This window comes from Gymnogyps californianus, chromosome 8, assembly GCF_018139145.2.
Source record: "Gymnogyps californianus isolate 813 chromosome 8, ASM1813914v2, whole genome shotgun sequence".
NCBI lineage: Eukaryota > Metazoa > Chordata > Aves > Accipitriformes > Cathartidae > Gymnogyps > Gymnogyps californianus.
Genome location: NC_059478.1, coordinates 11,721,314 through 11,827,210, shown reverse-complemented (window position 1 = coordinate 11,827,210; position 105,897 = coordinate 11,721,314). Strand labels below are relative to the sequence as shown.

At 38.8% G+C, this 105,897-nt stretch overlaps 1 long non-coding RNA gene across 2 annotated transcripts; it reads left to right on the top strand.

Annotated features, from left to right (window-relative positions):
- Positions 1-6,829: 6,829 nt before the first annotated feature.
- On the top strand, positions 6,830-65,262 carry LOC127019340 (uncharacterized). Of its 2 annotated transcripts, none has more exons than XR_007766895.1 (4): positions 6,830-6,946; positions 57,273-57,356; positions 58,361-58,526; positions 65,177-65,262. It is a non-coding gene; the product is annotated as an uncharacterized LOC127019340 (long non-coding RNA). The 2 variants fall into 2 exon arrangements; XR_007766896.1 differs by lacking the exon at positions 6,830-6,946 and adding an exon at positions 52,897-52,963.
- Positions 65,263-105,897: the final 40,635 nt, after the last annotated feature.

Sequence of the window (105,897 nt, the reverse complement as noted above, 5' to 3'; positions counted from 1 at the left end):
AGACCCAGGCTATAATAACCTTCAGTGAAAGTCGGCGTGATGAACAACAACAAAAAAAATTATCCAAGAATTCAGAAAGTAACAAGCATGTCTTTGAGTGGACTCTGTACTGTTTCCAGCATTAGTGACCTGCTGTAAACCATGTATCCCATTTCATGATAGTCTCTAATCAGAAGAATTGGAACTTGTGATAGGTTTGGCACTGTCACGTGATTTTGTACAGCTTGATAAGAGGACCCTGTTATAAAGTGACAGCAAAAGAGATAAGAACTCCTGGCAGATAATGGCAGAGAAATGATTAACCTAGAGTGGAGAGGTGCTATGAAGCCCAGAGAGTGGAAGGTTGTAAAATTGTGGGGTCATAAGATCATACTGAGTGGATGAAAAGCCATACCAACGTAAGTGTAATGACTATAAACTCAGACTTGTGACCTGTCTTCTTGATGTCATCACCTCTTTGCACAGTGGACAGCCAGCATGGTTGTTTTGGCTTCTGTAAACACTCTTTGGATGGCAAAACAAGCAAGCATTAATTCCTTAAAGGAGGCTTCTGAATGTGCCTGGGATTCTACACTCTGAGTAACAGCATCAGCAAATCTCTGGTGGTGGTTTGTCAGACAAAACCATTTTATTGCCCCAGTCCTCAGGCTGGAGACTAGCTCCAGGTTGTAGCCATTTGGTTGAAAGCGTACACTACTTTCTCAGTAAAGAGCTTTACAGCATGGTTAAACACTGATATCCCAGGATTGTGATACATAGACAGTATTGCGGTCACCTCTAAGGCTGCGAGGTACAATACCTATTCACAGCATGTCAAATGGCTGTCAAGTGTTTTGCTGTAAATAGTTATTATAAAGGTGGGCAGTTGCATAGACGACTGGGTGATTTTTCAGCTCAGTTGTGAGTGGGTCAGGTTCTGCTTTCACACCCACCAGAGGAAACGCAGGGGCACGCCGGCTCCCTGGGTGATGCCGTGCTGCATTTACAGCAGCCTGAGCGTAGTGTGGCTTCTCCTTGCACTGCAGTGCCACCGGCAGCCTTTGCAGCTGTAGCCCAATAGATTAAGTCTGCATACACTTTGTGAGATCAGACTCAAGCCTGAATAATCAGATGATATTTGATATTTCCAGTCTCTTGAAAAATAGAGAGAAGTTATTCCACTGTGGGCTAGATCTGAAGCCTCTTGAAGTCAGCGGGAGTTTTTTCTCTTTAAATTTGCAGAGGGCTGTAAAGCAGCATATGCTTTTTTATATACTTTGTCATGATGGTTAGACTTTGATGATAAAGTGGCAGACAGGTTAGTTCATGCTCAAACTGAGCTGCTTTTCAGGCTTCTCCTGGCCAGGATGAGAGCTAGAGAGACGGTCTGAAAATAACATTGATGTGGCAAACCGTGCAGTGATTGAGCCTTACAGCCAGGAACCCTGAATTATCACTTGGCCTGTGCAGTACTGTGCCCCCCTCTAGAGCCCCTCTTAGCAAGGATGGCAGGCTGTAGAGGGAAGGCTTGATTTTCCAAATTCTTATCAAACTACTGCATGTGCATTTTGTATGCTTTATTTACTATGCTGGAGTGTATAAATCAGACATTTGTTCACCCAGTTAATAAGCGACAGTCATAAATACTCATTTTGTCTATGGTACATGCAGCAGGTAAAATCATATAGATTTGTGCACAATAAACTTCCAGAAATCGGGTTTCTCTTCCTCTTTTTTATGCTTGTAATTATACTTGTAAAGTGAGCAAACTGTACCAAGCTACCTCCCAGCAATGCTATGAATATTATTGGCTTGCAATGTGTATGAAATGCTTTAAAAGCAAAACATGCCATGTGAGCGTATCTTCCTATTTATTACAGGAAAAAAATTAATTTACAAGTCTGGTTAAACAGATACGATGAGTATTTTTTCAAAGAAGTCACTGATTTTTTTAATCTGTTCAGACTGAGTGAAAGCTGGAAGTGAGCTTTTACAACAGATTTCATACAAACCTAAAGAATTTGATTCTCTGTCTATTCTAATTCATTTGGTCATCAAATAGATTTTCAGTTCTATTCATAAACAATGAAAACAATCATTTATTCCATCAGAAAAAGCATGTCTTTGGGGACTGGGGATAAAACAAACGAGAAATGCTGCAAATGATACTGTGGTTAGAAACTTTCCACTGTGTCATCAGAGACATTGCTGGAGCACTGTTGGCCCATATACAAGAGTCTCTATAAAGGAATCTGCTGTATGTGGGGGAGAGAGATATTAAATCATAGGAAATATAAAGAAACTTCATGCTTTTGGCTTCAAATGCTGTCATTCCTTTCCTTTTTTGCATCAGTATCAAATGTCAGGGTCACTGAAAAATGTTCTTTTTTTCCTTTCTGATACTTTGTCTCCATGGATAGAGGAATGTATACCAGGTGCATAACCAGACAGTCTTTCTTTGCCTTTCTTTATACCTAGTCCAGTGGGGGAAAAGAAAATCATAGGGAAACTCCAGAACAATCTATGTCAGCCTATGATCCAGCAGCTCGATACGTTTAGCAGTGATATGTTTGGGCCCCAGCTGAAAAAAGTACATAAGGGTGTGTGTAATGAGGCATACGAGTTTTACCACTGAAGCTAAGTACCTGAGTTTACGGCTGAATACTTTGCTTGATCAGGAATTTTGAATTGTAGCTTTTCACATGGAAGTCCCTGGTAAAGCAGCCAATGACCTTACTCGGAGCAGCTTTTCCTAACCGTGGTTGAAGCACCATAAACTCATTTTGTATCTCGGTGTTTTTCAGGCCCCCTCCCTTTTTTTTTTCCTCTTTTCATCCTGAGAGGGTGAGACAAGTCTTTTGAAAGGTAATTTTATTGTTTCACACATGCTTTTCTGTCTCAGGTCTTTCAGGAAGATAATTAATTGAAAAACATTTAGTGTCTTTTTTTTTGTGAGTTCTTGTATGATGAAATTGTCCCTTGTTTGTCCCTCAGACAAATGTCCCTCAAAGAAAGTGTACCTGATTTCAAAAGCTTGGCAACAATCCCTCCTTTGACTCTTGCACATCAAATTATTTTGCAACCATTTACCACAAAAGTGGAGTCCGAAGGAGTTTCTCCTCTCCTGGGCATTTTCACAAGTGGGATTTCATTTGGGCACATAAGGATGTTAAGAAACAAGATCTGGAAATGCACTGATGAATGAACAGTGACCTTTTCAAAGAGTTTTAATCCCTGGCTTGTACATGTTGGTGTAAATTTAGTGAAGTCAGTCAGGACTTTGTAATTTTCCTGTAGCATTTTGGATATTGCTCTTCTGAATCCGGTATGTTCCTTGTTGTCTTTCTATGCCGTCTCAAGGTATTGTCGACTTTATTATCAATACATCTCAGAAAAGGTAAGTGTTCAGCACAGCACATCAAATGAGGGACATGATCCTCACTCCAGTTAAAGTCCAGGGCAAACATGGCATTGACCCTGGCATGGCGCCTACCAGGCATGAGCTGTCTGCTCCTGAGAGTAGTCCAGTTGGTTTCAGCATGAGGTTTGCTTAGGTGGAAAGAGATTTCCAGACTCTGTTCTTTGATCTGGAAATCACTCTTTTAAAACTTTTCAGTCATTCCAATATTCCTCCTGATATATCACAAACATTTAAAATTCTTTTGGATGCTTCAGTGTATTTTCTCCACCTTCATGAATTTTATATTATTTTACATGTGCAAAACCAAGGCATTAAAAATAGTTTTATGCATTTCCCCCAGTAGTTCTGTAAAAGAAATTAAGAGAATCTGATATATCTGGTGATCTTCACCTTTTGGGTTTTTCAGTGAAGTAATTACAGTACTGAAATGTAAAGTTCTAATTTATAAAGTTATTTCCATCAGTTGATTCTCAATTCCTGTTTGGTCTTACGGTATGATAACACTACTAAATGTCTTGTTAGTTTTGCTTTCTTACATATATATATATTACATGTTATGTTTATCACCTCAGTAATAGAATGTAAGGGCATTAAAATACATTTCAGCATATGCTACTCCTTAGTCATGATTTTCAGCATATTCAAATGCAACTCTGGTGAGCAGAAGCATGGTAAGTTCTTTGTGGGTGTTCAAAATGCGAACTGTTTTCCCTGATTACATTAATCAGAATATTTTAGTCTCTCATACGTTTCTGTTCTCTGTTTGGATGAACACAATTTAACAGAAACCATATTTGGAGATGAATAACGAATTGTAGGGATTATAAAATTGCTTCCTGTAACTTTTCCCTAATAATTACTTACAAAAATTTATTTTAGTGAATATTTCTGCTAATAAATTAATATCTAGAAGAGGACGTAAATGCAGACATTTGTAAGTACTTTCTTAGGTTAAATGAGCGATGAGGAAACCTACAGGACTGCTTAGGAGGAAAACTCCTAAGAAGGAAGGATACAGTTGTGGATTACAGAAGTCCTCTTTTGGCCTTTACTGAAGGAGTAGCGTGAGCTTTGGTGGGAGACAGATTTAGTGCTAGCTCTCTGCACTGGAGAAATAAAACTTTTTCTTGGTGTGAGAAGAGCTATCTAGGCAAGTTTTATCTGCCTGCCTAAGTAGCTTCAATTTTAATTCCTTGCACACCTCCTTTTCTTCAATAATCTAACTTATTGGCGTACAAAGAGAAATGATATTAATTAGTTACTCACGGAATCTTTTCAAAGCTTATCTAGGAGATATTTACTAGAAATAGGAGCAGAGTGTTTGACTTTGTGAGAAAAGAACAGATTTCTGTGAAATAGGCAGGGGGAAATTACTTCTATGTACGTAGCAGTAACAGGTGTTGTGAACTCATCCATCATCTCACATAGCACTCAGGAGCAGAAAACAGTTTCTTCTTAGAGCACTATTAACAAAATATCAGAAAAATATTACTTTGGAAGGAGGAGAGGAGAAGAGAGGAGAAAGAGTCTTAAAGTGGATCTTAAGTGGAACTTAAAACCTTTTGAATTTGGTAGCTAGATTCTCTGTTTTTTCAACATACGTACATATGTGCAGAGATGACACTGTTACCATCCCCCCCCCCCCAACCCAAAAACGCCCCAACACCTTAGCTTGAGGCAGGATGGAAATACCAAGTTTTACCTCAGGAGACTAAATCCTGAAAGACCCTGAGTGCTCTGATGAGTTTCTGACTAATTCTGCCCCTGAAGGAAGCTACGTGTGTGCTATGCTGCACACGGACTGGCTTTGCTTGAGACCATGGAGTGAGCGCAAGCTGAATGCTAATGGAAGGTGAAAGACTGGCAAAAGAAAGCAGTTCAGAGTGGCGTTTCACATCTAAGCAGACGGGTTCTTCTTACTGAAACTCATTTATTGAACCAGGAATAGAAGGATGTCTGGAGGCTGATGAACTGCAGAACAGCAGGTAACACACACTCGATGGGCCACCTTCCAGCTGCAGGGAGGAGGAATCAAGGCTTAGCGCTCAAACGATGCGTCAGATCTCGTGCAGAGGAGTGCTTCCATTTCTTTCTATCTTCCCAATGAGCAAGTGCAGAATTTGTTCAAATTTCAAAGCTGACTTTCATTGGGAAGGACACTGGACAGGAGAGAAAAGTGGGGTAAAGGCCACACAGAAATAAAGATTTCTGATCATTTTATTAATAACTGTGAGAAACATAGCACCTGGCAGGAGAGATAAGTGGATTTTCCTAAGCTGTGTTATAGACAGGTAAATATTGCTCTGGTTTATGGCACTAATAATTAAACAGAACACTAGTCTTTCTCTTGGCAATTTAAAATTTAAGGTGGTTGTTTTCTGGAGGCATATGCTGGAATCTGAACAACAGTAACTACTTTAGATGTAAGCTTCATAATAAAAAACCATATATATTCTGTCCAATGGATATATTTCATAAGCATATATAGCACTGAAGAAACACAGTTTTTTCGTTGTCTTCCAAGTCATCTAGGCACCACTCTTGGTAAATATTGCAGTTCTTAAAAACCAGAACAAGTGGACTTAAGATCTGAGAAATACTTCATTCCTCCAAGAACATAGTCTCCCTAGTGCAGTTACATGAATAATAGATTAGTATAACATACTAATATTTTTATACATTTTTATACAATGTGCCCACAGTTTGTTAGACAGTATACTTATTTTATTTTATATGCTTAGACCACAGTGAAAAATGCAGATGACCCTGGAATTAGAGTGCCTCTATTTCTGGGGAGAGCAGTAGCACCTGGGATTTCTGAGGAACCCTGACTTTCAGGGAGCAGCTTTAAATCAGACTGTTAATGCATCTGCAGTGGCATGCAAATCTTTAGCTCCTGTTCAGCCATTCTGTTTGTATAGTGCCTAGACCAAGTTCTTCATCTCAGACGAGGGATTCTGGGTACTTCTACCACACCAGGAAATACAAACAGATGTTCAGGTACCCTTATTAACTGTAAACTCACATTATTCTCATCCTAAAACTGTTAGTCTTGCTTTCCTCTGGTCACCACTGCCTCGTGTTAGACTGAAATGCTTTTCAGTAGTCCAGACAACAGTGTGCACAATTAAGATGGAGACCCGATCATGACCTCTGGAAAATACTGTATTAAAAATATATACAAATATACACAGTAAGAGATATTTAATAGAGCGATAGTAGGATGATAAAAAAGAGCAGCTTTTGTCAGGGCCCCGAGGTCACCAATAGGCCTTAATGGCCCTGATCAGCTTCACCTGGGCCCCCACTCACACGCTCCCCGCCCACAGGGCCACAGGATCATTTAAGCTCCAGCTGGGGACTCAGCCCCCTCCCTGAGCTGTGCTGGATGGGGGCCTCTTCCTGACTTCTTATTCTTTGCATTTCCTGGCTTGACCTCAGACCTGGCTGATTTTATTGCTTTCACCCAATGACCACTGGAGCATCGGTAGGACTTGCCACTACTCTGATTGACCAGCTCCTGTGCCATGGGACTGCGCTCTGTCGGTGAGTTCTCTATTCAGTCTATGTTGTTGCTGCCCTTAGCTCCCAGTTTGCTTCCTCTTAGGGTGCAGTTGGCCCTGACAGCTTTTGTAGGTGCTCTCCTCATCCTTTCCTAAGAATGGGCAATAACTACTTCTATAATGAAGCATAGGGACTTGCTGGGGACTTGCACATGCTTTTCAGTTAGAATGTGGAGGCTTTTCAAATAGCAGCCTGATCATCTTGGGATTCTCCCTATAGATATATAGTTTTGGATTTTTTTGTTTTATAAAGGGGGAAGTAATTTTGCTCATATAGTTCACAATGAAGAGCATCTAAGAAGAACATGCTCTTTCCCTTTAGTAGTGTCTGGACAGGGCACCACTGACCTTCACAAGCTCTTGCTTGTGAAAATCTTGCACCAGCTCCCAACCACATGGTTGCTGTGTGGGCACACAGCCCTTCTCAGCTGCTCACTAGTGCCTCCAGAGGGGACAAAGCCCTTGTCCAGGTGGGAAGTTAGGGCCAGGACATGTTTAATGTGTGGCTCAAGCCTGTTTCTGAAAAATAACCCCTGTGCCTTGTGTTACCATTAACTTGCTGCCATGTTTGACACTCACACATCAGTTGATGGGAGCTAATGACTGAACTATTGATTTTTCATTTCATATTAACGGCATGGTAAATTCTGAATCAGATAGTGAGGGTAGGATGCCAGTGTAGACATTCCTATTTGGTTGTAAAAGAAGTGTCTTCTTGCCTTTCCTAGATCCTTACCTTGTGTCTCAAGAAGCTGTATGGAATTCTCTCATTAAGGCATCAGAGTTTCACAAACTATAAAATATACACAATTTCGTGATGGTTTTCAGTCTTGGAGCAAACATCCATTAAGCTTAAAATAAATAAATAAATGTACTGGCTCAATTATTTACCCAAAGCACACTGAGACAAATGACAAACACTGAATGACAGAAGAGGGATGGAATGGGGTGGAAGTTCTTTCTGACTCAAGCTCAGTGTTCAGGCAAATGTCGAGAGACACTGACTTCAGTTGGTGGTGATTCCAACCAGCTCTATCATTTTCTTTATAAAAAGAAATAATGAACTAGAATCCTTTCCTAACTTATCCTCGTGAGAATTGTTTTAGTCGAGTCACTGACACTGTAGTTTTATAAAATGTTGGGAAGGGACAAGAGCTGAGACTTTATTGTTTCAAAAGTTTGGAAAACGTTCTGTAACTTTGCAACAGATTCTAGGATTTTGGCAGGAAGTCAAGCATTTCTATATCATTTCTCCTATAGTATCAGTGGACTTAAGAAACTAGCAGAATTCAAGTGAAATTGTTGTAGCTTAAAATGTTTCCACAACATGAATAAAAGCACATTTTGTTACTTCAAACACAAACATTTTTGTCTCTTGCTTCTTCATTCTGTTGCTGTCTGATCTTATTCTCTCCCTTTTGACTTTAGATCTCATCTTTCTCTCTTTGTCTGGTCCTTCACTGTGTTCTGTATGAACAGCTTTCCTCCGGCTGCTGCTTCCCATATACGTCTGAAATCTTATCTTGGCACCTGCACTGAGAACCTTCTGAAATACGGATGTTAAGGATGTTCCCAGGTTAGGCTTTTGTGCTGCTTGCAGTAATAGCACTGCTGCTGTTACTAGAAATTATTCCTTTATATAAAAAAATGGGTACAGTAAATATTCTATATATGCAACACTAAAATAGCAGGTACTGTTGCACTGTAGTCTTTGGAAGAATAAGGATTGCTTTTAACCTTTGAGCTTGTACTGTATTTCTTCACCTCCTTTGATAGTGTTTGCCTCATTTGCAGCATGGCATTTGTATCCCCATGGTTTTGTTCTGCTGGGAAGTTGCAATTCACAATGTTGTTTTGGTTCCCAAGTCCCTCTGACTACACCGGATGCTGGGGGCTGTTGGGACCCCATTCCTGATCTAGTCTATGCTGAAAGCAGCTGCACAGGGAAAACCTGTCTTGCAGGGAGCTTTCTTTGAACAGAACAGTTTGTGAAGCTACAGCCTCAGTGGTTCTGCCACATAAAAAGGTCCTGTTCTGTTTAAAAAAAAAAAAAAAAACCCAAACACCACAGCAAATGCTAAAAAGCTTTAGCTCTGGGGCTGTATAACAGATTCTTATGGGATTTGAAGCTAATCCTAATCCTATTGCAAAAGGTTGTTTGTTGAGAAAGGCTTCAGCTCAGACAGCCATGTCAATATGTCTAACTGCCTCATGCATGGGTGGTAACTGTGTTGATAACTTCAAAAGTGAATACGCATTTATCATATCTGGAAGTGGTCTATTGGGCTGAGTTCTATACAGTCTTTATGAGAAGGTATCATATCTTATCTGTGAAGCAGCTTCTATGTCTTGTATGCTATAAAACCAACTATGATCCCACTTCAGTATATTACAGTTTTACCAACCTGCCCAAAATCTAAGCATCCCAGAATTTCCACAGCTATGTCTTTGATTTTGCCAAGCCATCTTTGAGATAAGCTGACTAGAAAAATACAAGTTAAACATGTTAAACCGAAACCTCCAAGAAACCTGAACCTTCCACGCAAGACCTCTGTGTGCACTGGGGAACTCTGAGACCTGGCAGAGTTTCACAGGTCGGACCTGTAAGCCTGCAGCTTTCTGCTTATGGAAGATAAAAAGAACCATCTTTAAAGCAGACAGACTGAAGTGGCTGGATAGTGAATGAGGTGATCCTCACTTTACCTTATGTGATTTCACTACCCACAATGTTGAAAGCTGTCTGTAATGTATGGTACTTTGTACTTCTCCTTAAGCCTCAATTGCTTTTATACCATTGTTCTGAGAAGCCATTTAGAGAATTTTGAATCACTGTGATGATATGATTCAGTCCTAGAGTCACTCCAAAGCACAAAGGCCCTATTGTCCTACCAGGTTACCGAAGTGTTGTAAAGGAGAGTTTGCTACTTGTAGTTTTCTGAATGTTTTGTCATGTTTCAAGCATGCCACACAAGAGGAGAATCCTTAATAAAGTACATAACTCAGAGATGAGGCCTACTTGGTACCCTTCCCACACAGTGTGAACATGCCTTTAGATAAGGCACCACTAATACAGTCTACATTTCTTCACAGCAAGTGTCAGATTTCCAGGATCATCCACCTGCTTCGTAAGTGGGTACACACAGATTCACTAGTAAGGAACTAGATTTCATTAGATATATTAATGGTTTTATTATGGCCTAGTGGTTTTCACAGAAATTTGCACCAGTTTTACAAATGTGTGATGTTAAATTAGGGCTGTGTTGGCAGATGTGCTTCTATTGACATTTTAGTAGAAACCAGGTGAATTGTTGTCCTCCCGGCTAACCCAATGGAAGTACATCTGAATGTGGAATTGTACTGATTTATCAATGTTTATCAAGTGCTTTAGCAACATCAACAGCTTTAGTTGTATCCATCCTAAAACTGTGTTTAAACAGGACAGTCAAAATAACAGAAGGGGAAATTCACTGAAATATAACACGCATCTTGGAATCAGAACAACAGTTTAGAGAGGCTAATAGAACTGGTTTGGCTGACTTACAGTTTCTGCTGGATTTATAAGTGTCTTGTTATTTCCCCATTTTAAATGGGATGGAGTGTTATTGGCTGAAATTCAGCAGATATCTTCTCAGGGTGAAATGGTGGTGGTGTGTGGGATAAGACAAAGCCCTTTCCTTCTTCCCTTAGAAATCTGAACATCAGCAGGGCACAACTCCATCTTGTGCTTCCTGGACTGGGCAGAGAGATCCCTTGAGTAACTAAGGAAGCAGCCTTACTCCCACCATGTCACATGTGTTTTTACAGGCAATTACATCATGTTTTGTGGACTCTTACATTTCTTATTCATAATTTTCTGTGGACAGTTTTTTTGACTTTGTTGCTTTATTTCTCCTTCTTCTTTGTAGTTATCAAATGAATTAAATCAAATCTTTATTGATGTTCAGGAAAACCAATAGTGTGAGGCAATGCTGTTTTCATTAATAAAAGCAGTTTCTGCACAAAAAGGATTCAGCTCTGTTAATAGGGAGGAACTATTCTGTAGCGGGGTTTCCTGTACATCTGTGTTAAAGTGGAGCACATCTCATCCTAGTGAGGGAAGTGCAATATATGAAGCTATTAGAGATGACCTGTAATATGGAATAGAAAAAAGTCCAGATGAATGCATAAAAATCCCTTTATCACGCTACTATTTGTGTTGAAGCAAACTATAATCCAAGCTGTCATGAGGGGCTGCCCTACCAGGATGAGTACAATGAGAAGGCAGAGTAGCCTATTGATCTGTCCTTATTATGTAGTATATATAACATGCACTGGAGTTAATTTGAAAAGTGTCACAAGTAGATTTTTAATTGTGTGACATGTTTTATTTTACTGGAAAACACCCCAGATGAGACATACATAACAGTGTATAACATGCACAAGGTGGTTAGAATGCTTTTGGTGAGCTTTAAGCGGTGTTTAAAATCACAATTCCACAGGATGTTTTTATCTCATAAAACATTAGTAGCATTACACCTGAGATCTACTGTGTTTTAATGTCATGTTATTGTTACATGTCCCTTCTCTGTCTACAGGACTGTGTAACATCAGTTAATCACTCTTCAGGTAGTGTGATTCAAGAGTTTTGTTAAAGTCAGTATTGAGCTATGGTGATTCACACTTGCTGAAGACCTAGTCCAAGGTTCATAAAAAGCATTGAAATAAGAGATAACAGGTACCACAGAGATACAAAACATTATATCGGTGAGATAAATGGAAGAAAAATGTCTTCAATTTTTGCCAATGAAAAAACACAAAAGTCTGAAAGAAAATCTTAGGCATGTTATAACTTTAATTGGCAATGACTTTTGTTTTTCTGGTATCAGTTCGGTATTTTGTTATACATAGTAAAATATCCTGTTTAATTCAACTTCATCTCTCCACCCCAGATTAACAATAGTCAGACTGGTCCTCTTGGACTTACAGTTGCTAGATCTTGGGCATGAATAGAGTTTTCTAATGAATAGACTGAGGCAAAAGGATTTTAGAAGTATTTCAGTTGAAAAGGGAGAAACTGTTTGAAATGCTATTCATACTTTCAAAATGCTTGGTCAGAAAAGCCAGCTTTACCATGTTTGGTTTTGCAAAGGTGGGGGAGGCACTTCACATTGCAAACTTGATTGATACTTCTACATGCTATCATGATACAAATAAGCGTGAAGAGGAAGGTGTCCCAGTGACACACGTGGTAGGCTTTGTCAGTCTTGAGGCCTGGCTATTCCTCCTGCTTTCGCTCCTGCAGTGTGTCTGGGAACTTACTTTAGTTTGGGAACCTTGGCCAGGGAGCTTGGGAGCCAAATCAGGAATGATGTCTATTTGAACTGGCAGTGAATGACTGGTGCTGAGCATAAGTAATCCATGTTGTGAAGCTTTAAGGTGTCATTAGTTTTGAAAAAGTACTTACTGTCAGTATTCCTGAAATACTAATTTTTTGAGGCATAGAGGTCTATCCTTTTGAATATTCTTGAATAAAGCATAAGGTAATCCCTCTTGTAGGCATTATGCATGTGCATCCCACACTGAAAAATGTGTGTCCTTGGGCCTGGTGGGACAAATTCTTCCCTTGGTTACATGAGAGAAAATGCAGAGTAAAGTCATAGCTGTTACTGATTTCTTCAGTGCTCAGTGATGCAAATGAGGGCTGAATTCATCCCACTACCTATAACTGGTATTTTGCATAGAAATGCTCACTGTGCTGAAACATACTCACATTTGCAAGAATGTGTCTGTAGTTTACATTTCCAATTTTAATTTTTGAGCCATGCGTAAGAGACTCCAGGGAACAGTGTGTACTGTCAGCAGAAGTTATCTTTTTGATGAATCAGGTACATTGTTTGTACCCCTGCATTTGATAGACGTGTTGTAATAAGGTCCTGAACTGCTTACTGTGTCTTTATGTACCTTCCCTCTCAGCAGTTGTAACTATTGTGCTGCTTGACCTATATTAATGGTACTACAAACAACAAGTTTAACCATTAACTTGTGAGCCCTGTTTAAAAGGATTTTGCCAAGAGATGAGAACCGAAGATTTAAGGAGGTAAAAACTAAAAAGAAGGCTTCCCAATGTGAAGTTTTTCAATGATTACTGATCTGATGTGGAGGGTGGGAAGGAGTTCAAAGACCCAATAATACAACCCAACATCATATTATTATGGTCTGAACAACTAGTGCCATTCAAGGTATGGAAAAGTGCTACCTTAGATGTTTTGTTCATTAAATAACTTGTGTGTTTTTTTTCTGTTTGGTTATTCTAATGAGACTTGCTTGCTGTATTATCTATATCCACACATACTCTGTAGCAAGAACAGGCTGAGAGGGTTACACTGAAGGCGGGGTAAATATTGCCTGCTACTTTAATGGGGGTAAATATTTCCTGCCTGGGAAAAGGGAGACTGGTTCTCAGTAACTTGTGAGGAGACAGTGAATGCTACAGAGTCCAAGTGAAAGGAGCCAGTGTCAGACTAGTGTTTTAGGTATAGAAAGAACAGTCTGATTTAGCTTGATTTAGTTGGGCTGCATCTCAGGAACCTAAGTTCTGTGCACAGAACTCGAATTTTAGACCATTTAATAAAAGTCAAAACTCTCATTTCTGATATATATGACTACCACCTCAGAAATAAGCAAATGTGACTGCTGATCCATGGTAACTGCCCCATGTGTGCACAAAGCCAACAGCAAATGTGTGATGGTTCAATATCTGGTGTGATTTGGTTCTTCATGGAAAAGTGATTCTGTGTCTCTAAGTTTATTGACATCAGTGATTTCTGACTGAGGTCCTTAAAGGGTGGAAGGGCGGGCATGCAAAATTTAAGTGGGGGGGGAGGGGGAAGCAGTATGCTCTGGGATGTCCTGCCAAACCTCTGTCTTCCCTGATAAAGCTGCCTCATCTTATACATGCAGGCATTAAATCTGCTACTGTTTCCATTTAGTGGTTATCTCTCTGCTGGGATTTCGCCATTCTGGCTCCACAGGGCATATGTAGGTGTCTTGTGCAATCTAATAGTGTGTGTCCTGCTGGATCCTGGTGATTGACAGTGCCAGAAATGTGTGCTTTAGCTAAAAGTAGCAGCTGATATTCATAGGGGCAAATGTCTACAGTTTATTCTCTGCAGCTGAGCTGTTCTTAGGCATTGTTACAGCTGTGAATTAAGCATTAGGTAGCCCTGTGCACATAATCAAAACTGAGAATATGAGTGAATCCCTCTCATTTATTTGAGAGGCTGTTGCAGAAACACAGAATTGCCTGTTTTACTTTAAGTGCAGCAAAACATTCAGTTAGAAACATGCTTTAGAAATGTGTAGCATTTGTGTGTTGGTCCTTATTCCAATGTAGGTAAACTGAGGTGAGCAGAACTTTATCTGTCTTGTCACTAATACAGATTTTTGGTTGAAACAAGTAAACTGAGACAAATCCTTGTCATCCCCAATCTCAAGAGTTGTTAAATGAGTGGGCCTTGATTTGAAGATTGCAAACAGCTTGGTAAACATTTAATTAAACCACAAAAAGTTTTGTAATAGGAAGGGAAGCAGTGAGCAAGACTATCAACAACTTAGTGATGTATAAGCCAAGTCAGGGAGGGAAGCCCGTGATTCTGGCTGCCAGACTTCTCTAACCAGTGACTTCCTTGTCTGTCTTGGATTCCTAAAGAAAAAGAGCCATAAAGTCACCCTTACAAGGAAGTGATCTCAATTAGAGTCAAGAGGAAAAAACAGAAACATTGGGGAAGGCTTATTGGGAGCAAATAAAAAATGCAACTGTGCCAACAGAATTTTTCTTGCATCTAGGTTTCTGTAGTTGTACTTTTCTCTCCTCTGATGCCAGTAATCCCCAAGGTTTCCATTTAAGCAAGTTAAGCTGGTAAAAGCCTGTGTATAGGTGATTCCTAAGGGTTAGTTCTGCTTACATTAGTTTGTTATTCCTGAAATTCTACAGGAATAAGTTTAGCTGAGGGAAATCTGTTTTAAAGTTTCTCCATACATGTAGAGGCATTAATTTCTTTAATCTGGATTAGCAGGCACAGTTTTGCTTCACCCAGAGCAAAGGTAGGAGCAGGGCAGGCCCCCATGGCTACTCTTCTCCCCTTCTTGTCTGTCTATCCCTTCAACTCGGAAACAGCTATGTTCAGAATGAGGTCACAGCACGGTGATTTTGTTCTGAACACTAACTTTTGTTCTAGCAGCTGTGCTGGCTGGCACCCATGCAAGGAAATTTACCATTTCCCACTGTATTGGTACAACAGTATGATTTTTATTTTGCTCTGAGCCTAATGGGCACGTTCCGGCTTGTAATCATGAGAGGGCCTGGCAGATGAGCTTTTGAGATGCTTGTTCACAACTCTGGTGAGGAGCTCCCTACAGTTTTGTGTGTTCAAACTAGCTTGCAAGTCATCAGATTTTTCTCCTTCTGGTGACTCTAGGTGGGAAGGCTTGTTTACTTACTAGTTTAAAGCACCTTGTTTAGGTGTTTACATGTTAGCCTGATGGGAAGGAAAGGAAAAATCCAAAGTTTAATAAACTAATCCTTTTTTGCCAGTTTTCAGGTATGTGAGAAATGAAAGAAATTTAGTCGCAGAATGTGACCTGTACAAATATGGGCAAGACAGGTTAAATTCAAGCAGCAGATTTAACTTCATGTCTTGTTATAGCTTGCAAAACAGTTGTCTGCCAAGAGGAGTATTCTGTGACCCAGTGACAATAAACAGATACAACAGAGCACAATTCAGTTACTTTTTGCTCTTTTAGTCTCTCTATCTTGCTGTCCTATCATGACAGCTGCTGCATCTTTTAGTATCTTCATACTTTCTGTGCTAAAAGGTTAGTGTGAGCTGTCTTGAGAGAATTTTGTCTCATATCGGAGCTATAAACCTTATCTCAGTAAATAGAATAAAGCTGGCTAATGATCACCAACTTTATGTTCTTTTCTTTCAGGGGATAAGTTTGAAAAGGTAGTAATTTTTTTCAACAATACAAAAGCATCTTAGAGAAAATAGTCTTCATTACATATCAGTAAAGATAAGTAGCCTTTTTTTAGGCTACTTATCGTGTATTTTCATGTAAAGAGTATAAGTACGGTGTGTGTAGCTAGCTTGATGGATAGATCTGTTTCTGAGCACTTGTATCTCAAGCCCACGCTCTTCTTACGCAGACCTCCTATGGAAGTTAGTGGAAGTCTTGCATGTCTTAAGATTGTATGATTTTATTTTTTTATTAAAGACATCTCAGAGAAGACAAATTCATTAGAACCATCAGGGAGAAACGGAAATAACTTCTGTTCATTATGTGGCTCTTCTGAAATGGAGGGTTGCCAGCTGGAGGCAGCCATATGTATGTACAAGATTGCAGCTGGGAGGGCAATCTAAATTCCTTAAAAGCAACTAGATGGTGCTTGTATTTATTGCAAACTATGTGCAAGGTAAAGCTCAGGAGCAGGGAAATCTGTTGTGAAACGGCAAGGAAAGTATCATGTTTGCAAACAACTACATTTTAAATAAGTAGTAGGACAAAGTGAGCATTATATCCAGATCTTGTGAGATACCTTGGGATCCCCATGTGCATGTCAAGCACAGACAGATAGCAAAAAACCTGTTCAGAATCAGTGTCTCTGTACCTAAAAGACTGAGGCATAATGTCAACTGTTCATTGAAAATCAGGACTTTCTCCAGCTCAGTATATTTGGACTTTTAATGGCATTCGAATTGACACAGAAGCAGGTATTTTAGCCCAAGCAGCTTTTCTTTCTCAGCCTCACTTAATTGCTTTATCTCTGGACTTCTCAGTGCTTGCTTTCCCCCTTTTATCACTTGCTCCTGCAGAGTCTCTTTTTACATAAGTTTCAGCTATGCTATTCACTCCAGTGATCTTATTTGGCAGTTATTCCAAAGGATGCACTAGTTTCTAAATGAAATAGTTCTGCTTCATTTGTTTCCTTGTGCTTGTATCTTCTACCTTATGAAGTCTACAGTACTACACACAGGTTATCAAAATCTGTTCTATTAAATTATGCATTAACCAGCAGTATATGTTTACAGTGTGTGTGTTTAATGGCATGATATTACAAACGTCGCACAGTATAAGGACAATAGCTCAATAAAAAGTACATTGTTGTGAGCTAAAAAACTGAACTAATCAGGATTCGGAACTCTGTAAAATGAGAAGTTTGGATAGACCAGCCTCGGGAGTTTACAGACCATAAAATGTAGCCTGTGCAGACTGCCTTCTCCTGTCTTTGTGGGAAAACACCTTGAACTTAGTAGGACTTTTGTCTGTGTGACGGTTATAGGGCTGGAGCTCAGCTGCAACACTATAGAACTTCAGCTGTGTCAGATTATGTATTTTGGAATGATTTGAACATTTTTGTAACTGTTGATACCTGAAGAATGTTTTAGCGCTTTTCTTCACAAAGCGATCACCTTTATCAGCATCACATTAAAGGGGTGCTGAAAGCAAACGATGAATCTTATATGACTAAATGTTGCACACCTCTGAGAAATGTAATTAAACTGTTCTTCATAGCAGATTCATGAAGAGGTTCATAAGAGAAGAACCCATTTATTTGCAAACTGCATCAGGAAATAAAGATGTGTGCCTGCCTCTGCTGTCCTATTCATTGGTTTTGGTTGTATAGTACTAGCATCCAGGCATCCAAACAAATCTGTGTCCCTGTTCTGCTAGCTATTAGTATGTATGGTGAATATTAGTAGTTGCTCAGAGGTTTTTATGATCTGAGGACATGAAGGTAAAAGCAAGTGTTATGTTGCTTTAGTTTTTGGATGGGGCTAGGTACGATGTGATTTAGTACTTTACCAAGCCCGAATGAGATGGGGAAGCTGACTTAGTTCTTTTGATTACGGTCTGATGTCTTCATCTGGAAGACCATTACGGATGTGAGACTCCAAGAGAACTTTTGCTTCAGAAAATGACTATCTTCATAACAAATGGCAGACTGCTTTGTAGCTGAGCTCTTTCTTTGCCTTTTAAATAAGATTCTTACAAGATGGCGTAATTTGTGTCACAAACACAGCTGGTCTACTTTGGTATATTTGGTCCAAATCTCCTGGTCTTGGCCATCTACCAGCTTGCTTCCTGGCCATTCCTGTATTCCTATAAAATACATAAACACCTCCCTGCCCCCCCCCCTCCCCCCAATAGTTAACATTGCAAGACTTAATATTTTGAGGGTGAAGAGAAGAAATTAAATGCTGTTAGTGTGGTGGATGCATTGTGGACACTGAGGACACTGGTCTATTCTGCACTAGAGTAGTGTAGGTCCTGAATGTCTCTGTCTAATATATTGGCAAATTATGTTGGCAGGCTCTGGTCAGGCTTTCCTGGTCCAGGGCTACTCATGACTTTGTTCCTTGAGTTGCCAGCTGTGGTACCTGTATTCCAGCCATGCTCATGGAAGGTCAGTGTAGTGTCCCTTAGTGTGTAATGTGGGAAGTAGGCACCAAGCCTCATGTAGTTCTGCTTGAGTACTCCTCTCCTGCCCTATTCTAGTCATAATGAGTTTCCCATTTGGTGAACTGCAGCTGGACCAAGGTTTTGAGGACTGAGGATTTGGGTTTTACTCAAATCCAAAAGAGGACTTAGTTTCTGTGACATCGCATGGGACCAGCATCCTGAGACCATTGTGTTATCTAGAGCCATCAGAAAAAAGTCTTCCTGAAGACATGTGAGGAAACTGAAAATATAGCTTTTACTGGAGAATAATTCTGGGTTTCTCCAGTGATTCACATATTGGGGATGTGATAGAAGTGCCCATAAAGCTTGCTTGTTTTCTGGCAAACATTATTTTTACTACTTCCACCCAAAAGTGTTGTCTTCATGACCACAGTCAGGCCACTCTGAAGTTACTCTTTCATTATTACGGAAGACTTAATGGTGTTTTTAATAATGTTTTTAATATTTTATTCTTTGGGGAGTAGCCTGGACATGTTGTGTATAATGAAATGAGCCAAATGGCTCTTCACAACAGCTGTGGTAAATGTACAAGTGATTTTGCTGCTTTGAAAACAGGAAAAAACCTCTTATGTTGCATCATTCTGGCTGGGAAGTGCTCAAAGTTATTGTGACAGGACTGTATTTTGAGCAATTGTTGGTGATTTGTTTTTTAGCACACAAAGAAAGTAATAAATCTGTCACCCTGAAAAATCAGGTTGTGACCTAAAGGAAGGAGCAAATTGTGGCTTTAGGTAAAAAAGAGTGACCTGTCTATGAGGGTCATTTATCATTATAACAAAATTGCTGGTGCTGTCCTAGCTGACCAGGAAGAAAGGCTGTAGTAAGCAGAATTGAGGGATGCAAGCATCCGAATATTTTTAACTGATCAATATTTTCAGGATTTACAAGCAGCCAAAAACCTGTCAGCATGCAGAGTAAGTGCACTGTGCATATATTCTAAGAAAGAAAACAAGGGAGAATGGGTTTAATTTGGCAATTAAAAATGAAATACATTTTAGATTTGGCGTAAATAGTTTAATTCAAAACTGTATCTTAGTAGAGATGCCCTTAGCAGCCTGTATACCTTGTACAGTGGTACAGAAAATGGGTATCAAACCAAACTCCCAAGAAGGTTGAAAACAATAAATAAAGCAACAACAAAAATCTCTTCAAGGCAGTGTTAGCATTACTTTCTAGTACTGCATGTGGCACATGCAGAGTGTCTCAGAACTCACTTGGTATACATAGTTTCATTGTTTGAAAGTAACAGTCCCAAACTATTTTTTGATTAAAAAAAGAAACAACCCCCAAACTTTCTTTCTTACCCCACCATCATTTATTCTACATTATTCTATATATAAATAATTTTACGTCTGTCTTCTAAAAAAAGGAAAAGCAGAACAAGTTCAGTGCCACAACTGAGGCTGACATAGATTGCATCCATTGCAAAGGATATGTTCAATGAGTTCAAGTCTGACTTGCATGGAATATCAGCTGAACACGTTTTGAAATAAGATTGAAAAGATGAGTTCTTTTTATGTCATTATTCTTAAGTATCAAATCTCTCTCAGAATTAAAAATAGTTCCAGTTAATTCTGGAAAATATTTTCCTGCTGTTCAGTCTCTCCTAGTTGTGAATTTTCACTTTAATCTGTTTTTGTAGAGTTCACAAAGGCATAATGAAAGGGGGGGGGGGCGGGGGGGAAACGTATGCAACTTCTTGTACAGTAATTTTCATGCCAATTGCTAATTTCCACTGATTGCCTTAGTGCAGGAGTGTCTTATCAGACCAGAACATCCAATGCTAAAAAACAATTCTAACGTGTTTAGAAAAGCATTTATGATTCAGGTTATCACCTATCATTAGGCATTACCAGTATTATACTGTATTAGGAATGCTTAACAAAGCTGTTTTTATACAATTTACAAGAGCATTTTAATATATCAAGGCTGGTAAAGTACTATACACTTTCAATGCATCATAAAGACATTAAGATAAAAATCATGTAGAAGGTAAAATAGTAATTTTTAATATGAACTGTCTTTTTAATGCACATTGATAATACTCTGTTCATTGTGGCTTTATTAAGGAAGTCACTTTAGCATAACTTTAAGCATAAGTATAAATTCCATTGATTTATTCAGACTTGACTACATGGCAGTACCAAAATCTGGTGTAATTTTGCACCAAAGCGCCCTGTCAGATCTTGCTACTGTAGAGGACCAGGCTGAACTGAGAGCACTTAACTGAAGTTTCATGACTCATGCTCTAAAAAGATTAGGCTTTTTTCAGCAATTCCTCCACTTTGAGGAGTCAACAAAGTTACCCTGGAAAAAAGTATGCTAAACTTGTCATTAGATAGCAACATTTTCATCTCATTCCTTCCTGAGAATATTGAAAGTGATCTTTATCCTGATAGTACGATTTTTTTTTTCTCCTGCTTCTAACTAAAAAGGAAATGAAAAAGTTCTGTCACCAATATGTCTCAAACATATTTTGTTCAGTTTTGGCTTTAAGATTTAGTACCAAACTTTGTGATTTTGTGCTTTTTGCCCATGTGTTCAGGAATATTTTTTATTGTATTTGATACATACCCATAAAATAAACTAGATTACATGTCAGATTTGCATTCAGTGAAAAACTGAATTAACTCTTTTCCGTCTGAGACTCAGCCCCAGGAAAAAAGATACACCTAGTAATAAGTTAATAACTGAGGTCAGATTTCCAGAAAAGCTTTCATCTATTCTTTTCAATTACTTTATTATTTATTCTATTTTTTTGCTTTCATTAAAACCATTATCAAAGTTTCTAAAGGTGATTTCCAACATTTTTGTTACAAATTCTAAATTTTGAATGTAGAAAAACTTGTCCAAATAAATTATGGAAAATCCTGGCTGAAATTTAATAGGCAGGAGATATGTGAAAGCCCTTTTCTAAATCTGGCCCTTCCATTTGTATCTGATTCAGCATGTGGCTACAGTTCAGTGAAGAGATAAATGTGTAGGTTAGATTTCTTGTATAAAGGTAACAGCATAAAAATGTGGACTTATTCTGGTGTCTTTTTCTGGTATCTTCAGGCTTAATATCACCCTAAGAAGTGTGAGTATAACTTTTGCATGCGTTTAAACTAGGTCATTATGTTTTCCCTTGAGGTTTGGGAGTAGGCTGCCAGGAGTGAAGGGTCTGGTCCACCACCCTGCAAAATCAAGGGGAGGCTCTCCTCGCCTCTCTCAGCTTACACTTCACTCTTTTTTTTTTTTTTTTTTTTAAAAAGTGACACAGTAACTTAGACTGCAATGAAAATTGCTACTTGTGAAACTATGGAAGCAAGAAGCCAAAAGTAAAAAATTTTGCTTTAGAACAAAAATCAAGCTGTTTTATGAAAGAACTGAAGCATGGAGTCCTGTAAAAGTGTTTCTTTTGTTGTTTAACTACCATTGCCAGCAATAATTTGACCCTTTTTTCCCTTACCCCTCCAGATGCCTAATAGTGTCTGTTTTCTTCCTTCCTTTGGTACTGACTTCATTATCTTTCAGATTTTCATCAGTCTTTCGAATTTGATTGAAACTACCTTGTATTTAAAAATAAAAAATTATTGTAGGAAGACCAAGAGAAAGACAGAAAAAACCCCAAGGGAACAGATCTAAAACTATGGCATATACCTATTCCTGTGCTGAAACGATGTTTTTTCTTCCTAATCCCTTAATATTTGATTTTTAATCACTTCATAAAAAATCGTATGTGGCAAAATTCCAAATTACAACAGTGAATTAATGCACGAGTAGAAAATAAACCTGTGAAAAAGCCTTCTGTGTTTGTAAGGTATTTCACCATAAATACAGCTGTTTTCTGGAATTTTTGGAATGGATTTGAGGAAAGTTTGTCTGGAAATCTCACGAGGCCCTCCAAGCAATACTAATATTGTTCTGTCCATGAGGTGCAGTTTGTATTCATTTCAGTAAAGATCTATTGTACTTTTGTCTGCTTCAAGCATTCCCTTAAGAATGAAGTTTACATTTTAGAAAGTGGCAAGATATTGAATTTGCCATGAGGTTATAGCAAGTTGTAGGCAGCAACTGAAGGAGATATATCTTTACACACTGAAACTTAGAACATTTCTAATTTTTATAAGAGTATAAAACTTGATGCTAAAGCGTCTTTTCAGTTAACAGAGTGTAATGCACATTTTGGCTTGCTCATCCCTGAGAATTATAGCTGAGATTGAGGATATATAAAATACAGGATTTATGAAAGGAGAGAGCTTGCACAACTTTGATGTATAATCCAGGGTCAAAGCTATTTAGACCTTAAATTATTATCAAATGTGTGGATAATCCTTCCTTCTCAATGTATATAGGTTAATACTATTAAATATCTATAAAACTACCAATCAGACACTTTTTGACTTATCTAGATAAAATGTCAAGAGTTCTGATTTCTCAATGTCCTCTTAGTACAGAAACCAATTAATGATGTCTGCAACAACACCATTGTTGTTTTGCTCATATTATTAACCAAATTCTAAATTGCAATGTGTCTTCCTTGCATCTTTTTTGTGCCTGGTAGGAGCCACAGATGCTGCTAACCAGTTCCTTTTTACCATATTATATTTTAGAACTTCCTGATTCAGATGTGAAGTATTATTAGGACAAAGGTGTCAGGTTTTGTCTGGCCAACTTATTTTCTTGCTGTTTTTAGAAACAAATGTGCTTGTATTGTGCACCATAGATTGGCACTTAGATGAGGTTGGGGTAAGCAGCTAATCAATCATATCTGGATAATAGACATCAGTGATATTGCTTTGCAAGGTTTACCCTCTTTGATTTATACTAGGGGATTGTTTTTTATGGGACTTTTAGAATATTTGTCACTGAATAATGTTTTTATGACCAACCACAAACAGAAAGCCAATATTTCTTTTAAAGCCATTGATCAACAGTTTGATTAAATTTGTACATATTTTGAGAGCATTCAGACTAGATGCCATGAAGTGCAATGAACAGAAGATGCTTCTAAAATGATAGTGGTACTGGGCCTGAATTGCTATTGACCATCACCTTGTAGAGTCATTTACAACAGGGGGATGTAAAAATACAACCAAGTCAAAATGGCAGCATTTAACAGGCAGCCTGTACTCCCTTTATGCTGATCTGAAAGTCTGCATAAACTTCAGCACAAAGGAGACTTGAGCCATTGTCCATTAAGCATCAAGAAATATTCATCTAAGACACTTCAATTAATTTTTAGCCTGCTTCATTGGTTCTGAAGTGTTTAAAATCTTTACTATAACTCCGTTGCAATGAAATTAAAAGGTTTAAAAACTGCTGTGAAAATGAAATAAAAAGAAATGCCTACCCGCAGGTGGTAACTGGGACATGGCTATCTTTGTACGGTGATATTCTTGCTTGTAAGCAATTACAGTGTGTGCTATGTTTGAGTACAATAATAGATATTACTATGCTGATGAGCAACCGATTATTTCATCTAGTTTTGGGTCCCCCAGTACAGGAAAGAATGGATTAAACCGGAGTGAGTTCAGCAGAGGCCATCAAGCTCCTCGGAGGTTGGAGAAGTGGCCCTGTGAAGGGAGGCTGAGGGTCCAGGACTTGCTCAGCCTGTAGGGAAGGGAGGACAGTGGGGGGACCTAACAGCAGAAGATGGAGCCAGCCTCTCACTGAGGTGCACGGCAGGAAAACAAAAGACTGGTCACAAATTGAATTGGGAGGTTTGGTGTGGATAAAAAGAAAGTCGCTATGAGCATAATGAAGCGGTGGAACAGGTTTTTGGGGGAGGCTGTGCAATCAGTCTTGGAGGTTTTCTGGAACTGGAAAAGCCCTGAGAAACCTGATTTGGATTCAGTGCTGAAGCTGCTTTCAGTGGGAGGCTGGACAGAGGTTCTTTGAGATCCCTTCCAGCTGGAATGATTCTGTGATTTTATTTTTCCCGACAGGATTAAGTGTTGAGACTTTTGGAACTGTCCAGGGGATCTGGATCATCCACAGGCCTTTTCAGATGCATGCAAGAGGGTTTGGAGCCTAATGGGGCTGTCTTTCAGAGGCAAATGGGTACAGAGGGCTGTGCCCTTGGGAATCTGTTCTTAACTCTAGCCTCATTTACCTGAAGAGCTTTAGTGATTCTAAAATATACCCAGAGCAAGTACTCTGTCGTTTAATGGCAGCACAGAGCATAAAGTCACAAGTGAGGCAATTGCAGTGAAAGCTGTCAAAATCTGTAGAAAACTACACTTTTGGGTACGTGATCAGGGCAAAATGCATGTGGGCACAAGGAAGATGTGATCAAGTTCCCTTTAACTACACTTTGGACTGACGAGACTTCACTACACTGATAAGATAAAACCATGACATTACAAATGAAGCAATGGAGGCCTCTTAGCCTGTAGCTTACAGTCAAAATTAAATGCTGTTTTAACTGTACCCTTGAGGAATACTACAATGTAAAGTGAAGAGAACTACATGTTCCTCAATGCTATGCAGAGGAGGCATCACAATGAACAAATCTTATCTAACTGTTTGTAAACCAGTGTTTTGTCTTGAATCTACCAGTGGACAAACTATTCTGATGCCCTTCTGTTGTTTGCTTTGGTCACTCTGGTCCTCATGTACTAGTGCTTGATTCAGCTCCAAAGCATCCTTCCTAACAGAGACATTTTTATTAAAAGCCAACATAATTCTGATATTTTGTGAAGAAAGACTGATAATGTTCAGCAAAACAGATTGCAGTCTTACAGTGTCTGGTTTTACATGGCTGTGATTACAAAGTATTTGCAGCAGAGTATGGCCGGTCAGGGTAGTGGAGAGGAACAGCATCCTGATTCCCCAAAGAAGAGTCTATCAGTAATGCCGCATGCTTCCTTTTCAAACCTTTGCATTTTAACACTTGAATTAGTATTTCCTCTTGCTGTCTCTGGCTGCATATCCCTGTGCTTGGGCCTCTGAAGTCCAACAGCCATATTGGGATAGAGCTTTCTAAATAAGGTAGTTTTGTGTTGTAAAAATGCTTGTTCTAATTTTCTATTTTCCCCTCACTTCCTTGTTATGCTACAAGGAAGGGAGGTTATACAGAAAGTAACTAGAGGAGTCTTATTTTGGGGCTACGTAAATAAATGCAATAATTACTCTGAAATAAAGGACTGCAGAGAAACAATATCACAATATAGCAAAGAACAAGGCTGGCTATCCTACCGCTATTACCTGGATCTTAGCAGCTCTGCACTTAGATGTGATACAGATATAACGATCACCAGAAGGATGTGGAGAGATTTGCTGTATGGGTCATCGCTGTGATAAGATGTGCCTATTCAGGATGGCAACATAATTTTAACCAGAATAGTATGGGGAACTAGAAAGGAGATCTAATAACTAGAACTACTATTACAGTTTAACTTCCCTCAAGTGCCTCAAACAAGGCAGCCTGTAAGGAGGACCCCCCCCCCCCAAAAAAAAACCCAACCCAAACTCCACCCAGATATGAAGACCATTACCCAAATGCAAGTACTAGAACGCCAGCCTGTATTAATGTGATACATGTCACTACAGAGCGCACATCATAAGGGAAATAAAAATGTAGAAAAGGGCATAGATCCATCTCTAATCTGTTGCCTCATGGCAATGATTAGTAACTGATGCCTTGTAATGCATCTAGGACCCCTAAATGGGATCTGATTTTCACTGGAGCAGCATATGTTGATCATAGGCGCCCAGTATTTTCGAAAATCATGCCTAGAGCTCAGCAATGCCTAAAATTTACCAAAGGCAACACACTTAAATATTTAATATCCTGGAACACTTTTTATCTCAGTAGAACCCTTGTCCTGCCTGTCTTCCGGTGCACTTCCCACAGATTTTGAGCACTCTTATTCCAGAATAAGTATATCCACAGGAAGTTAATCCCAGAACAACTATTTTAGTACATTTTCAAGAGGCAAACCTCAAGTGTCTAGCTTAGGGATCAGTTTTTCAAGAACAGGCATGTTTCCAACCTTCCTTCCTAGCACCTGGTATTCTTGCTGAACGTTCAGCTTCCATTGTTCAAATCACTGTTTCGTCTTGCATCTTGCTAGCTGTGAATGCTGCTAATACACGGGTTTTAGTTTTTGTCGATGGAAATCTACAGTTTATGAATTATTTTGGCTGTCGTACCTCATAGCATCTTTGGTTTAAGAGGACACAAGCAGAAGTGTCTTTGTGATCATCTAGTGTTTTCCAGCTTCACATTAATTTTGGACCATGTTGCAGAGCATATACAGATGACTGTGATGGGCTGGGGCAAACCAAATGAACAGAAAATGTATTTCAACACATAAGCACCCACTGAGCTCAAGCAGGGCTCACCACTTTCAAAAATAATATCAATAGGAATTTCTTGGTATCCTAAAATATACTTTTTACCTAGTTATTACTGTGAATCCTTTGAGTTATGTACTTTTTTGCGGCATGCCTTTATGGGTTGGTTAGTACAATAGTGAGCCATACAATGTCAAAGGACCTGGCAAATTGTTAGTTAAATACTCTGTACTTGGTCCACTATAAAGTGTGGGGTTTTTTGTGTTTAAATAATCTCCCTCTCCATTGATGTGTGTTTGCAAATAGCATCCCTATAACATTTTTTCGATTTTTGTTTCAACAGGAAGGTTTATGAGCAGTCAGGTGAGGTGCCAACTTGCACAGTAGTAGCTATTCTTCAGAAGCTGTTGTTTGATGGAAGTTCAAGATAATGTGTGTCTGAATACAGCAATGGATGCTGTGATTGTGGTCTTAAGCCATCCTAGAACTCTAGGAACAAAAAGATGACAAGTTTCCATTGCGAATAGTTTGCTGTACTGCTGTTCTACTTTGCAGAAAACACTTCTCAGTAGATCAGAACCAACTTTTTCATGGCTAACTCATCTTAATGAACTACTAAGTAAATGATCTACCTAGAATAATTTACAACTTAACACCATTACACATACCTAAAGAGCAAGTATTCCTCAGGGGAAAGGACACTAAACCTGACTACTGCAAAACTTCCAATGCCATTGTTGCTGGTGGAATGACACTGGCATTAATGTGATGACGTTATCTTTGGGTTTGTCTCTTATATCCTCAAAAAAGAAGTGGGGTACAACTGCTGAATGTTCTGTTATCCTTTTTCATGGTCCTGTAGGTGCTGAGTATCTCATTACTGGAGTGACAAAGAGTTGAGTATCTTTAGGTGCCATAGTTTGTTGCACAAAAGACTTGATTTATAGGACTGCTCACTGGGCTTCAGTATGAGCTGTAGAGTTACAACCAAAATAAATGCACAAAGCAAATGCAAAAACCTGGGTTTGTACCAATAAAAAATGAATGAAATCTAAACAGGCATGTAAAAGTGATCTAGACATTGCTTCTTTCAATGAGCAAGGAAGCCATCTCTCTGACTGTTGTAAAGGAAAGTAGTGATATGGACAGTATAGTCCTCACAGGCAGTAATAAACAGTAATGTGAAAGGGGGGTTAATTTAAAGCGTTTGCTATATTATTTTTAAAAGGAAATATAGGCAACTCTTCTGGTGCCTGTGAAGACCACATTGCTCTTGAATGCTTGCTTACTACTCTGGGTGTAGCTATAACAGGTAAAATGGACTTTAATAAAAAAACCCCAACTTTCAGCCTTAGGAAGCTTAAATTTTCATGTCACATCATGAAAATATATCAGTTAAGCTTTAAGGTATGGTCAAGACTCATTAATGAATAGCTGAAGGTTTTGACTTGTAAACCTACACTGTTTTTAGGAATTACCATTTATTCCAAATGAGGAGAAAATATTTGTTATGGCTGAAGTAAGTTAGAAAAATAACTTTCCTTGATTAATGTTTATTCTAAGCCAAGTACAACAGGAACAGTTATCATACTGAGTCCCCAAGTTACTGTGGTTTCTAGGTCATGTCACATACTGGTGTAATAGGATGTGAAGTGTTTCAATGACTTGCCTAAGATAGTACAATGAACCTATGGCAGAGCCAAAAATAAAACTCAGGTACTGGTTCCTGATCCAGTGACCTGTTCCTGGAAACATTGCTGCTGTAGTCTCAATAAGCAAGCATAAAGCCTTTATGAAACATGGAAGATATACAGTCTTTTGACAACATATTTAAAGACAAAAAAAGTGGCATTGCCAGGCAGTGTCTCTCCTATTTCCCTTTTTAGCCCCAGCTCCAAATCCATTTTGGCACAAGTCTGTTTTTATGACTGATAGCAGTTAGCTGGCTTTGGATATTTGGAAGAATTTTTCAGACAGGGACACTCTTCTGTATCCAGAGCAATTTACTGCAGAGAGGGAATGTTGACTGAGATGAGTCGTGTAATCCCCCAGCAGACAATCTGTGATGCATACTTTTGGACCAAAATGAATATAATAGTACTGAATTGACTAACCCTGGTGTGGGATCTCAGAGCTCTGTCATAGATCTGGAGAACTTCTCCAGCCTTTAAGACAACTGATCATGTTAGAGGCAATGAAGCCTATAGTGTTACTGTTGACTAACAAAGATAACTGGGTAACAAACTACCAAGCGAGAGGAAAAGTGTGAAATTAAATTCCTCTGTGTAAATATATATTCATTCATACACATGTGTGTACATCAATGCACGGGATACTTGAACCAGTTTTTTTAGCAATATGAGGATCTACATTAGAGGACTTTGAGAAGGGAGAGAAAAGACTCTATGGTGCTACTGCTAGGAAAAAGAATAACTCGGCATCCTAGACACTCTGCTTGTTATGGAGCAGTGTCCTATTCGGGTCTTTCATGCATACTATGTCCATGTTGAATATCAGCTTGAAAAAGACAGATCTGAGAGCACACACGTGTATGAGGTTAGATGCCAGCTGCATAGCAGACACTTAAGACAAAAGAAAAGTCCTGACTCAGACAATGCTTTTAAAGCTACTGAGATAACAAACTGAAATTCCTAAAATGCAGGATGTCCTGCTGCAGGAGGAGCCATTAAAAAGGAGGTGGAAGGAAGCTGGACAATCCCAAAGAGAAATGTTCACACAAACTTATTTTCAAGACCAAATCTGAAAACCAAACAGGCAAGTAAATTTATACAAGAGAAATTATTGCAGCTAATGAACTCTATGCCACCTGTTATTTTAAAGGGGATATGGCCAGTGTTAGCAGTTTTAATAAAGGAGATGAACTTGTTCTTAGACATTTAATAAGTTTTCATAAAATGAAAGTATGTGATTTATCTCCCCAAACTAATAGGAAACAATAATAGTTCTCACCCTGATATATCTTGATAAGGCTTAATATAGTCGATCAATATGCAATAACTTTAGCTATACAAAACAGTCTCTGAAGAAGCTTAGGGCCTGCTCCTACTCCCTCTTTAACTCACTGAGCAAATCTTTAAAATGTGCTTTAGGCAAAATCTTAACTTTCAGGAATTTGTTTTGCTTATTATTAAGCTGTTTGTTTAATTGTTTCATTTTCCTAGTTGTCTTATAGCCATGGAACTTTGTAAAGAGAATTTTATTAACAAAATTTTGTGCTAAATACTAACACTAAATCAAAATGCCTAACAGCATTTGCTCTGTGTTTGCGTATGTATATACATATATAAATGCATTTAATATATATGAAGTTTGGTACTGATGTGTGCAAACATACGTGTATATATAGAAGCATACAGGTATTTTTATATGCTTATAAACATATATGTATATAAAGTGTACAAATGCTATAGCCACTTATTCTTGTTAGTGATCTTTTAGGAGAAAACAGGTTTGGAAACAATTAAAGGATCCATCCAATGAAATTGAATTGCTTCATTTAGTTGGGTGGAGATTTTTGCAAGAAATAGCACAGGAGAACACATACTTGACAACAGAAAACAATGTCAGAAAACTGCAGTTTGATATGGAACACAACGAACCAATTTGTCTTAATGAATTAAGATGCATAGAGAAATGTGGCAGAATATTTATTTGAGTTTTTTTGCATTCTAATTAATATTGATACACTTTAAGTGTTCTCCCCCGTTATGTTTCTAATTATGTTGGAGAAAAGTACAATGTAGATTTTTTTCCTTCTCAGATGAAGTGTAATACTATGGAAAAATATTAAGCTAAAGAAAAAAATAATCCTGGAACATTCTTACTGGCGTCCATGCAATGTAGTTCTCAAATATCAAATGGATGTACATGACAATTAGCTCAGGCTTTGCCTTAGAGAAGCACAGAACAGGATGCCAAAGTTCCTATCCTATGATGCAATAAATTCTATTTTATTAGCAGAGCTTCAGTTTTCAGTTAAAAAGAACCAAAACCTGCATTATGTACTTTATTCTGTTTGTGATGTGACTCAGTGCTCTTCATGGAGCAACTGATGCAACTCTTCACAGACATTCCTTACGAGAGAACAGTTAGCAAAAAACAACTGGAAATTCAAATACTTTGAGTGTAGTTAAGATTGATTTATACTAGCAAGAAAATATTTCAAACTATCCTATTGCTGGTTACATTTTTTCCTATTTATTGTACACACACGGAAAAGTAATATAATCTGTGGAACATCAATCATCCAATAGGCCCCGTTTCTTCTGTGAATGGTACTTTTCTTTTTAGATTTTCTGTGCAACTGCACTTTGAGCAGATAATAGTGTTTAATGCATTTGCTCATTAAGCCAAAAGTAGAAATAATTTTGCAGTTGTATTCTCTCAACATATGGAATATTCTACCATGTTTTGAAAAATGTAATGGACATCTGTGGCATACAGAGAGACATATTCTTTTAGTAGATAAATGTTTCAGAGGATTGAGACTTGCCCTAATCAGGTTAGATGTCAAATCATTGCCCTTTAGGGGCAAAATGAAGTGTGGACGCCCTTAAAAAATTGAACTGTCTATATCAGTCTAAGACATTATTAAGGATTAATTAGACCTGATACAAGAGAGACCAGAGCTGATGGCATAACTTAGGTTCTGCTAAGGTTCTGTTTTGCTGGTACTATAAAAAGGTTTGCTAATGATCACGAAATTTCCAAGTGATTCTCATTTCAGAAACGTACAAGTTAGTATGTTTATACTACAAAAACAATTGCACAGGCTTATTTCTCTGATTTGCTTTGAGATCACTGGAGATGAGTTCAACCTTATTTAAACTCTGACAGCTCTTCAAAATGTGTTTACATACTGTCTATATGAGCATGCTATGTCTCATTTTAATGCAGTCCTTTTCACAATGGCTAAAAGACTTCACATCTATTCAGGTGGAAATTTTTTTCTGTTCAACTTCACTGAAAACCATGGCTTTTCATCACTTAAATACCACCTCTTCTATTTAGAAATGTGTTTTACTTGGACTGTCCTGGCACCAGTTTTGGGATAATGCCTACCTAACAAGGAAGTCTAGCTTTAGGGCATCCTTTTTCCTGCAGCTACTTTAGTCATGTTGTGATATGGTTTCTAATAAGAAAGGTTACCTTTATCAACTTCTCTTTAATGACTGATATAGCAAAATACCTAAGCCTGTGCTGAACCTTAGAAGTCACAAGAAGTCCTAAGTACAAGGAGCCTACACTTTAAATTCAAAACAATTAAAACCAATCAAAACATCATGCCATTGTAATGGCTTGGCACTATTGTTTTGGCATGACTTCAGTTTCAGTAAGTGTTTTGCTTGCACTGTGGTCTGTATTTGGGTAAAAGATCAATTTTGTCTGACACCTTGTACAGCAGGGTTTTCCATGGTCCTCCATGGAAGAACTGAATGCCTCCACTGATGACCAAGAACACAGCCACAGGTATTGGTAGCATATGGACTACCTGACAGTGGTACATGACAAAAAAAGCTTGTCTGAACATGCTGTGTATCCTATGTGAGCTCTGAAGGAGCAAAACATTTTCCTTACAAGCCAAGCTAGCTATTTTTCCTGTAGGACCAGTGTGTTGCTGCAGGACTGATGAATTTCTTCTGTTTCAGACCAGCTACCTTACCTTTGTAATCAGGGCAGTGTCAGGGGAGAGTGCACATGGGTAGACTGATGTCATTGCTTGATCGGGTGTATGTTCTACCTCTTGGGTTTTTCAAATGCCAGATAGACCAGCATGCTTTTCTTCACTGTTGCTGTTTTTTTTGGAGAATGAGTAGCTGATATAGGAGCTGTTGGCCTTCATTGGACCAGTCTTCAGTCTGGACCAGTACCTCTCTCTCAGGCTGTGGCCAACATCTGTTGCTCCCCAAAGGAGCCCAGGAAACTCTAACCTGGCCAGTTATAGTTTCTGCTCCTTAAGGTAAAGGTTTTTTCTGAGGGCCATTAGGGATTTGCATATGCTGCTGGCCAAGAGGGTGACTCCTACCATCTGTCATGCTAGAACAATCTGCAGTCTGACAGTGTGCTAGAGAAGAAAAATATAGACTGGTAATACATAATTAGCATATGACAGGAGAAGTTACCTAGGAAGTATTTTACTGCCCAAGGGCAGTTGAGCATTACAAAGAGCCATTACTGAGCGCTACCAAAGATTTTTCTCAACAGAGTAAGAACCCTCGGAGCATCATCAAGATTATAATGTTTTCCTCTAGTCATGCAATGATTTTTTGGGGGGGGGGGGGGGCGGGGTAGGGAGAAGAGGGAGGAAAGCACATGGTAAAACAGTGTTCAGGCTTGCTGAGTGTAGGTGTTTCTTGCTTGTAGACCTGCCAGCTGGTTTCTGTGAGAGCTCTTGTGTAATGCCGCCTAACAAAAACACTTGTAGGTGGACAAGTCCCAGATATTTTAAACATTGAACTATGGCCAGCTCTTTTCTACATTTCTTTGGACAAGTTAATAAATCTATTTATTACTCTTGTTGTTTCAGTGCAAGAGTTTTGGTGTAACTTTCCTCTTCGCTAGCTCAACTTCACATCTGAGTGGCTGTATTCGGCAGCCTAGCCGTGCAGCATGCAGGCAGGACAAAGGCATTTTATGAATCGACCAACAATGCAAAAGCAATAATAATGAATGAAAGAATGAGCTCAGAGAGCTTTTTCATGGAAATAGGAGCTAGAATGTGATAATATAGAAACATGTCATAGCTTTTCTACCTTTCTCTGCTGGAAGCTAGATGTCTGGGGATCAGCTTGCATACATCTAGGCTGTACATTTGTGGGGAGCCTTACTGCAGGTTTAGTTTGGCTTACTTGGGAGGCACATGACATTTCAGAGTATGGTAGGAGATACAAAGTCCTCCTGCCTCTGCAAGTATCAGAAGATTTCTGCTGTTTTATCTGTACTGGAGAAACCCTTTGAAATAAAGCAATTCAAGTTACAGGCTTGAGGGGAATCTGATCATCTAATGAGAGCTTGTATGTCCTTCCTGTCAAGCAGCTCTAGGACGCTTTTAGGATTTTCTTTCCTGAAATAAGCCAATAAACCCATTTTACAACATTTTGTGTTTTCTGATGCATATGCAATGGAGAGAGAATTTTTAAAGCGAAATCAGTGTGAGTTTTGGCACTAAGTTTAATAAGTACTTGTTCTCATTCTGACTTCTCATAATTGCTGTTACTTGATCATTTTGTTTTATTTTTATACGTGCTGATGTGTGTGTTCAAAAGTAGATGCTTATGCTGCCACCTGCATACAATGATCAGCTTGTGCAACCTCAGGGATGAACTCTGCTGGTGGCATAAGCAGCAGTACTTAAACCAGGACATATGCTGAAGCATAATCTCATATGCCTGGATATAAGGAGATCTGACACATAGATATTAATGAACATACAAGGTGTGGGCTGCTAGACCAAACCTTAGTGGGAAATCATCCCTGCGTGGGAGAGCTCATGGGATAGAAAGTCAGGCCAAGGGTGAGGTGGGAAATAGAGGCAATGCTCCCAATTTGTAATGCAGCAGAAGAGCAGCACAGGCTTCCTGACACCAGTCTAGTGGCACTTAGGGTCCTCTGCCTCCTTCTCACTGCTGGGTCAGGTGCTGGCCTAGACCCCTTCTGCTTTACAGTCACCTGGCAGCAAGAAGGGGATGTTTTCCTTTAGGACAGGGAAATCTGTCTCAGTTGGAGAACAAGAAGCTTCTAGCAGGTCAGGGAGCATACTAAAGCTTCAGGGTGATGTGTATGAGAAGCAGAAAAGAGCCCATGTTTCATGAAAGACCACTGCTAGTCCCATATGAATGATTACTAGATAAGGAAAAACACAATCCAAGGGACACCATAATGTTACTAGAAGCTATTCAGTGCAGCACAATACATGACCATAAATTTCATATGAAGGGTATAACAGTTTTCTCCTCAACAATTACACACTGTGTGACTCTGAAAATGACAGTGAGCTCATCTGAGATGTCTTTATAATAAAATATTAGAAAAAGAAAGGAAAATTAGAATGAGAAAAACAAGGAGAACTATTTGTATTTTGCGTTCTCATGGAGTATCAGGGAACTCATACGGGGGACAACGATGGGGAGAAGTGAGAATTGTATTCCTCATGGCCACAGCCACACACACAAAGGCAGAGACCAGCACTTCTTCCTATGTTCTGTGCCAAGAGGAGCAGAATACAGCAGCAAAGTCTGGAGATTAAGGTGTTCCGGACTACCCAGGTACATGGAGGCTCTTCCTTCTTAAACTGTGTGTGCAGAGGCATTTTAATAACTGGCATGCTCCTGCAATGGAGCCTCACTTTTCTGTCCTGCTCCCTGTCCCCTTTCCTTCAGCTCTCCTCCAGCACTCAACAGTTATGGGTACCAGCTGCTCCAGGACCAGAACTGTCTCTCTTAGGTAAAACCGGTAGCTCCAGCAGCATCTGGCAGGGCTCAAGTTTCTGTTCTTTTCCTAGTTCTTTCCTAACCTCACCTATTAATGGAGATCTCTTCTTCAGAATGCATTTCTCTTTTTTTTCCTTCCTTTTCTTTGTAAATCCTTTTCTCTAAATTTTTCATCAATTCAATGCATCAGGGGAAATCCTGAATCAAATTTGACTCAGGAAACTAGTGAAATCAGTCTAGAATTTTTTAATTTGAATATATAAATATTTTATTTATGTAACACATTTAGTCACATGAGCAAAATTATATTTGTGGTGTGCCAAGAGTTGGAGTTGTTATACTGAATAATATTGCCACGCAAGCTGATGACTGAGTGGTGCTCTGAGGACAGGTAGTATACTACAACACTGTGGAAAATACTGATGTTAAAAGTTGATGCAGTTTTACTGTAAACATTGTTGAGGAAATAGAAGAAGTTGCAATCTGCCTTTAGTGGAAATGAATTAACTGGCAGTATCTTCCCTGGCAGTTTGCCTGTTTTACCCCAAAGCCTAATTTGGTTCTGTAAGAACAGACTTGACACAAAGATACTGTAGTAGGAAGCTGCACACAATGACTTCTACTTAAGTTCTTCTATCCCTTAAACTTTTACCAGGGGTGATTTGGCAAGGACTCATGTAGTGTAGCTAAACTTCCTTCTTCAGTATTGCACTTTTTTCCCCTTTTCCCTTTTAAACACGTGTTTTTTTGTTTTTTTTTTTTTCTCTCCCTCTCGTACAAGCAGATGGTCTCCAGTTATATGCAGGAGCTTCTATTCCCTGGGTTGCTACGCAACAAAATGCATCCTATCTGCATCCTTTCTGTGCTGTATCCCGTTTCCGTTCAACAACTCAAAATAACCAGCTTAGTGCTTCAACGTGCTGCTTCCTCTTTTCTACTGAGTTGAATATCTATCAAGTATCTTCCTGGGCTTCCTATCTCTTCCTGTTACAGCCTTGAAAAAAAAATGTTTGCCCTGAATTGATTTTCCTCATCACTTCCTATTTACATCAGTCCACTTAGTGCTAAGGCAGGCAAAACATACATAAATGAGTCACGCAGCTGCTAGCCCATAAAAAAAAAAATAGTGTCAGCCAATTGTGTGATGTTTGAAAGCAAGATTCTTCATTGTTGTCAGGTGTGGGGTTCCTGTTTGTCCTTTTTATCGTGGCTTTGTTTCCCTACTGATACCAGAAAGTTGAAAACAAACTTTTTCTTTTTTCTTTTCTTTTTTTTTTTTTTGCTACTAGACTTATGAAAAGGAAAATATTAATCTCCAGCACAGCAAGGAAGAAGATGAGATAGAAACAGTAGCATGATTTGCTCTGGCTGGTGATGAGGCAAACTTTTTGGTGGGGTTCATTTTGTTTTACTAGATATTTACTACTATGGTTGAAACTGCAAATGTTATGAGGTACTCGTTAAGATGTGTTCACTGCTGTTAATGCTAAGTTTTGCATGTTCTAAACTGTCTGTGCTACTATTTAATGCTCATCAGGCCAAGTATAATTACTTTGCACCCTTGTTAATTTTTTTTAGATGAGCTTAATTCCCATTTTGATCATATGTTGGCTTTTCCTGTAGCAAGGAATGTCAGCTTTGGAGAACCTCTTGTCGCTTACCTTACAGGTAATTTAGTAGGTTAAAGGACACACAGAGATTTATTTTGCCTAACTTGAGCAGTCTAAAGTCGGGCATGTGGTCTGTCCTTGGCAGCTACGCTCCTTCTCTAGTCAATGGAGAAAGAGCACCTTCAGTAAATGAATTATAGTAATTCAGTCATTCACTAAGATAGGTGGGATGAATCACTGAGACACAGGATTTCTGTGTCTCTAGCAACTATTGAAAGAGTTTGGCTGATAGCTTTGATAAAATGCCCAATTCTTAGATTGCTGAAGTGAATCTGGGTGTTAGCAGTCTGTTTTCATACAATTCCAAAATATTTCTCTATTTCTCCAAAATAATTTCCATTTATTGGTATCCCATGCCACCATTTCCAGGTACAACTAATCCAATCAATGTTTTGGAGAGGAAATGAAAAATGGCTAATAAAACTACACATAGAAGAGTGACCACTCAGCCAGTTTGGCTTTTCATAGTTATTCTTCAGAGATCATGTATATAACTAAATATATGTCTTCTTTTTGTAGCCTGGGTTCAGCCTATGTAACATAAAATTCAGTCTTGCATTTCTGGAGCAGCAGTGCACCTAAAAAATCCCTTTTTCCCAATGGAAATGCCCACGTTCAGGTAATGACTAGGTTAAGACTAGCTGAGTTTCAGTGACTGAATCTTTCCAGCTTGCAGTTGAAATAAAGCTTTTGACGAGAGATTATTCAAGGCAGAGTTTGATGTTTATCCAGAGTACTGCTTTAAACTATGTAGAACAATTTTCGACGTTGCCTGAAAGTAAAATTTCAACCACTATTACCTTTCTGAAGGAATCTGACAAATTCATTTATTAGATATCATTAGTTTTCCACAGATCAGGTAGACTTTGGAAGTCTATGCTTCCTGCATGGTTACTGCCTTTATTTTATTTATTTTTCCTACAGCCGTCAGCATTCTGGTTTTGGCTCACTGGCATGACTGTCCTCTCCCTTGTTGCAGCAGCGCCAGAGCTGGAGGTGCAGGGCAAGGCCTGTGCTTATGGGGCTGCTGGGTGCTCTCCTTGGCTGGGCTTTTGCTGTCGTTGCTGCGAGTGCCTCTCCCAGGCCTCTGGCCGTGCTTCTTGGCTTTTACCTTCCCTCCCATAGCCCAGGGCAGGCTTTGGCAGTGTCAGGCTGGTGCAGGAAAGCAGCTTTATGCAGCTCATGAGGGCTGGCTCTGCACTGCCTTTCCCCTTTAGTGTGGCCACCTCCTTGGCTGGGACCAGGAGCATGAAGCAGGGCAACCCAATTAAATGCATTTCAGCTGAAGAAATGCAGCAGTTCACAGTACGGCATTTATGGGGCTGGGGTGCCTCTACCTGCTCTCTTCCTTGCACTGTAGACTGCAATAAAACCTGGGCACTGCCAGAGGATGTCTTAGGGAGCAGTTTTGCCTCAGGAAGCTCAAACCACCGCTGCCACTTCTTTTCCCCGCGTGGTGGTAGCCCGTGCACAGGCTTGGCTCTGTCAGAGCCCAGTCTCAGGGCTTCTCCTTTTCCTTCACCCCACTGATGTGCTGCAGAGGTGAGTGTCATGCATTTGCTGCTCACCCCACTCTGCACCAAGGTCTCAGTAGCAGATGCTCCCACCTTGCCCTCAGGAGCAATGCTTCAACCAGTTTTGGGCACCAGGTTATAGTTCTGCTCTTTCCGAGAGAAATCTCCACAATTTAGTGAAATAAATTGATTTCAGCTTGCTATAGAAATAACTGTAAATAATAACAATATCTTTATAAAGTGCCACTTTCAAATTGGCATTAATAATACAATAAAATTAATGCACAGAGGAATTTTTCCCCATTGGATCTTTGTAATAGTCAATATTCATATTTATGTATTTCAGTAACATAGAAATTTGTTCTAATGTAAAGAAAACCTTTACATTAACACAGAAAGAGAATGGTTGCTGTAGTTCAGCAAGGTGTAGGAGTTGCTGGCTGTTATCTTAAGGACTGTGTGTGTGGAAAGGCAGCCTGGATGTTCATCATGCTTTACTCTAGCTTTAATGTCTTGGAAACTGTGCATTAAAAAATATAAGCAGTGAAGAGGATAGTTATTAAGAGGCTGGCAGGGATCATCCTTTTAAGTAATGTGAGTCATTTTCTAATATCATGAGAAAGGAGAGAAGTTAAATTCAGGAGGGGTGAGTGAATTCTACTCAGTAGGAGCTTTCACAGCAAAGGGTAAGATTGGTTTTGCCCTGAGAGATGATGGAAGGGTCCCTCTAGTCAGATAATGTCTCTTGACAAGACAGGATGCAAATTGGAAGTTGTATTATAGCCCACACAATTTAAGAAGGAAAAAAAAAAAGGCAATGCTAACATATCCTTCATTCCTTCTTCCAATTAGTCCCCCCATAGCCAAACATCTCTGATGTCCCAGGATCTGTGCACATGGGTCACTTGAAAGCTTAGGCCCCACAGTCAGTAGCTGTCAAACACAGAGCAGTGGCAGATGTGTTATGACTGGTATTGCTTATTTTATCTGTGTGAGTTGTAACATGTACCACTGTTCAAAGTACAGATTAAGATTTCTGGACTCAAGGCCTACTCTTAGTAACATAGGGTACGTATAAATTGCAGCACAATTGATTCTTTTTGTAGATCTTGCTGTGTTGCCTGATGTATTTCCTTTTAATAAAGCAAAAGTGTGTCACCGTTACCACAGAATGATAGGAAATGCTAGTTGTGGCCAAGTTATTTCACAATAAAGTTTTCATTATGAAAAAGGTACTTCCTCTTAAATAAGCTCAATGCTTATTGCTTCCAAATATAGAAACATTTAGAATTTAGCATTTAGAATAATATATATGAAAAATATATATGAAAAAATATATTCTCAAGCCTTTATTGATAATTAGAAGGTACAGAGAATATATATATTGGATTATGACTTGGTAAACTTATTTAAGAAGGCAGCTCTGTGCTCTGTTGATATCTGTCTTAGAGACATGCAATGTAGAAAGAGAGGGAAAAACCAACACAGACTAGCACACCCTCAGTTCTCTTAATGCAATGGAGGTCCAGGTTTCATGGAGTTAAAAAGTTTGCATGCGATCTTCCCTAGAAGCTTCCTGATGCAATTGGTTTCTATTTGAACTTTCAAAAATTAGCAGGTACTTTTCCTGAGTGATGGCATGGGTTTTTTTATTCTAATAAGAGACATACTCTCTTTAAAAATAAATTCTGTCATTCATGGAATGAGTAAGGTATTTTCTAGCTCTGCCTAATACCAATATGGAATTGATAATTTATGAATTCTCATAATTTTCTTTTACAATTAATTTTAGAAATGTCATGAAGTCTATCAGAATAAATGTGAAGTGGACATTTGCAAGCAAAGGAACTATTTTCTCTTGACATGTTTGGAGACTAGATAGTAGTAGAGAGATCTCTTCTATGATGAGGATCTGCAGGTCTGGTGTATGATGATGGAGTCAGAGGAACAGATAAATTCATATTTTGTATCACAAAAAGCTAAACAAAAAAGTTAGGAAAAATCTCCACTGGGACAAATCTTTGTACTGTCTTTGAAACATCCAAGAATGAACAGGTACTTCTGGAGGAAATTCCCTTCTGTGGGTGTGGTTTTGGAGGGTTTTTTGTGTGGTGTTTTTTTTTTAAGTCAACAAAACTAATCCCTGGGAATCGGAGAGGCCAGTCAGTGGGAGGTCAGAGTGGAAAGCAGAGGTACAAAGCTGCAACTCACCTAACAAGAGATGAAATGATGTCCATGCATTGCTCTAATAAGCAATTTGCATTAATCACTTTCTGGTAGACTCACTAGTGTGTGTCCATGGAGGGATGTTCTTTCCCAGGCATTGATTGCCGTTATACATATGAGTTACTTTCAACATATTTTCTGATCATTTTCAGTACGTACATGGAAAGGTTTGCAAGAGGAATGTTATAGAATGAGATCCTAATAAAAATGTCAATTATATTGAAATGCTTCAACACCAACTCTATTATTGACACAGTAATAGAAAAAGAGGCAAGCACAGTAATTAGCAAAGCAATCAATTCCAGTGTTATGCAGATCTTCTGCAAAGAAAAAGAAACTGTTCTGTTCACATACCATGGATCCTTTGCTTGAGAAATAAGCTCTTTTTGTTTCCTTGTTTCTTTGTGTAGCCTAGTCATTAGGACCCATTTAAGAAAGTCTGTCTGGGAATACATACTAACTTTACAATATGACTATATGAAAATCAATAATATATCAATATACAACACTTGTTATATGTAAACAAGTTATGAACGATATTGATAGATAGGCCAAGTTCTAACTTGCTCTACTGGAATCTGTATCTGAAACTCATTATGAGAATGAGCCCCATTTAAAAGAAAAAAAATTAAAAAATTGCATTCTCATGCCTGCATACAGAGAGGGAAGCATCATGCTGCAGGTTTAGGGCTTCAGATGCAAGCGATGTGTTAAGGCAAGTGCCCTTACAGACTACAGCTCCTAACCCACTCCTGGCAGTAGTGGAGCTGCCTCCTTCATCCCATGCAGGTTACTTTCACTTCTTCAAGACTGGGAATGAAACTGGCAGCAGGATAGCTGTGTGGGCATCTGGAGTCAAGCTAACCAGCACAGTGTAAGGGTCCAAGCAAGGCCACCATGGCCTTCTGAAAGCTGTAGAGCAGCTTCAAACTCTACGGGGGTAACATGTACACAGTATGTCCTTCAGTATGGTGTCTTTACAGCATCATGTATGTCCTTAAAGAAAATTGCTATTCTATTGAAATGATATTCTATCATAATGGTTTGATTATCTTAAGTGATTTGTCCCATTGCTGGAGAATGTTATTTATTTTTTTTAAAGTAGAGTCAGTAATTAAACTAAACAATTGGGAAGCAGTTTAGTTACATAATTATATTGCCTCTGAGCCCAAAGTGGTCCTTCTCAGTATATGTTTAAAAATATTTCTAATCTAAACTCTGTAGAAGGTGCTCACAAGAGACAAATAACTTAATATTGACATAGACTTAAATATATTGAAAAGACATAAATCAGAATAATGAGATTCATAAATCTGTTAATATTAATGGGGAAACCTTTTGGGAAATGTAGTGTAAAATCAAAGAAAAAGATGAACTTGAGATGTAAGCAATGATTCTAGTTAAATGAATAAAAAATCGGATATTTTGTTCCTTCTCAAGTCAGAAAAAGACATTACATTCTTTTGAAATTGTGCTTATGTCTTTAATACTGTCATAAACAGAAAGAACACAAAAAATATTAGGGAAAAAAACCCCTAAAGGTATCTCTAAAAGCCTGCTAATAAATTAAAACCCTGGAACAATTTGTTTTTCGCATCATGGAATGAGGAAAGCGCCATGAAGCCTTTCTTTCAAAAATTCTCTCTAGAATCAATAGACTAATTCTACACTGAATTTCAAGGCTATAAAACTTTATTAGCAAGAAGAATATGTATATTGTTATTCATTTGTTCACACTGCAATGGTTAAGGTTCTGTCAGCATTTCTGTTAAAAACCCCTATAATTTAACAGGAAATTCCAATATACATAAAAATGCATTCAGGCTGCATTTGACAAAAGGGCTTCCTTAACCATATTCTCAAAATTAATTCTGTTTAGATGTTTTATAGCTTGAAAAGAAGTGAATTGTCATGTCCATAGAGGTGTATACCACCTCATACCCGCTGCAAAGTATTACCAATGTCAGCAACCACAAAACCAGTGTTCTTTGTCTCTCTTTCCTGGCTGACCCCCTCTGCCCGTCCACCGTCGCAACGAGGAAGTCCATAACGTCGGTCTTGCTTCCAGTTACCGTGCCATCTTTGACTTCTCTGTGTTATTTACTTTTGGGCTGTTGTGATTTTTGCCTTGAAAAATCTTCCATGGAGCTTTGGGACTGTCCATGGCATGGGGGCAGATTCTATATACAAAGATCCTATGATGGCTGGAAGCATTGCAGCTTCTAATGAGCAGCTGCACTGTCTATGTTGGATGAGGACCTCGTTCTGCCCCAGGTCAGGGAGCTGAGGGTGATGCACAGATCCACTGATCTTAATGCCCAAAGGGGTGCTGGGCTGGCCCAGCCTGACATCCCTGTTGTACAGGCCCTTGGGCTGAACCCCATCCTAAACCCTACCCTAAACTCAGCAACTGCACTGATGTGGAGAGACATCAGTGTGTTTGCAGATGCTTCACAGTCTCTTCCTCGAGTAGTTTGCTCCCATGATTAATCACATCCTCTGCAAAAAGCTGAATTCTGTGTCTTAACGTTGATACATACTTTTTGATGTGGCAGGAGAAGTTTTATTGCTAGTGATTTAAACAGATGCTTGTTGCACATGTGTCTAAGGGCAGAATATAACTCAAGAGCGTTTGGAAAGACTTTATTAGCAAAGACAACTTTGGAAGTATCACACATTCATGCTTTAAGCCTATTCGTTCAGTGTAGGGGCATCATACCTCTAGGATATCAGACAAACCAAAATTCTGCACTTAACACTGATAAACTATGCTTGTCAGGGTGAGAAACAAGATAGTTCAGAAGCTTTTATGTTTCCTAACTATATCATAAAATCTTCAGTAAATGTCTCAAAAATCTGTTTGATTAAGATTTGTAGAAAGTCGTGGGGTTTTCTGAGCAATCATAAAGTTGAAAGTGTTTGAAAAAATTCTCAGATTCTCCACTTCTTAGTTCAACTGTCTGCTGCATAACAGTGAAAGTCAGACCATAAAATACTGTTTACCCCATTTCTTTAAAGTTACCTCAAAGATGATTCTCATTCATGTGTAGTTGACTACTGTACATCAACAGTGTTTTCAAATCTCAGATCAATATCCTGGATGTTTTCAGAGAAATTAATTAGTCTCACTGAGGGGTTACTTTCCTAGGTTGGAAAAAAACTCCTTTGCTCCAGTTGGTATTGACTACACAGTCAACTGGATAGACACAATGTTTACCCTTCTAAGAGGTCAATTTAAGTGCTCCAGGCAATACAGTAAATGTAAGAACACACTTTTCTGCTGTTTCATTTGTAAGCATTGACCACACACAAACTTTTGGTTGAGTAAAATTGTTTCAGACTATTGCTCCACTACCTGTTTTTACTAAGACTTACCCTTGATTCTAATATGATTCTTAAATTAGTAATTTTCTGTTTAGGGATGGTCACTTCCCTAGCAGCAGTCTGTCAAAAAATGTCTATTGATTTCAATGGAAGCAGATGGATTTTATAAAGAGGAAGCTCTGTGATCAAATAAGAGATTTCAGAAGTAGTGAAATTATAAAAATCTTAGTGTGCATTATGAAACAATTTTTGACTACAAAACATAAACTCAGTAATATAAATTACATATGTTTTCCACAACACTACTTATATAGTTATTGTATTTTGCAATGTAGGAGTGATGTAATATTTGTTAGGGAGTCAGAAGCTGCATTTCACATTTATACATGAGGTATTTCTGCAGGAATGTACTGCATCCACTGTGTAATGTATAGGTGTCCATTTTTAAAACTACAGGAGAAGTACATTTGTAAGCTGTTTATGCTTACATGGTGCAGAATTTTGTCAGAAATTGATGACTTCATTAGTAGACTTTGGACTAGTGTTGCAGTGTCCCTCTTCCAGAGTTGCAGACCTTCTCCCATCCCCAGTTCCTGAGAAACAAGTTTGGAAACTGGAAAATTTTATTTTGATATTTCATAATGAATTTTTTTGTTTATTTCCTTTCCACTTTCCCTCACCAAACATTTTCCTAAAAAAAATAAAATAATAAAAAAAAAACAACCCAGCAAGCTTCAGTGACCTGAAAGTGAAAGGATGTATGTTGGGCTGCCTTGCAGGGGCTTTTAACCATCAGTCTTAAAGTCTACAATTTGTAATGTTAGCATGTCATCAGGAAATTAAAACCAGTGGTCAAATTCTCCCCTTATCTAAAATGTCTCAGCTCAGTTGCAGTTTACTTCCGAAGAGATAACATGAAGTGTAGGACCACTAAACCACACCTCTTTGTTTCAGTGAATGTTTCAATGAGACAGTATGTTTCAAGAGACAGTGAGACTTTCCTTTAGCTAACAGTATCGAATACATTGAGTAGATGAGGGACGTGGATCGAAGGCCCCTTGAACAGAAGAGGAGTTCAAACCCATTCTATTTTCTGTAGAGAAGTGCCCTTGCTGCTGGGGTCCTACTGGCCAGGCAGGGACTGCTGCCTTTTCAGTTTTATTATTTTAGCCGTCAGTTATTTTGAGATGAAACTGTTTGTAACTTTGGAAATAACTGAATAGGCTTTTGCTGAAAATCACATTGATGAATGCATTATCTGCTGGAAAAAAAAATCCTCAACTCTGTATGAATAATTATGGGTTTTAGTAAATTCTCTCTAGAGAGTTTATCAGATCATTTTATTGCACGTAGAATAAAGTTAGAAACCCAGAAAGTGTTCTGCAGTCAGCTTCCTGCCTGTCTATTAAAAGTGGGAAGCCCTGTTGGGTTTTCCTTCCTATGACAGCTTGCCCATAACTCTTTAATCAGTTTTCCATAGCAGAAAAGTGTTGTTGGTTTTGTTTGTTACTGAGAACCGTGAGTCTGTGTTCTCTTCTTGGTATACCCAACATGAATCATGGTTTATAAACATCCTGTTGGTATTGATGGAGTAACTGGGGACTTAATAAGACTTTGATCTTTTCAAGCAACTCACATATACTAAGGCACAATGTTGGTAGAGTCTTCAAAGTGCTAACATAAAAAAAAAAAAAACTCCATGAGTGTAGGATGTATACTGAAACATTATTTCATGTGCAGTGTTTCTGAGAACATGCCTTTAAAAAAACCCTGACATATTTTGAAGTACCAGAATAAAACTCCAAAATAAGTTAAAAAAAATTTCCCCGATCCAAGGAATACAACTGATTTTATTTTTTTTTTCTATTTTACAATAATATACTCTGGAATTTCTTGTAAAAGCTATGAGAAGGGTGGGCTATTCTGAAATCCAAATTTTTCTTATTTTTCTTCTGCTGATTTTTTAATTTCCTATAGACACAATGGCTGATATCTGTTATAGAGATAGTTATATAGTTATCATTTAGCAAAGCCTCATTTCTTCTTGTGTCTAAGGACGGCAAACATTACTTCATGTAAAAATAGAGTTTTAGAATGGCATAATTTATGATGCAAGTATTCTGAAAATAAACCATGCGTGAAACAGTCAACAGTTATGAAACAGTTTTTAAAAGCCTCTTTTACGAGAGTGGGGTTTTTTTTGCAAACTAGACCATCCTTTAAAGATGACCCTGTGGAGTACAATAGATGGGACAAACAGTGAGAGACAAGTTTCAGATTGCTTTTGAATAACATCTAAAGCTTCATGGTGGCCTCTTTGATGTGAGCCCGAGGGGACTGACCACCTGTGTTGCTTTGTGCAGTGACGATTTGTTAGTCAGGAAAACAAGAAATACAATATGGCCTCAAGTAAATCTTTTAAATAATCTTAGATGAAACTTAGATTTTTTTTTTAATGATCTTTATGTTATTCTTTACACAAAAGAAATCATTTCATCAATGTTATTAACTGCTTAATTCTGTGTTTTTGCATCCAGACTTCAAAGATGATAATTTTTCATACTTTTTTATTATTTTCCATATACCTTCTAGATTAAACTGCATAAACCAGGTTAGATTTTTAAAAAGAACAGTCAATATATATGACCAGTTCTTTCTTACAGCTTTACAGATGTGAAGTTCACTCAGGCTTTTCACTTCACAAGTCATTACTGATTATTTAATGTATTTTTTAAGTAGCCACTACTATAACACAATCTCCTGTGCTCTGATTTTTCCTAAGAATAAACAAATGAACAAACCATTATTATTTTGTGGTCATTTAGAAAGACAAAGTGAAGTAAACTGTTTTTACAGGATAATAAATGCTGATGTCCACACTCTTTCTTGTTTCCCTGGATTTCAATACTGATCAATGAGGCAATGATAGATATCTTTCAATTTTTATATTGGCTGTAAATCAACCATGCTGCAGTCATCTGAAGTGGCAGTAAATACCCCCCTTTTTATAATTTCCTGAACATTAAAAGTTATATCCATTTCTTCAACTAGGATGTTAATGTCAAGAGGATATATTGAAGCTTGAATTTGAATAATGAAGTCCTGGACTGGTAAGCATCCTAGTATTTAAGACACTTGCAAGTAATTTTTTCCTTTTCAGGGAGGGATTGCAAAAGGAATAATGAGGGATTATTCCAGATGAGCCTACAGAAATATGAGAATACTGTCTTCTAGACTGAGCAATGCTCTTTCTCTACAGAGAGCTCCAAATGATCACTAATGTCAGGTTTTCTTCAACAATGACATTTTAGCTTAATTGTCATATTTTTTCTAGAACACATATCTGAAGGAAAACTCATCCCTGTTTAGGTAAAACTATAATTAGAGAAAAAGTTGCTAGGGAGTTCTTAATAAATATTCTTAGGTGAAGAGCTGAGTGACTGAGAAATGTCAGTTTAGTTCAGATAAGGACACAGAATTGGGTTCAAGCCTGTTACACTGGCATAAAGGAGTTTTAAGTCCATGAATTTATACTGGTTTGAGTGTTATGGGAAAGTATTAGTGTCCTCCAGACTCATTTTACAGATTTCTAAGCCACTACAGTGAATTTAACTTTAAAGTGGCTTACAGGCCCTCCTCATTCTTCAGGACCTGGCCTCAAATCTATCTTTTAGGATGTAGCCTATTAAGTGACAAGACGAAGAGCTCTGTTCTGTGACATGCTGAACATCTGCTGAAAGATAAATGTCCTGAAAATTCCTCCAACTTCAGTCATTGCCACAGGGGCTAGGAGAAGCTGAGAAGCTCAGGCTGCTGCCATTCTAGGCTGGTTAGCCCCACATCTCCCTGTTCATGTCCAGAGTACTTCTAGCCTACACCTGGGAGTGCACATCCTGGTTTTCTTCAAACCGGACCCTGGATCATAGTCTAAGCATTCAGAAACACAGGCATAGGCAAAGGCGGGAACACATGCTCATCAAATCTGTGCATTTGGTTAAATGAGTTGGCTAGTTAGAGTGGCAACCTGCATAAAAGGTGGGGTAGAATACAATGACATTGATCTACAACATCATTATCTTACTTTAGGACACTGCGACACCTTCAAATTACTTTAAGGATGACATCATCCTTTTGCCTCCTATTGTGCCATGTCTTTCACCTCTTGTTTTCTGACATAATGAGATGGGGGTCTTGGTGATAACGGTCCTCTCCTCTGCTGCAGAAACCTTGTCCACCTCCAGAGCAGTCTTCTGCCTGGTCACTGAGCAAGACAAAGAGGAGGGGAAAAAAAAAAGATCACGTCATTGCTAACAGCATCCGAATACATAAGCACAAAAGGAGAAGTATAATTAAATTGCATGGGCAAACCTCTTTTACTACTTCGTGTTGGAAGCTTTGTAGAGTTCATTTTTCTTTCAAAGTGTGCCTTTGTGATACAATTCCATGTTAAGGATCTTCCTACTGTCACCCAGATAAATGTGTTTCTACCTAAATGCTACTGCAAGCTCACAAATTCCACTTAGGAATTGTTTAGTTCTGTTTAGTGTTTTGATATATGTCCTCTTTTCAAGTGAAGTGTTGCCTTTTTTTGCCTTGCTTACTTTAAATCTACCATTGGGATTAATCTGGTTATTTACTCTCAATAATGGAAATAAGTCAAAGGGGAAATGTTTTTCACACTGAGCAGGCACCATGTTCTTCTGGTATGAGCATTCTTTTCCTTTGTTTTTGAAACAATCTTTTGATTTCTTAGGCTTTCCTTCCATGATATTTAGGAGAAAAGGAAACTGCTGTTGAATATGGGATGCCTGGGATTTCTGTTTTATATTACACTTTTAAAATATTTGAACTCTGCTTCAGGACGGAACAAATTAGAGCTGAAAATGCAGGGTGGGTAAGGAGTTTCAAGGTTTCCTTATTTGGTTTTCAGAGGTCTATATTTACCCTACTCTGTTTTATATTGTGAAGTACACTTTCTGCTCACTTTGAACAGTCTTTTTATTGGTAGCAGGCTTCTAACTAATAGTTACCTGCACAGCAGCTGCTAATCTTCTCCATTACTACATTAAAAAAAAAAAACAAAACCCAAAACCAACAAAAAACCCCCCAAACCCAACAATAAAAAAAAAAGGTGATTTCTCCTGCTACATACTTTCACAAACATACGAAAACTTCCCTCGTGCACTGTTTCATTTTTGTTTATTCCCTCTGCCTATCTCAAAGCACAATTTTTTTGTATCTTGATTTCAGCTTTAAAAAAACCAAACCCTTAAACCAACATGTTTTCCCTTCCTTAGTAAGAAGCAGGTGAATCATAGATCTATGTGTTGCAACTTTGGTCAGTGGGACATATGCAGTGCTGGCCCTGCAAGCTGATGCCTTCCCGGAGTCCCAGCTAGGCTCCATCTAGAAACTAGTGCTCAGTTCATATGCTTGCGACAAGGTGATGTATAATCTCCTTGCTATTGTATCGGGCATATTTGCTGTATGATAGAAACTTGAGAGAGATTCACTTGTTCAATAGAAGGGCAAGTGAGACAAAACTCATTTCCTAACATATTTTATCTGTGCCAGTGGTTTGGTGGTTCTTGTATACAGTAAGCAATAAAACTAGTTAAAAGATCATTAAATAACTCCCATGAAGTTATAACAATGCAATAAAAAATCTAACCGATACAGAGCACCTTGCATCACAGAGCTCTTTAATCAGTCTTTTCATGGGCTGTGTTCAGACCGGTGACCATAAATCCACCAGCTATCCAATCTCCAGCACCATATTTCCTCTTTTGCTCTGAGTTCTTGGGCCTCTATGGAGAGAGAGCCGAAATCTTGCAATACTCACTATCGTGTGCCAAGCAGCTGTTCAAAGCTAGAGAAATTGCTTTGAACAAGACAGAGAGAAGTTCTGATTTTAAACTTCCATATTAAAGTGGTAATGAACTGTATTTTTGTACATAGCTTTGAAAATCCCCACTGTGGAATCATGCACTATCAAGGGTCATTTTAATAACATTGATTGTTAAAAGACACAGCTCCCAGTGTAAAAAACAGAACTCATTAGAATTCAGGATAAAGCTGATTACAGAGGAATGCGTAAAATTGAATATTAAGAAGATTAAGAAGAGCTGGGTATGAGGGCTATATTCCAAAGGGAAATCCATTATGTGCTTACTGTCCCAATCAAGTGGTACCCAAAGGCAATGTGTACCTCTGTGAGTGTACCCTACTGGAGAGGGAACTATCAGAGTTTGGCCAAGGGTAACTATAAATATTAAAACCTTTATTATCAATGTTTGATAGAAACATAAAAAATTTATAGTTGTGTACAAATTCTTTCTTTTGCAGAGGAGACGCATGAGATTTTATAATGCCACTGTTAAGTCACTCTTTTTTTTTTTCTTTCAGACAAAATCTAATTATTTCTGCCCAAATTTCTTTCTTTGTTAATAAAGGTAGCATCATCCGAAAGAAGTAAAATAGAATGAATAGCTGAAGCCCTATATATAGTTAAATAGTAGATTCTGTATCAAGGTCATTCAGATAGGCTGCTGTGCTATGTTTTGTTTCTTTCTTTTTTTTTTTTAATTTTTTTATTTCCAATCCCCTAGCCCCTCTACCTCCTTTTGCTATTCAGTATGTGTTTGTCACAGACTCTCTCTTGTTTAGAAACAAATGCATTCAGACATCTTTGGTACTTACAAAAGCAGTCTCAAATTACAGCAATCATTAACATAACAGTAACACATAGGAGTTATCCAGCATATTGAAAAAACCTGTGAAGCTTTCAATGCACTCTGTAACTGTATGAGAGAGAAATGAAAGACAAATATCTACCTAAATGTGAATTTTCACTTCCACATAGCGTGCAAGTGGAATTACTTTCCACATTGTTGAGAAGACTCATTAAATGGATGTAGAATCTTAAGAGTGAGAACCACCTTGTTTTGTAATGGGAAGCTATATGAGATGTGGCAACGTTTATATATTTAAAATATGATTATAATAATTGAAAAGTAGAATTAACCAATCCTGCACTATTTGTGGTAATGGAACAATAAATACAAGCTGCCTGCAAAATACAATGTACCAAGAAACTAACTTAGAAGAAGATATAGTCATTAACTGCACTAGCATCATTACAGAAATTAATTTTATAGTTCTGTTATGAAGTACACAAAAAATCAGATAGGACATATCAGCTTTCCACATTTTACTGCTGTTTTCTCCTTCTTGGTTGGTGTCTTTTAAGTGACTAAAGAGACAGTACTCGGCAGGACCCTTTCCCCACTCCCAGCATCACCTGCAGTAAGGCCCCAACTCAGCTGTATCTCTATGTGGTACTCTGCAACAAATAATCAATAATCATCTCTTCAGTTCGTCTTGTGCCCTATGCAAGTCTATTAACATTGTTGCAGAAGCACTTGGGAGAGACATGGGGTGGGGGAGAAGAAACCAGCCATTTAAAATATGTTCCTAGGCTTCCTGTCCTCCCGTGTAACTTTGTACTACTGTGCTGCCATGGCGCTACCGTGGCTAGTAAGCCTGCAGAAAATAATATGAATCCTTTTGCATTTCAAGCAAACTAGAATGTGTGGCCAACACGGTGTATATATAACTGTGTGGATTTTCATATATTTTGAGCAAAAATGCACTACCCCCCCAGATTTAGAAGTAGTAATATGTTTATGGTGACACTGCTATTGCACTACTAAGTTACAATGTTCAGTTACATTGCTGTAAGTTTATTTAATTTAGAATAACAAAAGCTATCGTAATATTAAGATAATCAAAACTATATGAATATCTGAAGTTTCCTTTGTATAAATCAATCTATTTTTGAATAGACAAAGACTATAATACACTTTACAACCTGGGACAAAGTACTATGCGTTGTAAAGAGTTTCAGTAAATGTCCATGGACCCTCTCAGCTGTAAATGAATGTTTTTGAATAACACCAGTAATCTGAAGGTAATTGAAGTAGTTTATGCAAGGTGCAATAAACAGCCATTGTTGTGTCTTCAGAACATTACTTTATGCTACTGTGAAGATGATGTCTTTTTAACCTCCTAGCTGTTTTGAAAAAAAATTCAGAGGCCGCTAGTCTGAAAGAAACAAGGACAAGATAATGACTAGAGACACAATTAATTCCTGTGCTTTGGAATAGTACAAACTGTTACAACAATCACAGAGAAAGCTGTACAGAGGTTATAGGAAGGCAAGTTAATGCAGTGCTTAAAAAAAAGAAACAAAGAGTGTTAGAAAGACCTAAATTACAAGAGCAAAGAAATGAAAATACAACTTAATAAGAAACAAATGTTGCATGCTGTGTATTAACAGTGGAATGCTTGCAGAAAATATGGAAAAGTCTTTGTTTACTCAACCCTGACTCATGGGCAAAGGTTTACATAAACTGGGCTTCTTTCCTGATCACAAGTATGTGGGAAGTCCTATGGGGATGGGTAGTCAATAGGGCTTCTCAGTCACTTGAAATCAGGCACGTTTGGATTCAGTCATTCAGGGTAAAAACTTGGTCCCATAATTGTCAGCAAAAAGCTCCCATTTTGTCACTGGAGCCAGAATCCCACTAGTGCACCAGGGTCCAGCTCTGTTGCTAGCACTGGCTTCAATAGGAGCAACACAGAGTGCCAGTAGTCAGGATCCGTCGCTGGATCTCAGCCCTTGCTCCTGTACATCAGCACACGTTGGTGTGTGTCTTCCCAAACCATTTCTGGTGCTCTCTTTCACTTACTGGCAGGAATGAGCTGTTGTCTTATGTGCAAAGAAGAAAACAGTAGCAATAAAAATTCTCATTAATTAACATATAGAGCAGATCCTGCTCTCAGTCATGTCCTTTCAACTCTGCTGAACTCAAGGCCATCTTGCCTCTTTTACCAGAACTCTCTCAAGCCTGCATCACTGCCAGAAATCCAGAGAGCCTTTGGGAAGCTAAGTGCCAGGACCAAGAAAGTGGAGGTTTATGTAGTGGGACGTCAGAGTGGGAAGGGAAAATGCACCTAGAAAGGACCACAGCAGGTGATGTAAACCCTTACTACAGTCCATGGTAATGTAATGAAAGTAAGTCAGAATAAATAAATACTTGACTCAGAACCAAGATGCAACTTGACCTAGTCTGAATGGGAACTAAATTGCAGTTGACCTATTGCATCGCTAAATTAACCTCCTCAAGGGGAAGGGATGAGCCTTAGGTACTCCTTTTCTACTTTAAAAAAAGGTTTAATAATTCAAAGAAATGTCTAATGTTGGTAAATGTGCACGGTAAGTACTTGATGGATTGAATTCATTCCCCTCTTTGCGTGCTGACATCCTACTCACTGCATAGGGAGATTCTACAGATGTACAGAAATACTGCACAGGATGGGATGTTTCTTTATGGCATTTCCGTGTGCTTTAAATCTCTGAAGAGTTTTCTGTGTGTGTGTTTTATATTGAGTCATTAAGTACAAAAACAAACTTATTCACAAACCAGCTTTGATCTAGGTTTCCTGTGATTTATCTCTGCTGTCTATAGTATGCACTGAAATCCTACCTGATTGTTATTAGCTCCCCAAATATTTATATCATTCCAGATAATCAATTCTTATCACAGTCAATACAGACATTACAAGTTCCTCAAAAAAGGCACTGTCAGCATAATAGCATTTTAATTATTGCAGCATATGTTTTCAAATGAGTCTTTTGTTTACACTATCAATTAAACAGAGTAACCATATATATCTAATTAATAGATGAAGTTAAAAATATTGTACATGTAAATTACAACTTTTCCCACTAAATATATGAAGCAATAACGCAATGTCTTGGAGGTATTAATGTTCACTTAATTAGTTTAAATCGTGTTGCTAGTGCTGTTTTCTGTTTTCATTCCCTTGCGTTTGCACTCTCCACAGGATGTTTTTCATTCAACAGCTGTGTAAAACAAATTTGCTTGTGGGGGTTTGGTGATATAAAGTATCTGACTGGCACCAGTACATTAGTTATTCTGCATATAACTGAAAACATAAACGCAATATTTGGAGAAGAAGTAGAGATAGCAGCATCTACTGGTTAGAAAGATGCAGACGACATGTTTTCTGTTATCAAGTGTGCTGTAAGTTCATGGGGAAGTTCAGTGGAGAACACACTGAGCCCTTCTGTCCCTCAGCTTCCTAGCATTATGTAGCTTTACTCCCTGCACCATTCTGAAGTTCTCCAAAAAAAAGTGCAATGTTTCTTTTTTTTTTTAAAGACATTTCAGAGAAAACTGCTACATTATCTACTCTGTAAGGAAGACTTAACATTCATCTATCTCCTAACAGAATCTAGTCTAGGAATGTCACAAGAATATTTCTATAGGCAGCACATTCATGCTTTGAAGGGGGGAATTATTCTTTGTCTCTTTTTAAATGTACTTGCTGCTCATGCAAGATATCAGGGAGACAGTTCTGAATCAGAATGTTGTATCTGTGTTCTGGATAGATACAAATTGGAAGATAGATATAATATAAATCAGTGTGAGGATTTTTCATGCCTTAACTACTTAAAATTTCAACTATTTCCTGTCTAAAGGAGTTGTTGCAGGCAAAAGGTACATTTTGTAAAGGGCTTTTTTTTTTTTTTTTTTTTGGTGAACACCTAAGAGAAACTGTCTCTGGATCTGAAAAGGTCTTTGGAAAAACCTAAAATATTTGCTAAGTAAATACTAGGCACACTTTGCTTTTTCAGGAATGAATTTCTTCTACAATTTTTTTGATATCCTCTTTATGAGGCTTATGATAGCCTGTGGGGTTGAAACACAAAAGCACAGGGAAGACAAGCATTAGTGGATAATAACTATTTCCCAGGTACAAAAACTATTGACCATAAAAATGGTTTAAAACCATGAGAAAGACAGTTAAACCAGTGAAAAGGCTCTTACTATAAGATTTCAGAGGGCTCTGGATATTGGCCTCTTTATATATTTTTGTATATTTATATTGACAGGAAAACAAGAATTGACATATTTGCCTATTTCAGTAGTCTGACCTTCAATAGTGACCTCACCTTGAGTGTAATACAAGTCTTATGTACTGTACATGTCTTATTTACTCACTATAGCTAACGTCCTCGAGCACTGGATTGTGATGCCAGACTTTTTAAATTTGACCTACTAAATCTATCAATAAACGTTTTAAAATAACACTTAAAGTATATGCATATTTATGCTCAATATTTATTTTTTCATCTTTGGATTCACTTCTCAATTAAAATTAAAAATATTTTTGAAATGGTTGAACACGTTGCTTTTATTACTGTTCTAATGCCATGAATCTACAATTTTTTGGCTCTGATGTATACAGATATATATGCACACAGAAGCAGACGTATATATGTCTGCTGAAATTCTTGGTACTTCAGACTCACAATGATTACAATAATCAAAGGTTTTCTTGAAAATCCTTGCTCCTGGGGTCACTGGATTAGTTCAAAATTTCAGCTTTTCAAAACACAGGCTTCCTGGAACCTCAAAAACACCTGGTAAATCTGAATCTTCTAGTCCAGATTCAAAAAGCATATAACATTAGTAAGTTATCTGTGTTTTTAGAAGGACAGAATAAGTTGGATAAACATTTATTTGAAAGTTTATAATCCAGCTGGATGAGCCTTCTACTGCTATTTTTTGCAGGCAGACTGGCCGTTTTACAAGTAGCACTGCATAATCGTTGTAGGTCTCCAAAGACTCTATATTTCTAGTTATGTTATCTATCAAAGGCATGTCTCTTCTGCTAGAAAATGGTATCTTATATATCATCTTTATTGTTGCTTACTAGAATCATAGAATCATTTAGGTTGGAAAAGACCTTTAAGATCATCGAGTCCAACTGTAAATGAAGAATTTGGATGAGGGTTTTTTTTTTTAATGAGACTTTTTTCCAACAGGTTTGTTTTTTCCAGGACCTGATTAGAAACACTTTCCTCATTTTATATATTTTCACTTTCCAAATTCAAAGTGATGGCTTGAGCTCACTTAGATGGTGTCATAAGACCATTGACCACCATTATAAGACTATTTAAAGATGCAAACTAAAAAGTAGGCTAAGGTTAAGTTGACTTAATTCAGGATTGAATGTCAGCTCTTGTTCCTAGAAAACAATTGCACATATGTAGATAATTTTCGATGCAGTGGATAAAATCTATGTCCTTTTGCCATTCATTTGATTGCTTTTGTACAACTCCGCTGAAGGATTCTGATAAATGTGATACTCATACTGTGTGAATGACTATCCCATCCATGTACAAACTGTACCAACTCAGGGTAACACCCAGTGCAATAGCTTCATATTTACTTCCCAGATGCATGAGTGGGAATAAAGCACTAGCTGTTGACCTGGAAATGTAAATACAAAAGAAAATTGGAAAAAAAGGACCAAGTTGGTAATGTGAATTCCATTTTAAGATCAGGGAAATAGTCACAGGAAATACTTGTGGTTGAGCATACTCTTCCTCTGTTGATTTTTATTTGATACATGCCTCAGTTGTCTCTTTTACACCATTAAAATATAGAGAAAGGGTTTTAACGCAGATAGTTAAATTCATGGTAACAACCCTTATTCTAATGTGCAGAGGTGTACTTGTGAGCTGTATCCTCAGTGAGCTAGTCTGTTGCATTGATCTCCGAGGACAATAACATTAGGAGAATTCAGTGCCACTGAACTTGCATGCACTAGAAGGGCAGTAGATTAAAAGTTGATCCACTGTTTTCCTTTAGCATAGATTGGTTCTCTTCAAGTAAAGTTTCAGGTCACTTCTGGGGCATCATCACAGGTAAATGAACACTGATTTTATTAGCCTCTCTGGTAGATAAGAAGGTTTCAGTTTTAATGAATGCAAGATCAAATATTTGACAAAAAGTGAAAAGCAAAGACCGGAGGTATATATCCTAAAGTGAAAGAGGGAGAAGAATAATGAGTTTGAAAAGAATAAAACACAGATTGTTTAGTGGAAAAGAATGCTACAAAGGTCTCTACGTGAATCTTTGGTTCCAGGAGTTTCTGCCAATTCTTTTTATTACTATTTCAAGTAACCAGGTACATATGGCATGTTTGTAAGTAAAGCAGTCAATGAAGTTAGTTACACCTCTGCATTTATTACCTTACCCCTGAGTATTATTAACTTTTACATTCCCCATAAAATATAATTTATCACTTAAATAATTTGCTTTGTGTCAGGGTTCAGTGTGCTCCAGTGCTTTCCTGCTCATTAAATGAGATATTTTTACTTAATGAGCCCAGAATGTCCTTTGCATTTAACATTAGAATTGATTTCAAACACTCCATTTTTCTAACATATTTGTGTGTAATTTCAGAATGTGGACTTCATCCCACAATCTTACACTGAAGAAAAAAGAGCTACAAAGAATAATGATCCATGAATTCTAGAGAGGGACACGGTAAGTATGGGTGAATAATTTAAAAAAAAAAAAAACAAAAAACCAAACCCTATTATCTACCTGCACTTTGCATTCTTTAATCTACTTTGAAAGTTTGACTTACTATTTGAGCCTGATGCTGCAGTTATTACATATATAATATCCCATTAGGAAAGTGTTTTTCGAAGGGACGGCAAGATACTGATCTCCATGAAATTAACAGAATATAAAAATAATCCTGCCCTTAGATGTATGCATGTGATATGCTGATTCATGTAACAGACAGGTAGTCTTTCAAAGGTACACAGTTCACGTATAAAATATATATCCATAGGATAAATGAATATCATAGAACTCTAGCAATGTGCACCTGATGGGGATCTGGTTCATCTCTTTGCAATTGCGAATAATCACTTTGCAAATAATTAATAAAATCTGAGTAGAGAAACCCTCTGTTGTGCAGTAAATCATTTGCTCATAACGGTCACTGGAACAAAAAAGCAGCCCAAACCTCCGAGCTACCTCAGCAATTCCAGGATAAACACTGTACCACTACACTTTAAATGGAATTTTGCCACCAGCTAGATCTCAAGGAGTCAGTGCATAGTATATTATGGATTCACGACTGGGTGTTCATTTGAGTCCATTATAACAAATGTGACCATCTGCGCATCAGCTGTACACCACTAATATGCAGGGCGCTAGTCTGATTAGTCAGGTGCTCATAATCCATGGCAACGTGTGTGGCATGAAACACTCAATAAAGGATAGTAAAGCTGAAATTTAATCCCATAAGAAATGTTAATATTGTAATATAGATATTTTTTATTCTGAGAGCAAAGTGAAAAAACAGTAATGTAGGAAATAAGCAAAAATAAAACATTGGTATATTTAACTGAACTTAAGTTTCATTTTCAGACTGTTTTTAGCTATCATTAAACCTCATATGCATATTTTTCCATGGTTGCACTGTCTCACCTGATTAACAGTTTGGGCCTCTCTTTCTATTTTTTCCTCTGGACCAGGTTCCTCGGCTGGACTCCTTTTTCTAAGAGGCATGTGCAGTCATCTAACAGCTATGAGTCAGCTGAATGTGGTGGAAGTGTATATTGTGGGATGTGTCATGGTTACCATGGCATACAGTGAGCAAAGGAGCACAAGCATGAGGGAGCACAGGTCCCCTAATGGCAGGTAGGCAGTCTGTGCCTCGGTGTAGCAGTTCAGTAGCCTTCCTCAACACATTGTCATGTTTACCAAGTGAAATCTCAACATTCTTATTAGACTGACAGTACCACATTATTTGAAAAAAGTTTTTAAAATAATGAAATAATACTGCATGAGACTGTGTCATGCCTTGTAGGTCAAGGAGAAAAAGAACATTTCCCTAGTTGTGGTAATAGGAGTAACATAGTAGTGTGATTATCCATAGAAGTGTACTAAATGTGAAATCTTTCTCTTTGTCATGTAGGGAGAGAAAAACAAATGTGAAATGTAAAACCAATTCTTGATTATAATTTAGTGAACGGTGAACACACCCAGGTTACTTATTAACATTATCTCATAATTGAACTGGCTATTAAGTAACATATAACTCTGAGACGGATTGGGGAAACAATGTCGTCAAATGGATAAAGTGTAAGGCAACCTGCATTCTTCTCTTGGTGCTACCATCAGGGAGTGCATCACGTACACCCAGGAAATCAAGTTTATTTTGCTTTTCCTTACTGTCCTTCATCTGTTTCATCCATTTAAGCTGCAGATAGTTAAGGCTGATACATTCAAGCAACCTGAGTTAAGAACGCACAATTTTTTTTCATATTTTTCACGGTAAAATGAAAAGGAAAAGCTTTGCGCTTTTTTTTGGCAAAAACTAATACTACAGTTTGCTCTAGCGAAATACTGAAATATCACTTTAGATACTTACTGAAGTCTGTAATATTGTAGCGTATTTATATGGACTGATGAGACCTCAAAAGATGAGACTCTTTTTCTTCTAATTCTGTACTAAAAATAGATGTGCTCTTGATTTCATTACAATTTTAAGGATGTGAGATATTTTAAATTTTGTTTGAATTACTTTACTAGATGATAATTATCATTGACTGTTATGTTCCAAACTCTAATCCCAAAGAATTTATTTTTTAAATGAAAAATAAGTGATTTCAGTAAAATATCTAACTGAAATAAAAATCCATTAAAAAATGAATTATCTACTGCACTCTGGGTGGACAGTAATTTAGTTGCTCTGCGTGGATAACAATTTGATTGCTAGAAAATAAAAATCCTGGGGATGTCCCAGTGTACACAGAAGGGAAAATGTGGTGACTGCACCTACTTGAGAGATTACTATGATGGGTCAGCAAGACTTTTGAGAGAGGGGTTTTCTGTGTTGCTGAGTTAGAGTCAAGACTGGACCTGTGGCTGTGATAAAACAGGAGCTTTTATTCCCTTTAGCCTGTACCAGTCTTACAGACAACTACAAGTTTTAAGAAAATGCAGGTATGTTATAGAGGGGTCACCCCATCTGTTCCTATGACTGACAGTTTCCATTTTGTTACTATGTATACAGGTATTAGGATATAATTTTCCCCACCAGGGAACTGCCAAGGCTGGCTTTTGGTTGCTGTTGTAGTCGATGCTGTAAGCCTAAGACTGGGGAAAAGTACTGTTTGTTGTGGAAAGTCTCTGGCAGACTAGGCAAAACCTGTGGCAAACCACTCACGCATGAGGTATTGCAGAGCTGTGGTCATTGTCACTAATGAAATGGGACTAACAAGTGCCCTGCAGCCTAATTGGAGGATCTTCATATGGGACATCTCAGGAAAGTGAGGAGCACAGCAACCTAAGCCAATACCCTGATTTTTCTCTGCTATTTGAGGTCCCTTGTCTGAGACCAGAAACAGTGAAAGAGGGGATAAATGTCAGATGGATACGCGTGTCGTTGAACGGGTAGTTGTATCAAAGGCTCCAGTATATGCATCTGTAGGCAACAAATTTCACTTAGATTTATATTTGGTTTGTAAATCAATCATTTGTAGTTGAGAAATAATCTATGCGGTTTCAGGAGAGGGTGAGATAAAGGTGCTTATCAGATTCCTTTTGGAGATGGCAGTAAGTAGTTTATAGCCAGTTTCAGTTAACATAAGCTTTCCATAAATAAGATACATAACTTTTTACACGTGTAGACTAAGGCCAAAGGCTCCCTTTACTCTGAGAGCACTGACGTTAAATTTTTTATTAGTACCCGTAATGAATAATGCACTAGACTTCAGTTTTGACCGTACTATCGAGAGAAACTACCACATATTTCTTGTAGATGTCCATAAATAGCCAACTTTAATGCTGAAGAAAAGTTTATTTTTCTTTTAAACTAATTACTTCTTTACTGAGTTTAAGTTGTTTGCCTCCTGATGTGTGCAGCCTTTCTTGCAGCACTGGCATCCCTGTTGCTGCCATCGTATTGTTTTTATTCTCATGGCTGGCTTTCAAGCTATCATTTCTTTATGTCCTGGGGCTGTGTGGTATACTTTCACAAAGGGGTCCTGAATCTAATATTGCCCCTGTCATCCACTTTGCCTGTACTGTGTATACTTGCAGGTGCTCACAAACTCTTGCAGAGAAATGTGAATTGCTGTTCTTAAATCTTCTAAACACTAGGGATTGTCTTCATTCACGCTATCTGCCGCTGCGCGTGAGTTCATCTGGAGGTGTTTGTGCACTCTCCTGCTTTTATAGCTCAGATTCTTCATGCTTTTCTGTTTGAGTCTTGTAGCGCTTTCACTTCTCTGTTGTTTGGGATGCTCCTATATTGGTTTCAATTTGGCTGGAGTAGCTTCCCTTACTTGCAAAATTCAAGGCTTCATTTTAGATCTTCCATACACTCTTTCTGAGTGTTTTATACCAAATCCCAAACACCATCTGGCTTTCTACCAGGAAGCTAACCCTTCCCTCCATATTGTGAGATCAGTTGTAGTTCAGCCTGAGATCAATTAGACACCTCTATGTTTTCTCTCTCTTTTTATACTGCTTGCTTGAAACTGAATTTCTTGGGTCTTTTTGCATTGACAGCATATTGCATATAGGCTGATTGAAATCTCTTTCTAACCACTGTAAGTCTTAAATGAACTTTAAAGTAGATACTTGCTGAAAGTTGCAAGTGATACAGGGCAGAATTTTTTAGCATCCTGTGTTCTTCGGAAGTTAAACTGCAGTGAGAAATACTAAGCAGCCTAGAACTTTGACCTGAATTTCTGAATTTGCGGAACAGTGATCTGAAAATTGTAATTTAATTAAAGAAAAAAAGACTCTGTAAATGAAGCTGGTTCTGATGTTCATGAATCTGAAAATTTTACCAGTCTGCAACAATTTCCTTCTTTTACATGTTAAGTGTACAATGCCTCCATGAGGAAAATGGCTTGACTCTCATTAGACGTTGTGCTGTATTAATGGCACCGGTTCACTCATATTTTATTCATTAAATAATATTTGTCAATGTGTTCTTCTATTTTAAACTCTTACTGTAAAAGAGAGCCTTATCACCTCAAAGCATTTGGTTCCTAGAGTGAATGCCAATACTATCCAGTCACGCCATATTCTCCTAATTATGCTGAGGGTTCCTTTCCTAACAGCATTTATTTTAGGGTGTCAACAATACTTCAGTTAAATGTAGTGTAAAGTGCACTTATTTAGCAAACTTGTCCTTCAGAAAAGGGTTTTTTGTCTTTAAAACACCGCTAGATTGTTTCTTTCTGTCAGTGCATGATACAGTAGAAATCTTAAATCAATAACACTTTTTATTCCTATGCAATTGATGCATAACATCCTTCTTCACACAGAGGTTTAATGTGTTGTAAATTAATTATCTGGAATGAGTACAGGGTCAATGGACCTTGGTATGACTGGGATGTAATGTTGAAGTGTTCCATTTCCTCCCATCCGTGCTCAGCTCTCTTGCCAACTCTTTTATATGTGTCAGTTATGCCATCTTCTGCAGTTTGTTCCCTTAAGTGTTGTTAATGCCCCTCTAGGGCTTGATCGATAGGAAAAATTTGCTTTACCATAAATTTGACCAACAATTTTCTTTCTTCTGAAGGTGGACTATCTTTATTAACTGTACTTGTATAATGCTTCTTAGTAAACTATTCTCACTCTTACAGAAGCTTAAAATAATAGTCTATTTTAAGTCATAATGAAATTGTAAAGATTCTGCATAAGCAGGTACAGACCTAATTTTTGGCTTTTAGGTGTCTAAAAATTAATCAACTATGCTTGAAGTTTCTGGCAGGAGAAGTTTTGCTTTACTGCATCTACACAGCAAACCACATAGGTGAATAAAACCGTTATTAGCTGTGAAAAAATGCTGAGGGAGAGATTCTCAACCATGAACAGTGCAATTAAAACAGGGATTCACTGGGTTTAAAGTAGCCAATTTCCTTTAAAAATCAGAGAGGCCACCTCTATTACTTTTTTTGAAGCCAGCTTGGCTATTAGTTGCTAGGGTAACAAGATCCAAGATAGTAAATAAGGCCTGTCCAAGCAGCACAGCCTTATGAGGGTCTAAGATAAAGAAATGCTGGCAGGAACATTCAAGTATAGATTGTTTTTATTTATTTATCTATTTATCTTTTTACTGCAAGAAGGATGGTCAAAATATGTATACATTCATAATTAAAAAGGTGCTGATACTGCAACATTTTAATTGTCTTCTCTGAGTAACAGATGACACTAAACTATCTAAGCAGCAAACACTTCAAATCTCACTGAAAAAAGAAGAGATGCTACTTAAAGCTCATGGCGTGTTGGTGGGATCAATTTAATGTACTGTGCTGTGTCAATGTCACTTTCATAAACTTTTGCTGAAGTGCTTTTCCTACTGTATGTTGAATGATGTTGTCAGGACTGTGAGTCGGGGGTACGATGGATTCGAGTCTACTTTACTTCCCTTGATGAAAAGGTCACTGCCACTTGTAAATCTGTTGTACTCCCTGCACAGTTGTTAGTGTCAAAGTCTGTCAGCTCTGTGGGATGTTAAAATTATACAACCGTGGTAGGAACAAGGATCGCAAATTCCCAAGTGGTAAGTCCCAAGAAAGTCTCTGATCTTTGTGTAAAAGTTCTGTAGAAAGTTTTTCATTCAGGATTTTCAGCTCACTTTGGCTTGATTGCAGAAATAAACAATATTTCTGTTTCATGCCTCTCATCTGGTAGGCCTTCCCCAACGATAGCTCGTCACAGGGCCACTTATTATGTCTGTAGCCCACAGTTGCAAGTGAAACAATCCCCTGCTTTATTTTTTTAAGGCTGTAAGGGCTCCAATTAGAGCACAATTAAAACTTGGCCTGTGTTGTGTTATGTGATTATGTTTTGACAAATCATCACAATAGATCAGCTTCACAAGGCCTCACAATTATTCATAAATTATTTGGAACATACAAGTAATGAACAAGAAATAAAACAACTGACCAACTGGGGGGGAAAAACAAACCCTCAAACCAACCTTCCAACCAATGCAAGTAATGCAAATGATAAAAACCTTATAAAAACAAAGCTCTTTTTTTCCCTTACTCATAGCATCATCTGAACTGTTTTGTGCATATGCAAAGACAGGTTTTTTTATTCAGCAATTTTCCCATATAAGTAGTCATACTTTACTAGTGAACTGCAGCAAGTGCAACGAGAGCAAAACCAGCTGGAGTGCCAACAGCGGACGTGTCCTGCTGAGTTTGATTGATTACGACATAAAGAGTTTTTGAAGTTTTATGCTCTGGCTGTGCAGGAGATGGACACAAAGTTCTTTGCATGTGAAGTATGACCAAAGCTTTTAGGTGGTCAATTGCCTGCTTAATCCAAAGGCCTCTGCTAAGACAGAGTCAAGTTTTTCATACTGTGAGGTATTTCCATATGACCTTGCAACTAAATTGATTTTTGATCTGAGTGGAGTAGTTTGCTGCTGAGGAGACAGAACGGGACCCGAAGGGGGCAAACACTGAATCTTTTTGGCTTGACTTTCAGTCAAGGTAACTCACTGGGGTCCTGAAGGTGATGCAAGTAAACATCTGCCAAGTGAATCTTCATGTCAAGGCAGCCATTGTGGGCGAACTGGGGTAGGCAGCCGTGGGTGCACGTATATCAGTGTGCCAAGTAACCATCAGCGTGAGGGAAGAGGACATGCCAAGATCCTGGTTTCATTTTGCCTTATTTTTGACTGGCAAATGCTCTTCATGTGCCCCTGGATCTGACCTAGAAGCTGTCTCAGGCATTCATTTCAATTATATGACAGCAGAATCTTTAATACGAAGTTTTTCTTACTGTCTGTGAATGATTTGAATGACAGATGAGCAAAGAAAAAAAGGCAAAACTGAAGTTTTTATTACTCTGAGGAAAAATTCACTGCCATCTCTATTAATCACTACCTTGCTTTTATAGATATCTTTCAAAACGTTGTCCAATTTGCCTTTAAGATCACAAACACTTCTGTTTAATTCTCCTTCCCTGTCTCCTGAGAGAATTACAATATAAAAATTCACCTTTTCCCTTTCTTATCAGATTCATTTCTACTGTTTGAAATTGCTAAAATCCAAATTGTAGATATTTGTACTTACATAATTAGAAAGCTGAATAGATGCCTGTCATATCAGTGCTCGTGTTTGCTAAAGACTCACAATGTTAGACAGAGGGCATGTCTGAGGAATGTAAACAAACATCCACCTTATCAGGACTTTTACCACTGAGAAATAGAAAATAACATTTTTTTTTCCCCCTACCCTCTGCCCTCCATTGTCCCTCCAATTCTTTAAGCTTTGCTCAATCGTTATGTGTTTTCTAATTTTCAACTTTTCTAGGCACAGGTAAATGAAGAACAATTAAGAACTGTTGGAATGATTCACCTAAGTGGGAAGAGCGGTTCCACACTCTCAGGTCTGTATATGCCCATGAGTATCTGGTACATAGCTGTTTTTTCACTCTGAAATAAAATTAAGGAATGTGTATATGCTAATGTGTCTGTATACGTATTGGGGACATTTTAATCCTTTACAAAACCAGATTTTCATAAAACAAATGTTATGTGTATTTCAACACAAAATTAGATATCTAATTTTGATAATAGATAAATCCCGAATAATCAGATTTAACTTGGACCAATCATCTACATATATTTCTAGGCAAAAAGGAAATACAGCCTAGGGCAAAGACCCTGCCAGTATTTAGAGAGCTTTGGAAAAGTTACTTATTGATCAAGCCTACTGACTGAATATTTGAAATCGTTTACAGACAACAAAATGTTTAGGGCATTTTGTGGGACTTGCAGCCTTCCCGGAGAAAGGGTTGCCTAGGTGTACAAATATCCAGTAAAAATGACTTTACCTTTCCCTTAATAAAGTCGAAATACTGAATTTTAAAATTATTACAAAGCAGTGTGGTCCTTGTGATAAATGAGAGAATACTTAAGTACTCCTTGTTCTTTGAATCTTATTTAGCCATTACAATCTTTGTAAAGATAATCTGAAACTGCCTTGTCGGACACCTACACAGCAGTATCTCCCAGGTGTTGCTGATGCATGTTGCTTACACTTAGCCCTTGCCTTTCTTCAAATTTTCAGTCGTATCCTTGCTGCCTCCTTTCATGACAGACATAATTACACCCCTTTGGACTTTCTAAATGTCTGTCTTCTACATGTCAGCCTACAGAGCTCTGGCTATTTTCTCAGTCTGAGATTATTATTATGCATCCCCTCTCTTTTGTTGTATTTTTAATAAAGCTTTCAGCTTTTTTTTTTTAAATGCACTGAAACACCTTTTCACGTTCATCACAATTTTCCAGCTCTCCCATCTGCCTGCACAGTCTGTGCTGTCCAAGTCACAGCCTCTTCTCTTTTCTTGTTATTCCAAGAAGGCACTGGCTCTTTTAAATTTCTGTCCTTAAATCTTGTCTGGAAACTTTCCTTTCCCTCTTGGCTTACAAGGTCAATATTTTGGGATACTCTGTCTGATGGACTACCAAACGCTAGCACTTTATTTTGTAGATACAGTGACATGCTGGCAAGCCCCAGAGCAGCGCTACTCGGTAGTGCTGTAGTCCCAGCTGTGTGCAGATGAAGGATGTCTCTTGTTTTGGACTCTCTTAAGTGACTCCCCTGTTATTCTGGCGAAAGACTTACCTTTTTGCTTGCTTACTATGGTCTAGTCTCCAGAATGAATTTTGTCTTGGCAGAGTTGAACCATTCCTAGTTTCTCCTCAGCCAATATTTACTTTTGTTTTGAGAATAAAGCCATTTGATGTACATGAGGCAAACCAGACTAGGTATGAAGTTCCTTGGTATGTCCAACCCCATCCTGTGAACCTACTTATCAGCCCTAGCACATGAGTTCATGTAAAGATTCCTTGTGTCAATTCTTACTGTGGCAGCCCAAAAAAACCCTTTTTTGCATGTCCAAGACTAAAGGACTTGATGGAGACATGATAATTTGTAGTAAAGGTTTGAAATATGTGATATGAAGCATCAATATGTTGATGTTAGGCTGGATGGCCGCATTTTTTTTTTTTTTTGAGAGAAACAGATGTGTGAGATCTGCATTATGTTACCAGTGGTTATGAAGAGCTAAATGGACTGGACAATGTTTTTTGCAAAAACTTCAGTTCAAAAATGTGGCTCAAGCAGAAGCTGAAACTGAAGCCCCTGCTCAGCTGAGATGGGAAGTTGGATTTGGTAAGGAGTGAATAAATACCCATGCCAAATCCTCAGCTGCTCTAATTCATAATGGAAGATCCTTCTTCATAAATGATCATTCCCAAACAGAGGCTCTCAGTGGCAATAGTAATTCAGGCTGGGAGCAAGAAGAGTAATGTTGATCAAACTATACTAAAAAGGAGAAAGCTTATAAATGTTCTCAATCTGTGACAAACTTTCTGCTCTGCAAAATGAAGTTTATACTGATACTTAAATTTGCAGAAGCATAAAGTCTTTTTGAAAAAAGTCACAAAAACCTGTAACACTTTAACCAGACTCATTGAATTGCTTTTCTGCAGACATTTTGAAGGACAAACAATTAACAAGAGCTAGTGTATGCATAAGTGCTAAATATTTGAAACATTCCCAGCCACCACCACATGATAGCGATCCTGTCCCTGGAGTCAGGCTGTTCACTGGTGGTTTCAGTGTGAGGAATCTCTGGGCTAGTGAACCTTCTGGGGGAAAAACTGATGTCCCTTCATTCCTAAACCAGGATATACTGTGCTCATATACATGTTCATTCAAAAAATCTGTGCAACAAACCCAACTAAACCATCTTTACTACTAAGATGCAGAGCAGAATACTTTTCTAATCTGCTTCTTTGGGAATCATATTTCTAATCACTTCAACTAATCTTTTTATTGTTTCAACTGCAAGCTTTGTGTATGGCCCCACCTGTGCAGTGGCATTCTGCATTATTTATACCTAACATTTTGATGTATCATTTTTAATGCAAAAAATCAGTGACACATGTGAGTTCCTTTATACAGTTGAACCAAAAAAGAAGAAAACAAAACCCTACATAATTTCCATACACTCATCTTCCATGTACAGTTATGATCTAGGTTGCCCTTGTTGTTGGTTAATGTATGAATGACAACATGCATTTGCAACCTGCAATCAGATTTTACTGCAGGAATAAAACAAGGTCAAAATAATATCTAATGTTTAGACAGCACACTGGTAGTCTCCCCATCAGCAGACTATTCTTAAATAATAGTAACAAATTAGCATTAACAGCTCTCCACAACAAGATGTGCTAAAATCAGACTGGATGCACAGTGACCTGTGCAAAGAAAAGAAAATGTGATACACACTGCTTTCTAGTGCTCCTAGCCCTGGCTGCTGTAGTGTCAATTATGTCACTACAGCTTTTCAGAGATGGAACCAGCATGACCCAAGAAATAACAAGAAAAAGAGAAGAAAAAAAATTCCAAAAAACCTCTAGATGCAAGAAGAGAGAGTGTTGCAAGAGGAGAATGTTTTGCTCCGGCACTGAGTTTGAAGGGGCTGCCCTCTTTAACACAATGGGAGCCGGATTCCCTGCTGTATTCTCTGAAGTGGCTCATTGCAGAGCAGTAATATTATATCTTAATAAGCATAACACTGTGAACTGAAGCATATTTTTAAGTCAGACACATGGGAGGGAAACATATCGGAGCAGAGCTGTGTTATTTTTAATGGAGCATGTGTTTGTCTTGTAAGTGTGTCGGAAGAAAAGGAACAGGTCTCGGGTTTCTTCTCACCATGTCTAATGTAGGATGGGCACTCCAACTGCCTCTTTAAGTGACATTAGTGGTCTTTGATATTACAAATGACACGGGATGGTCTGGACTACACTTGCACCTCACATTCTTTTCTACTATTTGTGTGTATCAGCGTTCATTTAAAGCTATCCTTCAGATGAAGCTCTTTAAAACCCGCAAAGACTAAGAGAGTTTTCATTAGATAAACAAGATTATAATGAGAGCCTCTGTCCTCTTCCCAGATTTATGTGAGTATATGGTACAGATGATGGGGGACGTGCTCTGCAGGAAAACATATTTCCTTTTACGTTCAACTGGAAAATAGATCTTGCAGTGTGGAATTGATGGCTGCCATGTGTACCATACTGCAGCCCATGCCACTGACCTCTCATTCATAACATCAAAACCAGTATTAGAGTAAAAATGTTTGCAGTGAAATTCCAAAGGACATTTTAAATTTCAATTAATATCGGTAATGAGTTTTTTAGTAAATCTTGGGTCAAGATGTATCGTAAAACTATTTTCCACAGTGCACAGAAAATATATTCTTATTCTGTCTTTGTGATGCGACTGGATCTAGTCTTACATCCAGCAGCCAGCTGAGGCTGCTTGTCTATTATAGTCTCTTCCACCATTCCTGACAAATGAACAAATAACTAGATGCCCTGTGAAACATTTTAAATAGAACTGTCTCCTGGAAAAGCTGTTACTGACAGAGACAGGTTCGATCCAGATCAAGGGAACCTGCTTTGGGGTAGAGAAGATCAATACTGGTCACTGGCTTTTTTATTTCTGTGGTGGTTTTTTTTTTTTTTTTTTTACTAAGCGAAGGTACGGATTATGATGAATAAAGTAAAGCAGAAAACAAGCAATCTATGAACTGAAGTGCATCCTTCTTATTAAACCTTACTGTGCTCTTAAAGCAGTAGCAGAAGCTGTTGCTATGAACTCTATCATGCAAAAGGCTTTCAAAAAAGCATTTAAAACGATATATTAGCTAGAAACCACTTTGTCTACAAATTCTAAAAGAGCTGAAAGTAGCTTTTGAAAAGGAACCAATGTATTTGAAAAGGAACCAATATATTTCATGGCAGAGTAAATTAGCTGCTATTTTTTACTTTTGAAGTGTTTGATCAAAATCCAGTGCTGAGCACAAGTTTCTTAAATTAATTCTATTTAGAGTGCTTCTCTGTTGGTTATAACCCAGATCCTCTGACCTGGATCCTACAGTACTAACTGCCCCCCTTTCCTGTTGTGTTCTTTGGCATACGCATGAGAATTGCACGTCTCCAACACCGGCTGGAGGCGCTAAGGTCACGTTCTTACGTTTGGAAACAATGCATGGGTTTGTGTGAGCTGGACAGATCAAGACTATGATTGCTTTTATTTATTCTTTTTAAATAGTGTCATCTACTCAGATTTTGCTTAACAATGAAAATGCTAATTAAGAGGAAAGACTAGTCACCAAGACCAAATCATTCCAGTGATGGAACATTATAAAACAGAATTCGACAGGTCTTATGAAGCAATGCTAGCGTTATAGCAACAATATTCTCCGTAGCCTTTGGCTAAGTCCAGGAATTCAGCCTACAATATAATCAATCCTCTACAATCCGTAAGCGTTAAATTAATCATTAAAATGTTGTTCTCCCCTTCCCAAACCTTCCATGTAACAAGCGTCTCAGTAAGATGAAAGGCATTTCTTACTGAGAACAGCCTTAAGGAAAGCAAAAAGAGCAAATCTGGAAAACGTATTCATATTTTTCTGGAAATGGGTAGTATTCATAAAACATTTAGTGAGTTCAAGGTCAACTTGTTCTCCTTCTGTATACTATTCATAACAGGCATTTGACAACGCAGTGACAGTCAATCTAGCAGCTGAACTGAATATATTGGGTCATCCAGTTTAAATAAGAGCTAAATCTTTGTTGTGGAATGAGCACAACAAAAACAAGAAAAACAAGAACAGCAAAAGGCTTTTCTGCTTCTGAAATTTCAATTAAAATCAACAAATACAGTTACAAAAGAGAGGAAATAGATTTAATTTTGTTAAAAGGGTGCTACCTGAGCAGATGTATGCATAAACGGTAAGAGATTATGGTCCTTCACACCACAGTGGGTGTTGTCTTCTCATTTAAGTGAAACTTTGTAATCCTGAGCATTCCACAGATTTTTTTTTTCAGCATACCACGTCTGAGAAATGACCCCACGCCAATAAAATTCAGATTTTGCAGTTACAATTACTCTGGACTTATCTTGTCTTTTCACTCCCTATACAAGACCACCCTTGAGTTTATTCCCAATATTGACTGTTTCTCAATATGCTCTGTCATTCAGTAAGAGGTATTCCCTAGTGCATCTTATCCTACTGAAAAGTGAGGAGATTACACTCATTGGGTTGGAATCGTGAGATTTTCATCTAACTTCAAAGCTGGTGAAAATAGCAGCTTGGGGAGCCATAGAGACATATGTTTTGGAAATCCCGTGATTATTGAATTTTGTATCCATGCAAATTCTGAGGTTGGGTCCATTTGTAATTCCAATACTTCTCAATGTAGTTACTGTCACCATGAATCTTAAGTTATTCTCTGTCCATGTATGTCCCAAACAATATGGATATACATGGCATATATCCACCTTTTATTAAAAAATCCTCCTAACTAAATAAGAAATAATCTTGTATGGTGTATGTTGAAGACAGATGGTCCTAAACAACCAGCTCATACCTTCCCTCCACTACTTCCAAATTGTACAGCTATTCCTAACATAGTGAAAGTTCATCATATCACCAATTGCCTTCTCTGTTTCAACAAGATATAAAATGAAAAACAACTAGCAATTGTTTTGTGGGTGGGTTCACAGATTAAAGATCAACTATAAATTGAGAGGCGTATCAAGTTCACAATATACTTTGTTCCTTTTTGGAAACCAATACCTGGTTTTGTTTTTAAAGCTGCCACAGGTTTTCAACAGGATTCTTACTCTAAGAGCTCCATGTCTTTCATCAACTAGCACCCACTGAATGACTACCGTGGACGTCAGTATCAAATTCTTCTGCAGACATCCAGCTGGACTCTCTACAGGGATTTAGCTGAAAGGGCTCGCTGGAGGAATGATGTTACTAACAGTTCCACCTCCCCCACTCTGCATCTTTCAAATATCAGCTATAAATATTTTGAATATGCTCATTATTTAAAATTTTAGATCTCTTCCCCAATTTTGTAAGGTATTTTAGAAATGGCTTTCTGCCTACAGTTATAATGTATGTCTGCAGTCCAGGAAGACAGCTGACAAGCACAGTGAATCTTGCTCTATATTTGGAAACATCTGCTGTTTCATTTCCATGATGCACAGTGACGTGCTATTCTAAGAGGAAGAACGAGTCTGGCACAGGAGACGTTAGTTTCTGCTTATATATTACGATACTGAAGTTGGGATTCCTCTAATCTAACTCTTCTTAATCACCCTCTGGTGGTACTTCTCCATTGAGTAAAGGATGCCAAGAGAGTTGCTTAATTGTCCTCTGACTGTCAGACCGTTTGCTGAGGAAATAACTCCCACTCCTGGTGACGCAGCCTTTTCAGGTATCAGCAATTGGCTTCCTCCACATTATTTTGTCATTCTTGAAAGAGAAGTGTATAGACAATGTAATCGTGACGTGGAGGCAAAACAACTAAATTGACTTGGGAGGGGCTTTGGTTTGAGGAGTCTCTAGATTCAAGGTGAGGTGCTAAGGATCTAGGAGAAAATTTGCTTTACTGTATGTTCTATAAAGCAGTCGCACCAAAACCCCAGCAGTGTTATCAAACGTATAAAAGCCCAGATGGATATTCAGGAGAGGTGCCCTTTGATGAGTCAAGAAAATTTGGCAACATTCTGTTCGTGATAGCGGCAGAGGAAATATTGTTTTTTAATAATCTATAAAATAATTTGAGAAGAAAACAGTTGTGTGAATAAACTTAGCAATGCTTTATGGGTGGCTAGGGCAAATTACTACCTTTGGTGCTAGGGATAGTTTTGACTCTTACCTTCAACTGACCAAAAAAAAGGCCTTTTCATAGGTGTTGCCACGATGATCAACTGTTGATCACTGCTGAATCCATGACATTGAGCTAGCTACCCCTGTGGTCTGACCCAGCACCATTATGCCTATGGACTTTTGTTCCAGTGAAAAGGCAGGAGTTAAACCTTGCATGGGTTCAGAATCAGCCCATGGTTTTTGTTCTTCTCAATAATGATTATCAGTGGAAAATGTAAATTAGAGCCAGAAGAGAGCATGGGGGCTTAGGAGACCTGAGACAGCACATTTGTGAAGTGCTGTTAGTATCGTACTGTTTGAGGTTTGGATGTCTTCTGAGTGTGTCTGTCTTCAATCACACTGCTAAGTGTACGACAGAAATTTTGGAGAATGTTGAGAAATTGTTATTTTGAGAAGCGTTCATGCAAAATCGTATTTAAAATTCCCTCATGCATTCATTATGTAGGAGCTTTACAATATATACATTACTTTTAGAGCAATGTAATTCTGTTAGCCAGGAATTCTTAACTTTAAAAGTCTGGGGCATGAAGAGCTGCCTATTTCTACAGAGAGGACAGACTTTTTTTTTTCCCCCTCTTAAATTTAGACATTGGTGGATTCTTTCTTCAGCAGAACTAAGAAGGAGTACATTTTGATCTGCCAGATTCAATTTGATTTGTCGAATTTCTGAATCTCTGTGATCAAAACTACAAAAATCAAACTATTCAATCAGCTGAGCTGAAAGTAATACAATATAGTTTAATATAGCAACAATATTTTGTCCTAAGTGTTATGTCAAGGCTGTCTATCAATAATTCAGCTCTTATATAAAATATTCTTGCAAATAAGATCTTGTACTTCAAGGACAAATGATCTGCGCAGATATATTTTCAAAGAATATCAGTCTTACTGTTTATGCCAGTGAAGAGTGAAAGAAACCTGAGGGTGAAAAATAAAACAATACAAGGTTTTGTGAAATATGTGGGCTTGGAAGGAAAAATGATGAACATTTGGAACTGTTGGACTTCTAGTGTGGAATGCGTCTTAATCATTCTATTGCTTTTTTCTAATGTTTTAAACCAACTTTCAACAGATAGAAAATGCCAAAAGAAACTTTAATGGCAAAATACCCTTAAGTATGCAAGAAATGTAAAATAAGTGCAGCGTGTAATGATGAAATGGGCTGTTCCAAGGCAATGCACTCCAAAACTGAGAGCTAGAGATGAAAAAAATAAAAAGAATTATTGCTTAAATCTCATTTAGGATATACAAAAGAATCAATACCTTCAAAAAAACCTATGAATTTGCCCTGAGGCGAAATGCTAAGGTGATGGGAAAAGCTTTTATTGTAAGATGACTATGTAAAATCCCTGCATTTCATAAAAGAATATTTCATGATCTTTTTTCTTTACAGGTTGTTTCATGTTTACTTACATTATTCAGAAACTTTTTACATCTTCACCTTCTAAATAGGCTGAAGCGGCATTGTTCAGCTATCCATAAAGGCAGGAGTGACTGCTTATACCAGTGATTTTTAAGAGATATTTTTCGTTTTGCAGTGATAAAAATTATGTCCCAACACTTGCAGCATTGCCATCCCACACTTCAATAAAATATGATTTAAGCATCTAGAAATCATGAGATTGGCTTCAAAGCCATGAGTTTGAAGTTAAGTGAGTGCATTTGGCATGTCTAGCCTTCCAGGCCTTGTGGTTTTAGAAGTCACTTCCTAACTTTTCCCCACAATCATGAATAGAGGTTTGTTTTTTTTTAAATGAGCACTGCATGGTTTTACACAGCCATGTGACTCTAGAAGTTGATGCTTAAGTATGCTATAAGAAATTCAAATACTACAATAACTAGTGGTAAGTGTGTTGTTTGCTAATCCAGATTTTAAATGCCACCCTGAAGGAGAAGGTTAAAAACACCTAAATTCTTTCTGCCAAGGCTGTTTTTGTGTCTTACAGAGATCAGCTGTATAAGAATGAAATCTTCCCCCAGGCCTTTTTTTTTTTTTTACAGCCAGATCCCTATAAACATCAGCTCTGGCAGTTAAATTTCTTTTTCACTTCTGTGCATCTGTACAAGGAACAATGAAACCTCCTGGAGAAGCTATCAAAGTTGTGCTCTCATCCTGCAGAGCTGTTTTGGTGGGGTTCTGCTGCAGGTCTTTCCGCAGCTGGGGAAATGGAAATTTATCCTGATTCCCGGACACCACTGCTGATAACATGTCTTTTTATCCAGACTCACTGGTTTCTCTAGAGGTCACTGGCACTATTGCCGATGATTTATATTGCTCTAGGAAGCCAGACAACTTTACTGACCTTAGCAATTAGGAATGAAGATTTTCATGTGGGCAAGAGTCAAAAGGGAGTATCACCTGAAAGTTTCTGAAAAAGGAGAACTATGGGACCACCTCACAAGCAAGAGATAATACTCGGTCTCCAAGGACCACATCAAACTTTCCTGAGGAACAAGATGTGGCTGGATCCAAGGGCAGCTGTCTTGCTTTCTCCCATTCAGATTACCCTGTGGCTCCCATGTGTCTTGCAGCCGGTACAGAGACATAGCATCTGAGGTAGGCTTCAAGCTACATGTGGTTGCATTTCTGAAAGTGATGCACATACCTGTGATCACCAAATATAGATGATTTCCTCGGGGAACTGCACACTGTAATACTTGAGTGTGCTCCAAGAAGGCAATACGAGCTTATGATTAGAATAGGTCTACCACATCTATTGGACTACCAACTTCGATTTGGTAGTTAGTAAAGCCCTGTAAAAACCTGATATTGATGTGATACTAGTGTGAACTATGAAAGCAATATTAACCCAGTTGCCTCACCAGCCACAGATCAAGTAATCCCAGCACAGGATTGTTTCTCCAAAGGGGAATAATCAGTGTATCAATGAAAATATGGGGGCCAAATGTACCATTGTGTACAGATAAGCCCCCTGCTCCCCCTTCTTATTCCAAATAAGAATGGTATATTTTCAGATTTATGATGTTGCTGCTTTCCTTCTCTTGCTCCATCACTTTACTCTTTCCCTCTCCTACACTTTCAGGATGGCAGACAATATAACTTCATAAGATATATTGGTGTGGGTATGATGCTGAGATGGGATTTTTGTTTCTTCATTCTTTTGGTAAGGGAAGCTGAATGGACTCATATAGATGGATGGGTGAAGTGAAGTAGAACATTACCGAATAATCTTCAACCTTGAATGAGGAAAATGAGATACAGGATGCCTAATGTTTCATTGACATCCATGAAGAGAGACATGAAAACATCCAAACCTCTCTCTGAGGAAGAAAGTTAAGGGGACTGCATGCCAACCCATGGCTCCAATGAGAAGGGTGGCCCTGGCAGCCAGCAGGACAACAGGGATCCCATGCACCTCTCCTTATGTGACCACAGGGGAGAGGTTGTGCCTGGTGCATGAGGGAGAAGCAAAGCATGTTTGGTGAGTTGTCAATACAATGCTTTCCTCTTATTTTGGTGCAGGAGGTAATACTGACTTAAAAGAAAACAAAAGTTTTGTGTAAAATGGGTAAAATACAACTCCATGTTTCTTAATTTCTGTGGTAATTTCATGATTATGTTTCTAAAAGAAAGGATGCATTTTTATTTTCATAATTAACAGGAAATACATGTTATACATTAAATGTGACACAAGAGAGATAAATTATGCAGTAAACTCTGTGTCTGCTGATCAGCACAAAGCCCAAGGCACATTCAGCAGAGTTTCTACGAAGATCTGTAATGAGTTTCAAGTACATCATTTCCTGATGGAGGGTAAGAAAACATCCATCAATGCTAATTTTCCCACAGTTTTTAGCTTTTTATGAATACTTTACAGCTTACAAAAAAAGATGAATTTCTAAAGTGCAACTTGAGGAAACTCTCTTAGTAATTAGAGAGTACTCCTAGCCAAAACTAATGAGGTCTGAACCTTAAACATGGGGATGATTCAAAGTTGACAGCCCCAGCCTCTAATTTCTTCCACAATGTTAAATCAATTCCCTAAATCTGAACGTGGATATTTTGTTTTCTAGTTGAACTCTAAACCAGGGTTGTCATTGTGCCTTCAAAAAGGCAGAATTTAGGTGTTAGGCTCATTCCTGATTCTGTAGTAGTGTTGCACAGGATTAAGGATTAAATGGTCTGAAAAAGTAAACTCTAATGAGATTGGGGCATCTCTATACCAAGCCTGAGGGCTCTGTGAAGTAATGCTGACTTGGTAGTGGAGAACATGATCGTATGCACTGGTTTATTCTTCTCTTAAGCTTCTGTCAAGCTGTTGCAACAAAGACATCCTGATATTTTAGGAGTGAGAAAGTGGATTTTAGATACTGGTAAGGAGGCAGTGGCAACTTTTTTAGTTGGGCAGTTGTCCATTTTATATTGCGATCTATTTGCTTGATTCCAGATTTCAGAGAACCCAAACCTAATACCTGTGAATATTTTTCCAGCTAGTGTACGTTGCTTATTTAGTGAGGAAACTTTAAATATATTCCATGTTTATATAATAATATGTATTAAATGGGTAGTATAAATATAAATATCAATATATTAAATATAAAAATTATACCTGCTATAGCAAGGTACTTAACCCCTTAAGATTCTAGTGATTTTAGAGAATTTAGAGGTGGTCAGGCCAAGAGTTGTGATGAGCTTTCAAAGAGAAACACTAAACTGGTGTGTATGGAGGGTAAAACTGTTTAGTAAAACTCGCTCTTACTAGAAGCATCAGGTTGTTATTTGGCTGTATCCGTCTCCTGCTTATGTCCCTCAGTTGTGTTAAAAAAAAGCTCTCTCAGAGGAGACCACTACTCTTATTCAGTCGTAATATAAGATTTTTTTTTTAAGACAGGATTTAAAATTAATGTTCAGGTTTCTTAACACAGATTTCTTTCCAGCACCTCTCACCTGAACCAGAAGGCTTTTCTAGATCTACAGAGTAGATTTTATTTGATGAATCACAGAACCAAAAGCCATGACCTACTGATTGGCCTTAAAGCTGGAGACTGAGTAGCAACAAACAAAAGAACTTCAGATATATGTGAATAAATTGAAGATTTTCTTATAGAATTTAGAGCCACGTGAATTCTGCAAGACAATCCTCACTCTTCAATTGTGCTTCAGTTCCAAAGCAGAGCTTGTTTCAATCATGTTTGTGTTTTTGTCAGTATTTACAGATATTCATGGGAACAGGTTTTTGTTCACAAAAGTGTTTTAAGGAAAGCCTGTGCCTTGGATGAGTCCAGACATGACCAACAATACTGCAGAGACACCATAAATCATTCTCTTTGAAACATTTCAGCTCTTCAGTCAAGACACAGAAACAATTCCATGGGACTGGATGACCAAGTTATGAAAAGTAAATAATCACTCTGGATTACTCTGGATTTCTACAAAGAAATTATGTCCTGAAATTTTTTCACCCCATCTACCCAGTGAACACTGTAGACATTCAGAGAAAGCAGGATAGGATCTCTCATGCTTTGGTATTAGGAAGAAAGGCTAATTTATTCTTGGTTAAGGTAAGCAAAAATAAGTTGTTGAGCTCTGGTACTAAAACAAAACTATTTTGTGATACAATAGGGAATAGGAATATAACACTGAATATTATCCACTTATCTTTGATGCAAACAAAACTTTTGTAGTCTGATACGACACTCATTTCCCTGTTCAGTAGTTAGTATGTCAAGTGTTCATACTGGATCTTAAAATGTGCTAGAAAGCTCAAGAGTATATCAACATCTGCGGCATAAAACTGTCTTCTCTTTGATCATTCAAGCTTTCCATCACTCTAGGTGGTCCTAACTAACAAGGAACTGTGATCCTCTTCACTACTTGATTCCAGTAGCCATGCAACACACCACATGCAATTAGTGCTTGCCATTGTTATTTTAGTCAAATACCAACACTTATCTACAGATTTATGATCCTGTCAGTGAATCAGTTCCTTTTAATTACATATTTGTAAATCATGCCACTATATGTATGGGAACTAAAATTTCTCTTTTAAGGATTTAAACATTCTATATGTCTTTTTCTTTGGGATTTTTTTTTTTCCTCAAGGCAAAAACCTGTGCAAGTGTTTTAATATATGTAATATATATTACTGAGCAGGAGCGCTGCTCTGAAGTTCCATACAAACACGTACTATGAAAAATAGAAATCTTTGACCTTCTCCAGATTTCTATATGAAGTTCTTTGTATAAGAATCTGGTTTACAAGTCTGACATGCCTGTGCAATGCCCATACGGTCAGCATTCAATCCCATATCTCTGCTTCAGCAGACCTTGTCTGCCTTGTTATGGATGCTGACATTAACAGCCCTACTCACTTTGTTGTACTGAGAACTCTGAAAAACACACGTGCAGAAAAGGAATTGGCATCCTCAGAATTAAATACCTACTTCTGGTAACACTCTTTTCCCAGGCAGCTATTCTGTAATGAGTTTAATATGATCTTTGAATCTTTGAACAAAGATGACTGCACACCGGACACCAATTAAGGTGTCCTGTCCTAGTTAAGGGGAAGTTGTAGCCATAGGATAACAGTCACATTGAGCAGAGACCCAGGTGTGGAACAGAGAGGTATGTATGTTTTGTTCAGATATTAGGGTTTAATGATAAATGAAGAAGGGCTGATGATAAAATTCATTAGTGTGATGACAGTTCCTTCTGAAAGGAGTTTCAAGCAACTTCAACCAGGCAGGTCCTCCACAAACTTCTTTCCTGCATTTAAAAAAAATCTGCTGAATTTGAGATTATTGAGAATGAAGAAGTTGCCAAGGGGAAACTGAGGAATGACCTACAGGTACATACCTGATCTCTATAGAGACCTTAGGCCCCCTCTTGTTTTGATTGTAGGTTGATTTGATTTGCTGACCTCATAATCTTGGAAAATGTGTGTTTGTGATGGGATCGTGGTAAGGTATGTAAATTCAATAAAGCCCTTTTGATGCATAAATAATTCCTATCTTAGAGGTTTATGATAGTAATCCCCTCACCCCAAATCTTGTGTAGGCAGCAATTTGTGCCATGGTCTCCCCAATACATACATGCTTTGTGACTTAGAGGTACAGGATGGTTGTTGGTTCCTGCTGTACTGTCTAAGTCTTCTTGATCTTAACCTTACTCCCAGCCCAGTTATTTGATTGGGATACTTGATTAGGCTGGATTATCTGACAGTAGGTCTTTCCGGTGCTCTGAATGTCTCATGCAGAGTGCCAGCAACCTGAAGCACTGAGCACTAATTTTCAGCACTAGTCAGCTGAAAAAAAAATTAAAAATTTTAACATTTATAGTTTCATTGCCATATAGTCCCTTAATTCCACACGCTCATTAAAGTTTGGGTTAAAACCCCCTGGTAGTTATATGCCAGTGGAACATACAGATTTGAGACTTTGATTTTCTTCCATTTTAATATATAGGTGTAGATTTTAAATAATTGTGAAAGAAATAAACTTAAAAGAGGGGAGATGTCTGCCGTAAGAGAGGAATGACACAATGGATTTGCTCTGAACTGCCTGGGATCATTTAAAACCAATGAATTAAAAATCAGATAGTCAGTGAGGGCTATAATTTACACTACAGAGGTGATAAAGCCTTTTCTGTTCATATTTACAAAGAAAGCATTAAACTACAGTGATTTTTGATTTTTTTCTTCCCACCAGGGAGAAATGTGAAACTCAATTTTACCCCGGATTGGTAAGGTGCTAATTTGTCTGACAAGTTGTTGGAATCTCAGCATGTTTGAGGTATCCTTGATGTATCAACACCTTCATGCTGAATGAAGGATGCCTTTAATGTGTAAATGTTTAGTACATATCCTATATCTCATTAGCCAAGAACAATACAAACCACACACAGGCAAGAAGGGTCAGAAGCAAGCTCCAGTCAAAGAGAAAAATCTTTTATGTTCTAATTAAATGAGCAAACATTTGGAATACATCTCGTTTGCAAATAGTTTATCAAAAAATACACTTGAAATTCGCAGCCTAACTTGTGTCCTAAAGGCCTGATGAGTCTAACATCAAATGGCGCATCCTGAATCAGAGTGCCATGTTGTAACGCCGATGTCTTGAAGTTCTTCTTACTGCATGCAATATCACAAAATATTAAGAATAGGAGAAGAAAAGCAGTTGCCAATAAAACCACAAAGGTATACTTTTCCAAACTATTTCTGTTGTTGGTCTAAACCTTGGTAAGTTATATGTAACTTTAGAAATTTAGCTTCATTGACTCTTTTGTGAAAATGAAAACTTTTCTCTGGAAAATCAAACCATTTTCTAGGGAAATACCATGTCTGTTTGAATGAAAGGTAGAATCTCCCGTTTCATTTCATTCTGTAAGTATAGCAACATCAAAAAGAAGCCAAGCCAGTGAAAAACAGATAGATACTTTAAAGAAAAGCTGGTAGAAATGTATGCAACTGCACTGAGCTGTGGCTCGTGTGGAGAGCAGAGGGCTGCTGGTGAGGAGGAGAGAGCTTTTTGCCAGACACCTTCTAATGGCATTTTTCTGTTTGTGAGACGAGAAAAGTGACGGATCTGAACGAGGAACTGGAGGATGTGGTCACACACGCTTGACTGATTATCACTGCCATTTTCCTAGTTTTGGCTGGGATTATGCTGCTTCCCTTTGAAAACATTTTCCAGGCTGAGACGAGTGCCATGTTCGAGTACAAGAGGACTCAAAACTAGAATTTTTGCTCATATGCATTTCTGGTTGTTACCTTTAATCTCCTCCAGGCTGTAGCACTTCAGACATTTGATGCCACAGTTTTGATAAATACAATACAATAAGAGGAACAAAGAGCAAACAAAACCTGCAATTTAAACACAGCAAAAAATAGCTTGATTTTGCTACCATACTTTATTACAAAGACCAGGAGGCACAGCTGAGTAGCACAGGCTGCTGAGCAAGGCCAGAGCCTCAGTGGACCCCAAGTCCCTGCTGTGGAGAGGGACAGGGAGAGACTGGTCTCCTGCAATTCATGGTCTCAAGAGGGTACAAAGTTCGCCACATTTCTGAGTTACTGCACAAGGGTATAAGAATATGGCTGTGGATGTGTTCATATAGTGAAGGGTTCTTACCACAAAGCTATAGCTTATCTGACTAACATATTCTGCTTCTCAGCAGACCTAAATAGTCTGTATAGACCCATTTACCAATAATATTCTACTATTACACTGAGCAATACAGCGTGTGAGTTCATTGCAGTAGGTGAATATGTCTGGAAAAAAAGTGGTCTTATTTGTCTTGCATGGATTGCATTAAATATATTTATGAAAGGAGACTTAGAAAACCAAAATGTAGACAAAGATCTTCTCGAAGTTGTCTTAAATATTCCCAGCTTGAAGAATTAAAAAAAAAAATAAAAAAAAAAATCCCCTTTTGACAATCTTGATTACCAGTATCTCAAGGGAGGAAACATATTTTCAAAACTGTGATTGAGTGTTGGAAAAATGGGTCTCGTTTGTAGTGCTGGTGAGATGCACAAAAATTATCTGCATCTATGTGCTTGTTATGCCACTTTTGAAACCTACTATTTAAATAAATCCCCATGATAAATTTACGAAATTTTGCAAAATCCTTCTTCCAGCCAAACACGTTATTCTTCCATCTTTTTTTTAAATGTTTAGAACAGCTCCTTCTGTCCCGTGCCAGAGCCAGAGGGAAGTGGTGGGCACTTAGGGGCATTTAGGTCTGGGAGATTCAGACAGAGTGTGTCAGAGGGGGCCTCACCCTGCCTCCAGGGCACTCGGGGTCTCTGCTCTAGCTGTTCCCATTGCCCTTCCCGTCCCCACTGCCCTTCAGCAGTCAGGCAGTGCTGGGAAGCTGCTCAACAACCCCCAGCCCTCAGCTGGGCACTGCCGTCTGCTGTCATTGCTTTCCCTTTCTGGAGCAGCCTGAAGAGGGCTGGTGGGCTTGTTACCAACCCCGTTACCCACTCCACCTCGGCTTTGGTTTAGGTGGTGCCTCTTGCTCTGTCTAGAGCAAAGCATAAGGTGGGCATGGGCCCATGGGGAGAAACATGGAGCTTCTGCTCTATTTGGAGCCCCTGGAGGAGGACACCTGTCTCACCCAACCCTTGCTGTGGTCCTCGCCAGCACCCCCTTCTCTGCAGGCCACGTGGGCACACTGGTGTGCCGCAAACTTCTGGCTGGCTGTGTTCCGATGCTGCGTAGAAGAGATTAGAGAACCTCTCTTCATTACTATTTATCCACATCATCACACAAAATCAGCCTAATGCCGTTTGTCAGTTCAGTTGCAATAGTGCCCTCGTCCTCCGTATGGGTTCATTCCTTCTTTCTGCTTTTCTTTTCCAGAGGCTGATCCTTTTGAACTGCTGAAACCTGATGACTTGCAATCAATAGTCTGTAAAACAATAAGGTCAGCAGTGTGAAGATTCAGATTTTCTGCCTCTAAATGCAGACTGCTGTGCTGGGCCACTGAGGTGAGTCTGACCTAAGCTGATTGTCTGATAGAAGAACAGAGTGGGAGGAAAGGGATTAAAAATACCTGGAGACATGTTGAGCTGTTAATACAGTATCTGTCCACTTCATACAGATAGCTGGGGGAAATATGGCTGCGTAAACTTACAATAGACTTGACTGACAAATGTCATTTTCTTGTTAAATATTAAATCACTGATGGACTCTGTGACTGGAATTCTAAGCTGCATATGCTGCACTGCAACCTTGCAAAATGATCAAGAACATTTACAAGCCCAGTCATAAGATCAGCCTTTCCGATGAAGGTGAAACAGGAGTCTAGGTTTTTTTTGGTTTGGTTTGGGTTTTTTGGGGGGTGTGTGTGTTTCTTTTAATACCAATAAGATTATATTTATTTGTTCCAGGCAAATAGAAATTTGGAAGACTTGCATGAATGGCAGAAGTGTTATAGGGTGACATGCTTTGATATGAAATGCAAGCTTGGATCCAGTTCCTAAGAGGAGCTAAATCCAGACTTCTCAGCTGGACCTCAAAGCTGGCGCAGCAGCCCTGAACAATTTGGGTGAGTTCTGTGCAGACGGACACATTATGTGGGGTGTACAGAAACTGGCACCACATGTACCCTACAGTCTAACCTGCCCACCTCCGAGTGGACTGATGTTGACTAACAACACATCCATTTCAGTTTGGCTCCCCTGAATATAACAGAACCTCACAGTGGCTCAACTGCACCCAAGTTTATGTTGCACTCACAAAAGAAAACAAACTTAAGGGTCAAATAGTCAATCAGTGAAATGATGCAAAGGGAGAGATTTTCCTCAGATTTTGACAAACTGGCAGAAGTATGGTCCTGAGGAGTGCTGAGGTATTCAGAAATGATACAGACAGTTATGATCACATAAACATGCATCTGCTATTCTCCGCCTAATAAAGGAGAACATATCTGCGACATGTAAAAAAAAAAAAAAAAGATGAATTTGCCTAATATGTGAGTAGGGCTGGGATAACAGTACCACATTGATGAAGTAGCAGCGAGTGCCTGGGGTCTGCGGGTGAGTGGCAGAGCTGTGAGGGGATGGTTATATGGGGCTGGCTCACAGCACTGCCTCAGCCCGTGGGTTAGAAGGCACGGTGAGCTATTCATAGTCAAGAACTTGCACAGAGCACTTAGCCCTTAGAAAAAAGAAAAGAAAGTGCTTTTTGACTAAAAGATTGAATCTTCTTTTGTGGTTTGAGGCTATCATCTCATGAACAGTTTGTCCAAGAAATTATTGCTAAAGCGATTACAGGAGTGTTGTGACAAGTATTCCAAGTTCACAAGATAGATAAACCCCGAGCAAACCGGCCACAGCAGCTGGGTGACCTGTTTCTGTGCCTGGCTAGCTGATGAAAACTCTCTGGATTAGTTAGCTGTGTAAATACTCATGATCATGAAGTTCCTGTAGGCTTTACAGTTGGTCTCAAATTCATGTTCCTACTACTAAGACAATTTACTAAGTACTGTTAAATATTTCCTTCATATTAGTGTCTGGAGCTCAAATCAGAAAAGCTGCAAGAATTAGCCAGTCCTAACAAGGTTCAGATTCTGCCTGACATTAAATTAGCTGGCATCAATTCGAAGAAAACCTACTGTAAAGAGGTTTTCCTGTTGAGAGTGACCAAAACAGATCATAGGAAGCAGCACAACAAGTAAGCAAAGAAAGAAAGAAAAGGCTAGGAAGATATGAGCAGGTATGTGAACATATTTTTCATGGACATTTTGACTTTCTTGCTATATTCATTTACTTCATGTCACACAGTTTCATGTCATAGAGTTTCATGTCACAGAGTTTCATGTCACAGCAGCAATAATCTTAACAGGAACAAAATTCTGTCTCTGACCTAATACAATAGGGACAAGTATTTACATATTTAACTTCAATTTAGTTGCCTGTACTGAAATCAGTGGGAGTTAGAGGAACTTAAATATACTGACAGAACTTGTGATTGTTCTCTTCAAACACAATTTTTCAAATCCACAGATAAAGTTCTGTTTTTGTTAGGGTAATGATCATAGAGCATTTGTCTACTCCTAATTGATAGAAGTAAATATTCATTTCAGATCTGAATCCAACCCTCAGATGCCTACACATTTATTGCAGCAGACATTGAAAAGATTTGCATGGGTGCATGTGCAGAATTGTGAAATCAGACCTGGATCCTTGGAATTGCTCATTGGCCATAAGTGTATGCAAAGCAGAGCACTGCTGTTTTCCTCTGGCTCATTTTTAGTTTTGGGATTCCAGTAGGCGCTGCTAAATGCAAACCCCTCAATGCTGACCCCTCCTACATTCCCATTTGCAGCTGCACATTCTAAATGCTGTGAAAGCAGATCACAGAGCACAGTGTGATCTGCAAACATGTATACGATAGATGAACCACAAGAACTGTTCAGGTTTGTAATGGGCATCACAGATAGTTTGTGAAAAAGCCATATTTTGAAATGAAAATATAAAGATGTAGGAAAACATAAATTAGCGCCTTTGCTTCTGTGAAGCGTTTTGCCCCAAATACCCAAATGTCAATGCCTAAGCAAGGCCACAGAATTTATTGTCCCTATCTCTCATTAAGGGTGTTTGCCTGCATAGTGTTGGGATCAGCTGTAGTTAAGACAAAAATCACACTCGGCCCAGATCCATATTCCACTCCTGTGCTGCTGGGAAGGTCTGGCAAAGCCTCTCTTTGTTTCTGGGCACGTTACATTGAAGCATCGATGGTGCAAGTTCAGGTAGGCAAGCGTTTGCAATGCTGAAAATGCTGCCGATGAGAGCTGGATGGGCTTTCTAGCTGCTCCAGCTGTTTCCCCTGCCAGGTTCCCGGCAGCCTCCTGGGGTGCATTGGGATGTCCGTGTGGCACTGGGCCCATCGTACTGCCGGGACTTTGAGCAGCACTGCAGAAGCCATGGGTCTGCTCCTGGGTCTGTCTCCTCAGCCCCTTGCTCTTCCCAGATAGCAGACACTGGAATACAAAATTGCTCTTCCATCTCTAGACTCCTTTTCCTTTCCTGTCGTATAGGAGCATGCATACATTTAACATATACATTCACAAACTGTCAGTCTTAGTACTGTTATTCTCTTTTCCCAGACTAAGAAACTGTGTTCATGGTTAACTAAAGCTTCAGCTGTTTAGAGCACTGCAATTCATTGACTTGGCAACACAGTCAAGAATATACCCCCTGGGCAGTTCTTTTTTTTCCACAAAAGTTCCCAGGGTGCAGAGGGTCATTTTCAAGGCTTGTATCTATCTAAGGCATTTCAAGGTCAAGCCCAAGTGGTCTGTGGAACTGCTTCATACTCTGAAATCAAGTTCTTCCAAAACTGGTATCTCCTGATAAGGAAACAATATGCTGGATGCGGAAATAACAGATTTCTGAGTGAGTGGCCTATTTCTCTAGGGTTTGCCCTTGGGAGCAAGCAGGGTGACCTTTGCACTCCTGGATAGTGGGTCTTGAACACAGCCTTTTTACCAAAGAAACCATGATCAACGAAAAAAAACCCCAAACTTCCTCTCGACATAAAATAAGGCGTCCTGGCAACTCAGGCAGAGCCAAACTAATGTCGAACAGATCTTAATGATTTTCATTCAGTTCAAACTGAAACTTCATGTGTGTTGACAGTACTCAAAGTACAGGATTTTGTTTCAGTGTTTCTAAGGGAAAACCTGAGCAGAACTTAGGAGGTAAACCAGAACTTGACAACTGGGCACTGATGCAAGTTTTATACTAGGCGTTAGCTTTTCTTTAGGCACCTAAATGAAATAAGGGACAGCTAAAAGCTTCCACCACCCAGAGCTCCTCATGACGCTTGTGGACAGACTTTCAAATCTCTAAAATTTCAGAACATTTTAAAAAATGTTGCCAATGGCCTTTGAAGCCCAAATGGAGCTGGGCAACACTGAGCATGTGAGCAGCGTAGAGCCCCCCCGTTCTGTGCTGGTGCCCCCCGGCACAGAGGAACCGCTCTGGTTTCTCAGGGACAGCATTTGGTTGTTAAATTCATTTCTCACAGGGGCCTTTCCCTCTTTTCCAGTCTACTTCAAAACAACAGGCAGAACCAAAATCCCATTCGATTAAAAGAAAGTGAAAAAGGGAGATGAACTCCTAGCAAACAAACAAAAACAGTTTGAAATTTTTACTTCAAAAGCATGGCAGTATTTTACCAGCAAGGACTGAATTCATTAACGCTGCCTTATTCGTGCTGCTACCATTAAGAGTTTTTCAGTGTTACTGTTCAAAAACCTTTTAGAGAGCCAACTGTTCTACTGCTTTGAAATAGCTCTACCCAGGAGTGAATCTTTGCATTCATTTTCAAAACAATCAGTTCTTCCATGTGGAAGCTATGCAAGTTTATGCAAGTCCATCAGTCTTCAAAGACAAATAAAAAATAACAAGCTTCCTTATTCTAGACCACTTTCCTTTTCTATTCACTGTCTCCTTCCACGTTTCCTTTTCTTATTTGTTCTCCAGCAGCAGCTACTAGTCATGTGCCGCGGTAACACGCACATGCATGCACTTGTGCGTACACATGAATAGGCTCAAAAATTGAAGACCAGTAACTTATAACTCCCCTATATATTACTCTCGAATAATTTTTTGTTTCTCCTTATCTTCCTCTCTTCCTTTTCCTTTTCTCTTTCCTTTATATCTGTCCGCCTTCTCTGCTAGCATTTTATAATGCTGTTAATTGCCCTGATATTGTGAATCCAGGGTTAACTGCAATCCCAAGCTGCTTTCATTTCCAGTGTGTCTTGACACTGAGCACTGGCACTGCTTTTTGTGGAGCCGGAGCCAAAGGCAGAGGCCTGTGACCTTCATGAAGTTACCCTTAAGTCATTCTGGCCCAATTAGATCCAAAATTTGGCTGTTATTATAGTTTATTCTGTGTATGGCAACTGAGACCTAATCTAGAAGAACATTAAGAACATGTCGGATGTGGGAGATGGAGTAAACAGCATGCTTTTGTTCTGAAATGTGGGAGTCCCACCAGAGCAGAAACACAAATTCAGATGAAGTCAACTACCTCAGCATTTCTGACAGGCATTTAAGTCAGTTTTCGTGGCTTTGGCACACAAGTATTACACAGCTACTTAGGTTAGTATTGTGAACAGACAGGAAGCAAGAAACATTAATGCAATGTCGGCAGCGTAGTTAACATCACTTCCTTGATAAAACATTGTGTACACTGACAAACTGACAAACGCATCAATCTCATTAGATGATTCCTGTTCTAAACATTTCTGTAACTTTCAAACACGCTGTTTTACAGTTGTGGTCTTTATGCTGAAACAAGCTGCGAAAACACTGAAGAAATATAGTTTCTCGGGATTAAAATAAAGAATAGAGGTAAAATAAATTTGGAAGACCTAAATGTGGATGGAGATGTCATCACAGCCCAATGCAGCGGATTTCACAGGCTCCCACTCCTGAATATGGTGATACGAAAGACTTTTTGGTAAGTAGCCATACACATGGGTGGCAAAGGCTCAAGTGAAAAGATTTTAGGATTTTTCAGGATGATTGTGTGATAGCAGGTAATATTTTCAAGTGAAGATAATAAACAAATAGTAAATCCTGAGGGAATGGTTTTCCTCTGCTAGTAGCATAAGGATCCAAGGAACAGGCTATATTACTGCCTGTAGCCTCTGAAATTCGAGCAATAGGACTTCATAGCAGTGGGGAAAACTAGGCAGTACCAAACCTAGGTTTGGTAAAAACAAACTACAATTTCTGCTAACTCTGAGCAGCACGGAAGGCGCGTCCCCAACCCGGGAGGCTGCCGGCGGCGGGGGGGCCCGGGGGCCGCGGCTGTCATGCCAGCGCCTCGCCCGCCACCTAGCGGGGACCGGGCGGCGGCGGCGGCGGGCCGCGGGCAGCGGGCAGCGGGCCGCGGGCCGCGGCGGCGGGGAGCGGCGGGCGGCGGGGCGGGCGGCGGGGCCGTGCAGCGGCGTTGCCGTGCCGTGCTGCCGGGCTGGGACCCGCACCTGAGAGCGCCCTGGGCAGTGTATTTGTTTATACGTAGATGAGGGAAGACAGTTTAGAATATGGCATAAATAATGCACACAAGCAATCCCAGGTGGCTTTTAAGAGTGACTTTTTACTGGAAAAACCCACTGCTATATGTTGTCTCTTTTCTGTTCTGTCAACTAGTTTTCCCTTTAATGTCTCCGTTTGATGTAAAACTCCATTTGCTTTCCGCTAAGAAGTCCTCTGTTTGTTTGGAGTATCTTGATTAACTGCATAATTAGAGAAACAGAATTGGGTCCTAAGTTACAAAAAAAACCCCCAAACTATTGCTCATTTTTAACTGTATTTTCTGTAGTCACATTGGTTATGTTATTAAGAGGCCATGATACTCTGACACCATATAGCAAGACAAAATTAAAGCATTATTTTTTAATCTCTGTCACTCACTTGTGTTGTACCAACTTGATGAAGATACTGAAAGTGGGAGGAAGGGAGTATGCATTTCTAAAGACAGGCTTTATAACTTCAAAATGATGGTCTCCTAAAATACAGAGCCGATCTTTGGAAAAACAAGTAAGATATAACAAACTACACTGCATCTCAGTTGTTAAACTGCTGCTGTCAGTCACTGTAATTCCCATCAGCTAACAATAAAAATAGTTTGACATGCAATCTTGTACACACTTCAACAATAGTTACCTAACAGGAATTTTCAACCATGGAAATATTTCTTTTTCCGCTCCCTTAGAATCATGAAAATTTCGACGCAATACAAGTCCTGTTGTAAAGGGCACCCTGTCAATGACAGCAGTCACCAGAGCAACTCTGTAAATTGCGTTGTACAGAACAGTGATGTACAATACAACTGTTATATTTCATAATAAAAACCAGCTTATCACCAGGGACAGAAGGCTTTAGTTTCTTACAAAAAATACCGTCAGACCAGACAGTGCTTGTAATTGGAAATTTGGAGTCTCCCAGTTGCCTGTGGCTATTTAAGCTCTGTTCGGGGCTCCAGCCTGAGCAGAAGAGGTGAAGGTTTACTTTGGGTAATTACAGAGCTAATGGGTGCCCAGCTTGTGCTTAGGCCCACAGACATTAACAGCATCCAGCACAAGCAGAGTCTCATGCAGTGACTGCATCCACAACTCCTCCGTTCCCAGCTCCAGAAGGCAACTGAGACCACAGCAGCCTTCACAGTCGCTCCAGCCGCATTTGCAAAGCAGCTGGACTATGCACAGGAGCTCTGCTGATCCAGGCTCTCCACCACACTCCTGCTTTCAAAAGTCATGCAGGGATGTGGTTTCTTCTGCAAGTGGAAGAGATCTGTAAATGATTTGAAGGTTCAGAGTTCAGGGGTGGTTTGGAAAAACACCCGTCGGGCTGCAATGCCTGCGGGGGAGCCGTCTGGTTAGATAGGGTGTCTCTGGGTATTTCTGGCATTTCACCTCCTGACTGAAGTCAGGAAAACTCAAAGAAAGAAAAAATATGGAAAAATACACCCAGACACTTCCAAACTTGGAAACCAGTTTCCTAATGATTAGTCAAAGGCAGAAGTCAGTTCTTGTTTTACCCACCCATCCCTCTTCAGACTAGAAAGTAGTCAGTGCAGTTTCCTTTAAAATATCAGATAAGCAGCATAAATAGCCACCCAAGAATCAGAGATATGACTAATTCCTATTCATTAGACATGTGCAACATAAATAACTACTTGTTTCACTACTCATTAATTACAGTGAGATGCCTCCAGCTCTGTCACTTGTGTCCAGGTCTGCTTCCACACTGTCTCCTTCAAATAAATCCATGTCGTCATTCTGCAGACTTGTACCAATGAGAGGAAACGGGAAAGGCTGTGCGCCACGGGCGTCCCCCTCTGCCTCTGCAGCTCTGGGTCCTGGGGATTTAAGAAGAGAAGACGGGCTCAGGGGGTAAGATACAGCCACTAATTTTGTTACTGGCATAACATCTTGTGTCTGAGGTACAATTCCCAGGTGGCTTTCCTAAGCCATCACATTGCAAGTACTTCTGGGGAGTTTTGTAATTCACATCAGCAGTATATGTAAACTCTACTTAATGAATGTCTTTAATGCTGTCTTCCTGCTTCCAGGGTTTTCACTGGGTCACTGCGTCGGTGTTGGAGCTTTCCCTGGGACTGTGCACAGTTGCCACGCAGCTGAGGGCAGGGGAAACCATGCCATTTCAGTTCAAGTTGATTACAGGTTTTTGACTGAAACATGCTTTTTTTTTTTTTAAAGAAAACACTGAGTCACAAAAACTTAAACTTACCTTGTAAATGGATTGATTTTGAGGGGAAAGTTTCCCAAACAGGGTGGACTTTCTGTATATAGAAAAAAAAAGCATTCTTCAGTGAGTAGGGCACTTGTGTGTGGGAGACCTGTAGTCAGCAAAACGCAGTGAGTTGTGAAATAATAGTCACTGAGCCTGAGAGGGAATCGAGCAGGGCACGGGTTTGAATCTGCTTTGCAGACTAGTTTCCCAGTCCTTGGTTCATGGTCTCAGTATATCCTGCTAGTGCCAATCCATTTTGTACAGCTAGTTAAAAATCCAGTAAGTCAGGGAGAAAACACCCGTAAGCCAGCAGTTACAGCAGCTGGGTGAAATAGGGACCAGTCACGCTTGAACCCTCAATTCAAGCTGGTCAGGAGAAAGACTTGTGCACAGGTATCTCCCATGCAATGAAGCTAGGGGTGATGTTGCTCTCTGTTCGGCATGACATGGAGGCAAACTCAAATGCCTCAACTCTTTCTTGTGATGCAGACTTCCTTGTTTCTACCTGTCCCAATGTAATGGAGATGAACAGAATTAAAAATTGGGACGTCTGTTTATAGTCTCATTTTTCCCTCCTGCATCTCTCCTACTTTTAGATACTCCACTGTGGATTCCACGATTGCCCTGAAAGGACTAATTTTGTTTAACTTCAAAACTAAAGCTAGTTGGAACTGAGGATGCCCCAAAAGTAATTGTATTAACAGAAAGTGGTGATGTGAGGTCAAGGGGAAGTGCAGGACCTGAGTGCTCAAAATACCATCAGCTACGTCATGAAAACAGATGTGCTCTGTTACTCCTTTCTGCGTATGGGGAATAGTCTCAAGATCAGGGTCTGCTCTGAGCAGCTCGACCAAGGTTTTTGTCCCATTCTTCTACTTTCTACCTTTCAGAAGGGATCCTAGCTTTTTTTTCCCCCCACTTGGTTTTCTGGTCACTGTAAAAAACCTTCAGAAGTTATTCTGCAGAAATTCTGCCTGTTTTTTTAAAAAAAAAAAAAAAAAAAAAAAGGACATCCTCATCCTAAACTGCTGGAGGCACCAGGTGAGCCTATGGAGCATGCCTTAACATCCCACACTAGCCAGACCAGCCCTGTGGCAGGTGGTGTGGCAGGAAGCTTTAGCTTAGGGCAGAGTGCAGTGGTGGGCTCTGCCCTGGGCTGCGGTGCCTGTCGACAGCAGCTCTCGTACAGGAGGGAACAGCGCTGAGAGGAGCAGCTCGGTATCGCCGGCCACACAGCTACCTGTCATCAGCAGTTCCTAACAGTCAGTGCGACACGTTCAATGTCAGCTCTCCAGGTGATGAGCTGAGCTAAATGGTAGCAGTTTTCCTTTAGCCTCAGGAGCACAAGGGGCAGGCACAACTCCCGGGCTCCTACTTGTGGTAGTTCATCTGCTGGACTCTGCGGATGGCTCAGTGAGCACAACAGGGGAAAGCTAAGATCAGTTTTTAGTGATAATTTTAAGTTACACTGTTCTAGGCTTGTACCAGAGCTTAGTGTTACTCCAATGAACACTGTAGAGGATGTATACACACATAAACTTGATTTACTAGTTTATTTATTTATTATGTGTAAATGCACATTTACAGCTGATAATCAAAAATGTAACTAACTGATTTATCTGTTGACAGAGAAGCAGTATACAAGAATAGAGCTTCAGAAGAATCCTACAGGTCAGCCAGGCCTACCTCCAGCAACCCAGCTCAAGGCCCTCTTTTGACTATAAAGTTATGCCCTGCCTAACTCGCGGCAACCTTAGAGAGATGGTGCACATTGCCCCACAGCCACACTTCTGTGTTGACCTGAAGCAGCGGGACCGTGTGCCATTGTGCTGGGCTTTGTTCCACAAAGGTAAGCTCTCTATTTAAACCATATGTTGAATTATAACCGTGTAAGTAGGAGGAAAACGAAAACATATTTCACTGGGTTCTAGAAAAGCTCTGAATGGATGTCATTTTTATCAAGGTTTTATGTGCCCTATCCAAACACCTAACAGTTGTGCTGTACCGTCAGATTTAAAGTGAGCTGTTGTATTACATGTCTAGAGGTGACTACATCCATGGCAGTGTGCACGGTTTGTAGCCCCTGTCTCAGGATTCAAGGCTGATGCTCAGAGATGAGTTTTTAGGTGGTGGAGAAGGATTGCTAAGATTAGAGCTGGACATTTGCTTTTCAGAAGTATGATGTGCTATTTCCAGCGAGTTTTAAAGCTACTCAGGATGAGCTCTTGAGATTCAGGTAGCAGCAACACAAAGCGCTCCTATGTTTTTCTGATGCACCCAAAGTTAATGCGAGTTTTGCAGGCTGGTCTTGCTGGTGGGATTAGGGCTGACATTCTCCCAAAATGACTGTTCGCAGTTTTACCTCTCTTCTGTTAATTAGGTGGGGTTCATGGCTAGAAACCAGAGGTAAGCAGCATGAGAAGTGTGGTGTGTCAGTGCTGGGCCAGAGTGCAAAGGATGTCCGTGCTTGGCTTGCAGCTGTAATGCTGTACCTGGCCTTGATTACATTACTGAAGCTCTGTGGGACATAGTTCTCTCTTGGAAAATGGGAATAAGTGGTATTTTCCTACCACAGAGCAGTGCTACAACAGGCTAGTAGCTCAAGTAGATTGTATATGTGAAAATGTACTAAACTGCTCAGCACACTCCACTAGCTAATTGGTTTTTGGACCTGAGTTTATCCAGCACCGCTAACTAAATTCCACTGTAACAATTGCAATGGATCCATTTTCTGGTCCTTCTTTAACTTTGCAAGTCTGTGGAGAGGAACTTTCTTCTAACATGTGCACCGAGCTTGGCAACACTTTCATCAGGAAAGGAACTGAATGGTCAGGATTTCTGCCAATTTGGGCTGAAATATATGTGGAAGAGATTGTGAGACTTTTGCTGTCTTCAAATCAGAAATGCAGTTTAGCCTAAGTATGTACTTGAACGTGATTTTAATTCAAATCTTAGCTTCACATACTGCAATTTTGACTTTTCCTAATAAAAAAATACAAGTAAAGCAACACAGAAACAGGAAGAAAAGGCCAGTTTGCAGAAAAAAATGCCCTGATGCTAGAGAAGTGAGGGAGCCTGACAGGCTAACTCATGGTGTTCATTCTTGCTCGGCTACAGTGAAGGCAGATTAAGGATAAATTACTCAGTGAGCAAATGTCTTGTTTTCTCTGTGACTCCACCTCTTTCGGGCATCCTGCCCTGTCCCCACCCCTTGCACTTGTCTGCATGTCTTAATGGCAGTATTCATGCAGCTGGTAATTTATGTGTCTGAGAGAGAAGATTTACACAGAGCCTTCCCTTCAGTTATTCAGAAAATTTGAGATACAGTATGTATGTGATTTGTTAGGTCCCAAACTCCAACTTAAAAATCACAAATGTCGTAAGGGCTGGGCTCAAGTGAGAGAAATTTTGAAAGGAATAATTTCAGCTAGAAGTTAGTTCTTAGGTCCTCACTTTACACCTAGTTACAAAAGTTTGTCTTCAAAATAAATACAATGCCTATTGTAACATAAGCACACAGTCATTTGGCTTCGACTGAGGCAGTTTGATGTTCTGCTCTGGAAGACAGACGGAGCTGATCCAGTTACTGAAACCTACTTGATTCAGTTGGTGTCTCGTGTCATAAACACGAATTGTTAATTTCATATTACTCATAACAGGCGCACTGTGAATGTTTGCAGAGTTTATAGGATATCAGTTACAAATGTGATTATACCAGCCATTCCTCAGGACTGACACCAGTTTCAAATTAGAAGCTGACAGGCCTCACCTGCTCCTGAGTTCACTGATAGGTCACCTTCTTGTCATTTTGGCTGTCCCCCCATCAAAATGACATCTGTGTTCATAAAGGGACAGCGAGGGACTCGAAGTTGTTAGAATTGCTGAAGAATAAGAATAAGGTGTCATCTACTCCAATAATGTGGTGCTCAACTTTGGCCTTTCAGATGGCTTGATGCTTGCAGCACCTGACAATGTTTCCAGATACAAGAATAGCTGGATCGGGGGGTCAGCAGTTGTTCCCTCTTCTACCCATGGATGCTAGGCATTCAGCACAGCCCTAGCCACAGGGTATAGACAATCCCAGAGCAAGGAGCTTGTAAAATGCCTTTACTTTTCTACATATAGGAACGGGACATTAGGATAAACAAACATTCCTTTCAGAGGCCGTTGTTACACATCCATATTTTTAAACAAACAACGTGTGAAAGACAAAAGGTAAAAATTGTTCAACAAACAACTGGATAAAAAAACTTTAAACTTTTTCAATGTGTTGGATGTTTCCATTAATTTGTTTACACGCTGTTTATGTAGATGCAAACCATAATTTTACCTGGAAATGTCCTGACTCTTGAGAACTTATTTCTCCATAATAGAAGATTCTTCATATTCACTCAATCTAATGGAGTTGATCCAGGTCAGTCCAATTGCTATATCCTGACACTTCTCAAAACTAGGAAAACGTGCATGCATCTTCAAATACAGACTTTGGGATTAGGTCTTATTTCTGTCATTAAACAAACGGAAGTGTCAGATCCAAACAATGTCAGACTTTGCAGGTTAAAGATCTGGGCTCCCCTAGATTTCAAATTTACTAAATAATCACTTAACATGCATGTATCACCTATGGAACAGTTGTACAGCTGTCTCCTTAAGACTTCGGTTTTACAGGAAATTAAGTAAATGTACGTATATAATCCCATTGAAGTTTCCTGGCCCGTTACTGCTGTGTGCAGAGAGGAAGGTCTCCGAGTCGTGGGATGTTACAAGCTCATGTCCACGAGGCCGGTGGGAAAAGAGCGCAGACATACTCGTGAGAGAATAGGCAAGGATAAACAAGATGTTGAATTACACTTTGCCAAATGAAGAGCTCAGAGCAGCCAAGGAAAATCTTTTTGTTTTCCCCTCACTAAATTAAACCTTTATTTTTGTCTTAGGCACTGTGGCTAGCAGAGCTGTAAGGACATTCAGTTATCATAGTTGCTATCATTCTCTGAAACCCGTCCTTGATTTTATTTTCTGCTCCAGGAAATATTATAGTATTGTTATTTTATCTATATTAAATAAACCTAAGGCCAGATTCCTCATGGTGTAAACAAGCATGACTTCAGGAAAGCAATGCTGATTCATGCCGTCCGAGTGTCTGATTCTTAATATAAAAGGGAACATGTTACAAGAGAGTAAACAGAAGCAAACATTTGTTATAGAAACTCATATCATCAACATAGACTCCCCCCACAGCGTTCAGCAGGAAAAAAAATAGCTAAGGTAGATTTACAGAAGCCACCACTTTTTTTTTAATGATTTGGATATTGATCATTTTTAATCTTCTTCTCAGAACAACCGGGAGATCTATTATAGCTTGAGCCAGCCATGAAAAGCAGGTCCGTTCTTTAACCTGCCCCAATTCACTTGGACATATTTTATATCTCCAGGGATTCAGCCACGAAGTCCATTAGAGCATCAGATGCAGTGAGGTCAAATCAATTGTCCATACTGCAGACAAGGTAACCATCATTTACTGTAATTCTCCCCCGTCATGGTAGAGGAGAGGAAAGGTTAAAAGCTGTATTACCATGAGGCTGTCTCATCTATCTTTCAGTATATTGGTAATACCTAAACATTGCTTAAAGAACTGAACGTACAATCTTAAATCTGCGTTGAACTGGAATTAATGGTTAGACTGCCAAATCAACAAATTTGCTAATGATTTTTTCTTCAGGGAGGAGCAGAAAAAATACCGCTTTTAAAACAAAAAGCAAAAGGCTTTAAATATATTGTCACGTCCGACAAAACACATCCAAAGCTGTACTGAACGTTCATCTCAGGATGACCTGAATGACTGATATTTATCCTTCCCTATACATAGATATATTTACCTATGAAGTAATTTGCTGTCATCTCTTTAAGCTGGAGATGCTACGACAGTCCAAAAACAAAAGAGAAAGTAAATTCAGGATGTATATTTTGCACTGTAAATCAAGTCCTTATGTGTTTGCACTCTAGGATGGGCAATAATAATTGACTGAAGCAATCACTGCTGTGGGAAAACAAACGTCCTGGCAGTGTCGCATCTGAAGGTCAGGCCTGATGACACAGTAAGCACCTGAACTCTCACTGACTCCTGGGGAGGTGGCGGACACTGAGCACCTCCCGGAGCTCGCCTGGCAGGGAGAGATTTACGCAGCTGCTGGGCCTGGGGGTGAGGATGCTTTTTCCCTCCCACCTCCCTCCGCTGGGTCTGCAAAGTCATTTACTTCCATTACAGTGCCATGGCATCTCTCCGACTCCTGCGCTCCATGCATTAACTGCATGAAACCAGAGAGAAAACGCGGTTCTATGCCAGGGACTCTGAACAATCGCACTGTGGCCCTGATTAATGTCGCATGAGCTGATGTGCATGTAGGGGAATCGTGCCCACCCCTGCCATGCATGTGAGAGCTATGGCACCGTGGCCCGGTCCTTGTAGGACTCCTCCGTTGAAGTGGGAAGCGATAATGAAGCTCATCAGATTTATTCACTTGACTTGCCTATTTGCCTTTTCTATTTTGAGAGAGAGAGAGAGAGAGAAATCTTTTCTTTCCCTGGATTTCTTTAATCCTGAGCTGTTTTCATTAAGAAAGTGATTGAATGAAGGAGCTATCAAGATTTTCCATATTCCAGAAAACTTTTCACAGCTGTAGAAATTAGTAAATTTATTTTTTTGTGTTTCAGAAGCTGAGTTGCTGAGCAAACATACGCATGGATTTAAAATAGAGCCAAAGTAGTAAGAAATAGAAGATAGTCAAACACTGTTATTCTAGTATATCAAATACATTTCTGTGGCTGTCATACATTCATGATACTCTTCTTGGGAGACAATGGGATGAACTTAGTGGGAGCGTATGCATTGGTGTAGGTTACAGATTAATAAATATTTTTATTATGAAGCCTATTTTTAAGATTTTAGTTAGGGTTTAATGCCTAACACAGTAAATTCTAACTTCAGATAATGTGGGTATTCAGTAACCATAAAAAGAAACTAGTAAAAGTTTTGTGTGTGCTGAAGGAGAGATAAATGTGCTTTAGATTACGTGTTACATACCATTCACTTAACTGCTTTTCCTCTTCTGTTCCCTCTTTTTATGATTTACCTTAACACAGACTCTGTGTGGCTCCTTTTCCTCAGTTTATGTTACCCATCATCTCTGAATTCATCCCTATGAATGTCTATTCACAGGTCCTTTGCTTATCCTCACAACAGTGCAGATTAGCATTGTGTCATTAAATAAAAGTAATGTCACCACTATAAATATATACTGGGCAACTCTTTACAAAATTAAGTACTAAAACAGCTAAAGCTTTTTTCATTTTGATATAGAAATTCAGAAATAAATAAGGGGAATGTAAAGCTAATAAATAAATAAATTCATCCAAGTCTGGAAAGAAATGAAAGGTTAAAAAGATGCTTTCCTTCCTAACAGCACAAAATTAAGACAGCATGCAGCTTGCATGGCCTGTTGCTTTCCTTGTTCTGGAGTACCTCTCAGATAGCTCGCAGCTTAGTAGTACCCTCTCTGCTGGTACATATTCTGCAATCCTAATTCAGAGAATGGTCCGCTGGGTTATTTAACTGAAACCAGAGTCTCAAAAAAGATCAGACAAGCTTTGCTGTTCTTTGACTTCAATGGATATCACAGCCCTGACTGAAAGAGCACTGAACTTAGTAGAAAGGCTTTGGATCTGGAAAAATGCTTACTGAAATCAATGAGAGAAAGAGCTTTAACTCCAACGGTTAACACTTCATTCTGGCCCTTTTCTCAATAGATACAAACATTGGCTCTGTAATGCCTAGTCATTTCTTTAAGATCAATACAACAAACCTAAATTGTGCAACGGATGTGTGTTTACTATCTGCTGTGTTAGCTTTACAAGTCAGATCAGACTTTTGAAAAATAAGTATTTGATTTTACAATAATTCCACCCTGTGCAGCAAACAAATGTATTTTTAAGGAAATCTGTTTAACCAGGACAATCACTAAGGAATTCCTCAAGAGTTATATATAGCTCTTAGTTGACAGACTTCCTTAAAGAACTCCTTTTTATATGTCTACAGTAATTAAAATAATAGTTGTCCTTTGAGTATTTGCCGTTGGCAAGATGTATTTAGTTTAATTTTCTCCAAATGCTATAGAGATGGCTACAGTTATGGGGAAGTAGTTAGGTCTTGTGAACATGAGAGAGATTCAGATTCTCTGAATTTGCCATAAGGCAATACATTCAAGCAGACCTTTCTTATTCTCCCAGTCACTCTGAGGGAGCGTAGTAATTGCCTGCTTGTTGTGTCAGTAGTCGGTGTCCTGGAAGCCGAGTTAATGGCATGACAGCTGTGGCATTACAGAGAACATCAGTGTGGGGCTTTGGGGATAGAATTCTCCTCTAAGCAACCAAAAAAGGCAGTCCTGATTACAAAAAATGGTGACATTAGACAGAACTGCTCTGAAAACATGCACGAAACAAGCAGAAGAGAAGTGCGTTTGTGAGCAAGTCTTAACCTGGGTACAGCTTGGGTTGTGTCACAGCATGATTGTTTCACATTAAAGATGAAACACAAAAGCTCTAGCAGGAGGTTACCAACATAATCTTTTTTTTTGAAAAGTAACATGCTCTGTTAAAATTGAAATAATCATTAATGAAAGACATCTTACATCTATGTAAAAATGTTTCCTACAGTGCTATAGGCCACCAGAGAAGACTGTATGACCCCTTCTTCTTTTTCTTTTTAACAGCAATAAATAGGGTGAAAATGAGTAACTGTAGATTGCCTGGAGTTTCTTGGCATTTACAGATAATTTCAAACTAACGTGGAAAGTTTTGGACGTTCTCTTTACATAAGTATGCACCTCCACAGAATGCATTTTTAGTGATTCATTTTTGCCCTGTGCTGAAGTCCCTCCTACTCGCCCCAGTCTACAATATATCATCCTCCAATATGTCGCTGGGAAGTCTTATTTATAATGGATTATCCAGTAGTATTTTCTATTTGAATCTCTTGACTTCGTGCTCTCTGATGTCCAAACTGAGTGAATCACAGAAGAAAGTTGGGGCCTTCAAGCTTTCACAAGCCTATTTAAGCCTTTTGTGTCTGAAATAATGGATGAAAAATACAAAAAATTCCAATTGGATGTACCGTTGTAATTTCTGCTGAATTCCTGGTGTTCAAAACATGAAAAAGGCATTGGTATTTGTGACCAGATGAAAAACAACTAGCTTAAAAAGAACACATACAAACCAAACCTAAGTGATTAATTAAACCTTCTGGTATTTGCTTTGGGGTTGGATTTTGGGCTGAAATTTGTTGTAAAAGTTCTTCAAAGGCTGAGGGGGAGGCACGGCAACCAATGAGGGAAGGTTCTTGCTTTACACAGATCCATCTGCCTTGCTTGTGAGTTCGTTATTAACTGCCTTAGATGATGATTAAAAGATCAATGTACATTTGTCCAAACCAGCAAAATGGTGAGAAAATGTATCAAAATGAAACATTATCCTGAAAGATCTTCCATGTTTCTACAAGTTCAGTTTAAACCAATTTGTCAGATCGGTTCAAGGACAAAATTTACCAAGATTTTGAGAAACAGAAAAACGGCAGAAATATTTCCATCAATTAGAAGAAAAAATTCTATCTGATTTTTTCCTCAATGTCCTTACTTCCAGCTCTGAGTTCAGTGTTAATATAATCTGCTGCTGAATGGAAATCTGAATGAGAAATTTGCTTTAAACAAAAGTGAATTTAACTAATTTATTTTCATTACTGAAGGTGAGGAAAATGCAAGTTATGTGACAGGAAAAAGTTATATTACTGGAACAGGAAATGTTTATGTAAAAAAAATAGGAAAAAATGAGGAAATTAGGTGGTTTTTAAATATATATTTTTACCCATGCAAGATATCCCTTTCAGCACAGCGTGGGATATAACATTAATCTTATTTGTCTGTGATCTAAAAAACCTGTATATATTTCCTCATAGTCAGGACTTTGCTACATTACCTCATTTTTACCCACAGAAGCCAAACTGCTAGATTTTTGGAGACTGCTAGCAATAAATTTTTTCCTATGACAATTAGTTTGTTACTAATCTTGACCATCTCTCCAATGAGCTCATGAAGAACTTTAATATTGAAAAGCACCTCATAAATCATTTACAATAAACCTGAAGGAATATTGAGCATTTGTAAATATGACCTCCCTTTGCAGGATTTGTCTCACTTTTAGCTTTTCTTCCTGAACTTTTGCTACAATTATCTTTAAATCTCCATGAAAGAAGCCAAAGAAATGGGAACTCAGGTTCGTAGTAATATTAGTCATCCTACTAATGGATATTCTATAGCTTGTCCTTTTTTCCACTTCCTCTTACCTGGTCCTTTCATAACTCAGACAGTCAGACAGACTCTTAAATACCCTTTGGTTGGAGCCAAGGGGTCTTACAAATGTAATTTATACAGTAGTTGATGATTTAAATGGCAAAACCCCAAAATCTTGTGCTTTTTAAAAATTTAAATCTGTCTGGATCTCATTAATGAAGGTTCTTGACTGCAGCAGAAACTCTCTCCTCTTTTTTTGGAAAACCATTCATTTACTCACGAGATTCAGCTCTTCTTTTTGAAAAATATTTTGGAATCATGGTTTTATCTGCTGTTTTTTGTCCAGTGGACTCAGCCGAAACCTTGCCAGTGGTGACATGTAGGATGCTGTCAGTGGGGAGACTTCATGATGACCATGCTGTCAGGACAAACAGTGCAACAATGCACTGTTTGCAACAGTGCATAACACAGGAATTCCAGGGAATAGTGGATTTGTCTTAACCCTGAGACTGAGAAACTTCTAAGCATCTTTAAAAAAAAAAAAGGTTAAAAAGGGCAGCTGCATATTAGGGCCAAACCTTTACCCATGAATAAATCTTTGCAACTTTTCTGCTACTTTGCTATTCCATTCTGACTGGATGGAAATCAAAACATGACAACTTTGCTTTAGCCATAGTATCTAAGAAATCCTATGACAATGAAGGGTGAAACTAGCTTGCCTCCATTTGGGAATAGCTGAGGCTCTCTGATGGTAAACAGCTTGTGTGTTAATATGTGGATAAAGCTATCCTGGTGCAGGTTGTCAAGTTGTTTATTAGTAGAGTCATAACTTGAGGAGTTATAAGGTTTCACTGGTCTACTTCTTGCATAAATTCTGGCAGTTATTACTCAATGAAGATCCTAAATGAGAACTGACTCATATTGGTGGCTAAGTCTCATTTTTCCAAAAGAGGGTGACAATGCCTGCGTGAAAGATTCTATAGGAGGGACAGGCTTATTTTGTTTATTATAATTTTGTGAAATCTGCCAGTGTCTACTCCTTTCCTTTTGAATTTGGGATAAGGATATCTGAGAAGTCTGGGGTAGAGCAACATGGGTGGTGTTTCTTTTTGCCTCATCCTGCTCTGTTTTTGCAAAGATTATGCAGGTGTGCTTGAGGAGCTCCTATTGATATTTCAGATCTCTCAAGACATCACTGACTACACCAGACATTGTTGACATACCTGGCATCTCTTTTGGAAGGAGATAGATTTTCTTGTAAGGGATTTTACTTTTTTAATGGAGCAAAGTCCTGGGAAACTGCTTCTTCAACCTGAAGGGTCTAACAAGATTCAAGCCAGATTCCACTTGCTTCCCCTCCTTATTACGTTCAATGTTTTATAACTGTGTTGGAAGTGTTTGGAAAGAAGGCATAGTTCACTATAATAACTTCAAACTTAGCTCACTGGTTCTGATTCACATACCTGCTAGTATGGAAATAAAAAATGAGGGATGTCTTATTTTTCAGCTAAGTATTAGAATTAGACATGGTTTCTGCCTTGTTTCTACTTCTAGTCTTCTTGGATGTGTGAGGGAGAGAATGAGAACAAGGCAAAGACATCTACAAAGAGAAGTGGAATATTTCTTTGTGACCAGAACAGAGATTATTTACTCTTTCTAGGTGTGCATTTTTCGGTAGCTTAGTTGATACCATCATCCTTTACTTTCCACATTTTTTAGCTCTCAAAGAACAGGGAGACGTTATTAGAGATATTCTCCACTAGTACACAGAAAAGCTTCTACTGTGGAGTTGCAGCGTTTGCACTTGTATTTGCCTTTTCTCATCCATCCACCTTTGAGATAAGCTGTGCCATTTTCTGGTTGCTGTGTTGTCACAACCAGGCCATGGGGAAGGTGCTGTCCAAGAAAGACAAATTGGTCATTCTAACAATGATCAGCAGGAGTCCAGGTAAAGGATCTTTTAACTATTTCTTAAAGAACTTTGTTTTGTATAACAGATGTAAACCCAAACTTACTTAAATATTATTGAGTTTTGCATACATGAAGAAAGGGACATCATCTTGCAAGTGAAGAATAGTGCTTTTGTATCCAGTTCAGTTACAGAGACTTCAGATTCCTGCTGAAGAAGAAAAAGAGTCACGTGCCCTGCAGTACTGTAAGAGTTACCAAGAGATTTCCCATCTCCAGAGAATAGCAACAAAGAACCCATTAGACTTGTCCTGGAAGGCTGAATGCCCTGTCAGCTGAATCATCACACCAGAATTATAGTATTTTAAGAGCTATACTATACAGAACTATTTTGCATTAAAAAGATACGCTTAATACCAAGCGTATTGCTTGTTCCCAGTGTGTTATTTGATTAAAAAGAAACCTGTTGAAATATGTTCTCTTTTCTGTAGTATTGTGATAGGAGGATTACAGAGAATTTACCATATGCGATTTCACCACCCTTATCAGCCAAGGCATAGACCTTTTTGGGTGACTGCTATATTTGTGGATACTGAACTGTATGTACCCCAGTTGTTGACTGTGATCAGACCTTTCACGAGCAAAGTAGGATTTTATTCCCCCCACAGAGATTCCTTGCTGATATCCCTACTGTGCTCAGCACTCGGCCTTGCAGCATTTTGTTTGCATACTGCTAGTATGCAGCTTCAGGTTTCACTGAGAGATTATGAGATAACGGGATACTTGGGTAAGCCTTGAAAGGAAGATATAGAGTGCTATGCCTGCTTTCTTTAGCTTTTTTACTCACTTGATCACATCAGCTTCTGGTTTTAAAGTGATGATGTATTTTAGGGCAGTACTACAAAATCCTGAGGTAAAATATGTTTCTATTGGTACTATGTCCAAAGAAAGGTACAAAATCATGAGAATTGTACTGACAGAAGACTTCCTCTATCTCCATCTCTTATTTGCTCTTATTTTCATCTTAAACACCTGCATTATTGGAGGACAATATATTAATCAGACATCTCACAAGCCAGAATCCTATGTAGCTTGATCACTTTTGGGGTAAAATTCAGCTAGACTGCCTAAAAATGCTTATTGGTCTCTATGGATTTGTGCTGAATTTATTTAATACAAAGTGTAATATAAAAAGCCCTCTCTGCAGTTAATTAGCCTCCAGGTTATTGCAGGCCCCAAGGCATTGTATTTGAGTTGTCATTGCTACTTACAAAGATCAGCAGTATTTAATTCTTGTGTTACACAAAGTAGATTGCATGTGCTTATCTGGCTAGTGTTAATTCATTGTTTCTAGGCTCTAATTTCCTTTTTCATTTTCGTGGCTATTAAAGACGGTGCTAAACATGAGGAACTTTGCTGAAATCAGATGTGTTACACTGAGATAGTACCAGTTTAAATGTCAGCAGAACTAAACCTGAAGGTTCCTCCAGCATTATGCTATTGTAGCTGGGGGCAAGATTTGTTTCTGTTACATGATAAACCGAAAACAAATAGGGCTCATTCAGACTCCTTTGGGATAGGGTAGACCTAAGCTTATTAATTATTCCTGTTTTCTAAGGAGAAAACATCAAGTTTCCTTCATTTGATAGTCCTGTTTTCTCAGAAAACATCTACACATGTTCCAATACCCAGTTAGCAGTGGCAGGAACTCTTTAGTGGTTAGAGAAGTGGCAGAAGGTTAAATCGTCTGACTTTGATGTGATGTTGATTGTTTACCCTTAGTGTACAGTAACATCTGAAAAAAAATGAAGTAAAGTGGGTGTATTCATTACTGGACAAACACAGCTGACAAGTTAAAGAATATGTGACTCTCTTCAGCTGAGACCAAAGTGCTTCATTTATAATGGAGATTACGGTAAGAACCAAATGAAGTTGTCTAAGGGAAAATGATGTCTCCTGAGCCTTTGTTCTGGTTTGGCCACAAGTTAATAACACGACCAGCACTTAACAACAAAATGCAGGGCTGTATTATCTTTTAGCAAATGCCAGTCATGTGCAATCCAAACAGGTCAATTACTAGCAAATCTCCGAAGATCTCCTGAAACCTCAGAAGAGTTAGAGATGCCAAGAAAATGTCTAGATGCACAGAGACACAGGAACAGAAATAGGGCACAAACCAATTTGCAGAAATGGAACTTAACCCTTAGAGGGAAGAACCCAGCCTGCTACATATTCATTTCCATTTCATTAAATATTTATGGAGAGACATGCATGTAAT